The sequence below is a fragment of the Mirounga angustirostris genome, unplaced genomic scaffold (assembly GCF_029215605.1).
Source record: "Mirounga angustirostris isolate CCGP_5_RB_7025 unplaced genomic scaffold, mMirAng1.0.hap1 SCAF_9, whole genome shotgun sequence".
Classification (NCBI taxonomy): Eukaryota; Metazoa; Chordata; class Mammalia; order Carnivora; family Phocidae; genus Mirounga; species Mirounga angustirostris.
Genome location: NW_026991717.1, coordinates 105,121,750 through 105,265,928, shown reverse-complemented (window position 1 = coordinate 105,265,928; position 144,179 = coordinate 105,121,750). Strand labels below are relative to the sequence as shown.

The window sequence follows — 144,179 nt, the reverse complement described above, 5'->3', positions numbered from 1 at the left end:
TTGTAAGCCTTTGGAGCTCTCTCTGAGATGGGAGGATCCCCAGGACTTCTCTCAAATTTTAACTTGACATGACAAAGGGAGAAAGGAATCAGGAATAACCCTTATTTCCATATATTACTTAAGATATAAAATAGTCATGCATGTTTAATTTCCTGGGATAACTGCTAAACCCCTTTTATAGAAGGGGGAGAACAAAAGAATCTATGCTAAAGACAATAGCAGTCATGCAAGTTTAAGAAGTATTTCAGAGACAACATGTGCATTTTGTGGCACAGATTCAAGAGTAAGAAACATTACATTTTAAAGGATTCTAAAAAACATTAGGGAATGCCACATTAGCAAGTAGATGCAAATTAAAAAACAATATGTCCCTGGTGATTCATGGTGACTCAGCTAAGGTGATATGGTAATCTTAACTCAGGATGTTTTTTGAAGGCCTCCTCAGGTGGTTTGTGTGTGTGTGTGTGGTGGTGGTGGGGGGGGATGAGAGAGGAAATCAATTTAATGTTTTTCATTGGGTAAATTAAAATTATGCAAAATTACTTTTCTTGGTTTTTGCAGTTTAACAAATGAATAATTGACTCCATTAATTGATTCCAGAAAGCTAATGACATACTTCTTACTTTTTATAATAATTTTAGACAGAAAATATGCTAAAATAGTGCAAAGATTTCATATATATGCTTCACCCAGCTTCTCCTAATATTAACTATTTACTTAACATTGTACAATGGAAAAACCAGGATTAACTTTGGCACATTATTATTAAATTATGAACCTTAATGAAAGTTCACCAGTCTTTTTCTATTGTCTTTTTTTTTTTTTTTTTCTGTTTCAGGATCTAATCTTGGATTCCACATTGCATTTCATTGTGTCTCTCTTTGGTCTCTGTCAATCTTTAGTCTTTTCTTGTCTTTTGCAACCTTGACACTTTTGAAGAATACTGGTTAGTTTGTAGGATGTCTCTCCAATTTGGGTTTGTCTAATGTTTTCTCATGATGGGGTCATGCGTTTTTGGCAAGAATACCATACAAGTCATTTTGTGTCCTTCTTAGGACATAAGAGAGGTACATGATATTGATATGTCTTATTACTGGTGATCTTAATTTTGATTGCTTGGTTAAGTTGGTAATGTCAGGTTTCTTCACTGTGAAGTTACTATTTTCCCTTTTGCAATTGATAATTATCTTGGGGTATTTTGAGAATTAGGATAATATCCTGTTTCTCCTCAAACTTTTGCCCATTGATATTTGCATCCATAGGTAGATCTTGTCTGTAACAACTATTATAGCAAGTATGCCCAGTAGTGACTTTGTACTTCTTATATTCTCTCTACATTTATTAATTGGAATTCTATAAGGAAGAGCTGCCCTTTTTTCCCATTTATTTATTCAATTATTTGGCTCATGGATATTTATTTTATGGATTAAAATCTAATACTATCATCATTGATTTAGTTGCTCAAATTTTTCCATATTTAGCCATTGTGGGGTTCCTTCAGGTTGGCTCCTGTATCCTTTTGACTTATCCCATCCTTTTTTGAGAACTTCTTTGTTTTCTGGTACCACAAGATTATCCAGGCTCATCCTGTCCCAGCCCTGGAATCAACCACTTCTCTAATGAGCCCTGATTCCTTTTGTTGGCTTTGCCCTGGTGGTCTTACACTGCTCTCTGCTCTGGTGGGCAGCCTGTTGGGTGTGATATCCCCCTACGGTTTCTGCTCAGTTTCTGCCAAACCCACATCTTTAGATGCCATATAGTTGAATGCTATGGAGGACTAAACTTTCCAGCTACCTTTAGCTGTGCTGCTTAGACTGAGAGGTGGGGTTAGGGTAACTTCTTTCTCCCTCTGGGCCTTGAGGGGAGTGTAGTTTGAACTTGTAGGGATAGAGAAGTCAAAGCACTGTCAGTAAATGGATGGGTCAGGAAGGTAGAGGTAGGCCAGGACTCAGCAAGGGCTCAGTCTTTGGGCTCTGATAATAGTCACTTCAAGTAGCATTTGAACTTCCTGCTTTATACTTCCTTTCTGTTATGCTCTAACCCTTAAGTAAAATTGTATTCACAAGTTGTGGCCTGAGCTCAGGCACTAGAGCATGAAACTCTTGATCTTGCAGTTGTAAGTTTGAGCCCCATGTTGGGTGTAGAGATTGCTTAAAAATAAAATCCTTTTGGGGGGCGCCTGGGTGGCTCAGTCAGTTAAGTGTCTAACTCTTGATTTCAGCTCAGGTCATGATTTCAGGGCCTTGGAATCAAGCCCGGAGCCCTACCTCGGGCTCCATGTTCAGTGGGGAGTCTGCTTGAGATTCTCTCTCTCCATCTGCGCCCCCCCAATCACACACGTGTATGCACATGCTCTCTCTCTCTCATAAACAAATCTTTAAAAAAAAAATCTTTGTTTTTTTAAAAAGAATGTAATGGGGCATCTGGGTGGCTCAGTCAGTTGAGCCTCCAACTCTTGATTTCCACTCAGGTCATGATCTTGGGGTGGTGGGATTGAGCCCCGGGCTGGGCTCTGTGCTCAGTGTGGAGTCTGCTTATCTCTCTCCCTCTGCTTCTCCCCCAGTTCTCTCTCTCTTCTGATCTCTACCTATTGGATAGTCATTTACTAATAATTATTTAAATGATTAAAAGATGAAGAGATTTTTAGCGTGGGTGGAGAGCAGAAAATGCCTTGCATGTACTATGAGCCCAATATATGTCAAATGAATGGATGGATGATTACAGGATGACTGAATGAATGAATGGATTTCTGACAAGTCTGTCAATCTGTGATAGTGTTACCATTGGGGTGTTGACAGTGAAAGTGCTTCTTCAGAAGAGAAATGGAATTTCTGATTTATATAAGTTATCATAAATTACTAGTTAAGATGTTATAAATCAAAAACCAAGCTGCTTCCTTTAGCTAATAGGAATATTATTTTAGCTAATCATAAATTAGTATCTACGTAGATAATGTGTCAAAAGACCTTTCAACTTTTAAATGAGCAAAACGAGGTTAAGACTTTTTTTTTGTCTGTAAGCCTATTTAATTATATTGCTTTTTATCATTAATATCATGGTGGTTTATAGGATTTCATTCAAGTCATAAAACCAAGATTTGGGATTTAATAATTGAAACAAAATAAAACTAATGCTTAGAAGAAAAAATTGGGGATGACTACACAAAATCTCTAAGGTCCCTTTCAATCTAACATTTTACATCTTTTTAAAATCAGGTTTATTGAGATACAATTTACATACAACAAAACTCACCCATCTGAAAGTGTAAATTTCAGTAAGTTCTAAGACAAGGACTTTTTATTTTTACTGGAAAGAAAAACACTAATTAGTAGATGGAGAATTCTGAGTTCCCTGTTATCCTTTTTTTAAAAAAATATATGAGACAATTTTCTTTGAGCCCTTTGCATTTAGCTTCAACATCAGTGTTGTTTTCATTACCAGGGCTGTTTGTTCCATCTGTTGAGATCTCTAACAGAATTTTCCAGACCACATCATCTTCATTTCTATATAAATTATTTGAGCTATTTCACTTTTTAAACCAGAGCATGTTGGTATCACCACATGCACGTTATATTTAGAAAGATTTTTCCTTTCATCTTTTTTTTTAAGTGTCTTTTTTTTTATTTATTTGACAGAGAGATAGAGAGCACAAGTAGGCAGAGAGGCAGGCAGAGGGAGAGGGAGAAGCAGGCTCCCCGCCGAGCAGGGAGCCTGATGCGGGGCTCAATCCCAGGACCCTGGGATCACGACCTGAGCCGAAGGCAGGAGCCCCTTTCCTTTCATCTTGTAGGTGGATAATCTCTACAACAAACCACTTTATTTAGTTGTTCTTTTATTCATTTAGTTTTAATTTAACTTTTGAATAGGCAATGATTCATACGGTTAAGCAAATTAAAATATACAAAGTATACAGTGAAAAGTCTCTCTCCCACCTCTATCCTCATCTGCTCAGTTGCTCCTCCAAACTTGAAACTGTTTATAGTTTCTTGTGTATTCTTCTAGAGTTTGTTTATTCAGATATGAGTATATATCTCATTTCCCATGGTTTTTTTTTGAAGATTTTATTTATTTATTTGAGAGAGAGAGAGAGAAACAGCATGAGCCACTTTATTTAGTTGTTCTTTTATTCATTTAGTTTTAATTTAACTTTTGAATAGGCAATGATTCATACGGTTAAGCAAATTAAAATATACAAAGTATACAGTGAAAAGTCTCTCTCCCACCTCTATCCTCATCTGCTCAGTTGCTCCTCCAAACTTGAAACTGTTTATAGTTTCTTGTGTATTCTTCTAGAGTTTGTTTATTCAGATATGAGTATATATCTCATTTCCCATGTTTTTTTTTTTTAAGATTTTATTTATTTATTTGAGAGAGAGAGAGAGAAACAGCATGAGAGGGGAGAGGGTCAGAGGGAAAAGGAGGCTTCCCACTGAGCAGGGAACCCAATGCAGGCCTCGATCCCAGGACTCCAGGATCATGACCCCAGCTGAAGGCAGTCGTTTAACTAACTGACCCACCCAAGCGCCCCTCATTTCCCATGTTTTAAAGAACTCTGGCACTCTTTAACAATCATCATTTTCTCTAGCAATCAGTGGGCCATTCCTTCTTTTATTTATCTCTTAGGAAAAAAATGTCCCTTTTCAAAGAACTTTAGGGGCGCCTGGATGGCTCAGTTGGTTAGGTGTCTGACTCTTGATTTCTGCTAGGGTAATGATCTCAGGGTCATGGGATCAAGCCCCAAATTGGCTCTGTGCTCAGCACAGAGTCTGCTTGAGATTCTTTCCCTCTGCCCCTCTCCCCACTCTTGTTCATGAGCTCTCTCTCTCTCAAATAAATAAATAAATCTTTAAAAAAAATAAAGAACTTCAGATTATTCAGACTAAAGTTTCCTGAAATTAAACAACAAGATTCCAGGTATCCTTTAGTTATTTTCATTCATCCATTTGATTCATTCATTCATTCAGCAAAAATCTGTTGATTTGCTTGCTGTGTCAAAGATCCTGCACTCAGGTCTTAGAGGATTACAAAGATTATGGATCTTGCCCTGGAAGAACATGTAGTATAGTAAGAGATATAAGACATGAAGCTAAATAATTATGAGAGATGTATAAAATGCCACAGCATTTCAGAGAAGGGAGAGATTAGTTCAATTCTATGGATCAAGGAAGGCTTTGGGAGGAAAATAAACTTTGAGCTGAGTCATGAAAGTTGAGTCTATGTACCTATGGAGATGGGAGATGGAAAAGGAAGAACATTTTATGTTATATCTTACCACTCTTGTTTTCAAATGACAGAAACTCCAAGTAGCTTAAACAAGAAAGAAAAAGTAGGAGGGTACTATATTCATTCCTGTAACCGAAACCAGAATAGACAAGACTCGAGTTATCTTAATAGCATACAAAGACTTTATCAGCATTACCCTTATCTGTCTCTCCTTCCTCCATCCTGCCTCTTCTTCTTCTAACAGGTTCCTTCTTGTAACAGGTGTTATTACTGCCAGTAACTTTGGCATCATATTCTTACCCCTCTCAATCCAAGAGTAAAGAGAGAGTTACGCCTCGGCTTCCAATTTAGAAATTTTGGAAAGGACTGGCCCAGCTTGGTGGTTATACCCTGCTGTGAGTTGGGAAGGGAGGTACTGTGTTGGCCAGCCCCACCAGAAACACATTGTATTAGGAGGAGCAGTTTCCTAAGGGTGCTGTTATCAGAAGAAGATGGGAAGGAGTGCAGGGGAGGTACAACGCATGGAGGTCCATTTATACCTGCAGCATGAGCAAAGGCAAGAAGGCAGTAAATTACAGGTCATGCTGTGAATATGGTGAGAAGCTCAGTTTTGTTTCAGAAACAGGGCTTGGGACTTGTGTAAGGGAGCCAAGGCATTTGTGGTGCAAAATTTCAGAGGTATTCTCAGATGCCAATCCTGAACTTGTAGAACTTGAAGGGGTGAGGAGAGGGGGAGAGAGAGAGAGAGGGACAAACCTCCTTAAATTTTGTAACTTAGGCACCTTCCTTACTTGCCTCAACCTAATCTTGGCCCTGTTTGAAAGAAGGGATGTTCAACAGTGTTGAAGATAACAGGCTCAATAGTTGAGGACCGAGTAGAGTGACCTTTGAGGGGATAGTTTTGATGGAGCCATGCAAGTAAAAGCCAGACTGCAAGAGGTTAAGGAGTAACTATCTAGTGAAAAAATGGTGGCAAAGAATGTAGGCTACTGTCTCCTCTATCATGAAGTTTGGTGGTAAAAGGAATGATAGAGAAGGAATTACAACTTAAGGGGAAAGCTGGGGGCCCAACAAGTTTATTTCACTTCAATTTATTTTTAATATTGGTGCTATTTGGCCCAAGAAGCAGTCATCTACTTCCACGGAATGACTTGAAGGATTCCTGGCTCCCTTCCAACAAAAAATAATTTTGTACTAGTTTACTAGTGATGTCTAAATTGCTACCATTAGTGATTTGGGGTTATTGAATTAAAGGATTATCTCCTAGCAGTTAGTAAGTACCCCCCTAGGTCCCCATCTGTAGGTAATTCATTAAGCTTTTAGCAGCTATTTGTATGTCAATGTGAATTGGCTTATCTGATTTTTTGTTAACAACCGAGAAGAGATTTTGATAAAAGGAGGGTGAAGAGCACTGAAGGGTTTTTGACAGTTTGGGATATGGCACCTGTAAGGAGGCAAGGTGAAGAACTCCCAAAAGGAAAAGGTGAGGTTCTAAGGGGTAACCTGTCTATCTCACAGTCCTACCCAAGGCCAGCTACAATCTGAAACTCTTTCCTTCCATTAATGAACCATTTTGTAAAACAGCTTTTGAGTAGAACCTTGTCAAAACTTTCTGGGGAAATGCATTATGTCCTGGATGATAGAAAACAGTACTAGACATAGAATCAGAAAACCTGTCCTGAAAAAGAAAAGAAACCCTGCTCTCATCAAACACTTACTTGGCCTGTGCAGAAGCAGAATTACCTTGAAGCAAGTGACACTTAGGTTGCAAGATACCTTATTTGCACAGAGCCCTTCAAAGGCCCTGGGAGGATCCTAGCAATATGTTCATATGATCATGCATTTTTGGAAAATTTGCAAAACTAGATAATTTAACTACAATAGATCACTGTCTCTATCCACTCCTATTTTCCCTTTGTCACATTTCCCCTAGTGCTGGGTGGCACTGGAGTGACCAGTCAATTTTGCTATCCAGTACCTAAAGGGAACTTGAGTTGGGGATATAGTTTGGGTTTAGTGGTATAGATTTTTTATGGTTTGTTGTCATTTCTGAGTATTGTTAGGTTATTGCCAGCTCTTTTGGTGCAGGGATGTCTTATAGGAATATTCCTATTGCCTGTTGTGCTAATTTATGTTTCACAGCATGAATATGTAAGGCCATTAATTACAAGCTGGTTAATGAGTGTTGTCAATGCAAAGATTATTTAAGATGGGTCACTGCTCAAGGAAACTTGAAATGTCTTGAAATCTGTTCATATATGAAAGAAACTTCACAGAGGCTTTCCCAAATTGGATACCAATCCAAAAAATTACATATGTCATTACCAATGAGCTATGAAACTGAAAGAAGCTTTTCTAAACTATGAATAATAAAAATATTAAAAACCAACCCATACTAAAGGAAAGACTGAATTATTTTTCTATTCAAGATTGTATTGTAAAATTGTTGTCATATATAGACGCAATCAAAGAACACACAGGAAAAAAAAGTAGGGAAAAACTATTCTAGAGGTATATATGACAATAAAATGATTTTGTTATTATTTGGATTTTGTGACATTTGTTGTATTTGCTAGGTTTTAAAATTTTGTAAATTTTGTGATTTCTTATACCCAATTTTGTACTCATAATATTGTATCCTTTATCTTTTTTTTTTTAAGATTTTATTTATTTGACAGAGAGAGAGAGCTTGAGAGGGAACACAAGCAGGGGGAGTGGGAGAGGGAGAAGCAGGCTTCCCGCCAACCAGGGAGCCCAATGTGGGGCTTGATCCCAGGACCCTGGGATCATGACCTGAGCCAAAGGCAGACGCTTAACAACTGAGCCACCCAGGCGCCCTGGTATCCTTTATCTTAAAGAGTATCCTCCCCTCCAAATTATCTAAACTTTAGGCCTTATAAATTCTGGATTCTTCCCTGGTCCTGTGGCTGAGCAAGTAATGTGAGCCCCCAGTTCTCTTATCTGGCAGGTAGGAGCAAATCTGCTGACTCACCTCACGGGGTTCTTGTGAGGAAGTGAGATGGTGCAGCTGAAAGGACCTCATTACTAGTTATGAAGAGCCACACAAATGTAAGTAAACTGGGATCACTGCTTCTTCCTCAAAAAAATAAGCTTTGCATTTTCCCCAAGAGGTTATCTTTTCAGTCATCATCCTTACTTTTGGGGTTATTCTGAATTGTAGGATGGGCTAAGTTGCCTTTGGAGAGCTTCATATAGATGACAAGCAGCCCCAGGCAGAGTTAAAAGCCCCAGAAAGAATGATGTTGTATTAGCCCAAGTTCATCCATTACCATGGCTGGGAAACCAACATATTGGGTCCTCCCTGTTAAGGATGGTGAGCAGAGCTGCTTCTAAAAACAGCATTTAGCATTCAAATTCAATAATATTCCAAATATGTAGATGGCCTCTATTAAAACATAATTTTTAAGGGGAATTATACAGTTTATGTCCTTGGCCTAGCATTTAACCAAGAAAAATGGGAAAAGGGAAGTTCCATTCACTGAACACCTAATATATGTGAACATCTGGTCTAGGTGCTGTATATACATTATACCAAACACAATATCCCTCATTTTGCAGAAGTAAAAGCTAAGGCTCAAAGAGTTGAGTGACTTGCCCAAATCCACAGTGATTAGGGTATTTTAAACAAAGTCTGTTTTATCCCACTCTTTCAGGTATTAGTCTATTGCTACATGCTGTTTCCAGTATAGTTTTTCTTTTCCTATTTGCTTGTCTTTTCCATCCTTATTGAATCTGGCTCATACAGTCACACTTGCCTGAAAAAATAATTTTTTTAAAAAAGATTTTATTTATTTATTTGACAGAGAGAGAGACAGCGAAAGAGGGAACACAAGCAGGGGGAGTGGGAGAGGGAGAAGCAGGCTTCCTGCCGAGCAGGGAGCCCAATGCGGGGCTCAATCCCAGGACCCTGGGATCATGACCTGAGCTGAAGGCAGACGCTTAATGACTGAGTCATCCAGGCGCCCCTGCAAAAATAATTTTGTAGGTCAGATGTCTAGTGTATATGCATAGGTCTTTAGTTCAAATGCATACTTAATCATGAATTTATGGAAAGTCAGGAGTATATCCAATGCAATAAAATATGCCTTAAATGGTACTGAATTTGAATGGACAAATCTTTAATAGGAATTTTAAACATCTAAAAATGTTTGAAATGTATCATAAACTAGTTTGCCACCAACCAGACTGTTCATGTATCAAATTAATATGCACAATCTAAACTAAGATATTTGATTTCATGCTAAAATATTCAAGGCTAATCTCTTCAGTCTGAAAACAAATAGTAAGTCAACATTCTCAGGTTGCAGATTGACAATGCCAGGCTAAAATGACTTTCCAAGAGGCAGCTTTATATATATTTTATCAGAACTCAAAATTACACACAGTTCACTTGCCTCTGTCCATTAAAATTTAAAACTGAGATGAGTTTAGTAGCTAGTAGATTTTCACAGGGCTTTTGTGATTTAAGATTTTAATGAAAACTCTTCTTTTTCACCCTGATTTCTCCTAAGCATGGGGGTGGGATGCCAATCTAAGATCTTAAAATTGGACACCTTGAGTCTGTGATTTTTCTTGTTTATCTTTTAATTTGTAGGTCAAGACTAAAGTGGGGGAGGTAGGGCGGGAGGGAGACAAAAAGAAGGGAAAGCGTTATTTTGGAAGGGGAAACCTCTATCATTCTGTAACAGACAAAAATATTAGGAATTATATTTTATAGGGTTCAGAGAGTATAATAGCTAGAATTTTTGAAACCTAAGGGGATGACTCTTACCTTACCGTTTGAGAAAATGTGCATGTGAGAAGATAATTTTCATGTTAGGAACCCAAAGCCACAGGATTCTGAAAAACCGTATGCGTAGAGCGAGTATCATCCCTGAGAACCTGACAAGTAGGCAAGAGCCGATAACCTGAAGTGTTTAAGTGAACTTCGGGTGCAGCCTGTATTTGTCATCTTTGCTGTTCAAACGAACTCAGAAGTAGCAATATTCCACTAAATCGGGACAGCTTTCAAGGAAGATCCATTGTTTCAGTTTAAAAATATTTATTGAGCACCCACTACTAGGCCAGGCCCTGGGGATATTAAGATGAATAAAATTCAGTCCCTGCCCTTAAGGAGCTTACACTCTGGAGGGGTGGGGGGAGGTGGGTGTCAAACATAAAGACAAACGCACAACTGTATTACAATGTCTAAAACACACATTGGATAAAGTACGGTGAGAACACTGAAAAGGAAGTGGGAAAGTCTCTGTGGGGAGCCCACTGAATCAAGAAAGACTCTTTGGAAGTGGGACAGGCTCCCAGATGGACAGGTTAGCCGCGGAGGCAGGCGGCGGAGTTCGCGCCGAGGAAGAGGAAACGGCGCGCGCAGAGGCACCGGCGTGGAACTGCTGGTTCTGCTCTGGGATCGCCCTCACACCCTTTTGTCTCCGGACAACGGGAGAAACCCAGTCCGATCTCTCACGGTAGGGCAGGTCTAAAGAAGTCTGGGAATACAAACCCTAGTAAACAGAGCTGCAAGGCATGATCTAGCCTGAGGAGATTTGTAGGAGCCGAAATGGGAGCCGCCAACTTTCTGAAAGATCGGGGCCCGGGTGGCGGCCGGGTCCTGCCCGAGTTTAACCGTGCGGCCGCGGGCCTTCGGTTCTCAGGGCGCTCTGCTCTGGGTCCCCGCCCCGACGGCTGACCCGCGGGTCTGCGGGGCGCACCAAGCCCTCCCGAGGCCTCAGCGCCTGAGAATCCCGCTCCCTGAGTCGGGAGCCTCTCTGCCCTCCGGTCCCTGCTTGGGCAACTCGCGTGGCGCCGCCGAGAGCCCGCGGTGACAACTGCCGTTCTCCGGTGCTGGCGCACGAAGGTGCTTCCCGCTGCGGGACGCGCGGCCCTCCGCACGCTGCCGCCTCGCACGCAAGCCCGACGCGCGCCGCAGCAACCCGCGCAGGCCCAGACCCGCGCTGCGGCCTCGCGGCGCGCGTCGCACCGTCTGGCGCGAGGCGCGAGAACCGCCGCGCAGTCCGAGGCTCCCCGCGAGCGCGCGTCTGTTTATCCCCCCACCTTGGTTTTCAACCCCGCGTCCCCCTTGGCTTTGAGAGGCTTCTCTGCTCGAGCTGTTTGAGTCAGGCACTCTTAACAATAGGAGTGGCTCGCGGCCTACGCGTCTGAGAGCTTCCAGGGCGCTGGACAGAAAAGGTGGGTGTGTGGAGTTGTCACCTCACGGAGTCGCGATCCGAGCCCTGGAGGAGGGACACAGCTTCTCGGGTACTCTGGGCCCACAGTGGGCTTCTCCTAGGGAACAAAGTTCGTCCCGACTTCCTCTCTTAGGGCTGCCTCCCTTGGGGGACCCACGCACCCGCCGTTCCTGCCGCCATTTCCCAGCAGGCCTCCAGGGGGCCTCCCGGCCGCGGCCTCCCAGTCGGCCGCTCCGGCCCGGGGGCCGCCGCGCGGGGAGGGACGCGCCTCGGCGCCCGGGCCAGTGCGCGAACAATGACCCCTTTTCCCCTCGCTGCCGCCTCTTCCCGACACCGCCCCCCTCACACCCCCAGGCAAACCTATTAGCCATTCAGGCCGACAAAACCCCGCGGCCCCGCGCATTGTCCCGCGGAGCGCCCGGCCCCCGTCATTAGCCCTGATTACGCTGAGCCGCCTGACAGCCCCGCGGGCCGCTCGGCAGACCCCCCATTCACCGCCGCCCCCGGGCCCCGCCTCACAATAGGAGCGGAAATCGTCCGCGCTCCCGCGTCCCGGCTGAATAGAGCGAAAAGCTGCTTCTCTTCTCCTCCCGCCCCATTCACGTTCTCTTTGGATACAATATTTTTTTCCTTTTTGTTAAAATTAGGGAGAGAGAACGAGGTCAAGGAAGATTTTGATTGAGCTCTCTGCCTGTCATTTGTTTAATGTAAACAAAGAGCAAGTCCTCCCCCCGCCCCAGCCTCTCATCCCCTCCCTCCCAGATTTTTATAAACAAACTGGAGAAGGGAAAGGGCGGGGGGGGCGGGCGCGGCGGGTGGAAGCGGAGTGGGTCATTAAAGTGGAGGAGCGAGGAATTGCGGCATTTGGGGAGCGGGAGCCATCGCGCTTTTGGTGGAGCTGGCGGGTGGTTGAAATATTTATAACCAGTAAAGAAGCCTGAGCTGGGGCTGGTGGTGAAATCCGCACATTGGTAAGATCCGTTGAATTGTTAAAAGGCAGCTTCTTTCCACTCTGCTGGAGTAACTGCTTTTTGGGAAATTGTTACAAGGAGATAAATTTCAAGAGAAGACAGAAAGGAAACCCATCATATGGAGATTTCTCCACATTCAGAAACCTTCAGCATTGCTACTACCTGGAATTAAAAACAAACAAAAAACCTTTCTAGACCAGGATAAAACTGATACAGAAAAAAAATCTTAAAAAGAAAACGAAAACTTTTACGATACTTGCCCAAAGGAAGATTTGGACCAATTAACATAAATATCTGTGTGAAGATTTGGACCAATTTCCAACATGTGATCATCAAAGAATTGATTATTCACAAGAGCAATTAGGTGCCACCAGGTTTCAGATAAACATTTTAAAAATTCTTTAAAATAATATGTCACCCCTCCCTTAAGATTCTAAAGTGAAATCAGATAAAAAAAAAAAAAACCTACAGATTGGTGAAACAGAATACCTACTTTATAATGTAATCCTTAGGCAACATGTTACTTTAAGCAAATTAGATGTACTTTTAAAGAAAATGTACTTAAAAGGCTTTCACCAAAGCAGGAAGAAAAGTCCTCCGTAACTGTTCCGTCTTCTCTTTTTTTGCCAAGCCGTAAGGGTTATTTAAAAATTATTTGTAAAGAGAAAGCTTAGTTCTTAGCAGTATAACCCTTTTTTCTTGAGAATGCAGAATGGACATTTTCCTCTGCTTTTAGGCATCATTTGAACTGGTGAGTGGGATGGGATTTTTAGAATCTCAACTGCCATTACATCATTCTACTAATTAGTTCTTTCCCTTCCTTCTTGGACCTGGAAACATTAGCTTAAGAGGTAAAATTTGCTGTCTTCTCCAAATGCTAGTTTGGATAGCTCCTTAGTACCAGGTGGGTCTGGTGAACAAGACTGGAAATCTCTTCATTTTTCCTTGAAGTGCAATACTTCTTAGCAGATTCCGGACTAGGGTAAGGCAAGGGAAACACCTACAGTGCAAAATTTAAGGAGGCACTCATTCCCAGATACCTTGCACTTGTGTACTTGCTGACCTTGAGAGTGAATGCCTCCTTAATTTTGTACTCTGGGTGCCTCCCTTGCCTCATAGGAGTCCTGGCCCAGCTCCTTGGCATTCAAGGAACTAGATGTGGGGGAGGGGGAGGTGTTCTAGGAAACAAAATAAGAGTTTTCAGGAAGCTCTACCATCCTAGCCTTTCAGGACCCACGGAAGGGCATTTGCTTGCTTTCCTGAAGAACACCAGCTTGATCACAAAGACATCCCCACTCCTTCCATAGAGCTCTTGTGTAAGAGAGTTTTGATTGTCAACAGTTCTCTGGATAGGGGCCCCTCTATACAGTGACAATTTATAAAACCCAAATGAGGCCAAATCTGTTTAAGTGATTTAGAAATCAAAAATAACCCTTATTCATATCTTGGGCTTCTCTCATCTATCTTGCCATTTGACGGCTTTTTGTCTTCCATGACTTCACTTTTTTTTTTTTTCACATTGGCATTTCTATGAAAATAAATTAACAGGCTTCTGAACCAAAGGACATCTACTAAGGACAGAGAGGTAAATTGAAAAGAGTCCAGTGTGTGTGTGTGTGTGTGTGTGTGTGTGTGTGTGTGTGGCAGGAGGAGCTCAAGGAGGGAAGTTCAGCTTAAGTGATTTAAAGATCAATGTCCAATTTTATAATATATAACCCATTTCACTAGGAAAAAAGCTTAGAGACTCTGGATAACATTTACTTTTTTAGTACAGGACAGTGGGTTTTTTTGCTTGGTTGTTTGTTTGTTTGGTGTGTATGTGCCTGCATGTACCTACACACTTTGTGAGGACAAATTAAATCCTAAGAATATTTGATAGTTTTAATTGAGGCCATTACAGGACAGTGAAGCTCTAGGTGACTTATTTCATGTGTTAATACAGAGATCAGACTTTAAAAATGCTAGTCATTTCTCTGCATCCTTCTACTTCACTTCAGTATGTCACATGATTACATCCTTTCCTTCATCTAAGTATCCCTTTTGTGGAAAAATGTGTTGATTAAAACCTGCTTCTGCATCAAGATGTTAGTTTAGTTATTAAAACCTCTCCTATCTTTTGTTTTATTTTAATATGAGTTCAATCCTAAACATAGTATATACTCACTCTAGCATGATCATGGGTGCCTATTGCTTTTGTTTGGGAGGGGTCTTGAAAGGAGATGGAAAACTTTTGTAATTGCAGAGCCCGTGTCAGAATAGACTTGCATTTTTATAAAATAGGACTCATGACTTAGTCCCAGAGTTTGGCTTCTTAAATTGTTCCTGAAAGCCATCGACACTTCATAAAAGTGAGTGTCAGGTGGACAAGCCATAGTAACCTGTGCTTGGGGATGTGTGGAGTTGCCTCATAGAGGATGCTTATGTTGCCAGTTTCTAGGTTTAAATATATCATACACACACGTATATACATACATACAATTTTTTGAGCAGGTGGTTATGGATCTACCATGGACCATTTAAAAAATATACCAGGAGACATCAGAGAAAGCAAAAGATAAGAGAAGACTCTCCTGAGACTATTTGCACAAGGGCTCCTGCTTACCTGGTGAAGAGTATCTTTTTTTTTTTTTTTTTTTTTTAAGGAATGAGAGCAGCTCACTTAATTAAGAAAGGTTGCTCACCAGGTTTTTATTGTTGGCTTCTTCACACCGAACCCATCTGCTCCATCCTGCGCCTTTAGAAACAGCAAGTTCCCAAGAGATAGAGAAACCTACCAGGGCAGTCTCTTAAATAAGTAAATAAACAGCATATATATGTTTTGTTTTGTTTGTTTGTTTTTTTAAAAAAAACCTTTAAAGCAAAATTTATACTTATATAACAGCGTCCTTTCGACGTGAAATACCCACGGGAGATTTAGGGCAGGCGCTCAGCATGCAGTTCGGGTTCCGGAGGCATCTTTGCAGCAAAATTCTTGGAAAAAAGCAAAGCAAGGAGAACGTAGCGCTGGGTTGGGCCTCACCGCGGACCCCTGTGATAGCGGCCCTAGGGCGCCAGTGGAGCCAGGCCGGCCGCGGGGCGGAAATGGGCAACCCGAGCCCGCGGGTCCCTGGCCACCTGGTTTCGCAAGCAGTGGGTTTGCTTGGTTTCTCATCCTATTTCATTTTATCTTGTTTTTACACTGGATTCTGTTTCTGAGCGTGCTGGATGAGCAGTTCAGATGTCGCACTCGCTGTCGCTGGACGTGATGGAGATGGCCGAAGTGGCTGCCTTGCTGGATAGGCTGGCGGCCGGGCTGGCGGCGGCGCCCAGCACCTCGGGCGTGCTCTCTTCCTCAGCCCTTAGAGCCCGTCCGGAGCCCTGCGACATGACCTGCTGCTGGAGTCTACGGGAAGGAAAGGGATAATAGTCACAGAGCATAACTTAGCCGCCCATTGCGCCCCCCCCCCCACCCGTCTGCATCCGTTAAGCTCAGCGGCCAGCGGATCTTCCACAGACCCGGGCAGTTAAAGTGGGAAAAGTGAGGCCACAGAGGCCAGGGCCGGAGTCCGCGGCCGCCTCTCCAAGTAGCCCTGCAGTTGTCTCATCCTTCTTCTGAATCCTTTCTCGGCTCCCCATCCGAGACGCTAGGCTCACAGGGTCATTCGCGATTGTTGGCCGCCTTTGGGAGATTTACAATACTGTCAAGATAAATGAGGTGTGGGTGACAAGGACGTATCAAGCTCCTGGATAGGGAACCCCATTCCTAGTGTGCATCTTTTCTGGACGCACGCTCGTGTTAGTGCCCTCAAGGCCGGGTCAGAGCAAAGCTAAAAGCAAAAAGGGCTGCCTGAGGATTACACGGAACGTTTGGGCCTGGGGGATGAGGCGGGGTTTCTTGGCCAAAATGTTTGGCTAATTTAGATCCACACGCTGAGGACCGAAAAGCCTCAGCTGACTAGTTTGCTGATTTGAGGCAGGGTTGTCCACGCGTGAAAAGAGGAGAACTCGACTTCCATCCAGAAGTCCATTGAAAACTCTTTTCAAAGCATTAGAGAAGAATTTACCTGGGCTTTAAAAAAGGCAACACTAATGCCACATTGCTAATAAGCGAGGCTTCAGTTAATAATAGGAGCCTGGGCCCAGGCTGACAAGAATTAGCTTTGGGCCTTGGGGTCCCTAATTATTGCTGGGATTTTAATTTTTATTTCTTTCCCCTTTCCAATGCAGCCTTGGTTTGGCGACTGGAACTAGCTGGTGGAGCGACCCCCAGGCGCTGAGAACGAGAGAAAGAGTATGGGGAACCTAGAGCCCGGAAGGAAACTGCCCCCTCCCCTCCCCTCCCAGGATCCCAGAACACGGTGGGCTCATAACTGAAGACAGACTGAGCTCTCAGGTCCTGCGGATCCAAGTCGCCGGGCCCTGGGTAAGGGCGCCCGGGGTGCCTTCGCCTGCCCTACCCGGGAGAGCGCAAGGCGCGTAGGCCTCTAGGTACTGACCTGTTCTTGGCAGCAGCCGCCCGGTCCCTTTGTCGGCGGTTTTTGAACCAGTTGCCCACCTGCGTAGGGGTCAGTCCGGTTGCCTGGGCGAGCTCACGCTTTTTGCTGGGGTTGGGGTATGGGTCCTGCAGGTACCATTCCCGTAGCAGATGCCGCGTGCGCTCCTTGAAACAGTGTGTCTTCTGTTCGCCGTCCCAAATGGTGCGCGGCAGCGGGAACTTCTTCCTCACACGGTACTTGTCCACCGGCCCCAGGGGCCGTCCACGCAGCTTCTCAGCCTCCTGGTAATGCGCTTCGAGCCACAGCGCCTGCAGCTTGGCGTGCGACTCCTTAGTGAACTTGTGGTTTTCCAGGATATGGTAGAGCTCGCGGTAGTTGCCACCGTGAAAGGCCACGATGGCTCTCGCGCGCAGCACCGATTCATTCTTGTTGAGGGCCTCGCAGGCCGCAGGGGCCACGGGCAGCGACCAGAGGAAGCGACCCAGGCGCTCTACGTCGCCGCTCTCCTCCAGAGTCTCGCATACCCCGGCCACTTGCTGGGGACTGAAATTCAAGATGGGCAGCTGGAACATCGAGGCAGCGCCAACTGCAATGGGGGCGCTGAGCACGGAGCCGGACACACAGCAGATGCCCGCGGGCCTGGCCGGGTGCGCCAGGCTCTCCTCCGTGAAGCGGCTTAGAGCAGCCGGGACGCACAGCCCGGGCAGCTGCGGCGGCGCAACGGCTGGGAACAAGAGAGCGGGAGGGATTGGAGGAGGTGCGGGCCCCGCCGCCCAGGTTCGGCTCGGCTTCGTTAGGGCACGCAGGCCGGCGAACTGGCGCCGCTACTGGAATGGGCGGATTGGCGGCGCGGGCGCCATGGAGACCCCCTGTCAGTCACCCGCCCGCTCTGCCAATCAAGACTGCGACCAGTGCGCCCGGGTCCTTTCAGCACCTCCCCGCTCTCGACAGCGCCCGCCGTTCACCCGGGGACTTTTCCTCAGTATTTTGCAGAATGTGGAGGAGGAAAAGACTGGAGAGTGCCTAGGAGAAAAAGGCAAGAACAGCAGCGTTTCAACACCCTCCTCCAGCCTTGTTCCTCCACCCCCAGCCCCCCAATCCCCCCCCCCAACTCCCCGCCAAAAGAGGCAGTAGTGCTACAGGAATCCACTTTGGAGTGATGCGCTGCCTGGGTCAAGAGGTCTCCAGAGGACAATGAGGACTGGGCCAAATCGAAATCCTCGGAGAATTCGCCAGATTTAATTGTAACGAAACAGAAAACTTTGGGGGGAGTGCAGGAATGGGGAGGGAGGGAAGTAGATCACCTCATTTTTTCCTCAGCACCCATCCCTGCACGCCTTTCCCCCTTTTCCAGCTGCCAAAAGCAGCCGAGTGGGAAGCGAATCTGAAGCAGAGGGAACAGGACCAGGGATCTGTTAAGAGGTCAGTTTGGGCTATCCCCAACACCTTCAAACGCCTCCTGAAATCATTTTAAATACGGTCTGGAACAAATCTCACACCTGATAACACAGGTGTTGACCATGAAGTTAAACACTCAGGAAAAGGGGCATTGTACTCCCCAAAAGTTTATACTTTTCAGTCTCCCCCCTCACCCCCCAGTTTAATGGACTTGAACAAATGTGCAGCATAGCCACATCTAGAGTGAGAAGTCACTGGTAGGTCAGGACAGCAACTTAAAAGCTTATTTCAAAGATCTTTTAAAAATATTGATTTGCTCTTCTTGCAGGCTGCTTTTGCCCTACTCTGTGTTAGAACATGTAACTTGCACCGGGGATAGAAACTCTAACCTTGGCTTTTTGTCCCAAAGAAACTCTGTACAAGTAAAATAGAGAAGGGGGAACCACAGCAATGGGAAGAGAGACAGAAAGCGCTTTCTAAGCCGCTGAGCACTGACCCCTCCTGCAGAGAGGAAGGGCCTTCTTGGCAGCTCTGCCTTAGGGCCAGCAGATTGAATTGGCAACTTTTATTGATTCCCAATTGACATCCACATCATACCATTTTCTGTGGTCTCTATCAAAAGAAACCATGATCTCACCTGGGCCTTATCAAAGGGGCTTGTTTAGTTTGCAGAAAATAATTGGGAAAGGGGCCTCCAACAAAAATGACTGGAAAAGGATTTTTGGAGGTCCATCCCTAAACGAATCAGATAAGAATGTTCTCCACCAAACTGGACTGGGCCGGCCGTCTTTTCTTTAGTATCAAGTACAATTTGTATGCGGCTTGTACAGCTCTGGTAAATCAGAAGGCAGATAGATAGCACAGATGGTTGGAGGTGTCGGGTCAGATTATGCTACGCCTGAGTGCAGGGCAAAGCTCATTCTGACGGAAAACCCTGATATTATTTTCACAGATCCTCACAGTTCACTAAAATAAATAAATAAATAAATAAATAAATAAATAAATAAATAAATAAATAAATAAATAAATAAATAAATAAATAAATAAATAAAAATAAAAAAGCTGAGGTTGGCGGGGGAGCCCTGCAACCATTTACATCATTTCTGTGAGATTGCCAGCCGCCTTCACGGAGAGACTTTCTTTTTTAAGAGCTCTTTTTTTTCCTTTCTTTTTTTTTTTTTTTTTTGAAATGTGACAAGGCAGGGGCAAAATAGAGAGGGCGGTGAGGATAATGTCAAAGCACAAATCTTCTCTAGCTTGGGGAGATTTCCGAATTCGCTGGAGGAACAACTTTTAGTGAGAAACAGCGCATGCAAGTGCCCCCAAAACGCAGTGTAGAAAACCCAGCGGGCCATGGGGATCGGGCAGGGGTGAAGCGGAACCTGGGAAGGCTGTGTTCCAGGCACCTCTGGCCAGGGAAGGAAAGCATCCCCTTGCTCAGTATGTCTTCCCTGCCGGCTCCCCCTAGCAGAACGGCCTCATGCTCTCCTGCGCGGAAGAAGCCCCAAGTCTGGGAGACCCTACAGCCCCAGAGCCCAGAGAGGACCCCAACACCCGCACCTAGCCGCCTGAGGTGAGAAGTTGCGGGTACCTCACGGGACTGCGCCTCTCCGCCCTTTTGCTAAACTGTTTGAAAGCTGCGAATTCGGGAAAGCTGGCTTCTTACCCTTAGTTTTTGTGAGCAAAGTCGTGTTAATTTTCCAAGTCTACGTGCCCTATCCAGGAAATGGGAATATCCCATTTCTTGGATAATAGTTCTGCAAATATTAGAGGAGAGGGCACGTTGGCTTCTGCGTGTTTGGAGCGCTCAGGCAACTGGAACCAAAATCCTGGCTTGGCAGCGCCTGGAGCCGAGGAAAAAGAGCGCTGGTTAGGGGCGGCAGAGTCCCAGTTCCGCCAGACGGTGTGTCCGGACACGATGCGTGTGGAGGTTTGAGAAGTGTCTAGAGGTCTTGGTCTACTATCAGGAGATCCTATCCTCTCTATCACAGGGGACTTGGTTTAATTTTATTAACTCAAAGGAAATAAACTACCCTTGGGAAATTTAGGATCACATATTCATTCATCACCTTCACAAACAGAAGAAATGCATGCCCGCCCTCACCGCGCCCCCCCCCCCCCATCCCTGGAAATGAGAGAAGCTCCACTGGGTTCCTTAGAAATAAGGGCAAGGCGGTGACCCCCACCCCACCCTTAAAGCACCAGGTGAAAGCTGGACTTTCAGGTTGACTTCTTAAATTTTTACGGAAGGATAGATTTTTACTAGTTTTGAAACTTTGCACCAACCCTCTGGACAACCACCTACTTGCCACCCCCAACTTTATTTTTCTTTTGCGTTTGACCAGGAAACCTAGAAAGCTTAGCAGCAGCCCTTGGCCTGATTTGCAGCTTTCTGTGATTGGTGTGTAGCTAATAGATTTGAGAGGCCTTGGGCAGGCAAATGCTTGATTCTCTTTGGGAATCCAAAGACATCTATTCTGTTCTCTGCAGACTCAGTTTTACTTTACTGGGAAAAATATGGCGAAAAAAGCTGTAGAAGACAATGCCCCTGGGCAGATTCTGTGTTTAATTATTCAGTGAGGCAACAGCAGAGCAAAGTGCCCCTCCTCCCCCCAGAAAGTTGTGAGGTTCATACCAGAAATCTTCAGAGTGGGACTTCTTGAGCTTATTGGTGTCGCCCCCTCATTTTGCCCTCTCTGATTTTCCTCTAGAGTAGAGGACATGTGGAGCCCCGGTTACACATTGCTGAATGATTTGCCCATGGAGAGTGCTGCTTAAAGGTCAATACAGTCTTGCCTCGAGATTCCAATCTCTTGTTTTGTTTTGTCTCTTGTCTTTGACTTTTCCTAAATCAAACACCTGTAAAATAAATGATATATTTTTGTTTTCTTTCCTACATAATTTCACAGTCAGGGATTTTAAGAATGTAGTAATTGAGTGCATCTGAATTCCTTGATAAAGACATATGTGCTGCATGTGAGAGTCATAGACTGGTAGACAATGAGGTCCTAGCCTAGCCTGTGTAAGTCCATTTTGACATTTGGGGGAGAGATCTTGGTTTCCCTTTCCTGGGCCTCAAAGCGATGTGTTGCTGGTGAGTGAGAATAACATAAAAAAAGGTCTAGAAATCTTTAAAAAAGCATTTTACTGTCTTTGAATTTACAGTATTAAAATTTTACACTCTCAAACATTTATTCTTAAGTTTAGTATTCTGACTTTCAGATGATACCATATACATAAATATAGATATATGTTTGTTTATGTATTTGGTAGTCCAAATCTTTAGATTATGGAATTAATTCAATATCCTAGTTTTAAAGTGCTGACTGTCCTAATTAGCTCCCAAGGTAGATTGTTCTATTTCATGCATTCTTCCCCTGCCATTATGCACCTTGTAACAAAGAACAGAGATGCCTCTTTATTGTGTATTCCTGAGAACAAACACCATTTGAGAAATACTTTGTAGATTTCTTGGCACTGTAAAATTAACTGGGAAAAAGTATTACAATTAAAATATTGATCTAATTTTAAGAGATTAGAATATTTTTGTTGTTATTTACAAAATTATTTACCAGTTATTTTTTAAATGATGCAAAATTGCTTATGTTGTTAAGTGGAGGAAATTTGTATAAGCTTAAATGTGGGAAAAGGTACCATTTGAAAGTAATGATTAATTAGCAGTAATGTTTTGTTTTGTATTTTTAAATGTTAGGCTGACTATACAACTCTGTTTTGACCTCTAGTTTGTGGTTAATCCTAGGCATTTGAATGAGAATTTGTTTTTAAACCAAAGAGTATATTACAAGTCATACTCCTTTTTTAAATTATGGTCTTAAATTCACTTTTCTCTCTTCTGCTTCTGTGGCATAAGTCTAAATCTACATGGGACTAACTATACCACAGCATAGCTTGCTTAGGGCTATGTATCAGTGGGTTCTTGTATGAAGGATTAATGCTTAAAAATGTAACCAGCATATCACTTATAAACACGTTATTATCAGTAATAAAACATTAGTTGAATGACTGAAAGAATGATTAATTTGTAGTTCTCTATTGGAACTTTATTTTTTTTCCACTAGCAGATTATTTTTGGCCATTTTCAAATCCAAGATGAAAGTATCTTTCTAGGGTGCCTTGGTGGCTCAGTCGTTAAGCGTCTGCCTTCGGCTCAGGTCATGATCCCAGGGTCCTGATGGAGCCCCGCATTGGGCTCCCTGCTCAGCAGGAAGCCTGCTTCTCCCTCTCCCACTCCCCCTGCTTGTGTTCCCTCTCTCACTGTGTCTCTCTCTGTCAAATAAATAAAATCTTAAAAAAAAAAAAAGAAAGTATCTTTCTAAAATATACATAGAAGCCTTAAAATTTAATGAAGTGAAAGAGTGTAAGTTTGTTTATGCCCTTTGGGATGAGCCAAAGAGTATTTATGTTAAATTATATGTGTGGCACATATATGTATTAATTACATGTATTATATGAGTAAATAATAATTTCCTTCCAATACTGTAAAATCAAATAGAGGTATTAGCTTCTAATAAAAACCTAAATTCTCCTGGTAATCCAGTTGGTTAGCAGAAAATAGTTTTAAAATATTGCATTATAAAAATATATAATATATATTTTATTACATACTATACATAATATGTAATAAATTACATACAACATATATACATATAACATATATATAATATATAAATAAATAAGAATACTGCATTACAAAAATACATTTACATGACATCTTACCTGTCAAAGCAGCAAATCTCAATAGAGAGCAATTTTACTGCCCTTTTAAGGAGACATTTAGCAATGCCTGAAGATACTTTGGGTTGTCACAACTAGCATCTGATGGCTGGATGCCAGAAATGCTGCTAAACATCTTACAATGAACAGAACTGTCCCCTATACAAAACGTCAATAGCACCACTGTTGAGAAACCCTGCTTCAAAGAATCTCAAAATAATCAACAAGACATAGACACACAAAATATGCTAAAATTCTGTTTATTCTGGAGTTGAAGCACTTTCAAAGGAATCAGTACTCTATTAATTTCACCTTAGGCCCAGTCCACACAAATAAAATCTGTTTCTAAGAGCCTACTGTAATTTTATTTCTTCTTAAAATTTACCATAAATGATACTTTGGTGACTGAATACTTATATATTTAGAAATATCTCTGGGAAAGGTGGAGTTTTGCTTCTATCATGTTGGAATTTATATTGTTTGAGTAATTGGTGGGACATGCAACAATGGTTGAAAGTTATTGCTCAGCCCTTCTTTATTTTACAAATGAATAAAATATGAAGAACAAAGAGGTTAGATGATTACTCATGTTACACAATGATTAGTGGCAGAGATAGGTTTAAAACACAAATTCAAACCTCTATCCACTATATACCTTGCTTTTTCTACCCAAGGAAGATGGTATAATTGCAGTTGAGTTTGAGCACAGAGGATCTGAATCACACATGAATATTTATTGGTGGCTGCCCTGTGTAAGGTCTTATGCTGTTTCTTGTTGCTGTGACTTTCAGAGGTTGGTGCACTCTAGTTCATGGATCTCAGAGAGATTTAAACCATTCTGGGTCTTGTCAAGTTTTATGTCCTTGCAAGTCCTAAAAAGGCCTTGAATCTCAAATGTGACTCTGGGACTTCTCTGAGGGGGAGAGAACATTGGAGTCTGGGTTTAATTGAAGACCTTTCTCTGAGTCATCACGCTGTATACTACAGGAAAATGGGACTGAATCCAGCCTCTTGGGGAGGAGAGATTGGAGTTGAGGAGCTGTAAGGCTTCTTTTAAATAAAAAAAAAAAAATCTGAACTCTTTTGTCAGGTTTTTTTTAAAGAATAACAGTGATGCTCACTAGCATTTCTATAATTAACAAGCTATCAACATTTCTATTACAACCACAGAAGTCTATTACAGACCACAGAATTGTGATAAATGTTTCTTTAGGTTTAAATGTTAGCCTTCATCTTCTTTTCAGCCTAAGGGCAATTTTTGAAACCAATTTTGTTTCAATCATTTTGGATCAGTTGTGTGGTAATTTTGGAAGTGCAGATGCTCTAGGCCCACCTATTGAAATAAAGATTTTTAAATGGAAACACAGAGAGGAGTCTGCTTAAGTCCCAGTGGGGACCAGCTGCAAAGCTCTGGTAGGGAATTATATAGGCAGACAGTAGGAATAGATTTAGAAAAAAATTAAGGGACAGAGAAATGTGTGCATGTTTCTTTTAACAGCACGTTTTTTGTTTTTTTTTTTCCAGATCCTTCAAACTATGGAATTTTAATCCTCCACTTTTTCTGTTTTGTATTCTATCTGTTATTACTCTCTCTATTATTACTGGATTTGGGTGAAATTAGTGTAAGAGAATTTGTCATTACAGCTATTAAAATTTGAGGCTGAAATGACTTTTTGGAACTTTAGTGTTTAATTTTTACCCTTCACTTAGTTAAATTTTCTTACTATTCCTCTCATCTCCTTTATGCTTACTTACCTTTTTATCCTTATCTATCCTTTTTGTAGACTCTGAAAGTTCATATTTCCCAATGATTGTAGTTCTCTGCAGTGTAATGATTTGTATTTATTTTCTCTCTGTTTGTTCTGACTCCATGACTCCTTTATTCTGTTTCCTGTTCTCCGTTGCCAAATACCTCCTCACTAAACTAAGCCTTGTTAAAATTGTGGGATAGATAAAGTGCTCACTCCTGTAAGTAGATGGGGACTGGGAGTGGTTCTCAGAGAAGAGGGGTATAGTGTCACTATAATGATGTTTCGGGTGATGCTTTTCAAACTAAACTTTGTGCAAGCAGATAAAATGGTAGAAAGAGCAAGGACTCTAAATAACTTAAGTTTATATCATTGCAGTAACCACATGATTTTAGGCCCCAGTTTCTTCACTGGATTATGCATGACTATTCCTTGCATAGTACCTGGCTTATAGTAAATTCACAACAAATATTAGTTCCCCTCTTGTAGAAAACCATCTGGTTAATCTGTTAATTTGACCCTCTATATTAGTGATGGCTCACTTTCCTTCTTGTCCTTGGTCTCATAATCGCTTGGTGTTCTGCTTAGGTCTCTTGAAACTTTCCAAGCAATAAATTATTTTGAAGTAGGCCTTCCTGTTCTATGGACCACTATTTTTACAGTAAGTTAGTCTAAAGAAGTCAGTGGACAGTTTACATGAAATTCCCCAAATGCTCACTGTATTAGTCTCCAGTAACTGCTATAACAAATTATCACAAACTGGGTGGCTTAAAACAACAGAAATGTATTCTCTCATGGTTCTGGAGGCCACAAGTCTGAATCAAGGTGCAGTGCTCCTTTCAGAGGCTCTAGGGAAAAATGAGTTTCTTGCCTCTCCCAGCTTCTAATGGCTTGCTGGCATTCCTCAGTTTGTAGCCACATCTCTCTAGCCTTTGCCTCCTTCACACCACATCCTCTCTTCTCCTCTTCTTTCCTCTTCCCCCCGCCGCCCTCCCCACTTTAAAAAAAATTCCAGTGTAGTTAACATACAGTTATATTATGTTCAGGTGTATAATATAGTGATTCAACAATTCTATACATTACTCAGTGCTTATTAAGATAAGTGTGCTCTTGGGACGCCTGGGTGGCTCAGTCGGTTAAGCATCTGCCTTCGGCTCAGGTCATGATCCCAGTCCCGCATCAGGCTCCTTGCTTAGCTGGGAGCCTGCTTCTCCCTCTGCCTGCCTCTCTCCCTGCTTGTGCTCTGTCTCTCCCTGACAAATAAATAAATAAAATCTTTAATTAAAAAAAAAAGATAAGTGTGCTCTTAATCCCCCTTCACCTATTTCACTCATCCCCCCATCTCACTCCCTCTGGTAACCCCTCTGTTCTCTATACTTAAGGGTCTGTTTTTTGGTTTGTCTCTTTTTTTACTTGTTCATTTATTTTGTTTCTTAAATTCACATATGAGTGAAATCATATGGTGTTTGTCTTTCTCTGACTTATCTTACTTAGCATTACACTCTCTAGCTCCATCCATGTTGTTACAAATGGCAAGATTTCATTCTCTTTTATGGCTGAGTAATATTCTATTGTATATATGTACCTCATCTTCTTTATCCATTTACCACTGATGGACACTTGGGCTGCTTCCATAATTTGGCTATTGTAGATAATGCTGCATGTTCCCCTCCTATCTTGCCCTTACTCTCACTGTTTCTGTTAAAACTCCTTTGGCTTATATTTTGTAAATGAATGTGATTGCCTTTAGGGTCTGCCTGTTTAATCCAGGATAAGCCTCTTCTCAAGATCCTTAACTTCATCATATCTTTTGCCATATAAGGTGATATTCATAGATTCTAGGGGTTAGGAAGTGAATATATCTTTGGGGGCTTTTTTTCCCTCCGCCTACCATACCCACTTATATGACAAATGTGCTAGTCTCAAATGTTTCTTGGAAGTAAATTAAGAGGATAGAACATTATAAGTAGTCTACAAGTAGGAAAATAATCCTTTTGGCTTTGTTATTATAAATTATAGACTTTTCTGGACACCTGGGTGGCTCAGTCAATTAAGCGTCTACCTTTGGCTCAGGTCATGATCCCGGGGTCCTGGGATTGAGTCCCGCATTGGGCTCCTTGCTCAGCAGGGAGGCTGCTTTTCCCTCTGCCTAACACTCCCCCTTTTTGTGCTCTCTCTCTCTCTCTGACAAATAAATAAATAAATAATCTTAAATAAATTACAGATTTTTCACCTCATCATTATTCAGAGTCTAGATTGGCAAGATTCTAAACAAAGGAGAATGGTCATTAAGTTCTTTATTTTCATATTAAGCTTTCTTTTAAAGCGTCCCTTGGGACATTAAGTGAATTAAACAATTAAAGTAGTGGATTTATCTTATAGGATAAGATAAAAGAGAAGATTCTTTTCCTCTCTGCCTATGTTTAGTATAAAATGAAAACATACCATGGTATTATGTTGAAGTACAATTCACAGATACGAGAAGAAATTTACAGTTTATTTGTATTTTTCTTTAGTTCAGTCAGTTGAAATAATGATTTGGAAGTTCTACAGTCATTTTTAGTCCACCAATGGTTATATTTCTTTTCCCTGCTCTCTTTGATTGTTACATATGACTCTACTACAGTTTATAAACAAGGTACTTAATATTTCTCCCATCAAGATGCACTGTTTTTCCTACCATGACATTACTTTTCCCATTCTTCTTCTTATCCAAATAGGATCAGACTTTTAGAGTATCTTCACTTCCCCGCTTTCCTCCTCCTCTGTTATGCCAATCCCAAAGTTTCCTGAAATGGTATAGTACCTAGAGTTTCCTTGAAGTGTGCCCCTTCTGTTTTAAGAATACTCATTTAACAACAATGTCACACAGTTCTAGGCAGTCTATTCTTATTATGAACATACATACAGACACACACATTCCTCTCCATTCTTCTTTCTGCTCTGGGTCATTTGTTGACATTTAGATTCTTTTCTCATGTATTTTCCTTATCTGGAGTGCTAGTTGTGTTTTTTCCCTACTGGAAATACCTTTTTTTGGTTTTTCTTCTTATAAAAGTAATACATACTTATTGCAATAAATATCCATATATTAAGATTATATGGAGTCAAAAGCGCAAGTTTTTGTAATGCCATTATTCCAGAGATAATCACTAATAGTGCTAGGTGCATATCTTTATAGGTCTTTTTTCCTACATACACAGATACACATTTTTTTCTTTTGACAGAAATGCTGTCATATTATCCACACTGTTTCATAACCTCTTCTCATGATAATATTTTGTGAACATTTTTCTTGATAATAAATGCATGTTATTTTGAATGGCTGCACTGTATTCCACAACATACGTACATAACTTATCGAACCATTCTCTATTGATGTTTGTTTAAATTGATTCCAGTTTTTCACCATTATAAACAATGAAGCATGAACATCTTTATGCGTTGTCCAATCTTTTTCCTTCAAATTCTTTTTTTGCAGCAAAAGCAGTTCTTTTTAAAAAATTTTGTAAGTCATTTTATCTTTCTCATCATGATAAAGTATACTCTAATCCCTATCCCTCACCTTCCCTATAGTAACCATCAGTTCTCTATAGTTAAGAGTTTGTTTCTTGATTTGTTTTTTTCTTTATTTCCTCATTTGTTTTGTTTCTTAAATTCCACACGGTATTTGTTTTTTTTTCTGAATGACTTATTTTGCTTAGCATTATACTCTCTAGCTCTATCCATATTGTTGCAAATGACGAGATTTCATTATTTTTTATGGCTGAATAATATTCCATTGTATATACATACCACATCTTCTTTATCCATTCATCTATCAATGGACATTTGGACTTCTTCCACAGTTTGGCTATTGTATATAATGCTGCAATAGGATAGGGGTGCAGGTATCCCTTTGAATTAGTGTTTTTGTATTTTGGGGGTAAATACCCAATTGAATGATTCCTGAATTGTAGGGTAGTCCTATTTTTAATTTTTTGAGGAACTTCCATACAGTTTTCCACAATGGTGCACCAATTTGCATGCCCACCAATAGTGCAAGAGTGTTCCCCTTTCTCCACATCCTTGCCAAAATTTGTTGCTGCTTGTGTTTTTGATTCTAGCCATTCTGTCATGTGTGAGATGATATCTCATTGTAGTTTTGATCTGCATTTCGTTGATGATGAGTGACTTTTCATGTGTCTGTTGGCCATCTGTATGCCTTCTTTGGAGAAATGTCTGTTCATGTCTTCTGACCATTTTTAAATTGGATTATTTGTTTTTGGGCATTGAGTTGTATCAGTTCTTTATATATTTTGGATACTAATCCTTTATCTGATATGTCATTTGCAAAAATCTTCTCTCATTCGGTAGGTTGCCTTTCTTCAAATTCTTGGAAGTGAAATGAGTGGGTTAAAGGGTTTACACAGTTGAAAAACTGACACATATTTCCAAATTGTCATCCAAAAGGATTTTTACTTCTACTTATACTGTATAAGAGTATGAGTATAAGATTTCCCTCCATGCCCTGGCTATTATTATTCTTTTAAATCTTTGCTATCTTGATAGGTGAAAAATGGTTTTTCATTTTTAAAATAGGCATTTCTCTGGTTATTAATAAGGTTATATTTATATTTTCCCTTTGAGAATTTCTCAATTATATCCCTTCATTGGAATATTTTTTTCCTTTTATTCATTTGTAATATTTCTCCAAATATTAAAGATCTATTTTTCCCTGTCCTTATTGCAAATATTTTTCCTACTTTTTCACTTGCCTTTTAACTTTATGGTGTTGTTTTCCATGTACGTTTATAATTTTTACATAGATCTATCAAATCTCATTCTATTTTGGGTGCTATATTTAGTATTGCCTCCCTTTCAAATTATATAAATAATCTGTATTTTCTTCTCCTACTCTGCCTATATTAAAAACATAAGCTTTTTCCCCTTCAAATCAAATCATTTTCTAATTCTTCTGCCATTATTTATTGATTGATGCATTCATTTCCCATGGATTTGAAGTGCCATCATTATCACGTACTAAATTTCTGTATATACATAAATTTCTGTATAAAGATAGAACACATAGGTATTCTTCTGAACCTTTTATTCTCTTTTTTTTTTGGTATGTCTATTTATTCCTATGATTTCACTGTAGTTAAAATACATTTTATTTTTATTTTTTTTAAAGATTTTATTTATTTATTTGAGAGAGCGAGAATGAGAGAGAGTACATGAGAGGGGGGAGGGTCAGAGGGAGAAGCAGGCTCCTCGCTGAGCAGGGAGCCCAATGCGGGACTCGATCCCAGGACTCCAGGATCATGACCTGAGCCGAAGGCAGTTGCTTAACCAACTGAGCCACCCAGATGCCCTAAAATACATTTTAATATTTGATAGGGCAAATTATTTCTCAGCATTTTTTAAAGAAAATACTTTGGCTGTTCTGTGAATATTTTCTTCTGGATGTAAGGTCAGTTTTGTCAAGTATCTTTGTGACACCTGCAGAGAGTCCAGTGGGAATTTTTGTGGAATTGTTTTGTTTGCAAACTGGCCCCATGCATGGAAGGCAGAAGAGACCAAAGAAAGAGGCAGACCACTCCAGATTGGTAGGTGGCAGGTTTAATAAGCAAAGGAACTTACTTACAAGGATTGCCTTGGGCAGCAGCAAGACAAGTAGATCTCTGCCCCTGCCTACCAAATCTTAAAAGTTTATATAGAGGCCTTGATTGGGTTCAATCATGTATTCCATCCAGATGGTCTCAACAATACCTTATCCTCTCAAGGCTATGTCCTTGAAAATGGCTCCCACTGTGTAAATGGTAGGCAGAACTTATATTCCAAGGATAGGGAATGGGGTGAGGAGGCTCCAGTTGACTGTGTCCAGCTCTTAGGTCAATGGGTAGTCATGTCTTCTCAATGACCTTTTCCAATACCCCATCCCTCATGACTGGCTCTTACAATTTTACACATACCCCTCTTCCACATTATGCCCTGAGAAGTCAGTAAGGGATTTCACTAGCATAGAGAAGGCTTATTTGGTGGCTATCTGGCCATCCTGGTGAGACATCCATTGTAAATTCCAGTAGATGATGCCTTTCCCTGGTGTGATGGGGCTTTGGTGTTCTCAGCAGCATAGCATATTTGGGTTTTTGTGTGTGTGTGTGTGCTTGTGTTTTTATTTTTTTAAAGGAGATAGAAGTTTATTGAATACACTGCAAGGGAGAGGTGGGCAGGTGCCAAGAGCATAGCATGTTGAGCCACAGTGAGAGTTGGGGCAATGGCTGTTTCCTACAACTTACATATCTTTGTGGTATTGGGTTCTCAGCAGGAGTTCCCAGTCTGGCATATGAGGCAATAGGCTCTACTGGTTGATCATTCAAATGTATTAAAGCCTGGGGCAGTAGTCCATCTGGCCTAGGTGGTTTTACCTGTTAGTAATTTAATCTGCTGCTTTAATATTGTATTTCTCCTTTCTACTAACTCTGCTGCTTGTGGATTAGAGGGGAGATGGAACCTCCATTAGTGTCATGTTCTTTGATCCATCTTGCATATCATGACCTTTCAAACATGAGTCCCAATCACTGTCTATTTGATGAGGTATCTGTATATGGTACTCTAATTCTCTAATGCTCTAATGGTGGCAACCTGGTTCATGCAGCAATAGGGGAAAGCTTGTATCCATACAAACCAAAGCATATTTAGAACACTCACTCTGAGGGATGGGGCCAATATAATCAATTTGCCAATTCTTCATTGCTTGAGAACTCTGGTGGATGACCCCAGACTCCTTTGACAATTGTCTTAGGCATTGTTTAGAACACACTGGAATGCTATTACTGCATTAACCAAGTCACTGTATTTCAAGGGCAATCCAGCATCCTTGGCAATATGCCATCCCACCTGGGTGCTATGGTGGCTGCTCTTTCTATGCACCAAATCTGCATAGCTACTGAAGGGTCAGTTGCTAGGGCTCATACCCAAGCCAAGGGCATCTGCTTTCTGATTGCCAGCAAGTATCAGTGCCTTATGAGCTTGGATGTGGAAGATAGTGAGGACTGCCTCAGGCTCTTGCAGATGAACCCAAATATCTTTCTACATATCCTAACCACACAAGGGCTTATTCATCATCATATACCCCCCAGCTTGCCATTGTTCAAGCCACAGGTTTAATCCTTTTAGAACAGCCTGTCAGTGCAGAGGGTTAATGGCCAAGGCTCATGAGTCAAACTTATGATGCTGAGTACAGCCCATTGGACATCACACATTGAACATCAAACTATTCTGAATTCAGCCCATTGGCTGCTTTGGTTTGTTCCTGTTTCCAGGCATCTGTATACCAGGCATCAGTGGGAATTTCCCCCACTCTCTCTCTCTACAGGTTGCCAGGGTCATCACAAGAATAGGAGCAGGAGGATTTGGAGGATCTACATACTCTAGAGGTCGTGGTAACACCAGGATTTATAGAGACAATGGGCTGGCAGACCGGGATTCCTCTGCTGCAAATAAGCATACCACTTAGACTAAGAGGGTCAAAGGAACATATTCTCTATCCACCCCTTGACAGGAAAGGTAGTTCTTACTGTGATATGCTGTTCCTTTGTGAGGGGCTCTACCTGGAGGAACACTGTGTACACTGCTAGGAGCTATTGTTCTGGGGGGGGGGGGTTATGGGGTTTCTGCCCCCTTCCAGAGCTGGGACCAAAATCTTAAGTGTACTCTCTCCTGTTTTCTGTGCTACAGTGCCCAAACCATACCTTCTGAAGACATAGACACATTTCTTCCCCATGTGGTATAAGAAACAGAAGCATTGTACCAGGTAGGGAATAAAAGTCCTCCAAACCCCCAAAACCCCGTAAAAGCTTGCACCTCTTTCATATTCTTAGATGTTGGATAGGCTTGCATGTCATCAGTCACAGCTTCTGGGATAGCATGCATTTTACCTGACTAAACAACTCACAGAAACTTTACAGCAGTTCCTGGGCCCTGAATTTTCTGTGGGTTCACTACCCATCCTCTCCCTCACAGATGTTCCAGCAAAGTCTGCAGAGTGTCCAGCAGCAGAGGCAAGGCTTCACATGTTAACATTGTATTATCAATAAAATGGGCCCATTTTACTGATATGAGGAAGGAGAACAGGGATAGGTTTTAGGTTACCATCTCGTAACATAAGGTGGGACTGTGTGGATAGCCTTGGGGAGGCACTTGAAAGGTCTATTATTGCCCTTCCCATGTGAAAGCAAATTGATCTTAGTTATCAGAAACCTCTGCTTGTCAGAGTCTTTTCCATAAATCTCCTTGAAGATGAAATACTTATGCTATATTAATAGCATCTTTAGATGAAATAACTTTAAGTTTAGCATCATCTTTTTTTATAATGCTTTCCATGTAATTTTACATGACAAATAAGTCTGATTAGTTTAATCTCTCTCTTTTATAAGGAGAGAGAGCACATCTTTTGAGATGTTTTAGGGCCCCTCTGCAAAATCCCAAAGTTAGCTCAAGGTCAATACAACCTTACTTAGAATTTGATTTTGCGGAAATTTGTCAAAATTTTTGAAAAGTTTAAAACTCTTGATTAAATAGGATCATAGGTCACTGTGATACAATACTTAGTTATCTATTTAACCAAAGTGACAATTAAAGACTTCAAGCACCTAGGAATAAACTTAACCAAGGAGGTGAAAGACCTGTACTCTGAAAACTATAAAACATTGATGAAAGAAATTAAAGACAACACAAACAAATGGAAAGATATTCCATGCTCATGGATTGGAAGAATTAATACTGGTAAAAATTCCATACTACCCAAAGCAATCTACAGATACAATGCAATCCCTATTAAAATATCAATAGCATTTTTCACAGAACTAGAAAAAATAATACGAAAATTTTTATGAAACTACAAAAGACCCCAGATAGCCAAATCAATCTTGAGGAAGAAAAATAAAACTGGAGGTATCACAATCCCAGATTTCAAGATATACTACAAAGTTATAGTAATCAAAGCATTGTGGTACTGGCACAAAAATAGACACAAAGATCAATGGAACAGAATAGAAAAATAATCTGTGACAAAGGAGGAAAGATATACAATGGTGAAAAAAATCTCTTCAATAAATGATGTTGGGAAAACTGGAAAGCTACATGCAAAAGAACAAAACTGGGCCACTTTCACACACCATACACAAAAATAAACTCAAAATGAATTAAGGATGTAAATGTGAAACATGAAACTATAAAACTCCTAAAAGAAAGTAGGCAGTAATTTCTTTGATATTGTCCCATAGCAACATTTTTCTAGGTATGTCACATCTGGCTAGGGAAGTAAAAGCAAAAATAAGCCATTGGGACTACATCAAAATAAAAAGTTTGTGTACAGTGAAGGAAACCATCAACAAGATGAAAAGGCAACCTACTGATTGGGAAAAGATATTTGCAAATGATATATCTGATAAGGGGTTAATATCCAAAACATATGAAGAACTTATACAATTGAACAGAAAAAAATCTCATTCTGATTAAAAAATTGGTAGAGGAACTGAATAGATATTTTTCTAAAGAAGACATACAGATGGTCAACAGACACATGAAAAGATGCTAACATCCCTAATCATCAGGGAAGTACAAATCAAAACCACAATGAGATATTACCTCACACCTGCCAGAATGGCTAGTATCAAAAAGACAAGAAATAACAAATGTTAGTAAGGACATGGAGAAAAAGGAACCCTTGTGCACTCACTGTTTGTGGGAATGTAAATTGGTGCAGCCATTGTGGAAAACAGTATGGAGGTTCCTCAAAAAGTTAAAAATAGAAATACCATATAATCCAGTAATTCCACTACTGGGTATTTACTAATTAAAAAATATATGCACCCCTCTTTATAGCAGCATTATGTTCAATAGCCAAGATATGGAAAGAACCCAAGTGTCCATCAATAGGTGAATGGATAAATACATATATTATATATATGTATATATAAAATACATATTATATATATATTTCTAATATATGGAAGAAATGAAGATTGCTTTGTGTCTCCTAAATACACACACACACACACACACAATGGACTATTACTCAGGCATAAAGAATAATATCTTGCTATTTGTAACAAAATGGATGAACCTAGAGGATGCTAATTAAAGTGGAATAAGACAGAGAAAGGCAAATATCATATGATTTCACTTATATGTGGAATCAAAAAAACAAAAGAAATGGATAAACAAACAAACAAAAGCAGAAATGGACCCACATATACAGAGAACAAACAATAGTTGCCAGAGGGGATGGGCAAAATGGGTGAAAAGGAGAGGGAGATACAAGCTTTCTAGTTATGGAATGAATGAGTCACAGGGAGAGAGCATAGAGAATATAGTCAGTGAAATTGTAATAGCATTATATGGTGACAGATGGTAGCTAGACTAGTGGTGAGCACAGAATAATATATAGACTTGTCAAGTCACTGTGTTGTACAGCTGAAACTAATGTAGCATTGTGTGCTAACTATACTTCAATAGATAAAAGTGACTTCAAAGGCAAATACAGAAAGTTACGTAGTACAGAAGACTCAGTTTTCTTAAGTAATCAAAGTCTTAATAAAGACAACATGAAGTACAGGAAATTATTTTGATAAAACACAGGATCTTTGTTTTCTAGGCAAGACTTAAAAGATAAAAACATTTCACAATTCCACCAAGAACAGACCAATAGTCCAAGAAAATGTTGTCCTTTTAGCATATGAAAGAAAATTAAGTTTCAGTTTTATATAAGTACACTATTGATTTTAAAGCTTATTTTTCTTTACAAATTAATTTTGGCAATACCCTCTGGGGGCCGAAAATCATCACATATATATAACATGTATCTATAGACATACGTAAGAATATAGACAAATTCAAACAGAGACCCTATAGCTTTCATTCCAAAACTTTATCCGTGAGTCAGGTATAACAATATAAAACTCATTAGTTTACAAAACCCAAATGTGTCTCTGATAAACCCAAATGTGTCTCTGATGGAACAAGTTAAGGTTACCTACTCACATGGCTAAAACTTTTTACTAATATTTGTGGAGAAGATTTTTAAGATTTATATTTGCCCTTTACCAGTAATCTTTTGGTGGACTAGATTTGGGGTAAGGGAGCTTCTACAGCAGTCTGTATTTTAAAAAACTTCTTTCCCTCCTTTTTCTTCTCCACTCTCAGTCAGTTGTGGTCAGTGTTTTTGTTACCTGTTGGGATGTTTACATTTCAGATATGATAAATTTACAAACTCAAGGGACAAAGAAAGAATGCAAGTTTTCTCCTAGGAGTTTTGGGGTATATTTTTCTATTTATAATTCTAGAGTAATTACTATTTAAAATTGTCCTTTGTATTAGGGGTCAGACAGCATGGGGCATTCTGTCTGTATCATTATCAATAACCACAACATCCTTCCCTTTGCTCTCCTCACTTTTCTAGTAATTCTACCTTTTAGCGTCTTAATCAGGCTTTGTCACAAGTGCTTGGATCTTCATCTGTGGCAATTTGTGCCCTCCTTGCTTTGCAAAATGGCATGCAAAGGTCTCCAACTTATATCATGCTTTCCCACCTAGTCCCCAGCTACAAAGCTAGCGAAGTAGCAGACAACTGCATGTTTTTCTCTAACTTCTGCTCTTTTTCCATCTTTCTAACTTGAGCTTGAGTCTCTCATTGGGCATTGATGGCCTGCTGAACTGCCCACAATAGAGGCCAGTCCACTGTGGCAGTTGTTTGTTTCCCTTCTTTGCTGCAGTGCGCTATGCAGAGTTTCTCAAATAAATGCCTTAAAACAGCTTGCATTTTTGGGGTGTCCATGTACTTATGCAGGGTTCCATAAGCATCTGACATATGGGCCGCTCTGCCCCACTTAGAGATCAATGGTCAACTTGAATTTCCCCTGCAGATGCCTCTTTCCCAAGCCGTATTTCTTTGGCTTCTTGGCTGGCTTACCAATTGTTGGTTCAGAAACTTACTCCTGTACACAGAGGGCAAGAGAGATCAAAGAAAGAGGCAGACCACTTCAGATTGGTAGGTGACAGGTTTAAGGTAACTTACTTATGAGGCTTGTCTTAAGCGGCACAAGATGAGTAGATCTCTGCACCCACATGCTGAATCTTAAAAGTTTATAGAGGCCTTAACTGGGTTCAGTCATGTATGCAGTCCAGTTGGTCTCAATAACACCTTACTCTCTCAAGGCTATGTCCTTGAAAATGGCTCTCATGGTGGGAATGGTAAGCATCCCAAGGATAGGGGAGGGGTTGAGGAGTCTCCAAGTGCTTGGGTCTAGCTCACAGGTCAACCAGCAGTCACATCCTCTCAATGACCTCCTTCAACAAATTGTATTACATAAATAGATTAATCTGGGATACAGTACATCTTTATGATGTTGAATATTCCTGTTCAGGTACATGGAATGGCTGTCATTTATTCAAATGTTCTTTTATGTCCGTCAGTAAGATTTTATAGTTTCCTTATATAGGAAAAACAGATATGAGAACTGAAAAAGTATCATGGTTTGAAGTTATTATTTTTTTTCTTATTTAAAAAAAAATTTTTTTTTAATTTTATTTATTTATTTGACAGAGAGAGACACAGCAAGAGAGGGAACACAAGCAGGTGGAATGGGAGAGGGAGAAGCAGGCTTCCCGCTGAGCAGGGAGCCCGATGCAGGGCTTGATCCCAGGACCCTGGGATCATGACCTGAGCCGAAGGCAGATGCTTAACGACTGAGCCACCCAGGTGCCCCTGAAGTTATTATTGTAAAGGTCTTAAGTCCTATATAATTCCATAGATTTTGAAGGCATCATTGTATTATAGCACTGTATAATAATTAACATTTACTATTGTTTAAAATTAATGAGGAAGTTTTTCTGTTGATTGTCCCTGAGTTGGTAGATATAGATAATTGGAAGGGGAAGAGGAGCAGAAAATGAGGTTTAGCTTGAAAAATTATCCAGAGCAGGGCCGTGGTAATTGGCCTCTCCTATCCCCTCCTACTCATGTGAATGCACCCAGATTGAAGCCTAAGAAATAGTCTGTAATGAAATTGAGTGATTAACCTGGGAAGGTATAGGTCTCTCAAAGTAGAATGTTTGTGCTTACTCTGGGCTTAGAAATTATGCTAGTGCATTTAACAAGTAGTAAGGTGCCTGAGGGATTTAATGATATGATGAAGAAGACATATGATTCTTTTCTATATTTATAGGGGGGAAAAGTACAATTGAAACTCCAGGGAAAACAAAATATGTATAAGAAATCATGGATTAAATATGAAACAAACTAAAACATGGCATGATTATAATTAATTGATGGAGACTAAACAAAGAAAATTTAACTAACTTTGATGCTTGGAAAGTTGATGCAATCAATTTTCAAATGGCATGTGTAGTGACAAAAAATTTCATCATCTCTACTTTTCTGCATTTAAAAGGAATCTATAAATGCAAGCAATATAAACTGAACTTAGACTATCTTGAACAAAAAGGGAATCTATTGACTAATAGAACTGAAAATCGAGGGGTAGTTGACTCCTCTATATCTTGTTTCTGCTTTTGTCTGTGTTGCCTTCATTATAGGGCAGGTTTTTTCATATGGAGAGAAGGACAGTTAGCAGCTCCAGCCTTACAAGGTTTTTGGAGTTCAGTAGCTTAGAGAGACATTTTTCTTTCATCATTCTGCACATACCATTTAAGGAAAGACTAGCCCTGGAGATGGAGTACTGTGATTGGCCAGGCCATTCGTGGCCTGGTCACATGTTCGTCCCTGAGATGAGCCCTCTGGGAGCTAGATACATAGTGTTATTGGTTTCTGTTAAGAAAGAGGAGTTCTGTTGTCTGAGAAGGGACTCTTGAATGTCCTAAGCCTTTATTTCTCTACAACTGACTTAATTGGGTCAAGGAGAAACTTTCCAGTTGAGAGGAACATTGAACACAAAGCCATGGAAGCTTAAATAAGCATAGTGTCTTCATGGATCAGTGAGGGAATTGGGCTGCTAAAAAGAGCGAGATTTTGTTGGGAAATAAGGTTGAGGTCAAATTATAGAAGGTCTTAAAATAGTGCAGACATTCCAGTTTGAAGCAGAAGAAAATATAATCATTTCTTTCAAATTAGATAGATACCATAATGACATAGATGCAAGAAAAATCAGTATTGTTGTAGGATGGAATAGGAAGAATATAGGATAGATCAAAGGGAATGGGTTTTCCCCAGTCTGTTACAGTAATCCAGATATGAAATGATATAAGCATTTTTTGAGCACATCTCGTTCATTTATTAGAGTATTAGTTGAGTGTCTACCTTGTGTCAGGCACTGACTAGCTGTTGGGCATACAATGGTGAGTAAAAAAGGAATAAAATTAAAGAATCACGTGATGTGAAGGAGAGAATAAGAGGGGTAAATTAAAATTTAAGATCTCATTTAATAGGATTTTAGAAGTAAGTAGATATACTTGAGGGAAACAGGATTGCACCAAAAACAGAATCAAAGGATATATGAATAGTGAAACAATGAATGGGTCAAATTAACATTAAATGGTTCCTATAAGATCTACAAGAACAAAAAAAGCCTGTTTTTGTTTGTTTGTTTGCATTTGCCTAATATGGTTTGCATGCACTTAGAAGGAAACCTACTGGGGTGCCTGGGTGGCTCAGTCGTTAAGCGTCTGCCGTCCGTTCTGGTCATGATCCCAGGGTCCTGGGATCGAGCCTCACATCGGGCTCCCTGCTCAGCAGGAAGCCTGCTTCTCCCTCTCCCACTCCCCCTGCTTGTGTTCCCTCTCTTGCTGTGTCTCTCTCTGTCAAATAAATAAAATCCTTAAAAAAAGAAAGGAAACCTACTAGCATTAGGATTATTGTCAAGAAAATAGAGCAGAGTTGTCAAATAACTACTCATATTTTATTGATGTGGTAATTCAAGGAAGTGATGAAAATACAAACCTAATGTAGCCAGGAAGATGAGCAGCACTAATCTTACCACAGGGGATCAAATGAGGAAACAAAGGAGGGGGGGTTGTTTTGATTAATATTAATATTAATATTAATATTAATATATTATAATAGTATATATAATATTATATATATTATATGTATATTTAATAAATTTAATATTGAGGAAACAAAGGAGGGGTTGTTTTGATTAATATTAATATTTAATATTATATTATAGTGTAGTATATATAATATGATAATATATATTAAATATATATCTTTAATAAATTTAATATTAAAATGTAAATTTCATCATGCATATTTGAAAATTTGGGCACACTTTAAACTTGTTGGTTTTTTTCATTGACCTGATTACCGTTCATGTAAATAAATTTGTGTTAGATTCAAATTGCTTCACTTCCTCTTCTATGACTATTTTCTTTATAAGGACTGTTCTTAGAATGAGGTGGCATTTATTACCTTATAATTGCATGTGAATTGAATTGGGATTATTCCTTGTGGCTGTGAAGGTGTTTGTGGGTGTTGGGGCAGAGGGGACAGAGGGGATTGGGCCTGTTCTTAGGAAGCCTACAGTATAATGGATGAGATAGATATTTATATAACAATTACACAAATAATGTAGAATTATAACCATGTTAAAGGCTATGAAGGATGAATACATGAACTCTGAGAGTTTATAATGAGCATTACTGAGGCTGATACTTGAGTTGAGATTTGAAGGATTAGGAGGTTATCAAATGAAGGATACAGCATTCCAGGCTGAGCAGCCAGCAAGTGCAATGCCTAGAAAGGAAGATGTTAAGAACTGAAAGAAGGTCTGTAAGGCTGGATTGTAGGGAAGAAAATAAGGTTGGTATAATATGAGGAAGCAGAGATAGAAAGGGACAAGATCATAAAGGGCCTTATAAGCCATGATAAGAATTTTGTCCTTAGGACGATAGGAAGTCATTCCTATTGAAGTGTTCTAAGGTGTGTGTGTATTAGAGAGAGAGAGACAGAGACAAACAGAAAGTAATAAATTTGCATTTAAAATCACTCCATTGAGAGATGGATGAAGAATGGACTAGAGGGCTAGAGTAGATATGCAGCAAAACTAGTTTGGAAGCTACTATAATAATCCAGGTGAGAAAATGATGGTAACCTGGACTAAAATGGTGGCAATTGAGATGGAGAGAAATAGATGGAAAGATATGTAAGAGGTAAAATTGGTAGGGTTTGTGATAGATTAGATGTGGGGGAATGATATGAGAAGAAGACTGTCAAGGATGATGCCTAGATTTATGGCACATAAAAATGGATACTGGTCGCATTTATGGAAAGACAGATAACAAAAAAGGCCCAGCATTAGTGGAGGGAAAAACATGAATTGTGTTTTGGCTTATTGTGTAGGCAATTAAGATCTATGCATCTGGAACTCAGAGGATAGGTGTCATAGAAAGTTTCTCTTATTTTTTTACTTTTTAGCATTTAAATTCACTTATATTTGGAGAATTTTTTTTACCTCAGTCTGAGGGAAACAAGAGATGGGGCATGTGGCCTAGGCTTTCCCAAATCAAATGTACCCACCCCAAATTTTGAATTTGAAGTAAGTGACACAAAGAAGTGTGCCCTAGGAAGAATTTCTTCTGGCAGTTGAAATTAGATCAAGTTTGTAGGGCAGTTGTGGTTGTGGACGTAACAGAAGCATCTCATGCTGGTGGTAGTAGTGTGAATTGCAGTCCTTAGTGCTTGGTTGTGGTTGTGTTGTCTTGACCTCCAGTTCTGTGGTATGAGTTTGGGCATTGTTCTTTCCTAGGTTGCCTCTGAGTCTGGTTCTCTAGCTATTCTGGGGATTTTGTGATAAGCAGTATCATTTGAACAAATTCTGTTTTCGCTTACACCAGCCAGAGTCACCTTCGGTTGTTTGCCACTAAGGACGTGGATTGATACTAGAGGCCCGGGCTAGAGATATACATTTGTGAGTCATCTGTATAGTAGTTGTAGTGGAAGCTGTGTAGTGGAAGCTGTAGTGGAAGCTGTGTAGTGGAAGGGACGAATTACTTTAATATAGAGAGAGAATAAGAAAAGGGCTAGGATTGAGCCCAAGGAATTTATAACATTTCATGATTCAGTGGAAGAGGATGAGTCTGAAAGAAGAGATAAATTATTAGAAATAGTAGAAAAAACAGGTAAATACTGTATCTCAGAAGCAAAGATGTTGGAGTTTTTTTAAAGTAATCTCTATGCCCCACATGAGGCTCAAACTCATGACCCTGAGATCAAGAGTTCTATGCTCTACCACCTGGGAGCCAGCCACATGCCCCCAGGTGTTGGAGTTACTGATTCTCACTTTACATTTGAGGAAACTAAGCTTGGGTTAGAAACCTGCCCAAAGTTTTGACTTAAGAAATAATAGAACTAGAAGTTGAATCCATATCTGTATGCCTACAAAATGGTTTATAGAGTTGATTGGATATATATAAAGGATATATCAAAGAAGACTGGGTGTTACACGCAACTAATGAATCATTGAACACTACATCAAAAACTAATGTACTCTATGTTGGCTAACTGAATTGAGTAAAAAAAGAAAAGAAAAAATCAGCAAGACTTTGTGAATAGTTATAAGAGATGAAGAAAGTAATGAGACAGTTAAAATACCAACTTTCCACATATTGATTTTGAGGGTAATTACTGTGCTACTGAGAAAGGTGTGTTAGAGGGAAAGGAAGAGATGACTTTGGATTTGGATCAGATTGAACCCAGACTAATGGAAACATGTTAATGTAAATATTTTTATAACTTTCAGATAATAAGATAGGACTGGAAGTAAAGATTTGGGAATTTTAAGCACAGAAGTGATAACTAAAGTCATTAGAATGAATGATCCAAAGAAAAGAGTATAGAGAAAGGTAGAGTTAAAGGAATCTTTGATAAGAGTCCATAGTTGGGTAGTGATGGTAAAAGGGAAGAAGTAGAAGCCAAAATCAGAAGTGCTGGTAGGAGAGATAGAGAACTATGAGAGAGTAGTGTCTTGGAAGTCAAGGTTGCAAAGATCTTTAATAGGACCAAATATGGAGGAGAGTTAGAAAAAAAGGTTGGGGGGGGGCGGATAAGACTGAGAAAAGACCATTAGATTTGGAATAAAAATATTTTATTGATTATCTGAGAAAGCAGTTTATTGTCATGGGGATAGCAGATGAGTTTAAAAAGTCAATGGGGAAAGGAGTGGAAAGCAATAGTAAACAGGAGATGTGCTTTCTGTTGGATAGATTTAGCAGTAAAAAGGAATACAGTACAATTAGAATGGGGAGCAGGTTTAAATAAAGAATTTCTTCAGATTCTGATTTGCATGTCTGGTGCAAAGGGGAAGGTGCTAATGATAGGTAGGGAGGGATTTTTATGGGAGTACTTTCCCAGAAAATGATTTGTTTAGATAAATGTTTACCTGAGTCAACGGTCTATAATTTTTCTAATGGTGCTCTATATTTCATTGGGGGAATAGAGAGGGAAGAATAAAATTTAAAACCCTCCAGTAGATGGAACTTCATCTTTATTGCTTTCTAGAAGGGATTTTTTAGAATGGACTTGGTGGTAGTGGTTTTGGTAGAACACAGCTGTATTTTTGTGAGAGTAATTAGGATATGCATAGATGTGAACTTAAATGCAAATAAGTTGATTTTCAGGTGTCAGGAAGGTTGGTGTTTCTATGTTTCCACAAATTTTTACAAGAAAATCTACTGTTAAGTTGAACTGCATCAACACTTTTGACCTATCAAATTGTCTTGACAGTCATAGCAATGTAGTACCAGCAAGACTAAATAACTTTAACCTTCATATTTATGCCCTTATTCCTTCCTAAAAAGGAGGTAGTTAACAAATATATCATAAACAAGTATAAGAATAAAGCTGTTAAATCTCTTACATCATCAAACTTCATTAGTTTTGATGGCCTACTATCAATACTAATGAGCAACATTACACCACATTATAATAAAATCAGTTATGCACATATAATCTGAAGTATTTAAGCAAGAAAAACCTCTGAAAATTTCTTTTTCATTTTAATAATCTGCGAATTTAGGTTGTGGTGAGTTGAGGCAATTATTTAGATCATTTAGTATTGAAAATCTTTATCAGAAATATATTAATAATTAAAGCAATTTGGGGGCTGATTTGCTTAAATTATATTTTCTCTACTCTTTTGTTTTCACTTTGGATATGCTGACAAATTCTAAGAGCACAAATTATCTAAAGGCAGCATTTGGACAAAAAATGTTAATGTGCATTTTATTTGAAACTAAACAAATGAGTCACTCAGAATGTTTGTTGAATGAAAATATATTTGAATTCTTATGCTTGCTTTTAAAGAAGTTTTGAAAATTTTGCTGAATGCAAAATTGAATTCTGATGATCGATTCGAGTTTTTTCCTCTCAATTTTACTGCTGTTCTCTGAAAATACTTTTTAAAACGGCTATGTTACAAGAGGAATGAATCGTCTTAAAACAACATTTGTCTTCAAGGCAACATGAAAATCCCTGACAGGTTCCCTGTTCCTCCTTTCAGGGCTTCGCTCTGACTCCCGCACCACTTCTGGGGTTTCGGGGTGCTTGGTTCACGCTTCCCCCGGGGGGAAGGGGTGATTGCCGCCGCGCTGGTCTCGCGGGGAGTTCGATCTCGCTCTTCAGCGCGATCTGCAGCTCCCGCGGCCGGCTTCGCGGAGTCTCGCGGGGCTGGGTGGGGCCGAAGCGGACCCCCGCCCGCCTTTCAGTGTCGGTTCTGCGTGGAGTACCCCGCCCTCGCGACCCTCAGTCGAGCTGTGGGACCCGGAGAAGGGAGGGCGTGAAACGTTCGGGTCCCGGAGGGGCCGTTGAGGTGGGTGGGAAAGGGAGCTCCGTGTGGCGGTTATTCCCTGGGCCGGCGGCTCTGAGGGATCTGGGGGGCTGACGGGCCCTGTCCCCAGAGTTCGAGCGGCGGTCGCGTCAGGGCTAGCCGGCGCGTGGCCTCCTCCTCCGCCACAGTGCCGCCCCAAGCAGTGGGCGCCGCCGCCTGCCTGGAGGGTTGGGGAGGGACGCGGGTGAGCCGAAGCGCGTCGGCTGTGAGGGTGTTGGCCCTGAGCGAAGTTCGCGCTTCAGAATGGGCGGGAAGAGTGGCTCCTCGAGTCTGCGCGTGACGGTAATACGACCCCCGCCTCAGGCGTATTTTGTACTGCGACTTGGCAGTCCTGTGAAAACCTCCACTTTGGGGATTTTTGGTGGTAAATTCGTAAGTGTAAAATTGCATTCTCGCTTGGTTTTACCTTGGTTTTGGTTAAGGACTTTCTTTAGGAATCTTGCTACGCGTAGTGGTGCGCGCGCCGAAAAGGGCATATTCAGAGAGAAGATTTTAAAGGGCATATCCTTTTGAGGAATCTTGGTGTCTGTGCACTCCAGAATATTCAGTGACGTATTGCAATACCACGTATAAATGATTATGAAGGCTCCCCCCGCCCCCCCCCCCCCCCCCCAGATATTTCAGCCCTGCAACGACATTCAGCGAGTATTTATTGGGGCCTTACGAGGGCTGTGCCCAGTACTGGGCTGACGGGGTCCCGACCCTCAGTTCTTGCTCCCCCCACATTTTGCTGTAATAATGCTTGGTTAAAAACGTTGTTACCAAACGAATATATGCTGTTTTGCATAGGACTTCAGAAAATCCTTCCTTACAATTTTTTTTTTTTTTTAAATATAGTATCCAAGATGAACGACAGCCTATTTGTCAGTTTGGACAGACTTTTGCTAGAATTTGGTAGGTATAGAATGAAAATAAAGAAATAGGTAACTATTTGTATTATCATTTAACATTTTAACAATGAAATGCCGTTACTGTTTTTTTTTAGTTTTCCAGTATGAGCAAGATATAAGTACTAAAGAAGATATGCTTCAGCGAATTAATAGTAAGTCGTTTTGTGTGATAAAATTATTCTAGCTTTTAAGTTTTTTTATGGCATGTAAGATAATAAGCAGTTGCCTTGTTCAGGGTAACTTATAGTTGGGATTATAACTTTTGTTCTAGTTCTATCTAGTGACTAATACTAAGCTGTTTGCCCTAACTATGGCTTTTCAGTAATACATTTCTGTATTCAGCATTCAGTTATTTTGTGTTGAAGAATTTTGCTTTAAGCAGATATAACACCTTAATTAAGCACAGTTGAAATGTTATTTTTCTCAAATGACAGGTTATTTCAAACAAGTAAATTTTAAATGTATGCTTTTTTATAGTTTCAAATTTTTATTTAAATTCCAGTTATTCAACATGCAGTGTAATATTAGTTTCAGGTGTAGGATTTAGTGATTCATCACTTACATACAACACTGGTGCTCATCACAAGTGCCTTCCTTCATATCCATCACCCATTTAATCCATGCCCCCCATACCTCTACCCTCCAGCAAGCCTCAGTTTGTTCTCCTTTGTTAAAGAGTCTCTTTTATGGTTTGCCTCTCTCTCTTTTTTCCCCTATGTTCATTAGTTTTGTTTCTTAAATTCCACATATAAGTGAAATCATATGGTATTTGTCTGTCTCTGACTGACTGACTTTGCTTAGCATGATATTCTCTAGCTCCATCCTTGTCATTGCAAACGGCAAGATTTCATTCTTTTTTATGGCTGAGTAATATTCCATTGTAGATAGGCACCACATCCTTTTTTTTTTTTTTTAAGATTTATTTATTTATGTATTTGAGAGAGAGAAAATATGAGTGGGAGGGTCAGAGGGAGAGGGAGAGAGAATAGCAAATAGACTCCATGCTGAGCCCCTAGAGGGATGAGGGGGCTCGATCCCACAACAGGGAGATCAGGGCCCAAGCTGAAACCAAGAGTCACATGCCCAACTGACTATACCATCCAGGTGCCCCTACACCACATCTTCTTTATCCATTCATCTGTGGATGGACATTTGGGCTCTTTCCATAATTTGGCTATTGTTGATAATGCTGCTATAAACATCAGGGTGCATGTGCCCCTTCTAATCAATTTTTTTTTTTTTTTTAGAGAGAGCACACTTGAGGGGTGGTAGGGAGAGTCGCAGAGGGAGAGAGATAAAGCCGAAGCAGGCTCCTCACTCAGCACAGAGCCTGACCCAGGGCTCCATCTCACCACTCTGAGATCAAATCAAGAGTTGGATGCTTAACTGAGCTACCCAGGCACCCTTCCAATCAGTATTTTTGTATCCTTTGGGTAATACCTAGTAGTGCAATTGCTGGATCACAGAGTAGTTCTATTTTTAACTTTCAGACGAACCTCATATTGTTTTCCAGAGTGGCTGAACCAGTTTACATTCCCACCAATAGTGTAAGAATGTTCCCCTTTCTCCACATCCTCACCAACATCTGTTGCTAATTTTAGCCAGTCTGACAGGTGTGAGGTGATATCTCAGCGTAGTTTTGATTTGTATTTTCCTGATGATTAGTGATGTAGAGCATCTTTTCATGTGTCTGTTAGTTATCTGTATGTCTTCTTTGGAAAAATGTCTATTTGTGTCTTCTGCTCATTTTTTAACTGGATTATTTAGGTTTTGGGTGTTAAGTTTGATAAGTTCCTTATAGATTTTGGATCACATGAGTGAATTTTTAAAATCTTTTTAGACATCACCAAAAGTCAGGGGCCAGGATTGATGGATGTCCATTTTCAGGAATAATTCTGAAAAATGATATTATGAGGGAAATGGCAAAACAAATTACATAAATACAGTATTTTAAGATCCTACATAAAAACTATCATAAAATATAACCATTAATTTCTTGATGGTTCTGAAAAGATAGAATTTGGTTACCTTTCTGCAACAAAAAAGAATGCAGATAAAATAAGAATTTATTTTAATATTTAAATTATATTTTATATTTATTCACTACTAACAAAGAAATAAGTGAGTCAAAGGTGTATTTAATAATTAATTGACATGGAGTTGATGAAGAGAAATTTTACATTTGTCAAAACCAAAACAAGTTAGTATCATATATGACTAAATGTTTATATGAACTTATACTGTCATAAGATACCATTGATCCTAGATATCACTTAATCTAGCCCTCTTACGTTAAAGATGAGGGACAGGGACATTTCTTTCTTTCTTTTTTTAAGTTTTTATTTAAATTCCAGTTAGTTAACACAGTATAATATTAGTTTCAGGTGTACTTCTCCCATCCCAAACACAAATCCTTTGCTTCTGGGTCTAGGAGCAAGCCTGGTTCTGGTTCTGTGTTTTTTAGTATAGGGCCTTCCCATCTCAAGCTTCACTCCCTCTCAGTTCTCTAGTTCTCCTTCTTTTAGGTAAATTGCCATATCCCTTTATCCTCTGTATTTTTTAATTTTGAATTTATGATTTCTACCTTAAAGATAAACATTTCTCCTTTCCAGAATGCTTTGAAGATATTAAAGAAAACAAGGCAACTATTTGTAAGATACATGAAACTATAAATACAACAGATGAAGAAATTGGTCATTACTGTAAACATAGTAAGGAGATCAAAGACAACTGTAGTAAGTGAGTATTTGAAAGAAATGAACTTCCAGTAATTGGCACTAGATTATTTTATTCAAGGTTTCTGTTATTTATAATTTATAGTATTTATAATTGAAGACACTGTTGCTTTAAAGTAGTGTTTTGTATTAGCAGAAGAATGAGTCAGGTCTTAACTTGCTTTGCTACATGCTTTGGTAAAAAAGGATCATAGGAGGATCAAAAGAAAAATAGAAATGCTGTAAAATCTCTCTAATTCATATCTGAATAGTCTACAGAATTTTGAATAATATAGGCTCAGTATATAAAATTCCTATCAGGTAAATACGTTTGAAATAATTTCCATCTTTGAGTTTTTAAGATCTTATTTTTTTTTAGGGGAATCTAGCCTAAAATCAGTTGCTTTTCAAAGTTAATGTATTCAGTATGTTAAGAATTCTTTCAGCATGGCTTCAGGTTCTGGATCCTAGTGGTTAAGTTTATTATAAGACAAACATTTTGAAACAAAGGCTTACTAGTGGAGCTTTATTATACATTACAAAAATAAAATGTGTTAGTTTTCTGTACTTTATGTAGACCATTGTCTTTGTATTAACTACTATAATTTAGAATCCTATTTGTTTTAAAATATTTTTTATTCGGAATTTTAACGTTTTTTTAATTTTTCCCCCTTTATAAAAGTAATGCCTACCTAGTATAAAAATTCAAAAATTATATAAATGTGTAGTATAAAAAGTTATTCCCTGCCTGCAGTTTCTACCTCAACGCTATCCTCTTCCTTATAGGTAATCATTTTTAACGATTCTATCTTTTCAGACATTTTTCAATAAAAATTCAATGTCACTATTACATAAACTTTTTTTTTTTTTTTTTTGAGAGAGAGAATGAGATAGAGAGAGCATGAGAGGGGGGAGGAGCAGAGGGAGAAGCAGACTCCCCGCTGAGCAGGGAGCCCGATGCAGGACTCGATCCCAGGACTCCAGGATCATGACCTGAGCCGAAGGCAGTCGCTTAACCAACTGAGCCACCCAGGCGCCCCTATTACATAAACTTTTATGTACATCTATCTATATATCTATTTTTTCTTTTTACAAAATGGGATCATACTGTATTTACTGTTTTTAAAAAATTTAACAGTATGTTATGTAAATGATACTATACATGTAGTGATTATGTATAGATTTCATTAACAACTCCATGGGATTTTGTAGTGTTGGTGTATCTTAAATTATTTAACCATTCTCCTATTAATAGACATTTAGGTTTCTAGTTTTTCCCTTTTATGAGCAACATGTACAGGTATCCTTCCACATTTATAGACCTGTTGCTATAGAATGAGCTTCTAGAAGTGCTAGAACTTTTAGATCAAAGAGTATGCACATTTAAACATTTGATAGATAATTTCAAACTTCTCTCCACAGAAAGATTACATAAATTTATACTTCCACCAACAGTGTATATGAAAGTTCCTGTTTCCTCATACCCTTGACAACACTGAAATTATGTTTAAATTTTTGTTTAAATTATTTGTCAATCTGATAACAAAACATACTATTGAACTTCCTCTTTTATTTTGATTTAAGTTTTATTATAGGAGGTTTTACCAGTGGTTTCCTTCAACTAGATGCAGTGGGTGCTGGGAAAGTAGTTTCCCCTTAGAACCATTGTCCAAGATGTATTGTACTTCATTCAAGCTTAATCTCTGCTGGGTTCCGAGGACAGTTAGTAGGATCTTAATACTGTGATATACCTCTAATTCATGATTTCAGCATACTGGTTAAGAGATTTAAATGTGGGATATGAATTCATAAAGTACTAGAAGAAATATAAGTAACCATGTAATCTTTGAGAGTAGAAGGCCTTTGTAAGTATACACCAAAAGTAGAAACTACAGAGGAAACAGTGGGTAAATATGACTACACAGAAGTTAAAAAGAAAAATGCCTCCAAATGATATAAAAGGCAAAAGGATAAGATAGGAAAAATGTCAAGTAAGGGTTAATTTTTAAAAATATAAAGTAGGGGCACCTGGGTGGTTCAGTTGGTTAAGCGGCTACCTTCTGCTCGGGTCATGATCCCAGGGCCCTGGGATTGAGCCCGCATCAGGCTCTCTGCTCAGTAGGCAGCCTGCTTCTCCCTCTCCCTCTGCCTGCTCCACCTGCTTGTGCTCTCTTTCTCTCTGTCAAATAAATAAATAAAATATAACAAAAATAAAAATAATAAAAATATAAAGTACATGTGGAAACTAATAAGCAAAAGCCCCATTAGAAAAATGGGCAAAGAAAATAAATAGGTAAATACCAAAATGAAGAAATAAATGTTTAATAAACATATGAACAAATGCCCAGTCTTACTGGTAATCAGACATCCAAATTAAAGCAATAATAAAATGCTGCTTTTTTGCCTTTAAGTTTTACAGAAATTTAAAGGAAGATAATATCCTGTGTTGGCCAGGGAATAAGAAAATCATTTATCTTGTACACTATAGTCATGTATGCTGGTATAAAACTTTTGGATGACACATCAGTATATTTTTTAAAAAGCTTTAAAAATAAGCATGGCTTTTGATTAAAAGTTTCCATTTCTGAGAATTTTTCATAAGGAAATAATTAGGCATTTTCTCAAAGATGTAATGTACAATAAGGTATTTCAACCTTTTTTATGATAGGAAAACATTGAAAAGAACATTAGGTGATGGGTTAAATGAATTTTGGTATAGGCATATGAATGAAGAGTAGCTGACCAATAAAATTATAAGTGTATATTTATTGACATGGAAAGATGTTAGCTTTCTATTGACATGGAAAGATGTATATTCCAAAATGAAAAAAAGCAATAAAACAACATTCATAGTATGAACCCAATTTAGTAATTGTCTATTTACATATAATTAGAAATAATTTAGGAGTATATACATCAAAATGCTTACAGGAAAAGCTTTTTAGTGAAAATGTTTTCTTAGAGAATTTTAAAAATACTCAGAATATGTGTATGTATAACCTTTGACCTTACAGTTCCATTTTGGGGAACGTTTTCTAAGGAAATGATTAGCAATTCAGACAAATATTTATGTAAAAGTTCTATTTACAATAGAAAAACTTAGATTAAGCAAAAATGGCCAACAATATGGGAATGGTTAGATAAATTATGGAATATGATGTATTTATTAAAACCTTTACAATGAATTCTTAGTGACAAGGAAAATGTGTATAATTTAAAAGGAGATGATAAAAGAGGATACATTATTATATATGTGAATATGATCTCAAAGATGTTAAATATAGGGGTACCTGTGGGGTGTAGTCAGTTAAGCATCCAGCTCTTGGTTTCAGCTCAGGGTGGTGAGATGGAGCCCTGCATAAGGCTCCTCACTCAGCCCTGAGTCCGCTTAAGATTCTCTCTCCATCTGCCTCTTCCCCCACTCTCTCTCTCCCTCAAATAAATAAACCTTTAAAAAAAGATGTTAAAATATACTTATCATAAAATCTGGAAATAGTTTATTAAAACAATAATAGTAGTTATTATTCAGTGATGAGAATATGGATGATAGTCATTTCCTTACATATGCTTTTCTTTGCTTCCGAAGTGGGCATGTGAATTTTTGAATCTGAAAATAATATTTAAAGATTCAAAAAAAGAGCTAGAGGAAATAGTTGAACAACACTTAGAATGGAAGCTGACATGGTGGATGCAAATTTTAGATTTTTCACATTTGGTAACATTTTTCAAGTCTTGTAATAAAACAAAAAATATTATGACTATTCATTTTATTCTTACTATCTGATTTTATAACTCTTTTGGCCTAGTTTCTTTCTTTCTAGTTCAGGAGGGTATAGCGACCCAACTTGCTAAGTTTCAAAGGAGAAAAAGCCTCTTTTTAGCCTTTATTCTAGTTCTTTGAATCCTTACTCCAAAAGAATTTGTTAGCCAAGATCTTAGAAGTATGATGAGAAGGAAGCCTGATGTTGAAGTATTGCACAGTATATTCTAGAAATGCCATAGCAATACACAGTCCAGCCATATAACATTTGCTCTTTCCTTAGTCATGGTTCCACAGTAGGTTTTATGTAAAAATTAATGGATATTGATACTTGAGTATATGTATGATTGCCTGAATGATGGTAGTGGTGGTGATGGAAGGTGGGCATATTTTCTTGATATAGGCTTGTTTTCTCCAGGAAGAGAAAGATTCATTTATCTTTAAATAGCTAAATTCATTTTTATTATCTCTTACAATTTATTATTCTGAGATTCTAATTACAATGTTTTTTTCCATAGCTGGAAGCCAACATGTGATGTTTTTCATAAGCATGAAGACTATATGCAGGACCAATTTACTATTTATCAAGAAACTATTGAAAAAGACAAGTACAGTACACATATTAATTTATCAGTTATATAATTTAGTATGCTTCATAAAAATATTACTTGAAAAATGCAGAAACTTTGTACATTGGGAGAGTTTTTTGTTTTTGTTTTTAAAGTAAATCCAGTGCTTTGGACTCTTTGGGTGCCATTGGAGGCCTCCCTATCTGTTATAAAGCTCTACCACCCTGGATTATTTAGATATGTCCTTAGATAGAAACAATTTATCAGTAGGAATTGTTAATAGCAGAGTGCTTCAATTAATGGTCTTTATAATTGAATTGTTATAGGTAAATATCTGGGGGAATAGGTAGCTATAGAATTAGCTTATGAAAAATTTGGAGTATTGACTTTTTGAAGGGGATTTTATATGGAACTTCTCATTTTCAGAGAACTAATGGTACTGGGTGTTATATTCTAATGGAGAAACCCATTGTATGGGTTTATTTTATTATGTGTAAAATAACCTTGTTTGGAGGACTAAATGTAATTAATGAATATAATGGAACAAGGTGAGAGATTTCGTTTTTTGGTTTTTGGGTTTTTTTAAGGTATTATTTATTTACTTGCCAAAGAGAGAGAGGGAGAGAGCGCGCGCACGAGCGAGCACAAGCAGGGGGAGCGGCAGGCAGAGGGAGAAGCAGGCTCCCCACATTTTTTTAAATTATTTTTTAAAGTGTTGAAACTCAATGCCCAATGTGGGGCTCAAACTTATGACCCTGAAATTGAGTCACATGCTCTACTGACTGGCCCAGGCAGATGCCCCTATATATGTACATTTAAAAAAATTATTATTGGGCGCCTGGGTGGCTCAGTTGGTTAAGCGACTGCCTTCGGCTCAGGTCATGATCCTGGAGTCCCTGGATCGAGTCCGCATCAGGCTCCCTGCTCGGCAGGGAGCCTGCTTCTCCCTCTGACCCTCCCCCCTCTCATGTGCTCTCTCTCTCTCATTCTCTCTGTCTCAAATAAATAAATAAAATCTTTAAAAAAAAAATTATTATTGAAGAATAATTGATGTACCAATTTACATTCCCACCAGTAGTGCACAGGGGTTGCTTTTTCTCCACATCCTTACCAGTAATTGTTATGTCTTGTCTTTTTGATACTAGCTGTCCTGACAGGTGTAAGGTGAGATCTCATTGTGGTTTTGATTTGTGTTTCCCTGATGATTAGTGATGTTGAGCATCTATTCATGAACTTTTTGGTCATTTGTATGTTTTTGGAAAAATGTTCAGCTCCTCTGCCCATTTTTAACATGAATTATTAGCCTTTTTGCTATTCAGTTGTATGAGTCCCTTATATACTTTGAATATTAACCCCTTATTGGATATATGGTTTGCAGATATTTTCTTCCATTCTACAGATTGCCTCTTCATTTTGTTAAATTTTTTTTTCTGTGCAGAAGCTTTTTTAGTTCAGTGTGGTCTCATTTATTTTTGCTTTTGTTGCTTGTGATTTGGGTATTATATCCAAAAAAATTTGTTGCAAAGACCAATATCAAGGAGCTCTTCCCCGATGTTTTCTCCTACGAGTTATATAGTTTCAAGTATTACGTTTAAGTCTTTAATCCATTTTGAGTTAATTTTTGTGAGTAGCATAAGGTAGGGGTCCAATTTCATTCTTTCACATGTGGATATCCAGTTTTCCCAGCACCACTTATTGAAGAGACTATCCTTTCTGCATTGAGTATTCTTGGCTCCTTTCCAACTATTTTTTTAAAGATTTTATTTATTTGATATAGAGAGAATGGGGGGGAGAGAACAGAGGGAGAGTGAGAGGGAGAAGCAGACTCCCCACTAAGCAGGGAGCCCAATGCAGGGCTGGATCCCAGGATCCTGATATCATGACCTGAGCTGAAGGCAGAGGCTTAAACAACTGAGCTACCCAGGTGCCCCTCCTTTTCCAAATATTAATTGACTGTATATACATGGTTTATTTGTGAGCTCTTGATTCTGTTCCATTGGTCTGTGTGTTGTTTTTATGCCAGTATGATAGTGTTTTGATTGCTATATCTTTGTAGCATAGTTTGAAATCAGAGAGTGTGATGCTTCCAGTTTTGTTCTTTCTTGAGATTGCTTTGGCTATTTGGGGGTCTTTTGAAGTTCCATACAAATTTTAGAGTTGTTTTTTCTGTTTCTGTGAAAAATGCTATTGGAATTTTGATAGGGATTGCATTGAATCCAAAGATGGCTTTGGGTAGTATGGACATTATAACAATTCTTCTGATCCATGAGTGCAGAATATCTTTCCATTTATTTATGTTTTCTTCAGTTTATTTGATCAATATCTTATAGTTTTCAGTGGGCAGACCTTTCACCTCCTTGGTTTAATTTATTCCTAAGTATTGTATTGTTTTTGATGCTATTGTAAATGGGATTGTTTTATTTCTTTTTCAGATAGTTTATTGTTAGTATATAGAGATGTAACTGATTTTTGTATGTTGATTTTGTAGTGTGAAATTTCACTGAATTTGTTGATTAGTTCTAACAGTTTTTGGGTGGAGTCTTAAGAGTTTTTTGTAGATAAGATCATGTCATTTTGCAAACAGAGACCATTTTACTTCTTTTTTTTTTTTTAATTTTATTATGTTATGTTAGTCACCATACAATACATCATTGGTTTTTGATGTGGTGATCCACGATCCATTGTTTTGTATAACACCCAGTGCTCCATGCAGTACGTGCCCTCCTTAATACCTATCACCAGGCTAACCAATCCCCCCTCCCACCTCCCCTCTAAAACCCTGTTTGTTTCTCAGAGTCCAGAGTCTCTCATGGTTCATCTCTCCCTCCAATTCCCTCTCCCCATTTTTCCCTTCCTTCTCCTAATATCCTCCATGCTATTCCTTATGTTCCACAAATAAGTGAAACCATAGGATAATTGACTTTCTCTGCTTGACTTATTTCACTTAGCATAATCTCCTCCAGTCCCATCCATGTTGATGTAAAAGTTGGGTATTCATCTTTTCTGATGGCTGTGCGATATTCCATTGTATATATGGACCATGTCTTCTTTGTCCATTCATCTGTTGAAGGGCATCTCGGCTCTTTCCCCAGTTTGGCTATTGCGGACATTGCTGCTATGAACATTGGGGTGCATATGGCCCTTCTTTTCTTTTTTTTTTTTTTTTTAAAGATTTTATTTATTTATTTGAGAGAGAGAGAAAGAGAGAAAACATGAGAGGGGGGAGGGTCAGAGGGAGAAGCAGACTCCCTGCCGAGCAGGGAGCCCGATGTGGGGCTCGATCCTGGGACTCCAGGATCATGACCTGAGCTGAAGGCAGTCGTTTAACCAACTGAGCCACCCAGGCGCCCCATGGCCCTTCTTTTCACTACATCTGTGTCTTTGGGGTAAATACCCAGGAGTGCAATTGCTGGGTCATAGGGTAGCTCTATTTTTAAATTTTTGAGACACCTCCACACTGTTTTCCAAAGTGGCTGTACCAACTTGCATTCCCACCAACAGTGTAAGAGGGTTCCCCTTTCTCCACAACCTCTCCAACATTTGTTGCTTCTTTCCTTGTCCATTTTTGCCATTCTAACTGGTGTAAGGTGGTATCTCAATGTGGTTTTGATTTGGATTTCCCTGATGGCTAATGATGATGAACATTTTTTCATGTGTCTGTTAGCCATTTGTATATCTTCTTCAGAGAAGTGTCTTTTCATATCTTCTGCCCACTTTTTGACTTGATTATTTGTTTTTTGGGTGTTGAGTTTGAGAAGTTCTTTATAGATCTTAGATACCAGCCCTTTATCTGTAGTGTCATTTGCAAATATCTTCTCCCATTCCGTGGGTTGCCTCTTTGTTTTGTTGACTGTTTCCTTTGCGGTGCAGAAGCTTTTTATCTTGATGAAGTCCCAAAAGTTCATTTTTGCTTTTGTTTCACTAGCTTTTGGAGATGTATCTTGAAAGAAGTTGCTGTGGCCAATGTAAAAAAAGTTACTGCCTATGTTCTCCTCTAGGGCTTGGATGGATTCCTGTCTCACATTAGGTCTTTCATCCATTTTGAGTTTATCTTTGTGTATGGTGGTAGAGAATGGTCGAGTTTCATTCTTCTGCATGTGGCTGTCCAATTTTCCCAGCACCATTTATTGAAGAGACTGTCTTTTTTCCATTGCATGTTTTTTCCTGCTTTGTCAAAGATTATTTGACCATAGAGTTGAGGGTCCATACCTGGGTTCTCTATTCTGTTCCATTGGTCTATATGTCTGTTTTTGTGCCAGTACCATGCTGTCTTGGTGATCACAGCTTTGTAATATAGCTTGAAATCAGGCAACGTGATGCCCCCAGCTTTGTTTTTCTTTTTCAAGATTTCCTTGGCGATTTGGGGTCTTTTCTGATTCCATACAAATTTTAGGATTGTTTGTTCCAGCACTTTGAAAAATGTCATTGGAATTTTGATCGGGATGGCATTGAAGGTATAGATTGCTCTGGGTAGCATAGACATTTTAACAATGTTTATTCTTCCAATCCATGAGCATGGAATATTTTTCCATCTTTTTGTGTCTTCTTCAATTTCTTTCATGAGTGTTTTGTAGTTCCTAGAGTATAGGTCCTTTACCTCTTTGGTTAGGTTTATTCCGAGGTATTTTATGGGTTTTGGTGCTATTGTAAATGGAATCTTTTCTCTAATTTCTCTTCTACAGTTGCGTCGTTAGTATATAAGAAAGCAACTGATTTCTGTGCATTGATTTTGTATCCTGACACATTACTGATTTGCTGGATGAGTTCTAGTAATTTGGGGATGGAGTCTTTTGGGTTTTTCACATAAAGTATCATGTCATCTGCGAAAAGAGAGAGTTTGACTTCTTCTTTGCCAATTTGAATACCTTTTATTTCTTTTTGTTGTCTGATTGCTGTTGCTAGGACTTCTAGTACTACGTTGAACAATAGTGGTGAGAGTGGGCATCCTTGACATGTTCCTGATCTTAAGGGAAAGGCTCTCAGCTTTTCCCCATTGAGGATGATATTCACTGTGTGTTTTTCATAGATGGATTTTATGAACTTGAGGAATGTTCCCTCTATCCTATACTCTGGAGAGTTTTAATCAGGAAAGGATATTGTATTTTGTCAAATGCTTTTTCTGCATCAATTGAGAGGACCATATGGTTCTTCTCCCTCCTCTTATTAATGTGTTCTATCACAATGATTTGCGAATGTTGAACCGCCCTTGCATCCCGGGGATAAATCCCACTTGGTCGTGGTGGATGATCCTTTTAATGTATTGTTGGATCCTATGAGCTAGGATTTTGTTGAGGATTTTGGAATCCATATTCATCAGGGATATCAGTCTGAAATTCTCCTATTTGATGGGGTCTTTGCCTGGTTTGGGGATTAAGGTAATGCTGGCCTCATAGAATGAGTTTGGAAGCTTTCCTTCTGTTTCTATTTTTTGAAACAGCTTCAGTAGAATAGGTATTATTTCTTCTTTGAATGTTTGGTAGAATTCCGCAGGGAATCCATCAGGCCCTGGACTCTTGTTTTTTGGGAGGTTTTTGATCACTGTTTCAATCTCGTTACTGGTTATTGACCTATTCAGGTTGTCAATTTCTTCCTGTTTCAGTCTTGGCAGCTTATAGGTTTCCAGGAAGGCATCCATTTCATCCACATTGCTCAGTTTATTGGCATGTAGTTGTTGACAATAATTTCTAATAATTGTTTCTATTTCCTTGGTGTTAGTTGTGATCTCTCCCCTTTCATTCATAGTTTTATTAATTTGGGTCCTTTCTCTTTTCTTTTGGATAAGTCTGGCCAGTGGTTTATTGATCTTATTAATTCTTTCAAAGAACCAACTTCTAGTTTTATTGATCTGATCTACTGTGTTTCTGGTTTCTAATTCATTGATTTCTGCTCTAATTTTAATTATTTCTCTTCTAATGCGTGGCTTAGGCGTCGTTTGTTGCTTTTTCTCTAGTTCTTTAAGGTGTAGAGTTAGTTGGTGAATTCGGGATTTTTCTATTTTTTTGAGTGAGGCTTGGATGGCTATGTATTTCCCCCTTAGGACCGCCTTTGCAGTATCCCATAGGTTTTGGACTGATGTGTTTTCATTCTCATTAGTTTCCATAAATTGTTTAAGTTCTTTGATTTCCTGGTTGACCCAAACATTCTTGAGCAGAGTGGTCTTTAGCTTCCAAGTGTTTGAATTTTTGCCAAATTTTTTCTTATGATTGAGTTCCAGTTTTAGAGCACTGTGGTCTGAGAATATGCAGGGAATAATCTCATTCTTTTGGTATTGGTTGAGACCTGATTTGTGACCCAGTACATGGTCTATTCTGGAGAAAGTTCCATGTGTGCTCGAGAAGAATGAGTATTCTGTTGTTTTAGGGTGGAATGTTCTGTCAATATCTATGAGGTCCATCTGGTCCAATGTATCATTCAAAGCTCTTGTTTCCTTGTTGATTTTCTGCTTAGATGATCTGTCTATTGCTGAGAGTGGAGTATTGAGGTCTTCTACAATTAACGTATTGTTATCAATATGACTCTTTATTTTGGTTAACAGTTGGCTTATGTAGATGGCTGCTCCCATGTTGGGGGCATAGATATTTACAATGATTAGATCTTCTTGTTGGATAGATTCTTTAAGAATGATACAGTGTCCTTCTGTGTCTCTAATTACAGACTTTAGTTTAAAATCTAATTTGTCTGATATAAGAATTGCTACCGCAGCTTTCTTTTGAGGTCTGCTGGCATGGAAGATGGATCTCCATCCCTTCACTTTCAGTCTGGATGTATCTTTAGGTTCAAAATGAGTCTCTTGTAGACAGCATATGGATGGGTCCTGTCTTTTTATCCAATCTGCAACCCTGTGCCGTTTTATGGGAGCGTTTAGGCCTTTCACGTTGAGAGTGATTATTGAAAGATACGAATTAATTGTCATCATATTGCCTGTGAAGACCTTGTTTTTATAGATTGTCCCTGTAAATTTCTATTGTATATCACTTTTGGGGTCCTTCTCCTTTTATAGAACCCCCCTTAATATTTCTTGCAGGGCCGGCCTAGTGGTTACATATTCTTTCAGCTTCTGCCAGTTGTGGAAGCTCTGCATCTCTCCATCCATTTTAAATGAAAGCCTTGCCGGATAAAGTATTCTTGGCTGCATGTTCTTCTCGTTTAGTACCCTGAATATGTCTTTCAGCCCCTTCTGGCTTGCCAGGTCTCTGTGGATAGGTCTGACGTTATTCTGATGTTCCTCCCTCTGTACGTAAGGAATCTCTTCCCCCTAACTGCCCTTAAGATGGTTTCCTTGGTTCTAAGATTTGGAAGTTTTACTATTACATGCCGGGGTGTTGGCCTGTTTTCCTTGATCTTGGGAGGGGTCCTCTCTGCCTCTAGGACACGAATGTTTGTTTCATTCCCCAGATTAGGTAAGTTCTCAGCTATGATTTGCTCAAATTCATCTTCTAGTCCTCTCTCTCTCTCCACTCCCTCCGGGATTCCAATGATTCTGACATTGGAACGCTTCATGGTGTCACTTATTTCTCTGATTCTATTTTCATGGATTCTGAGTTGTTTTTCCCTGGCCTCCTCTTTTCCCTTTTTATCTATTATATTGTCTTCCAGGTTGCTTATTCACTCTTCTGCCTCAGTTACCCTAGCTGTTAGATTATCTAGATTGGATTGGATCTCATTGATAGCATTTTTAAGTTCTGCCAATTCACCTTTGATTTCTGCCCTTAGAGACTGTGTGTTGCCATTAATTGATTTCTCCATTCTAGCCATTGTCTTCACAATTGCTGGCCTGAATTCCATCTCCGACATCTTGGTTGTATCTGCATCCATTTGTAAATCTGCAGCGTAAGTCATAATCTCTGAGTCTTTTCTATTTTGGGGGCTCCTCCTCCTAGTCATTCTGTTGATGGGTGTTTGAGGGAATGTATAAGAGTCCAAATTATTGACCAGAACCCAAGCAAGATGCACCTGTTTTCTAGGGACCTTAGGGTTGCTGGCCTCTTGTTTTCCCAGCCTGTCTTCTGCGGGAGGGGCCTGCGGCGCTGTTACTCAGGCAACCCTGTTTGGGCGCAGTTGCCCTGTGCCCCTGTGGCGGGGTATGGGCTCAGCGGGAATCAGTTTTGGGGGCTTTTGTTCTCTGGCGGCTTTCCCTGGTGGCTTTCCGCGTCTCTTCCGCGAGTCAGAGCAGAAGAGACTATTTCCAGCCCTTTGCCCCAGAGCAGAGAGATTGCATTCTGTTCTTCAGTGAGCTCTCCAGGCCCCACTGTCTCCGTTTCTGTCTGTGCTGCTATAAACTGCAGCGTCCTGGGTTGTGCGCTCCTCCCCAGCGCTCCCAGTCCTGCCTTCAGGTCGGGGCACGTCTCTGCCCTTTGTACCTCTAAAACCTCTAGCCGCTCCCAGTTCGCTCAGGTGGGACCCTGCCGATCCGGGATTCCGCCCCGGGGGCTGCCCTAAAGTCCTTTCCCGGCTGCTACGGGTCTGCGAGTCTGTGCCTGTCCGCAGCACTTGAAGCTGTCGCTCACCGGTGGTGTAGGATCCCCATAGCCATGCACCCTCCCGCTGCCGTTTATCCTCCAATATCTGCCCGCGGAATCACGGCTCCCCGCTTCGTACCTCAAAACCAACCACCTACGATATTCTGTTTGTAGAGATCCAGATCTTCTTACATCTCAGGCTGGTTTCGTGGGTGCTCAGAGTGGTCTGGTGGATATCAAGCTCAATTCCAGGGACCAGTTGAAATAGGTTCCCCTACTCCTCCGCCATCTTTCCCCCCTCCGACCCTTTTACTTCTTTCCTATTTGGATGACTTTATTTCCTTTTCTTGCATACTTGCTATAGCTAAGATTTCCAGTACTACATTGATTAGGAGTGGTGAGAGTGGCATCCTAGTCTTATTGCTGATTTTGGAGGAAAAGCATTTAGCTCTTCACCATTGACTGTGATGTTAGTTATGGACTTGTCATACATGGCCTTTATTATGTTGAGGTATGTTCCTTTTATACCCAATTGTTGAGAGTTTTTCTCATGAACGGGTGCTGAGTTTTGCCAGATGCTTTTTCTGCATCTATTGAGTGGATCATATAATTTTTATCCTTTATTAATGTGGAATAACATGTTTATTGACTTGTGTATGTTGAGCCATTCTTGCAACCCATGGATAAATCCTACTTGGTGTTTGTGTATGATCCTTTTAATGTGCTGTTGAGTTTGGTTTGCTAGTGTTTTGTTGAGAATTTTTCCATCTATATTCCTCAGGAATATTAGCCTGTAGTTTTCTTTTCTTGTAGTGTTCTCATCTGGCTTTGGTATCAGTGTAATGCTGGCTTCATAAAATGAGTCGGAGCATGTTGCCTCCTCTTCAGCTTTTTGGAAGAGTTTGAGAAGTATTGGTATTAATTCTTTAAATGTTTGGTACAACTCATCAATGAGACCATCTTGTCCTGGGCTTTTCTTTGTTGGGAGGTTTTTGGTTACTACTACTTCAAATCTCCTTGCTAATAATTGATCTGTTCAGTTTTTCTGTTTCTTCATGATTGAGTTTTGGTAGGTTGTATGTGTCTAGAAATTTATCAATTTCTTCTGGGTTATCTTATTGTTTGTCTTATAATTGTTCATGGTATAGCCTCTTATGATCTTTTTGTATTTCTATGGTGTCAGTTGTATGTTTGTATTTCTATGGTATAATATCTTCTCTTTCATTTATAATTTTGCCTGTTTGAGTTCCTCTCTCTTTTTTTCTTGGTTGGTCTAGCTGAGGGTTTGCAAAATATTTTAATCTTTTCAAAAAACCAACTCTTTGTTTCACTGATCTTTTTTCCATTGTCTTCCTTTTCTCTATTTTATTCATTTCTGTTCTAATTTTTCTTATTTGCTTCCTTCTGCCAACTTCAGGCTTAGATTGTTCTTCCTTTTCTAATTCCTTGAGGTATAAAGTTAGTTTGCTTATTTGAGGTCTTTCTTTTTTCTTAATGTAGGCATTTATTGCTATAAATTTCCCTTTTAAAACAACTTTTGCTGCATCCCCTAGATTTTGGTATATTGTGTTTTCATTTTCATTTGTCTCAACACACTTTTTTTTTAAAGATTTTATTTATTTATTTGACAGAAAGAGACACAGCGAGAGAGGGAACACAAGCAGGGGGAGTGGGAGAGGGAGAAACAGGCTTCCCACGGGGCAGGGAGCCCAATGTGGGTCTTGATCCCAGGACCCTGGGATCATGACCTGAGCCGAAGGCAGATGCTTAGTGACTGAGCCACCCAGGCACTCAAGATACTTTTGATTTCTTCTTTGACCCAGTGTTGTTCAGGAGTGTGTTGATTAATTTCCACATATTTGTGAATTTTTCATTTTCCTTTTGCTGTTGATTTCTAGTTCTATATCATTGTGGCCAGAAAAAGACCCTTGATATAATTTCAGTCTTCTTAAGTTTATTAAGGTGGCTTTGTGGCTCAAGATATGATCTCTACTGGAGAATATTCCATGTGTACTTAAGAGGAATGTATGTTCTTGTGTTGTTAGATGGAATGTTAGATTGAATGTTCTGTATAACGCTGTTAGGTCCATTTCATCTACAGTGTTATTCAGGTATGCTGTTTCCTTATTAATTTCTGTCTGGATAATCTTTCCAGTGTTGAAAGTGAGCTATTCAAGTCCTCTACCAGTATTGCTCTTTCTCCCTTCAGTTATGTTAATATTTGCTTCAGGTGGTTTAGTGTTGGGTTGTGCATATATTTGCAATTATTATATCTTCTTGGTGAGTTGACCTTTTTATCATTGTATAGAGACTTTTCTTTGTCTTTTCTGACTGATTTTGACTGAATGTCTATTTTGTCTGGCATAAGTATAACCACTTTTTCTCTCTTTTGGTTATCAATTGCATGAAATATCTTTTTCCATCTCTTCACTTTCAGCCTTTGTGTGTCCTTAAAGCTAAAGTGAGTTTCTTGTAGGTGGCATATTGTTGGGTCCTGTTTTTTAAATCCATTCAGCTCTGTATCTTTTGAATTTAGTCTATTTATGTTTAAAGTAATTATTTTTTTTAGAAGATGTATTTATTTATTTTAGAGAAAGAGATAGGGTGTGAGCATGAGAGTAGATGGGCAGAGGGAGAGGAAGAAAATCTTAGGCAGACTCCACGCCAAGCATGGAGCCCAATGTATGGCTTGATCCCACAACCCCGAGATCATGACCTGAACTGAAATCAAGAGTTGGGCACTCAACAAACTGAGCCACCTAGGTGCCCCTAAAGTAATTATTGATAAATAAGGACTTACTATTGCCATTTATTTGTTTTCTGAGTGTTTTAAAAATTCATTTGTTCCTGTCTTCCTCTCTTATTGTCTTCCTTTGTGATTTGTTTTTCATAGTGGTATACTTTAATTTCTTCCTCTTTATCTTTGTGTATCTGCTATAGGTTTTTTTCTCTGTGGTTACCATGAGGTTAACATAAAACATTTACAAATACACTATTTTAAGCTGATACAACTTACCTTCAATTGCATATAAAAACTCTACACTTTTACGTCCTCCTCCTCAGATTTTATGCTATTTATGTCATACTTTACATCTTTTTTTTTAAGGGTGGGAGTTTTATACGTGTTTGCTTTATTTATTTATTTTAAAGTTCCCTTTATTTGTTTAATACATTTTTTTAAAGTAATGTCTACCCCCAACATGGGGCTCAAACTCATGATCCCAAGATCCCAAGATCCCAAGATCAAGAATCAGACACTCCACTAACTGAGCCAGCCACGTGCCCCACTTTACATCTTTTATACTGTGTATCCACTAACAAGTTAATGTAGCTGTATCTATTTTTTAATGTTTTTTTTTTTTAAGGATTTTATTCATTAATTTAGCAGAGAGATAGAGAGTACAAGCAGGCAGAGGGAAAGGGAGAAGTAGGCTCTCTGCAGAGCAGGGAGCCTGACGTGGGGTTTGATCTGAGAACTCTGGGAGCATGACCTGAGCTGAAGGCAGATGCATAACCGACTGAGCCACCCAGGTGCCCCTAGGATTTTTGTTTGGTTCTTTTTTATGGTTTTTATTTCTTTATTAAACTTCTTATTTTGTTTATGCATTGTTTTCTTGATTTCATTTAGTTGTCTGTGTTCTCTTGCAATTTATTGAGTTTCTTGAAAATGATTATTTGAATTCTTTGGAAGGCAAATAGTAGGTCTCTATTCCTTTGGGGTTAGTTACTAAAGCTTTATTAGTTTCCTTTGCTGGTTTCATATTTGCCTGGTTCTTTGTGATCTGTGTAGCCTTGCATTAGTGTCTTTGCTATTGAATGAACAAACATCTCTTTTAGTGTTTACAGATTGGTTTTGGTAGGTAAAAACCTTCTCCTGTTGGTTTCTTAGACTGATGGGATTACTTCTAGAATTGCAGTCATGCTGGGTTAGGGTTGGTTTTGAGGCTGTCACTTTGTCTACATTGGGATCTGTGGTTGGTGTGGTTGTTATGAGGGGCTCAGGCAGGTATGATCCTTCTGGTCCCTGGGTGCTTGAGAATGCTTCCTGTACTTCATTCAGTTAGATAGCACTGGGACAAAGGTCCGCTTCAGGTTCCACAGTTGGTCCTCAGTCAGCAGGCCTATTACCAAGTGTGTTGACTGGTGTGGCTCCCACTTAGGAACCTGGTAGAGCTACTGCCTAGTCACAGGATGGATCTGTGGGTGGTCAGGACTGGCCCTAGACTGTGGCCAGGAGGGGCTGGAACTGAGCCTCTGAGATGTTTCAGATTCTACAATCTTGAGGTCTGTAGTCCTGGCTCTGAAGGTACAGATAAGCATGTCTTCCACCAGTTCCCTGGGTGGGCTGGAGTACTCCCTGACTGTAGCTGGAGGGACTGGAGCCAAGTATAGGGCCCTTTTAGGATCTATAGGGGTACATATAGGAGTACCTATTTTTGGGTTCCAGGGCTGGCAGTTCTGCTGATGGTTTTTGGCTGTGAGAGACATAGAACCAAGTATATGGCATTTTAGAATCTACTAGGGTGCAGATAGGAGTGTCTTCCACTGGGAACTCCCACTGAGGGCAGTACTGCTGACAAACTATGGCTGTGAGGGGGTTGGAACCAAGGATAAGGCCCTTTCAGGATCTTCAGGGACACAGACAGGAGTATCTCCTGCTGGGTCCCTGTGTGAGCAGGACTCTTTGGTGACTGTGGCTGCGATGGGCTAGAGCCCAGTTAGAGGGCCCTTTTAGAATCTATAGTCTGAATGAGTTTGCCAGTCTAACCTCCAGGGGCTCCTATACTGCAGATATAGGGACTGGAGCTGGTTCAGGGTCACTTCAGGGTCCATAGCTGAACTAAGGTATGTATATCTATTACCTGACAAACGGGTGGGCATGACTCTTTCTGGGTCCTTTGGTGTATGGTGCTAGTAACAGACCCAAAGCCAAATGGGGTTGTAGCTGAGTTCTCAGGGGGTACTGAACTGTTTACAGGTCTATAGCCAGGACCAGTTAGTGAGTAAGCCACCAGGATGTGAGCCTGCCTTCTCAAAATGACTCTCCTCAGTCTTGGACTACACCAGGATTTCACAGTTTTCTACCTGGATCCCAAAGCTCCCACAAACACACTTTTGTCCATGGATGGATGCTAAATTATTATTTTTGATGGGGCAATACACATGAGGGATATTTTATTCTGTCATCTTGCTGACATCATGCCAATTTTTATATTTTAATTAAAAACACACATACAAAATCTAGATTCCAGTACCCTTTATATTTAAAGATGGGTCTTAAGAGGAGAAGGTGGAGACTAAAGTAATAGATTTGGACTTCACTGGCATTTGAAATCATGGAAATAGATAAGATTGCCCAGGGAAATATATAGAGCAAAAAGAAGAGAAAGCTAGGGTACACTATCATCCAAGGAATAGGCAGATGGTGGAATTGGTGAAAGAGACTGTTACTTTGTCATTTTTAGACCTTGCTTCAACCTAAAAAGGATTTGAAATAATTTGTATAATACCACAGTGTTAAAAGAAAACTAAATATAAAAATCAAGGCTATAGGGATGTAAGGATAATGTAGGAAGATGAAGCCTTTGATTAGGATAGAAATTCTTATTACATGGTCTTGCACATTTGTTAAATACAGGTACAGATTAGGCTTTGGAATTCCTAGTAGTAGTCAAGTCATTGTGGAAATGTGATCAGTTTGAGATTCAGACTATTCATTTAAAAAACAGTTCAATTGTTCAAAAGCAGCCCTAACAGGGTCCTCCCTGAGTTTTGGGGAGGTGAGTTCCTAGAGAACAGGACTTTGCATGAGGGCAGACTGGGCAGGAGATGCTGTGGACCCCACTCTTGGGGAGTGTTCTGAGAGATGCCTCCTTAGCCAGAGCTTGGAACAGACTCAGAGCCGGCAAAGTGAGTTCAATGGCTGAGGTGAGGTGAGGTATCCTACCTCATAACCCAATTCAGACTACTTTCCTCTGTCCTCTCTGAAAAAAAGAAATAAAGGAAGAAAGAAGGGAGGGGAAGAAGGGAGGAAGGAAGGAAGGAGTGAGGAGCCCAGTTCTGTTGTTTAGGATAAGCAGAGGTTTTTCCTGGTAATGAGATTTGAGAGAAATTTCTCCCCTGAGTTCCCATAAAAGGGGAATTATGCAGTGTGGTAGTCAGTTATCTTCAGTGGCCTCCCCAAAATAAACACAATATATATATTACTTCTTTTTAAAACATCTTTCAATGCAAGCCATGGCTATAAAACATTATTAAAATGTTTCTATGAGGGGCTAAAACAAAGCAGTTTAAATATGTACCTCTCTAATAGTGTTTGTTGTGGATGACTTCTTTTAGGCAGCCAAAGATATTAAAGTGAAAATAGGTCTTTCTTAAACCAACCACATAGGTTGATTGAATTGACTCAATACCAGATATGTATAAAAGAAAAGACTCCATTTGCTGGTATCATGGGTACTGAAGGAAATAGAGGTACCAGCTTCTTGTTTCTCCTAATCTTCCATTCTAGACATTCATGAAGACTAGTATTGTTGGCAACAGATGAGATAGGTTAAGCTGGTCTCTGCTAAAGTCCCTCTGTGGAGTATATAAGAAATGTGGTATGCTAATTTCATCTGAAACTGGTGACTCAGACTTAGTTTTCTAAGTATTTCCCTCTTCCCTGGACCATTTCCCCAAGAACTGAGAGATTAATTAACAAATGTGCATTTAGAGGAATAAGAGTTTGTTTTGGGCTCAACTCCTTTATTTTGCAAAAGGGGACAGAGTTTAGAATATTAAATTAAAACATTCAGAAGATTCAGATCTGCTGACCAGTACAATACTGTTATCCTTAGTTTTTTTTTTCAGTATAAAAGCATTTGTGAAAACTGTTCTTGTTTTCTCATCTGCTAAGATGAGATAATCATTTTAGTATCTTTAAATAAATTTCCCCATATAGTATGTCTTGATTTAGAAAATTTACAGAATTCTGAGGAACGTAAGGACTATATATTTTTAGAAAATTTTCAATGAATATTATTTCTTGAAACTAAGTATTTGATAAGAATTGGGTAAAAAGAGGATCTAAAAATATATTTCCTATAATGAACCTGGATTGAACATTTTCACTGTTGTAGATTAGAATTGGCAGACTTTTTATTTTTTAAAGATTTTATTTATTTATATGACAGAGAGACACAGCGAGAGAAGGAACACAAACAGGGGGAGTGGGAGAGGGAGAAGCAGGCTTCCCGTAGAGCAGGGAGCCCGATGTGGGGCTTGATCCCAGGACCCTGGGACCATGTCCTGAGCTGAAGGCAGACACTTAACGACTGAGCCACCCAGGCGCCCCAGACTTTTTTTTTTATTAAGGGCCAGATAGTAAATATTTTAGGCTTTATGGGTTATACAGTCTCTGCCGATACTCAACCCTGCTGTTGTAATGCAAGAACAACTTTAGACACCATATAAATGAATGACTGTGGTCTAATAAAACTTTATTTATGGATATTATAGCTTGAATTTCATATAATTTTAATGTCATGAGATATTATTATTTTGACTTTTCAATAATTTTAAAATGCAAAAATTATTCTTAGCTCACGGGCCATACAAAAACAGGTGGCAGGTTAAATTTGGCCCATAGGTTAACAAAAGTCAAATGAGAAGGAAGAGTTAATATCCTTTTGCAAGAATCAACTGTCCACTAAAGACTTGTGCCCAAAGAGATGACGATCCACCTCTACCTGAGTTGGACTGGAGGAGCTCCTCCAAACAGTGCTGAAATTTTCTTCATAAAATAGTTACGGAGTATATAAGAATGATTGTGGGGGCACCTGGGTGGCTCAGTTGGTTAAGCATCTGCCTTCGGCTCAGGTCATCATCTCAGGGTCCTAGGATCGAGCCCTACATCGGGCTCCCTGCTCGGCGGGAAGCCTGCTTCTCCCTCTCCTACTCCCCCCGCTTGTGTTCCCTCTCTCGCTGTCTCTCTCTCTGTGTCAAATAAATTAAAAAAAAAAAAAAAAAGAATGATGGTGAGCCCAGAGTTCTAACACATAAAACATGACTTCTTATCAAAATGTCAGCTTAGAGAGTTGAAAATTTAAAAAGCAGAGTTATAGAGGTAGGTGAACTGGGGAGAGTAGAAACTGAAAGCCTCAGTGAGGATAAAGATCAGGAAGTCATTGGAAGAACCAGGTTCTCATTGTAGTTTTGATTTGTGTTTCCCTGATGACGAGTGATGTTGAGCATCTTTTCATGTATCTGGTGGTCATCTGTATATCTTCTTTAGAAAAATGTCTGTTCATGTGTTCTGCCCATTTTTAATTGGATTATTCATTTTTGGGTGTTGAGTTTTATAAGTTCTTTATATATTTTGGATTCTAACCCTTTATCAGATATGTCATTTGCAAATATCTTCTTCCATTCCGTAGGTTGCCTTTTAGTTTTGTTGTTTCCTTCATTGTGCAGAAGCTTTTTATCTTTTTATTTTGATGAAGTCCCAAATATCAACAACAGAAACAGCAGGTGTTGGCAAGGATGTGGAGAAAGGGGAACCCTCCTGCACTGTTGGTAGAAATGTAAGCTGGTGCAGCTACCCTGGAAAACAGTATGGAGGCTCCTCAGAAAGTTAAAAATAGAACTCCCCTGTGATCCAGCAATTGAACTACTAGGTATTTACTCAAAGAGTACAAAAATGCTAATTCAAAGGGATACATGCACCCCAATGTTTATAGCAGCATTTTCTACAATAGCCAAATTATGGAAACAGCCCAAGTATCCATCAACTGATGAATGGATAAAGAAGATGTGGTACCTATATACAATGGAATATTACTCAGCCATAAAAAGGAAATCTTGCCATTTGCAATGACATCGATGGAGCTAGAGAGTATTATGCTAAGCGAAGAAAATCAGAGAAAGACAAATACCATATGACTTCACTTATATGTGGAATTTAAGAAACAAATGAACAAAGGGGGATAAAAGAGTGAGGGAGGCAAACCAAGAAACAGACTCTTAACTATAGAGAACAAACTGTTGGCTTCCAGAGGGGAGAGAGGTGAGAGTATGGGTTAAATAGGTGATTTAACCCATAGGTTAGGAGGATTAAGGAGTCCACTTGTTGTGAGGAGCACTGGGTGATGAATGAAATCACTATATTGTACACCTGAAACTAGTATCACACTGTATGTTAACTAACTGGAATCTAAATAAAAACTTAAAAAAAAAACCCCTAGGTTCTGCAGTATCAATTAGGATGAGAAATAAAAAGAGATCACTGAATTAGACAATTAGATCATTGGTGACCTTGGGAAGGGCAGTTTCATTTCCTTTTTTTTGGTGGGGGGAAAGGGCAAGTTTCTTTGGAATGGTGGGAGTAAAAGTTAAATTGGAGAGGATTAAGGAATGAATAACTCAGGTAGTGAAGCGAAAGAGGAAAGAGTTGAAAAGTGATGGAGTAAAGGAAAATTTGAAAGGCAGAGAGTATTGAGGGAAACAGGGATAAGTTGGCATTTGACTTGCCTTTTATGTTTAACTTGTTAGACTTTAACAGGTGACACTTAGAAAGTTTTTAGATATATTCTTGTTATATTGACATCATTTCTTTTAATTTTAACAGAAAAATGTACCATGGTTATATATGTCAGTATAAGGATGTTTTGAAGCAATATCAGTTAAAATACTCAGAAACACCCCTTTCACATGAATATTATGAGAAGAAAAGAGAACATGAAGAAATTCAAAATAGAGTGTTGGCAAGTACTGAACAACTAAAAATGAATGAAACTATCTTTATGGAATTTCTAGGTATTAATATTTTTGTTATATGTTGTTTAAATAATGGTATCTATTTATAATGAAAAGAATAATGAATCAAACTAAAATATGATTTTGTTTTTCAGTGCCTGCTCCTTTTCCATCACTTGCTAAATGGACATTACATATGTATCCACAAAATATTTCTACCTAGAATTTTTATTATACATATTGTTTTTGTATTTTAATTGTTATTATGATTCCCTGGTAAGAAACAAATTGATTTGGGGTTTTTTTTGTTTGTTTAATTAAAAAAACCAGCAGTTACTTTAAAGATCTTTTGGTGATGAAGAGACTGTTTCCAACCCTCTGCCTCAGAGCAGAGAGATCGCAGCCTGAAGGAAGGGAAAAATGAAGGGGACATCAGAGGGAGAGATGAACCATGAGAGACTATGGCCTCTGAGAAACAAACTGAGGGTTTTAGAGGGGAGGGGGGGATGGTTAGCCCAGTGATGGGTATTAAGGAGCGCACATACTGCATGGAGCACTGGGTGTTATACGAAAACAATGAATCGTGGATCACCACATCAAAAACTAATGATGTATGGTGACTAACATAATAAAATAACATTAAAAAAATTAAAAATTAAAAAATTAAAAAAAGGTCATTTGGGATTAGTTTTCATATATGTGCATGTGATGAGAAGCAAGCAATTTTAATGAGAATAAAGTGGTATATGTGTTGACTTTAAGTGGTGTATCTTAGCAACCAAACCAATGAAAAAGTCATCTTGCTCTGTCTTACCAAAGAAAGAGTTCCAGTTAAATCAGGATGGAAGGTGGTGGGGAGGTGAGTCACAATTATCTACTCATCTACAGAAATTCATTGGGTACCTACCTTGTGCCAGGTAATCCTTGAGAAGTTACAGAGCTTTTTGCAAGGAGCTCACAGTTTAGTAGGGGAGACAGACATGTAAACAATTAATTCTAATACAGTGGCATTGTATTAGATGATTAAGTAATTCTTAATTGGTCTAAGTCTCATCTGTTTGTCCAGGAGATCTTCCCTGATGATGAACTTAGAACTTTAATCCTCTTCCAACCTCTACAATCCTTCATATGCTTTCCTATCAGATTATAACTCCACTGTTTATACTAAATCTTCTTTATCCCTGCATTCTACCTTACTTCATTCTGCTTCATCCTAAATCATCCTTTTAACTCCTTTGCTGCTTGCTCTCTTCATGTTTAGGTTTTAGTTTATTCTGTTTTTAGTTGTTTATTTCCTGCCTATCTGTGTTGTAACTTCTCAGTGGGAAGAGGCAGAGGTTGGTTGATGCACGAGGTATAGCAGAAATTTAGGAAGTTTGATGTAGGAAGGGATGAGATACAAGATTATGTGAGAAACAAGAAGAGGTGATGGAGGTAGGGAAAATTGAAGATTAAGATTTAAATGTCTATATCTAAAAATTTTAATTGATACTTACTTTTATAACAATATAGCATCATAAATAATGTTCATCTGAAATTTTATGTTCTAGCATATATATTATGTATTTTAAGGCAGAGTAGGAATTATTCTGTCTTAAGTAGACAGATTTTCTCTGGAGTTCTTGTTCACTACTACTATTCTATTAATTTTTAAGTTCTCCTAAATGGTTTGTAGAGTAACTTAGGAAATTGTAGTAGTTAATAACTATGCAGGATGTCTGTTAACAGCTGAGAAATTCTGTACTTGAAATTGGGTATATGGGTGCCTGGGTGGCTCAGTCATTAAGCGGCTGCCTTTGGCTCAGGTCATGATCCCAGGGTCCTTGGATCGAGCCCCATGTCAGGCTCCCTGCTCAGTGGGGAGCCTGCTTCTCCCTCTCCCGCTGCTTGTGTTTCCTCTCTCACTGTCTCTCTCTCTCTGTCAAATAAAATCTTAAAAAAAATCTTTGAAATTGGGTATAAATCTAGTTCAAGCAGAAAGCCCAGATAGAAGATCTAGTTGTCTTCTGAGTCCTGCAGGCTGCACTGATGAAACTTACAGAGCAAGAAAAGGGAAATTAGGTGGATTTAATTAAATAATTAATATTTTTTAAAGATTTACTTATCTATTTATTCTTGGGGGTGAGGTTCAGAGGGAGAGAGAGAATCCCAAGCAGACGCTCTGCTGAGCGCAGAGCCCTCCTGTGGGGCTTGATCCCATGGCCCTGAGACCACAACCTGAGCCAAAATCAAGATTCAGACACCCAGCTGATTGAGCCACCCAGGCACCCTGGTTGGATTTTTAAATGTCTTTGGAACAAATAAACAATGGAAACACAAGAAGTTAAATTTGGACCTGAATTGATTATGTATTATTAGTCATGCCAAATGACATGATGAACTTGGGTAAAAAAACAAAAGCAAAAAACTATGTGAACTATTTAAGTAAAAGAAAAAATTCTAACATTTTTTGGATGAAAAGTTTTTAAGCTCAATGTATAACATAGGTAAGCAATAAATTATCTTTGTCAGTTTGCCAAATGTTTATATTAGTTTTACCTCTATTTTCAGATACTGTTATTAATATTGCTTATTGTTTATATGGAACATATATAAAGTTACATAATATTAACTATTTCTTTCTGATAATGGTACATATATTACAAATGTAAAATTTACTTGCATAACATAGTTCCTTAACATAAAAGGGCTAACGTGAGATGTAAAACACAAGATATTCTTAAACATGCCAGCAATTATTCCAAAAGTTCATCTGAATTGAAGGAAGAAGTAGATGAAGTGGAAATAGAAATTAATTATTTAAACCAGGTATATATTTTGTAATATGTTTCTATAAATGTACTAATGTATAAGTATAATGCTATGTTAACTGACGGTCTTAGAAGAGCTATTTCTAAAGAGCCTAAATATGGAGAAAGACTTAAGAAAATTTATTTACCTCAGATTACCTTTGGAGCCAATATGTGTTTTAGGTACTGAGCATATTTAGTTATGAGTTTTAGGGGATAGTTTTTCTTTGGCAGCTGAAAAAAGATGAATAAAGTAAAAGATATAGCTTAATAACAGGAACTTAAAGGCACTAAAAGGGCTACAACAGTGTTGTCAAAAAAGAGAACAAGACAGTAAATTGTTTAAAGAATTTAATCTTGAAAATCTATGGCTGTAATCTGTATAGAACTAGTCTAGAACTAGTTTAGCCTTTAAGATTGATGGTGCATGATATTTTCTTGAATACACTTTTACTGTCCTCTACTGAAATGGCTTTCATTGACTGAAAACCCATCAAAGTTATTTCCAAATTCTGAGAAAAAAATTGAACAGCTAATTTTCTGAATTTTTTGAAAGTTGTGTTAAATATATTAACCATTCATAGGCATAAGGTTCCAAATAACAATAAAATCGTTTTAATAATAACACAGTAGATGCTACTTCCTTTAAACTATATGGTAACTATGTCTATATATAGGGAATTGATATCTACTTTGCTTCTGAACTTTTTAAAAAAGAAGAGGTTTGCTAATGGAGTTGTAAGGAAAAGTTAAAGGAGTATGATTTATTGTTAATTTTGACCCGGTTTTAGCAACTTTCACTAAAAGATAGCTGATGCCACAAAAACATAAATCCTGTGATTATATAGAAAAACTCATATTCATTAGTTAAGATGAAGCATATGTTCCTTAATGCTTCACAGATAATTATTTTGTTTTGCTTTGTCATTTTTCTTTTTAGCAGATTGCAAGACTCCATGAAACTAAGAATCTTGCAGAAACTCTGGAAGAAAAAAATAAAAATATAGAAAAGATAAAGGAATTGAAAGAAAGGTATAGGTAAACTTTATTTTTTATAAAGATTTTATTTAGTTAGAGAGCATGCACGAGTGGGGGGGAGGGACACAGGGAGAAGGAGACAATTTCAAGCAGACTACACACTGAGCATGGAGCTGAACCTGTGGCTCCATCTCATGATCCTGAGATCATGACCTGAGCCAAGATCAAGAGTTGGATGGGCAACTGACCAAGCCACCCAGACACCCCTAGGTAAACTTTAAAATGGGATTTTATGTCAGTAGTTATTCTGCATCTAAGCATTTGATTCTGTATTCTGTGTTCTTTTTAAAAAATATTTTATTTATTTATTTGACAGGGAGATAGCGAGAGCAGGAACACAAGCAGGGGGAGTGGGAGAGGGAGAAGCAGGCTTCCCGCGGAGCAAGGAGCCCGATGGAGGGCTTGATCCCAGGACTCTGGGATCATGACCTGAGCTGAAGGCAGACGCTTAACGACAGCCACCCAGGCGCCCCGCTATATTCTATATTCTATCCCAAGCCACCAATATTCATATATTCATATGTATATCTATATACATTTTTATGCAGGCTATTTTCTGCTTATTCTTGAAAAATATTGATTTTACCCTTAAATATTATAGATTAATATTCAAATATGCTTGTTATTTAGTAAGGCCAAGGATAATGTGTAGAGAGAAATAAGATAGCAGTAGCACATTTGCTCTCTTATAGCCTGTCATTGTACATTTCATCCAGTTTTTAATGATGGATCACTAGTAGGAGTAAAACAGAGGAACAGTTGTGGGAACAGCATTGTATTTACCTTTTTATCACCCCTGTCACCAGCTTGACCAGTTCTTATTTTGCCACAGAGAGTGAAGATGAGTCAAAATGCTGCTGAATCTGTGGCCTTGTCTTTCATCCTAATGGTGCTAAAAGAGACATCAGTGGTGGAGGCATTTTAAAAAAGATTGATTTTGTCTGTTATTGTGTGACAGAAAAATAGGTGTATCACTGTTGCTGTTTCTGATAAAATTTCTACCTTTTCTCTTTCTGCCTGTACCTTTTTAAACTCTTCTTAAATTTGTCTCATTAGGCTCCATTGCTCTTGTCCTGATTTTTCAACACATTCCTCTCCCAAGTTAATTTCTCAGACCCACTTCCTTGGATCTGTTATTTCCTTGATCCCCCAACCCCCACCTATTTCTCACAACCATAATTTGTCTTTAATTCTGTGAAGAAATTGATTAGAATTTCACTTCATTGACAACATTTTAATACTGTAAAAATCCTCTACATTGAGAGGAACTTATGTAACTGTTAGTCATTTTTACTCAATGTCTATTTTGATAGTTATTATAAATGATGCCATTATTTAAATTATTTAACTATCAATAATTAAAATTACTTTTTTAATTTAGGAAAAATTCAATGAGTTTTTTTCTTCCAGTAAAAAACTTAAAAGACATATTTATGATTATAATATTGCTTTAGTGATTTCTGGATTCATACTAGCTGATTTGTTTCTGAATAGTTATTTTTAAAGTTTGAAGTACTCTGAAATCTACAGCACGCCATTTGTGGATAAAGCTTTGGTTTAAATGTTTTTGACATGTTTAGAAATTTTTTTAAAATGATTATGTTTTAAAAATGAGAGTGTGGTATACTGAGAAGGGTACTAGACTTAATCAGGAAAAGTGTGTTTTAGCTGTGATGCCAGTAAGTAATTTAATAATATTGGGCAGATCTGTTAAATTTTGGAACTCAGTTTTACTGTATGCAAAATGAGTTTAAACTATATAGCCTATAAATATCTCTTCTAGCCTTATTTATACATTACTTTTTTGCTTACTAAATATTTAATGTAATTCACTCTTTAGACTTTTTGAAAAAGATGAACAACCTGCACTTATATTGAATAAAACCCCTCAAAACAGTCAATTATTTCTTCCATATGAATCTCAGAAATTAGACAGACTAATGAAGATGCATTCTTCAGAACCAAGAGTTATAGGTACAGTATCTGTTAATTATTTAAAAACTTAGTTTTCTCTGCAAACACATAGAAGAAATAGAAGCAATTTTGTTATCATTTGGGGTAAGCAAGAACAGACAATACTAGAGACCAGTAGACTCAGGAAAGTACCACTTTCTTTCTGAAAGCAAGCAAGATATGCCTCTTCTCTGTTTTTTTCTTTGAGAGAGAAATCACTCACAAGATATTATAAGAAGTGTTCTGGTCTGGTTGCACAGCTGTCAGAGGAGGATGAATAATAATACATTTTTCATTTGAGGAGTTGTGTTATCAATATGTATAATTAAAGTGGGTAGCAGACTTGTGTTAATATTTGTGACTTAGTCACTAAGATCATGTTTCATTCAATGAATCTGCAGATTAGATTAACTACATTGTATTAGTTTAACCCCATTAGCTGTTCTTTTTCTTCCAGTCTTCTTTGGGTTCCTTATTATAAAGATGTAATTTTGTAAGCTGGTTTTCATTTTACATTCATGCTTATTGTAATAACTGTTATATAGTGAGGAATTAAGAGTTATGTAGAAATTTCATATTTCTATATTTTAATTTAAATTAAATATTCATGTAACTTAATTTTTTAAATTACAAGGTTAGGTTGAATGTTGGGCATAATATTTGATTCTATCTCTGGAATTCATTTGAAGTTGTACAATTTAATAACCTAGATAAAAAAGAAGAAAGTTCCATGAAGCAGGCAAAGCTTGCCAATATTGACTTTAGACAGAAAGAAAACAACATGCAGGTAGGCATTTGTTTTTTAATAGTATAAATTAAATATTTGCTTGCATTAAATGAGATAGTGAATGTACTGCATTTAGAACATGGGTTTGTGTGTGTGTATGTGTTATAAATATATTAACTCAGCCATTACTACAACCTCAAGATCTAAAAATCTTAAAAGAATTTCAGTATGGCAGCCTGAACATATACTGTAGCCTTCTCACTCTTAAAAATAGGAAAGATATTTAAAAATATCAAGCCCAGTGGCACCTGGGTGGCTCAGTGGGTTAAGTGCTGACTTTTGATTTTGGCTCAGGTCATGAATTTGGCTCAGGTCATGATTTCAGGGCTGTGAGATTGAGCCCTGCATTGGGCTCTGTGCTGGACATGGAGCCTGCTTAAGATTCTCTCTCTTGGGGTAGAGAGGATTTGAAAAAAGATGGCGGAGGAGTAGGGGTCCCTATTCCAACTGGTCCCTGGAATTGAGCTGGATACCTACCAGATCACTCTGAGCACCCACGAATTCAGCCTGAGATGTAAGAAGATGGATCTGGATCTCTACAAACAAGAGATCGCAGGTGGTTGGTTTCGAGGTACAAAGCGGGAGCTGTGATTCAGGGGGCAGATACCAGAGGATAAACGGCAGGAGGAGGGAGCCTGGCCATGGGGATCCTACACCGCTGGTGATCAATAGCCTACCGCGCTGGGGACGGGGCACAGACTCGCAGACCAGTAGCGGCAGGGAAAGGACTTTAGACGGAAACCGGAGTGGCAGGGCCAGGCCTGCGAACTGGGGGCAGCTGGCGGTTCTAGAAGCACAAAAGGCAGAAATGTGCCCCGACCTGGACGCAAGACTGGGAGCGCTGTGGAGGGGCGCACAACCCAGGACGCTGCAGTTTATAGCAGCAGGGACAGAAATGGAGACTGTGGCCTGGAGAGCTCACTGAAGAACAGACTGCAATCTCTCCGCTCTGAGGCAGAGGGTTGGAAACGGTCTCTTTTTGCTCTCCCAGAAGAGACGTGGAAAGCTGCCAGGGAAAACTGCAAGAGAACAAAAGCCACAAAAAACTGGTTCCCACTGAGCCCATCCCCTGCTACAGGGGGGCAGGGCAACTCTGCCCAAACAGGGTTGCCTGAGTAACAGCGTGCCAGGCCCCTTCCCCAGAAGACAGGCTGGGAAAACAAAAGGCCAGCAACCCTAAGGTCCCTAGAAAACAGGTGCATCTTGCTTGGGTTCTGGTCAATAATTTGGACTCTATACATTCCCTCAACCACCCATCAACAGAATGACTAGGAAGAGGAACCCCCCAAATAGGAAAGACTCCAAGATTATGATTTATGCCACAGATTTACAAATGGATGCAGATACAACCAAGATGTTGGAGATGGAATTCAGGCTAGCAATTGTGAAGACAATAACTAGAATGGAGAAATCAATTAATGGCAATGTAGAGTCTCTAAGGGCAGAAATGAAAGCTGAATTGGCAGAATTTAAAAATGCTATCAATGAGATCCAATCTAATCTAGATAATCTAACAGCTAGGGTAAGTGAGGCAGAAGAATGAATTAGTGACCTGGAAGACAATTTAATAGATAAAAAGGGAAAAGAGGAGGCCAGGGAAAACAACTCCAAATCCGTGAAAATAGAATCAGAGAAATAAGCGACACCATGAAGCGTTCCAATGTCAGAATTACTGGAATCCCGGAGGGATTAGAGAGAGAGGACTAGAAGATATATTTGAGCAAATCGTAGCTGAGAACTTACCTAATCTGGGGAATGAAACAAACATTCGTGTCCTAGAGGCAGAAAGGACCCCTCCCAAGATCAAGGAAAACAGGCCAACACCCCGGCATGTAATAGTAAAACTTCCAAATCTTAGAACCAAGGAAACCATCTTAAGGGCAGTTAGGGGGAAGAGATTCCTTACGTACAGAGGGAGGAACATCAGAATAACGTCAGACCTATCCACAGAGACCTGGCAAGCCAGAAGGGGCTGAAAGACATATTCAGGGTACTAAACGAGAAGAACATGCAGCCAAGAATACTTTATCTGGCAAGGCTTTCATTTAAAATGAACGGAGAGATGCAGAGCTTCCAAGACCCGCAGAACCAGAAAGAATATGTGACCACTAAGCTGGCCCTGTAAGAAATATTAAAGAGGGGTTCTATAAAAGGAGAAAGACCCCAAAAGTGATATACAATAGAAATTTACAGGGACAATCTATAAAAACAAGGTCTTCACAGGCAATATGATGACAATTAATTCATATCTTTCAATATCTTTCAATAATTCATATCTTTCAATATCATTCATAATCTTTCAACAGGGTTGCAGATTGGATAAAAAGACAGGACCCATCCATATGCTGCCTACAAGAGACTCATTTTGAAGCTAAAGATACATCCAGACTGAAAGTGAAGGGATGGAGATCCATCTTCCATGCCAGCGGACCTCAAAAGAAAGCTGGGGTAGCAATTCTTATATCAGACAAATTAGATTTTAAACTAAAGTCTGTAATTAGAGACACAGAAGGACACTATATCATTCTTTTTTTTTTTTTAAAGATTTTATTTATTTATTTATTTGACAGAGAGAGACACAGCGAGAGAGGGAACACAAGCAGGGGGAGTGGGAGAGGGAGAAGCAGGCTTCTCGCAGAGCAGGGAGCCTGATGCAGGGCTCAATCCCAGGACTCTGGGATCGTGACCTGAGCTGAAGGCAGACGCTTAATGACTGAGCCACCCAGGCGCCCCGACACTATATCATTCTTAAAGGGTCTATCAACAAGAAGATCTAACAATTGTAAATATCTATGCCCCTAACATGGGAGCAGCCATCTACATAAGCCAACTGTTAACCAAAATAAAGCGTCATATTGATAACAATACGTTAATTGTAGAGACCTCAATACTCCACTCTCAGCAATAGACAGATCATCTAAGCAGAAAATCAACAAAGAAACAAGAGCTTTGAATGACACACTGGACCAAATGAACCTCATAGATATTTACAGAACATTTCACCCTAAAACAACAGAATATTCATTTTTCTTGAGTGCACAGGGAACTTTCTCCAGAATAGACCACATACTGGGTTACAAATCAGGTCTCAACCGATACCAAAAGATTGAGATTATTCCCTGCATATTCTCAGACCACAGTGCTCTAAAACTGGAACTCAATCATAAGAAAAAATTTGGCAAAAATTCAAACACTTGGAAGCTAAAGACCACTCTGCTCAAGAATGTTTGGGTCAACCAGGAAATCAAAGAAGAACTTAAACAATTCATGGAAACTAATGAGAATGAAAACACATCGGTCCAAAACCTATGGGATACTGCAAAGGCAGTCCTAAGGGGGAAATACATAGCCAACCAAGCCTCACTCAAAAAATAGAAAAATCCTGAATTCACCAACTAACTTTAAAGAACTAGAGAAAAAGCAACAAATGATGCCTAAGCCATGCATTAGAAGAGAAATAATTAAGATTAGAACAGAGATCAATGAATTAGAAACCAGAAACACAGTAGATCAGATCAATGAAACTAGAAGCTGGTTCTTTGAAGGAATTAATAAGATCGATAAACCACTGGCCGGACTTATCCAAAAGGAAAGAGAAAGGACCCAAATTAATAAAATTATGAATGAAAGGGGAGAGATCACAACTAACACCAAGGAAATAGAAACAGTTCTTAGAAATTATCATCAACAACTCTATGCCAATAAACTGAACAATCTGGATGAAATGGATGCCTTCCTGGAAACCTGGAAGCTGCCAAGACTGAAACAGGAAGAAATTGACAACCTGAATAGGCCAATAACCAGTAACGAGATTGAAGCAGTGATCAAAAACCTCCCAAAAAACAAGAGTCCAAGGCCTGATGGATTCCCTGGGGAATTCTACCAAACATTCAAAGAAGAAATATTACCTATTCTACTGAAGCTGTTTCAAAAAATAGAAACAGAAGGAAAACTTCCAAACTCATTCTATGAGGCCAGCATTACCTTAATCCCCAAACCAGGCAAAGACCCCATCAAATAGGAGAATTTCAGACTGATATCCCTGATGAATATGGATTCCAAAATCCTCAACAAAATCCTAGCTCATAGGATCCAACAATACATTAAAAGGATCATCCACCACGACCAAGTGGGATTTATCCCCGGGATGCAAGGGCGGTTCAACATTCGCAAATCATTGTGATAGAACACATTAATAAGAGGAGGGAGAAGAACCATATGGTCTTCTCAATTGATGCAGAAAAAGCATTTGACAAAATACAATATCCTTTCCTGATTAAAACTCTCCAGAGTATAGGATAGAGGGAACATTCCTCAAGTTCATAAAATCCATCTATGAAAAACACACAGTGAATATCATCCTTAATGGGGAAAAGCTGAGAGCCTTTCCCTTAAGATCAGGAACATGTCAAGGATGCCCACTCTCACCACTGTTGTTCACATAATACTAGAAGTCCTAGCAACAGCAATCAGACAACAAAAAGAAATAAAAGGTATTCAAATTGGCAAAGAAGAAGTCAAACTCTCTCTCTTCGCAGATGACATGATACTTTATGTGGAAAACCCAAAAGATTCCACCCCCAAGTTACTAGAACTCATACAGCAGTTCAGTATGTGGCAGGATACAAAATCAATGCACAGAAATCAGTTGCTTTCTTATACACTAACAATGCAACTGTAGAAAGAGAAATTAGAGAAACGATTCCATTTACAATAGCACCAAAAACCATAAAATACCTCGGAATAAACCTAACCAAAGAGGTAAAGGATCTATACTCTAGGAACTACAGAACACTCATGAAAGAAATTGAAGAAGACACAAAAAGATGGAAAAACATTCCATGCTCCTGGATCAGAAGAATAAACATTGTTAAAATGTCTATGCTACCCAGAGCAATCTATACCTTCAGTGCCATCCTGATCAAAATTCCAATGACATTTTTCAAAGTGCTGGAACAAACAATCCTAAAATTTGTATGGAATCAGAAAAGACCCCAAATCGCCAAGGAAATCTTGAAAAAGAAAAACAAAGCTGGGGGCATCACGTTGCCTGATTTCAAGCTATATTACAAAGCTGTGATCACCAAGACAGCATGGTACTGGCACAAAAACAGACATATAGACCAATGGAACAGAATAGAGAACCCAGGTATGGACCCTCAACTCTATGGTCAAATAATCTTTGACAAAGCAGGAAAAAACATGCAATGGAAAAAAGACAGTCTCTTCAATAAATGGTGCTGGGAAAATTGGACAGCCACATGCAGAAGAATGAAACTCGACCATTCTCTACCACCATACACAAAGATAAACTCAAAATGGATGAAAGACCTAATGTGAGACAGGAATCCATCCAAACCCTAGAGGAGAACATAGGCAGTAACTTTTTTTACATTGGCCACAGCAACTTCTTTCAAGATACATCTCCAAAAGCTAGTGAAACAAAAGCAAAAATGAACTTTTGGGACTTCATCAAGATAAAAAGCTTCTGCACCGCAAAGGAAACAGTCAACAAAACAAAGAGGCAACCCACGGAATGAGAGAAGATATTTGCAAATGACACTACAGATAAAGGGCTGGTATCCAAGATCTATAAAGGACTTCTCAAACTCAACACCCAAAAAACAAATAATCAAGTCAAAAAGTGGGCAGAAGATATGAAAAGACACTTCTCTGAAGAAGACATACAAATGACTAACAGACACATGAAAAAATGTTCATCATTAGCCATCAGGGAAATTCAAATCAAAACCACATTGAGATGCTACCTTAAACCAGTTAGAATGGCAAAAATGGACAAGGAAAGAAGCAACAAATGTTGGAGAGGTTGTGGAGAAAGGGGAACCCTCTTACACTGTTGGTGGGAATGCAAGTTGGTACAGCCACTTTGGAAAACAGTGTGGAGGTGCCTCAAAAATTTAAAAATAGAGCTACCCTATGACCCAGCAATTGCACTCCTGGGTATTTACCCCAAAGACACAGATGTAGCGAAAAGAAGGGCCATATGCACCCCAATGTTCATAGCAGCAATGTCCGCAATAGCCAAACTGGGGAAAGAGCTGAGATGCCCTTCAACAGATGAATGGACAAAGAAGACATGGTCCATATATACAATGGAATATCGCTCAGCCATCAGAAAAGATGAATACCCAACTTTTACATCAACATGGATGGGACTGGAGGAGATTATGCTAAGTGAAATAAGTCAAGCAGAGAAAGTCAATTATCCTATGGTTTCACTTATTTGTGGAACATAAGGAATAGCATGGAGGATATTAGGAGAAGGAAGGGAAAAATGGGGAGGGGGAATTGGAGGGAGAGATGAACCATGAGAGACTCTGGACTCTGAGAAACAAACAGGGTTTTAGAGGGGAGGTGGGAGGGGGGATTGGTTAGCCTGGTGATGGGTATTAAGGAGGGCACGTACTGCATGGAGCACTGGGTGTTATACGAAAACAATGGATTGTGGATCACCACATCAAAAACTAATGATGTATGGTGACTAACATAACCTAATAAAATAAAATAAAATAAATTAAAAAAAGATTCTCTCCCTCTGCCCCTCCCCAATGCTTGCATGCACACACACACACTCAAAAACAAACAAACAAACAAACAAACAAACCAAGCCCTGTATCCAGTAGACCAAAAACATATTTCTGAAGGAGGAAACAGGATTGGATTGAAGAGGGAAATTGTGGCCCATGACTTGCATAGAATACTCTTGGAGAAGGTATAGGTGTGAGGATAATAAATAGGGTAATTGGTTGGGTTACTTCAGTGGAAGTTAGTTAATATCAGTTCATCTCATATCCCCTCTGCCTTTGGGCAGTCATCAGCAATGGGATGACTGTCTCCAGGCGGAAGCAGTAAGTATGGGATCTTGGGTTAGAGAGATAGATGGTACTCCAGGGGGTTCATGATGCTCATGAAAAACAAGGAACATACCACTCAGAAAGCTAGTTTATGGTGTGGCACATCTCCATCTTCCCCCATTCTTCCTGAAAATAGTCCATAGGGAAATTCTCAATGAAAAATATGATTGTCTTTCATTAATTCATAATTAATACATACTGACAGATGTAGTGGTAACCAAAGTAATTAGTGAAACTTATTAATTCTGAATATGTATTAATTACAAAAATTTTAAAATCTAGTACTAAAATTTCAGATGAGATCAATATGGGTTGAAGGTGGGAAGATAAATGAAGGAAAAAAAGTTTACCCAAATTCTTTCTTTTTGTTTGGGGATGGAGGTAGAGGAAGAAATGAATACTGATTTACTTATATATTGTTGGAAAAATGTGAATTCATGCATGTGCATTAAACATGTAAGGGTAACCAACATAAATAAAATGAAGTGTGTAAGTTTTAAAATAGTAGAAGAAAAAAGATGAAACAGAAAACTTAATCAGTCCAACAAAAGGCAGGAATGGAAGGGTGGATAAAATAGCTAGAACACATTATAAATAGAAAATAAATAAGATGCCATAAATTGTTCCAAACAAATCTATAATCAGAAATGTGACAGAGGTGCTTCTGTGGAATATATATACAAATATAGCCATATACTTTTTTTTCCTCTTCCAAGTTTTAAAATTCCAGTTAGTTAACATACAGTGTAATATTAGTTTCTTTCAGGTGTAGGATTTAGTGATTCATCACTTACATACAACACCCAGTGCTCATCACAATAAGTGCCCTCCTTAATACCTATCACCCATTTAACCCATTCCCCTGCCCACCTTCCCTCCAGCAACCCTCAGTTTGTCCTCTATAGTTTATAAAGAGTCTGTTTTATGGTTTGCCTCTCTTTTTTCCCCCCAATGTTCATCTGTTTTTCTCTTAAATTCCACATATGAGTGAAATCATATGGTATTTGTCTTTCTCTATTTCACTTAGCATAATACTCTCTAGCTCCATCCACGTCATTGCAAATAGCAAGATTTCATTCTTTTTTTTATAGCTGAGTAATACTCCATTTCTGTGTTTGTGTGTGTGTGTGTGTGTGTGTATGAATATCTATCTCCTTTATCCATTCATTAGTTGATGGACATTTGGGCTCTTTGCATTTGGCTATTGTTGATAATGCTGCTGTAAACAGAGAGGTGCATGTATCCCTTCGAATTAGTATTTTTTAAAAATATTTTATTTATTTATTTGACAGAGAGAGCACAAGCAGGGGGAGTGGCAGGCAGAGGCAGAGGGAGAAGCAGGCTCCCTGCAGAGCAGGGGGAGCCTGATGTGGGACTTGATCCCAGGACCCTGGGATTGTGACTGAGCCGAAGGCAGTCGCTTAACCAACTGAGCCACCCAGGTGCCCTTGAATTAGTATTTTTGTATTTTTTGAGAAATACCTAGTAGTGCAATTATTGGATTGTAGGGTAGTTCTATTTTTAACTTTTTAAGGAACCTCATACTGTTTTCCAGAGTAGTATAGCCATATACTTTTTTTTTTTTAAAGATTTTATTTATTTATTTGAGACAGAGAGAATGAGAGACAGAGAGCATGAGAGGGAGGAGGGTCAGAGGGAGAAGCAGACTCCCTGCCGAGCAGGGAGCCTGATGCGGGACTCGATCCAGGGACTCCAGGATCATGACCTGAGCCGAAGGCAGTCGCTTAACCAACTGAGCCACCCAGGCGCCCTAGCCATATACTTTTAAAACAGAAGAGCTGAAACAATTTGACAAATGAAGGGTGAAGGTAGAAGGAAATGGGAAATATATACCAGACAAATGCAAACAAAAAGCAGATGTAACAATGCCATATAAAATAGAGTTTAAGACAAAAAGCATTAATAGGGATAAATATATTTCATTTTTTTTTAAAAAGAATAACTTAGTAAGTCCTAGGAACCATAATGCACCATATATAAAGTAAAAATTGATAGAATTCCAAGAAAGTATTGAATCCACAGTTTAAAAAGAATAGTTCTCTCAAAAAAAGTACTATCTTGAGTTTAGGGGTTGAGTTTGGCTACATGTGTAACAATACAAAACCAAATGAAATAACAGCATCTTAAACAAGATAAATATTTATTTTTCTCTTACCTGCCCATGAAATTTAAAGTAAGAGACTCAGGTTCACTTATCAGGGCTGATAGCATCATTTCTACGGTGTCATTTCTCAGGCTCATCTATGCTTTCTTTTCCTGATATTTGCAGTATTCACTAAAATTGGCCATTTACTACAACTAAAAGGATATCTCAACCAGTTCTAAAAAGTTGATCTCTTTATTTACCACTATATAAAAAAACAAGTTCAACAAACAAAGCCCTCCTCTCAAAAAAGTATTTAGCAGAGGAAAAAGAAATTCACACACTTTCAAATTATTTGGGGGTTATAGAAGAAATCAAAATAAAATTTAAAAACTATTTAGAAGAATACTATAAGCCAAAACCTGTGGAATGTAGCCAAATTGTTCTTCAGCAATTTGTATTTGAAAACAAGTATATTAGAAAATAAAGATTAAAATTAGCTGAACTCTAAGTATGAAAAGTTCAAAGTATGAAAAAAGCGCAACTCAAAACAGGAAAATAACAATCCAAAGAAAGTGGGAATTAATAAAGAGAAAAGCAGAAATTAATGAAATTAGAAAGTTAGGTTAATCAGTATAGCCAAAAGTTAGTAACTTTTAAATATCAATAAAATAAAATTTCAGCAAGTATAAAAAAAAAAGAGAAGCCCCACCTCTCAAAAGAAAAGAATAATAAGGGGAAAAAGTGCATATCATCATACATAGGGAAGAAATGTTTTCGAGGTCCTAAGAGAATACTATGCAAGACTTTATATCAATAAATTTGAAAATTTAGGTGAGGGCGTTAATTTTCTAGGACAATATAAATTGTTAAATAGACTGAAAAAGACATGAATAGATCAATAAACTAGAAGAAATGGAAATGTAAGTGAAACTGAAATGTAAGCAAATCTCTGTTTTCCTCTTTCCTCCATTACTTACTTGCCTCCCTTCTCCCTCTGTCACACACACACACACACACACACACACACACACACCCCTTTCAAAACACACCAGAATCAGTTTTTCGGGTGAATTCTATCCAACCTTTAAGGACTAAGTCAGAGTTTCTAAACTGTGACACCATTGACATTGTAGACCAGATAATCCTTATTTGTAGGGTTATCTTGTGACCTTCTAGGGGCCAATAGCACCTCCCCCCAAAGAAAAGACAATAGAAAATGTCTCCAGACATTGTCAGATGTTCCCTGGGAGGCAAAATTGCTAGTTGAGGGCAATCTCTTTATTATTATTTATTATTAATGAGCAATTCTAGAATATAGAAGTTGGAAACTAGCCAGCAAATTATGCATGGCTAATTCATTAGGTAGCAAGGACAAAGATAGTGAAAGAAAAAATTACACATTAGTCTCAAAAATGAACATACATGTAGAAATCCAAATAAATTATTAGCAAACCTAATTTGGCACTGTAACATTAAAAAAATATGTTATGACTAAACTTGGCTTTCCCAAGAATTACAATGATAGTTAGCATTAGAAAAGTCTATCAAGCATATTGACATTACATCAACAGATTAATAAATAATTTTAAATAAAGGTTTAAAATAATTTTTTTTAAAACAACATAAGGGAAACTCATACTCTTAGATATCAAAATGTTTATCATAAAATTCATTTTTAAATGTACATTTCAGTGGTTTTTAGTGTATTCTAAAGGTAGTGTAACCATCACCACTGTCTTAATAATTCCAGAACATTTTCATCATCCCAGAACATTTGTTTTTTTTTTTAGGGTGGGAGAGAGAGTGAGCGAGCAGGGAGGCAGGAGGGAGGGGTAAAGGGAGAGGGAGAGAAAGTATCTTAAGCAGGCCCCATGCCCAGTGCAGAGCCCAGTGTGGGGCTCAATCTCACAACCCTGAGATGATGAGCTGAAATCAAGAGTCGGCCACTTAACTGACTGAGCCACCCAGGCACTCCATCCCAGAACATTTTAAAACATTATCAAAATGCAATGATTATAACAGTGTGGTGTAAGAAGAGACAAATTGATCAATGGACTACATCAAAATAAAAAAATTCTGTGTGACAAAAGACACCAACAAAGTTAAAGAGAATGACAGAATGGATAGGAGATTGGTATACAGAATGTATAATATATAAATACTAATACAAATTAATTTTTAGGCAAAAAGTAAGCAAAAGATAAAACAGTTTACAGAAAAAGTGTCACAAAACAAAAGGTGCTTGAGCTCAGGGGTACAGGGAAATGCATATTGAACCAACGAGATATCTGGTTTCCCCTATCAGATATGCATACACTACAACATTTGATAATATCTATTAAAGTCAGCAATAGTGGGAATGTAATTTGGTGTAATTACTTTGGAGGACTGGTTCATAGTACTTATTAAAAATAAAAATGCAAATATTCGGCAATTTTAGTTCTTGGCATCTATTGTAAACAACTACTTAACTTGTACAAATACTTTTACCAGGGAGCCCATACAAAATGTATATTGTTTAAAACATACATTGAAATTAACAACACTTATTCTTTAAGGGACAAATGTTCTTTAAGGGGCAAGGTCTTTTCTTATGATCTAAAATCACAATAAGATTACAGAATTAAGACCAATGGCTGTTATAACAGAAATAAATGGGATACATTTTCCTATTAAAAGATATTTTTATGTTGAGTCAAATAAGAAAAATCAGGAACTCTTCAAAATGAGTGACTCACGGAGAATGAATGACTTGAAACAGACAATACAAACATTAGTAAAGCAGTGGCTTAGATATTAATATTAAATAAAATTTAAAGTTAAAAATGAAATATTACCTTTTTCATACATATATAAAAAACAAAATCTCAGGTTTTAATCTTTTAACCTGCTATTTTGCTTTTTTATGTTCAGTTTAAGAGGTTATAGAGAATAGACACAAATCATTTGAGAAAATGGTAAGATTGACTTGATTAGTAATAAATACGGGATAAACATTTTTAAGTTTATCTTAAATGTAGAAATACTACCAAGCATAGTTGTTATACTTGTCTAAAATACCAAATTCCTTAAGAGTCTTAAACTTTCCCAGTATTTGACTTAATATTTTGTATGTAGTGGTTTCAGTTAATGTTTGTAGTTGTTGTTCATATTGCTAATGATGAGGAGGAGAATGACAATGTTCTTGGAGAACCTTCAGTAGCCAGGGCAAGCAAAAAATTTTTGTTATCTGTGTAGCCAGTTCTAATACTTAATTTCTTTTGTTCAGGTACTTAATGACTCTACTCTGAATAACCATTCAAAATGCTCAAATCCTGTGGCTATTAAAAATTCACAAAATATGCATTTCAGGTAACTTTTAAAATAGGAAAAATGTTTTAATTTCTGAAATTAATAAATCAGCAAATAATATAAAAATTTATTTATTGTATTTTAGATTGTTAACCCCACAGAGACAATCAAATTGCAGTCAGTGGTTTGAAATAGGAGATACAGGTATTTGCTGTTTATATTTTTCCTAAGAAGTGGGAGTAACAAATTATATCCAGCTTTTATACTATTTAAATACATTATTTGGATTGTTTGCCTCTCTGGTTAACTGACCATCCATGCCTGGTTTTTAAAAACATTTTTCACTAAATATAAAATATTTCATTGTGAAAGATTTGGAAAACAGAGAAAAATACAAAAGAAACAAAGATACCATCACCCAGATATAACTGACACCATCCATACTGGTATATGTTCTTGTCCTTTTTTCCTATGTATATGTGTGTTCTTTTATTTTTTTTCCCCCAAATTTGAAACAGTACTATATATAATTTTGTAAACTTTTCTTTCCATTTGATATACTGTTAGAGTATTTTTCTATGCCATTAAATAGATTTTATTTTTAATGACTGTATCATACGCCATTGTAAGGATATGCTATAATTCATTTAGCCATTCTCTCAAAATATTGAATTATTTTTATATTGACTTATTTTAATTATTTAGCCATTCTTTTTCAAAACATTAACTATTTTATTGTTTCCAGGTTGGGTTTTTTTCCTAATGCTACTATATTCTTTTACATAAATCTTTTACTATCTTGGATTATTTTCTTTGAATAAAATCATAAAAAGGTCACAGGATATATATATATGTAATGTATATATAAATATATGTATGTGTATATGAGTTTATTATGCTACAGTCAACTAACTGTTGGAAAATTTTAAGGGTATCACACCCTTGAAAAAAACTCGTTCTATCTCTTTATGTATATATATGTATGTATATATGTACATGTAAATACATAATATATATAACATAATATGTAACATAAGACATCTCATATGTACATATACATATATACATTTACTGGTCATCCAGTAATGAATAACAGTTATTCCACATATATATATATATATATATATATATATATTAGGCTATATAAAAGTATTCACTTCTTCTTGTCTGTATCATGTGGATTACAAACTTTTATTTTGAAGTTTTAAAAATGGCTCATTCTATTGCATCAGTAATAAGAAGTCTCCCAACAAACAAAATCCAGGGCCAGAAGTCTTCACAGGTAAATTTTACCAAACACTTAAAGAAGAGTTAATACCTATTCTTCTCAAACTATTCCAAAAAATAGAAAAGGAAGGAAAACTTCCAAATTCATTTTATGAGGCAAGCATTACCCTGATACCAAAACCAGATAAAGACTCCACTAAAAAAGAAAACTACAGGCCAATATCCCTGATGAACATGGATGCAAAATACTAGCAAACCAAATCCAACAGTACATTAAAAGAATCGTTCACCACTATCAAGTGGGATTTATTCCTGGGTTGCAAAGGTGGTTCAGTATTCACAAATCAATCAACATGATACATCACATTAATAAAAGAAAGGATAAGGGGGCGCCTGGGTGGCTCAGCTGGTTAAGCAACTGCCTTCGGCTCAGGTCATGATCCTGGAGTCCCAGGATCGAGTCCCGCATCGGACTCCCTGCTCAGCAGGGAGTCTGCTTCTCCCTCTGACCCTCCCGACCCTCCCCCCTCTCATGTGCTCTCTCTCTCAGTCTCTCTCTCTCAAATAAATAAATAAAATCTTTAAAAAAAATAAATAAAAGAAAGGATAAGAACCATACGATCCTTTCAATAGATGCAGAAAAAGCATTTGAAAAAGTACAACATCCATTCATGATAAAAACCCTCAATAAAGTAGGTTTAGAGGGAACATACCTCAACACAATAAAGTCCATACAGAAAAAACACACAACTGAAATCATCCTCATTGGGGAAAAACTGAGACCTTTTCCTTTATGGTCAGGAACAAGATAGGGATGTCCACTCTCACCACTTTTGTCCAACATAATACTGCAAATCCTAGCCACAGCAATCAGACAACAAAAAGAAATAAAAGGGAACCAGATCAGTGGGGAAGAAGTAAAACTTTCACTATTTATAGATGACATGATACTATATATAGAAAACCTGAAAGACTCTACCAAAAAACTGCTAGAACAGATAACATGAATTCAGTAAAGTTGCAGTATACAAATTCAACATACAGAAATCTGTTTCATTTCTATATGCCAATAATGAAGCAGCTGAAAGAGAAATTAAGGAATAAATCCCATTTACAATTGCACCAAAAACCATACGATACCCAGGAATAAACCTAACCAAAGAGATGAAAGACCCATACTCTGAAAACTACAAAACACTGATAAAAGAAATGAAGATGAAATGGAGAAACATTCCATGCTCATGGATTGGAAGAACAAATACTGTTAAAATTATCTATATTCCCTAAAGTAATCTACACATATGATGCAATCCCTATCAAAATAACAACAGCATTTTTCACAGAGCTAGAACAAACAATTCGAAAATTTGTATGGAACCACAAAAGACCCTGAATAGCCAAAGCAACCTTGAAAAACAAAGCTGGAGGCATCACAGTTCCAGACTTCAAGTTATATTACAAAGCTGCAGTGATCAAACAGTATGGTACTGGCATAAAAACAGACACATAGGGGTGCCTGGGTGGCTCAGTTGGTTAAGCGGCTGCCTTTGGCTTGGGTCATGATCCTGGAGTCCCGGGATCGAGCCCCGAGTCGGGCTCCCTGCTCAGCGGAGAGCCTGCTTCTCCCTCTGCTTATCGCTCGCTTGCTCTCTTGCTCTCTCTCAAATAAATAAAAAAAATCTTAAAAAAAAAAAGACACATAGATCAATGGAACAACACAGAAAACCCAGAAATGGACCCACAACTACATGGTCAACTAATCTTTGACAAAGCAAGAAAGACTATCCAATGGAAAGAAGACGGTCTCTTCAAGAAATGATGTTGGGAGAACAGCCACATGCAAAAGAATGAAACTGGACTATTTTCTTACACCATACATAAAAATAAATTCAAATGGATGAAAGACCTAAATGTAAGACAGGAAACCATTAAAATCCTAGAGGAAAACACAGGCAGTAACCTCTTTGACATTGGCCATAGCAACTTCTTACTAGATACATCTCCTGAGGCAAAGGAAACAAAAGCAAAAATGAACTATTGAGATTTCATCAAAATAAAAAGCTTCTGCACAATCAACAAAACTGAAAGGCAACCTACGGAATGGGAGAAGATATTTGCAAATGACATTATCTGATGAAGGGTTAGTATCCAAAATATGTAAAGAACATAAAACTCAACACCCCCAAAACAAATAATCCAATTAAAAATAGGAAGAAGACATGAATAGACATTTTTCCAAAGAAGACATACAGACACATGAAAAGATGCTCAGCATCACTCATCATCAGGGAAATACAAATCAAAGTACAATGAGATATCATTTCACACCTGTCAGAATGGCTAAAATTAACAACACAGGGAACAACAGGTTTTGGTGAGGATGTAGAGAAAGGGGAACCTTTCTGTGATTTGTTCCACCTGTTTATAATCCTCTATATATACTAAGCTGATAGAGTGTTAGACAAGGGAAGAATGGCTGATCTCTAGGAACAATGTACCCCTAATACAGATATGTGGGGAAATGCATATTATCTGGCACAGTCTAGCTGCTGTTCAGCATATATGTTAAGGCTTCATACCCAAAAAGGCATGTAATTATCTTAGAAGAAAAAAAGGACTCTCTTCAACAATCTCCAAGCCTGTCTTTTGAGGAAGTTAATGAGTGGTGAAAATAATAGTTGTGACTTAACTGCAAAAGGCAAAACTATAAAGCTTTCAGATGATCAAATAGAAAAACATCTATTCAAGGTAGGAAAGAATTTCTTAAATAAGAATTAAAAAGCCCAATCAGAAAGGTTGATAAATTTGGCTATATTAAACTTAAGAATTTCTGTTCATCAAAAGACATTATAAAAAGAATGGAAGGGGCACCTGGGTGACTCATTCTGTTAAGCGTCTGCCCTCAGCTCAGGTCATGATCTCAGGGTCCTGGGATCAAGTCCTGAGTTAGGCTCCTTGCTTAGCAGGGAGTCTGCTTCTCCCTCTTCCTTCGCCTGCCACTCTGCCTACTTATGCGCTCTCTCTCTCTCTCAAATAAATAAAAACCTTAAAAAAAAAAAGAATGGAAGACAAGAGGATATATTTTTAACACAGAAAACTGTCAAAGGACTGGTTTCCAAAATTGTACAAAGAACTTCTACAAACCAAGAATAATAAGACAGACAACCCAATTAGAAATATGTGCAAAATATGCAAATAGGCACTTCAAATAGAGAAACTCATGTGGTAAATAAACATATGAAAAGATGCTCAGCAAATTAGGAAACTGAAAAATAAAGCCACAGTGAACTATTACACATCCAACAGATAAGCAAATTCAGAAAGTCTGACAATACTAAGTATTAATGAGAATATAGGATGATAAGAACTCTCACAACTATTGGGGGAAACTCATTTATAAATGACTATATATTGAGACCATATCTAAATTATAATTAGAGCTAATAGTTTTGTCTGGTGAAATTGAATGAGTTCCTAAGGTAACTTGGGATGGCTAGGTACCACAACAAAAATTGATAGTTTGGAAACTAAACTTTGGAAAATAGTTTAAAATTTGGTAAAATGAAAGATATACATACTCTATACCTCATAATTCCACTCCTAGGTATATACCTGGAGAAATACAAGTACATACGTACAAGTATATATGTAAAGGCATGTTCATATCATTACTGTTTGTAATAGTCTCAAAGTAGAAACACCCCAAATGCCCATTTGCTAGTAGAATAGATAGGTATATTATGTTGTGTTTGTACAATGGAATACTTTACACCCATACAAGTAAGCAAATTATGTCTATATGAAACAATACAGATGAATTTTACAAGCATATGCTGAACAAAAAAAGCAAGACAAAGGACACCTATATTACCATTTTATCATATAACGTTCTAAAACAGGTAAAATAAACTGTATTACTTAGGTGATAAAACTATAGAAAGCAAATCAAGGAAATAATCCTTACAGAAGTCAGGAAAGTGATTACCTCTGAAGGGGATGATATGAGGAATATGGGGCCTTTTGGAGTATGTATGATGTTCTGTTTCTTTACCTGGGTGATGGTTACATGGGTATTCTCTATAATTTTCTTTGTTAAACTGTTCATATGGGTTTTATTCTCTTATCTGTATGGATTGGGTTAAACTGTATGAAATTGCTATTTTTGTAGGTCAAAAACAAATATTGGTAATTTCTTATTGTTTGTATGTTTTATTTACAATTAAATTGCCAAAAGAAAAAAGTTTGTTCTCCTATAACAAACAGATGCTGAGTGTGAAGATAAAGGTACAGTAAGACAATTGAGAGAATCAAAATGTACTTCACAAGTAAGTCAAATGTTTGATTTCTAATTTCTAAGCAAAATATTCCAATTTAAAATGTTTCCACTTTAATTTCAGATTAAGTTTAATGAAGATTATATATGTGAGGACTAGGTGTTTTAGGTTGGTAATCAAGTTCCTGTGGTGTTAAAGCTTCTATTCCTTAGAAGAGTTTTAGATTAAAAAATGAAGCCACAAAAAGTTTACAGGAAAATATACAAAGAGTTGTCATTAATAATTGACTATATATATTGATGCCACAACTAAATCACAACTGAAGAAAACAATTTTGTTTGGTAAAATTGAATGATTTTCTAAGGCAGTTCAAGACCAGTGGTTGCCACAAAAATATTTTCAAAATATATTTTAATAGTGGAAAATTTTAATGATAGATGTAGACAATGTTTATTGGCTTTACTAAGGTAGCTACTAAGGGTTAAAACAAGACAAATGACATAGAATTCTGCTCAAGAAAAACAGGTAAAAAGAACATTCTGAATTTTTTTGGTGGAGAGACCCAAATTATTTCTGAAATAGGATTTAGTATAGCAAACATATTTGAGAAATCATATTCTTACCCTACAAAATGATATAAAGGAAAATTAGTATTCATGTTCTCAACCTTTGCAGAGAAAGTAGTGTAATGAATTTTTAAGGACAAAAATGTACAAAGAACACAGCCAATGAGAATAAGATTTCTTAGAATTAAATCGCTTTTTCCTTCCTGTGTCATATATAATTCCTGAGCCAGCACATGATGTGGAAATTTAAAAAAAATCATTCCTAACCATTTTTCTTCATCAATTTGATTATGTTCTGGTTATCCTTTCCTTTTTCAGGTAGAGGTAAGGGAGGTAGAGCTGGGAAGAAAAGAAAAATTAGAAAATTAAAAATAATTATTTTTCCATATTTTGCACAATTATATTTTGGTATCACTTTCATCAGTTATTCTTATTTTACTTATTTTGTCTATGAAATGATAACATCATAGATTAATGTGTTTTTCCTCACACATTTTTACATATGTGCATTTGTTAATGTAATAACCTCTTTAAAAAATAACATTCATTTTTATAGTTTTCTATTATTTTGAATTTGCAGGTTATATGTGCAGAACATTTTGGGAAACCAATAGAAAATAATAGTGCTGAAGTAGAAGAAAAGGCTGAGAATTTTCTACAAACTCCTGAAATTCCTTTATTTTTAAGAACCCCTGAAGCTGCGAAAACACCTGAACCTTTGGAGAAATTATTGTTTCCTAAAACCCCTTCTTTTGAAATGTAGGATTTTAATTAATAATTATCATTAAAGAAATCTGTATATATTGAGCCAATATTTTATAAATAATAGGAATAGTAAAATGTCTAGTTCCTGTAACTTTAAAAAGGTTTTATTATGGAATATTTCAAATATACAAAGGAGAGAGACTAGTGTAATGAACCTCCATGTACCTAGTATCCTGTTTAAACAATTATTAACATTCTACCATTCTTGTTTCATAGAACCTCTTCCCCATTTTTCCTACAGCATTCAGCTGAAGATGGTATAGATTCTGAGTACTTATCCAGTGTAATAGTATATACATTTAAGATTTTCCAAAGGATAAAAAATGTATGGAAAAATATTAAATGTCAAGCTAAAAAGCTACTATCATGTATGGTAGATTGTGGGCATCATTGAATAATGTTCCAGCTGTCATTTTTCCTTATGTTGTAGTGTCTAAAGCAAGAATTGCCATCTGTTAAGTAACCTTGGTAGGCAGAAATATCTCTTAACATGATTATTTAACTTTGGAAACCACAGATTCGTAGTTTACAGCCAAGAGAATAGGCTGCATTTAACCTTTTTGTTTAGTTTAATCCCTTTTTAAACTACAAACTTTAAGATTCTTTTAAAGCATATGTCAAACAGATTCCACTTCAAATTTCTCTCACCCATGTTCTACTTCTGTATTTTAAATTGCTAGTAAGAGTTTTATATATTAAAGTCACGCTGTTGACTCACACACAGTATATTCAAAGTGGAACTCATCATCAAATATGAGAACTGTAAAAGGATATGGCAGCCATATGCTAAAACCTTGGTTTATGGATGAGAAAATTGATCTGTAAAGTTAAGTGACTCATTGATGGTCAATGGAGACAGTTACGGAAGTATTTTCAGATTTCTATCTTATTTGACAATAGCATTAACTGTGTCTAAACACTTTATAAATATTGCTCATTTAATAGGCACAACTTTATGAGATGTAAATACATTATTATGCTTATTTTATAGAAGAGGAAACAATCCCAGGTGATAGAACTTGTCAGTGATAGAGTTGAGATTCAAATGCAGGCAGCTTGGGAGACAATATGGCAGATGGCGAGGAGCTGGAGAAGAAAAGAAGGAGAATAGAGGAGCTGCTGGCTGAGAAAATGGCTGTTGATGTTGGGTGTGGGAACACTGAAGACTGAGAAGTTTGCTGGAACCATGTAAAAAAGTTCCTTGAGCGATCTGGACCCTTCACACACCCTGATTTCGAACTGAGCACTGAATCTCTCCAGTTTTTGTTAGATACATGCATGTAAAGTTCTGGTCATTGGAGCTGGCAGCTTAGGATGTGAGTTCCTAAAAAATCTGGCGTTGTCTGGTTTTAGATTTATGTTATAGACATGGACACTATAGATGTTTCCAATCTAAATAGGCAGTTTTTATATAGGCCTAAAGATGTTGGAAGACCTAAGGCTGAAGTTGCTGCAGAATTTCTAAATGACAGAGTTCCTAACTGCAATGTAGTTCCACATTTCAACAAGATTTCAGGATTTTAATGACACTTTCTATCGACAATCTCATATAATTGTATGTGGACTGGACTCTATCGTAGCCAGAAGATGGATAAATGGCATGCTGATATCTCTTCTAAATTATGAAGATTGTGTATTAGATCCAAGCTCCATTGTTCCTTTGATAGATGGGGGGACAGAAGGTTTTAAAGGAAATGCCCAAGTGATTCTGCCTGGAATGACTGCTTGTATTGAATGCACACTAAAAGTGTATCCTCCACAGATTAATTTTCCCGTGTGCACCATTGCGTCTATGCCCAGGCTACCAGAACACTGTACTGAGTACGTAAGGATACTGCAGTGGCCTAAGGAGCAGCTTTTGGAGAAGGAGTCCATTAGATGTAAATGATCCTGATCATATTCAGTGGATTTTCCAAAAGTCCGTGGAGAGAGCATCACAATATAATACTAGGGGTGTTACCTATAGACTCACTCAAGGTGTAGTAAAACGAATCATTCCTGCAGTAGCTTCTACAAATGCAGTTATTGCAGCTGTGTGTGTCACTGAAGTTTTTAAAATAGCCACAAGTACATATATTCCTCTTATACTTGGTATTCAGTGATGTAGATGGACTATAAACGTACACATCTGAAGCAGAGAGAAAGGAAAACTGCCCAGCTTGTAGCCAGCTTCCTCAAAATACTCCGTTTTCTCCATCCACTAAACTGCAGGAGGTTTTGGATTATTTAACCAAGTGCTTCTCTGCAGATGAAATCTCCAGCCATCACAGCCGCATTAGAGGGAAAAAAATAGAACACTTTACTTACAGTCAGTAACCTCTATTGAAGAACGAACAAGGCCAAATCTCTCCAAGACATTGAAAGAATTGGGACTCGTTGATGAGCAAGAACTGGCAGTTGCTGATGTCACCACAACACAGACTGTACTATTCAAACTTCATTTTACTTCTTAAGGAAAATAAATCTGCACATAATAGAAAACTCATGAAAATATATTACGTGGATGCTAAGAAATTTAATGTCATTTTTAGCATTAGTTTTGCTGGAATTTGACTTTTTTATATAACGAACCACTCTTTTTTAAATTTATAACTTACCCTTGAAGACAGAATTTTGGGGTTGGTACTTGTAAGCATTTTCATTAATAATATGAGAAATGATGCCTGGAGAGAGAGATAAAGAGCAAATGTATTCTTTCAGAGGAGGAGGCAAGCCCTCTCTTTTGTCTGAATTTTGCTCCTATGGTCAAAGAATGCATTCCTCAGTTTTCATTTGAGCACCCACATATAGAAAAGATGTCCCTTTAAAGAAAAAAAGAAAATTAAGTTTTAAATAACATTGAATATTACACCCTGACATCTAGAGCATGTTGAACATAGCCTATTTCTTGCTTGATTTAATATTCATTTAATTGTAGTTATCCAAATGGATATTAATTATTGCAAAGGTTACCTTGTCCATACTAATTTTAAATGGTGTAGTAGCTGAATACTTGTGCATGGAAATGGGAACTATTTTCATGTTTACTTGTAGTGCCATAGAGGCCAGTATGCACAGTATTAAAGCCAAGATGTGGATGTTTGAAAGAAAAAAAGTACAGGCAGTTCTACCTCCAGAATTCATTTAACCACTGTGCTCTCTAATTATTTTTCCCAAATCATTTTATAGTTTAACTTCCTTATGCAACAATATGTAATGGCTGCCTCCTCATCAAGACTAAAATCTTGTAATTGTCTTTCAAGATCTTGGAGACAGTATAGCCTCAAAGTTAAGAGCTGGGACTTTGAATCGGGATTGCTGAATTCAAATCCCAACCCTGGCACTTACATTTCTTGGAGAAAGTCATTTAACCTTTCTATGCTTCAAAATTTTCTTCTGTAAAATGGAGGTGGTAATAATAGTACCTATTTCAAAGGTTTATTGTGAGGAATAAGTAAGTTAATGCCAGTGGAAATACCTAGAATAGAGCCGGACAGTATGTTCTCAGTTGGAATTCATTATTATTCCATAATTGATTGTTCTACTTTAACATTATTTTCCACCTCAAACCATCTTTTTCTTAAGAGGTTTTTCACTTCAGTAACTATTCTCTCCCTTTCCCTACTGTGCTAATTCTTACTTCTGTGCTATTGTTTAGCAGTCTGCAATATTTAGTAATATATTTTTAACATTTTTTTATTTTTAACATTTTTATTATTATTTCTTTGTAACAGAAATAGAAATATAATGCCTGAAGGTCAAACACAAAAGGAATCCCCTGGATTTTCTTTTCTTACAAATTATACTTCTAGATCTCCTGGATTGAATTTATTTGATTCTACTATATTTGATTCAGAAATCTCATCAGATCAGGTAATATGAGAAGCTAAAGTTTTATTTCTAAAAAACTACACTGGAACCTCAAGTAATTTTTTTAAGAGAGAACACACATGCACTCATGCATGTAAGCAGGGGTGGGGAGGGACAGAGGGAGAAAGAATTTTTTTTTTTTAAGATGTATTTGAGAGAGAGTGAGCAAGTGAGCGAGCAGGGGAAGGAGCAGAGGGAGAGAGAGAATCTTAAGTAGACTCACCACTGAGTGCAGAGCTCGACTTGGGGCTCCATCTCAACACGCTGAGATCATGACCTGAGTGAAAATGAAGAGTCGGAAGCTTAACCAATTGAGCCGCCCAGGTCCCCCTCAGGTAATTTTAATTCTTTAGTATCAAACTGTCTTGGAGCAGAGTACAAAGCAGAGGCAATTTTTTAAAAAGATTCTGAGTATTGATAATGTAGCACAGTTCCCCCATTATGTTTTTGTTTTCAATTTCAGGTGCCCTCAGTTGATAACTGTTTATAAAAAAAAGAATCTCAGGATAGGGATGCTTTAAATTGCAGTCAAAGGCAGTTCAAAATTGATTTGGCTTCATAGTTCATGTGGCTAACTTCTAAACAAACTTTTCATTTCTCAGTGTGAAAAATTCTCCAGGTTATTAGTTGGTCTTTTTATTTACATATGTGTACGTAGCAACATTATCGGTTAATTTTAAAAGACCTAGTTTTCTCCAAATAGTGATTTCTGCTATTCAGTGATAGAACAGTAAGGTGCTTATTTCTGTTATTTGGCAATTGAAACTGAAAATTAAGATATGCTTTATTTGATCATAGAGACAGCACAGTGTAGCAGTTAAGACCAGACTCTGATGCCACACTGGTTGATTGTGTACTGGAGGTAGCATTTTGAGTACATAGCTCCCTGTTTCTCATCTGTAAAATGGAAACAAGAATTTTTGCCATTGCGGGGTGCCTGGGTGGCTCGGTCGGTTGAGCATCTGCCTTCAGCTCAGGTCATGAGCTGGAATGGAGTCCCGCATGGGGCTCCTTGCTAGGCGAGGAGCCTGCTTCTCCCTCTGCCTACCGCTCCCCTGCTGTGCGCTCTCTTTCTCTCTGACAAATAGATAAAATATTTATTTTATTTATTTTTTTAAAAAAGATTTTATTTATTTATTTGACAGAGAGAGACACAGCGAGAGAGGGATCACAAGCAGGGGGAGTGGGAGAGGGAGAAGCAGGCCTCCCGCTGAGCAGAGAGCCCAATGTGGGGCTCGATCCCTGGACCCTGGGATCATGACCTGAGCTGAAGGCAGACGCTTAATGACTAAGTCACCCAGGCACCCCTAGATAAAATCTTTAAAACAAAAAAGAATTTTTGCCATTGGTTTTATGGATATTAAATGAGTTTATATGCATAAAGCCTTAGAAAAATTCTAACCACTTAATGCTAAAATATGTTATTATAATAAGTATTATATTGTTGCTCATTTAAATTAGTCACATTTAGCCAGTTTTATGTGGATTAGAATATTTTATTCCTATACCCCCCATTATATATATTTTTTAAAGATTTTATTTATTTATTTGAGAGAGAGAGAATGAGAGACAGAGAGCATGAGAGGGAGGAGGGTGAGAGGGAGAAGCAGACTCCCTGCTGAGCTGGGAGCCCGATGTGGGACTCGATCCCGGGACTCCAGGATCATGACCTGAGCCGAAGGCAGTTACTTAACCAGCTGAGCCACCCAGGCGCCCCCCCCATTATATTAAATTGTTGAAATTATAAGTTTATTGATGGATGATATAGTACAATACATTTTATAGTATTTCATGTCTTCAACTTTGTCTCAATTTTTATCTCAATGCTTATTTCAAAAAAATTCCCAGAAGGTGTGTGCTGGGCATAAAAAAGTAGAATAAAATTAGATAATTGTCATTGCAATATTAACATTAATGCAAAATACATGTATGTAACCTTAACAGGAAACATGTACATTTGGATAAAGAAGACCACAAAAACTACTGAAAAAAATTATTGAGTATATAGAGAGACTTATGGAATAGCTACATAGGAATAAAATATTGTAAATACGTATTTCTTCCCAAAATAATTTATAAATGTAATTCAATTCTAATCTAATTGGAATTATGGCAAGATGGTTTATCTTTAATTTTTTATTTTGTTTTGCTTTGTAGTGTTGGGGTGGGGAATGAGATTGACAGATAATTACTAAGTTTCCTGGTCAAGAGAAATCAAGAAAATGTTCAAAAATAAGATTGGCAATAAATTAAGATGGAATCCTAAAAAATAAAAATTAATCCAAAATAAAGCAGAGAAGTAATAGAATAACAAAACACAGAGAGAGCAAACATAAAACAAATAGTAAAATGTTAGACCCAAATATGAAAAGTTTTAATAATCACATTAACTATAAATGGACTAAACACTCCATTAAAGGTGGAGATTATAAGAGCAGATCAAAAAAATGACCCTACTATAAGCTATCAACAAGAAACATTTTATTTTTTCTTTTTTCAAGTTTTTGTTTAAATTCCAGTTAGTTAACATACAGTGTAATATTAGGTTCAGGGTAGAATTTAGTTATTCATCACTTACATACAACACTCAGTGCTCATCACAATAAGTGTCCTCCTTAATAGCCATCAAACTTCCACTGTTTGCAGGTGACATGATACACACACACACACACACACACACAAAAACCACACTGGAATATTACTCAGCCACCAAAAAGAATGAACTCTTGCCATGTGCAATGACATGGATGGAACTAGAGGGTATTATGCTAAGCAAAATATGTCAGTCAGAGAAAGACAAATACCATATGATTTTACTCATATATGGAATTTAAGAAACAAAACAGATGAACATAGGGGAAAGGAAGGAAAAATAAAGTAAGATGAAAACAGAGAGAGAGGCAAACCATAAGAGACTCTTAACAATTGGGAACAAACTGAGGGTTGCTAGAGAGGAGGTGGGTGGGGGGATGGGGTAAATGGGTGATGGGTATTAAGGAGGACACTTGATGTAATGAGCACTGGGTGTCATATGCAAGTCATGAAGCAGTAAATTCTACCCCTGAAACTAATACTACACTGTATGTTAACTAACTACAATTTAAATAAAATCTTGAAAGAAAAAAAAAAGTAAGTGGATGGAAAAAGATATATCATAAAAACTGTAAGAAGGTCACAGTGGTTATACTTATATCATTTTAGGTAATCTTCTAGACAAAGAATATTGCTAGAGATAAAGAAGGACATTTCTTAAGAATAAAAGGGCTGGGGGCGCCTGGGTGGCTCAGTTGGTTAAGCGACTGCCTTCGGCTCAGGTCATGATCCTGGAGTCCCGGGATCGAGTCCCGCATCGGGCTCCCTGCTCGGCAGGGAGTCTGCTTCTCCCTCTGACCCTCTCATGCTCTATCTCATTCTCTGTCTCAAATAAAATAAATAAAATCTTAAAAAAAAAAAAAAAGAATAAAAGGGCTGGGGCGACTGGGTGGTTCAGTCGGTTAAGCATCTGCCTTTGGCTCAGGTCATCATCCTGGGGTCTTAGGATCCAGCTCTGCATTGGGCTCCCTGCTCAGTGGGGAGCCTGCTTCTCCCTCTCCCTCTGGCCTCTGCTCACTCTCTCTCTCTTTCTCTCGCTCTCTGTAATAAATAAAAGGGCCAGTTCTTAAGAAAGATATAACAATGACAAATGTGTATGTGCCTAATAACAGCTTCAAAATACAGAAACAAATGAAAAGCAGACCATAAGGAATACAGTGAGTGATACTGTAATAGCAATGTAATGGGACAGATTGTAGCTATACATGTGGTGGACATAACATCATGTATAAACTTGTCAATTCACTAAGTTGTACACCCAAAACTAATGTAACATTGTCAACTATACTAAAAAATACAGAAACAAAAATTGACTGAATTAAAGGGAGAAATAGAAAAAAACACAACTTGATTGGAGATTTTTAGCACCCTTCTCTCAGCACTTGATTGAATTAGACAACATAATCAATAAAGATCTATAAAATCTGAACACTACCATCAACCCTCTTGACCTAACTGACATTTATAGAACACCAACCACATTCAGCAACCTCAGCTCCACAGCTTATATAGGCATGTCTTGTCTTACTGCACTTTGCAGATACTGCTTTTTTTTTTTTTTTAAATAAATTGAAGGTTTGTGGCAACCCTGTGCCAAACAAGTCTACTGGCATCATTTTTCCCAACAGCGTTTGCTTACTTTGTATCTCTGTGTCACATTTTGGTAATTCTCACAATATTTCAAGCTTTTTCATTATTATTATATTTGTTATGGTGGTTTGTGATCAATGATTACAACTCATTGAAAGCTCAGATGAAAGTTTGCATGTTTTAGCAGTAAAATATTTTTAAATTTAATTATGTGCAATTTTTAAGACATGATGCTATTGCACACTTAATAGTGTAGTGTAAACATAACTTTTATATGCATTGGGAAACCAAAAAATTCATTTGACTTGCTTTATTGTGATATTCACAGTTTTGTGGTGGTCTGGAACCAAACCTCTAATATTTCTGAGGTATGCCTGTATATTCTTTTCAAGCGCTGATGGTATATTCACCCAGACCATATTCTGGGCCATAAAATGAGTCTTAATAAATTTCAAAGGATTGAGATCATAGTGAGTATGTTCTATGTCCACAATATAATAAAATTAGAAATCAATAAAATAGAAGGAAAATCCTAAATAATTAGGCCATGGATCAAAGAAGAAATCATGGGGCATCTGGGTGGCTTAGTCGTTAAGCATCTGCCTTCAGCTCAGGTCATGATCCCAGGGTCCTGGGAATGAGCCCCACATCAGGCTCCCTGTTCAGCAGGGAGTCTGCTTCTCCCTCTCCCACTCTCCCTGCTTGTGTTCCTTCTCTTGCTTTGTCTCTCTCTGTCAAATAAATAAAATCTTAAAAAAAAAAAAAAAACATCACCACATCAAAAACTAATGATGTATTGTATGGTGACTAACATAACATAATAAAATTAAAAAAAAAAACAAAACACAAAAAAACAAAAAAAAAGCCAAAGAAGAAATCATGAGAGAAATTAGAAAAGGTTTTGAAATGAGTGATTATGAAAATTCAGTGTTTCAAAATTGAGGAATGTTGTCAAAACCAGAATAAAACCATAGCTTTAAATAATTTAATTAATATTTTAAATAATTCAGTTAATAGAAACGAAGAAAGGTCTAAAATCAGTGACCTAAGTTTTCACCTTGAAAATCTAGAAAATGGGGTGCCTGGGTGGCTCAGTCGTTAAGCGTCTGCCTTCGACTCAGGTCATTGTCCCAGGGTCCTGGGATCAAGCCCTGCATTGGGCTCCCCACTCAGCTGAGAGCCTGCTTCTCCCTCTCCCTCTGCCTGCTGCTCCCCCTGCTGTGCTCTCTCTCTCTCTGTGTCAAATAAATAAATAAAATCTTAAAAAAAAAAAAATCTAGAAAAAGAAGAACAAAGTAAACCCAAAGTAAATAGAATGAAAAAATAAGGGAGATAAGAGAAATCAATGAAATAGAAAAAAAGCAATAGAGAAAATTGACAAAGCCAAAGTTGGTTCTTTGAAAAAAATTGACAGAATTTATAAACTCATCATTAGACTAACAAAAAGATAAGACAATTTACCTATTTTACAAATAAAATCGTATTATAGATCCTACAGACAAGAATATTGTGGAAAAGAAGACTGGTGAGGGGGAACCAAGAGCAATCAAAATATGATAATGGTACAAGGACTGATAAATTGATCAATATTATGGGCTAGAAAGTCTTGAAACTTTAAATATTCATTAGATCTTAATAAGAGGAAGGATTCTCTGAGCATTAAAACAGTGGAAGAAGAGCCAAAAGAAAATAAAAGGGTTTGGGTTTGGTTCCATAAAATATTTTTATGTGTTAAAAAAATTTTAAAGGCAAAATGATAATGTGATATAAAATATTTGCAATAATATAAGGAATTAATATCTTTAGTATGTAAAAAGCTTATGTGGATTAATAAGAATTACTACCTCAGTAGAGACATATACAAAGTTCTTTAGGTGAATAGATAATCACTGAAAAAGAAATTCAAGTGACTTATAAAATCTCTGGGATAAACAGCTTTCCTTATTAATTGTCAAAAAAATGTAAATCTGTGCATAACAGTATTTACTCAAGTGTAATTTGTATTAGAAAGAAACAGAAGTGACCTCAATGTCCAAAGTGAAAGAATGATTGCAAACCAAGAAACAGATTCTTAACTATATAGAACAAACTGATGGTTACCAGAAGGGAGGGGGTGGGGGAATGGATTAATAAAGGAGTGCACTTGTAATAAGCACTGGGTGTTGTATGTAAGTGTTGAATCACTAAATTGTACACCTGAAACTAATATTACACTGTATGTTAACTAACTAGAATTTAAATAAAAACAAACAAAAATAGACACTGTATGGTATGTTCATATGGAAAAATATGAAAATGCCATCAAAAGAATCTTGGTTTTGGAAGAATAGTGACATGGGAAGATGCTCATAATGCAGCATTAAGAGAAAAAAAGGGACAGAAATCTGTTGTCATGATCCCATTTTTTAAAAAAAAACCTGTTTTACAGAGAAAACAGACTCTTTTGGCAGCAAAACTTGATCTGAACTGACATGAAGCTGTCATATTTCCTTACTTTTACAGGCAGGAAAACAATACCAAGAACCTGCTTTGTAAAAGACCTTCAGAATAAAGCAAAAGTTATTTAGAATTTTAGGTTATATGAATATTCCAAAGTAGGAACTATCTTTAGTATACTATATATACCTTTTAATATATTATCTATTGCAAGAATCAAATCAATAAGCTTTATTTTAATGTAAGCAAATGATAGGTTTTAAAGATAGGTCTCTTTTAAAGTACAGTAATGTGCTATATAGAATGTTGCCATTTTGTCTACTCTAATTATGTTTATTAGAAGAACTAGGCTTTATATTCAAATATAAATGCCATAATACTGTTCTACTGATTTCTTGAGTAATAATGGAAATTATTTTTCAGTTTAATGAACATTATTCTGCAGGAAATTTAAATCCTCTCTCATCACAACAAGAAATTGGTAAGTGATTTGAAGTTTGCTACATATAAAAACATGTTAACTTCTCCACTTTTTATTTAGTTTGCCTCTGATTTTCTCAGGCCCTCAGTTTATTCTTTTAAAATTCACTTACTTCTGCACCACTCACTATTTTTGGTAGCTATTTAGCTTCTTTCACTACTCCACCAAATTCTCCAATAACAACTGGTGACTTAACAATTATTAAACATTATGGGTATTTTGTATTTATTATCATATTCACTATCTCTGTAGCATTCGATATAGTTGATTATTCTCATCTTCTTTCTGAAGTTTTTAGATTTCCTCCTATATCTCTGGTGCTTACTTTTTATTTGATCTTCTTTCTTCTCTTATCCTATGATTAATTGATTCATTCAACATAGAAATATATATGTGTATAAATATAGTATATTTTGTATTTGGTACTGCTTTGGCTCTGGTGACAGAATAGTGGACATTTTTCTTTTTTTCTTCCTTTCCTTTCTTTCAGTACCACATACAAGTGAGATTATACATTATTTGTCTTTCTGTCTGACTTATTTCACTTAGCATAATGCCATTAGTGTTACTATAAACGGCAGGATTTCCTGTTTTTTTTTTTTTATAGCTCAGTAATATTCCATTACATGTGCATATGTATATATATACATATATTTATTTCTTTTTCCTGCCTGATTGCTCTATCTAGGACTTCCAGTACTACTTTGAATAGGAGTGGTAAGAGTGGGCACCCTTGTCTTGTTCCTGATTTTAAAGGAAAACTCTTCTCCTTTCACCATTGAGTATAGCGTTACCTGTGGGCTTGTCATATATGGCTTTATTATGTTGAGATATGTACCTTCTATGCCTAAATTGTTGAATTTTTATCATGAATGGATGTTGAATTTTGTTGAATCCTTTTTCTGCATCTATTGAGATGATTATATGATTATTTTCTTTTATTCTATTAATGTGATGTATCTAACCTTGTTCTAACATACCTTTTAAGCCTTTTCTCTTAGAAATAATGTATGCTTTTGGCCAGACCAAAGAACTCGCTACATTCCAAATATGCCCACACTTTCTTTTTTTTTTTTTTTAAAGATTTTATTTATTTATTTGAGACAGAGAGAATGAGAGAGACAGAGAGCACATGAGAGGGGGGAGGGTCAGAGGGAGAAGCAGGCTCCCTGCTGAGCAGGGAGCCCGATGCGGGACTCGATCCTGGGACTCCAGGATCATGACCTGAGCCGAAGGCAGTTGCTTAACCAACTGAGCCACCCAGGCGCCCGCCCACACTTTCTTATCCACTTTTTTCTTCCTGAAATCAACTTCCATTTCTTTCTAACCATCTTCCAAAACCAGGTTCCATAAATCCTTTTATTTCCCTTCAACTTTTCATCCCCAAAAGATCTCTCCTTCACTTTTCTGTATGTTTCTTTTTTAATATACTTTAAAATATTATTTTTTCTGTTATTTATCAATATATAAAAAATATTTTCTAATCACAGGTCTTTGGAGACAGGGATTCTGTTTTATTCACCTTTGTATTGTCCACAGCACCTTGCACATTAATCTATTATTTTATTTATAATGAACATAGGAGTTTTATGGAGACTTTATATGAACTTCTTTTCTTCTGAAATTAAATAAAAAACCATCAAATTCATTTATTCAAAGGCAGATTTAAGATTTTAGTTCTTTCTGAGCCTATAGCTATATTACATTTATTTTCCTTCGTTTAATTAAGTCTTATGGATGTGTACTGAAGTCAATGGAAAAATAAAGGGATAGAGGAAGAACTCAAGTATCTGGTAATCAGTCAGTCCATCTGTCTTTCTAACCATCCCTCCATCCACCCACCTACTGCTGGTAGGCTCAGCTTTATTTAGGTTGAAATAATTGAGGTGTTTAAAGATACATGAAATTTTAAAGTGCTACAAAATAAATTGTTCTGCTTAATTGAATTGGTTCTTTATGGAAAAAATATAGGTGTTTTAAAAGACTTCAAGTAAGTTTTTAGATTACTGTGTATTTTGAGTTTGTTAATAATTAAAAATTATAATAAAGGTATTAAAAATATTTTAGTATTTATAGTCTTATATATAGTGAATGAAAAATAATATTTTTCCTTAGGGGCAGTTCTTGGAGTCATTAACCAAATAATTCTTTATGTAAAGTTGATTTCAAAAATTCCTCTTTGGGTGCCTGGGTGGCTCGGTTGTTTAAGCATCTGACTCTTGATTTTGGCTCAGGTCATGATCTCAGTGTCGTCAGATGGAGCCCGCATAAGGCTCCATGCTCAGCGTGGAGTCTGCTTGAGATTTTCTCCCTCTCCCTTCCCCTCTGGTTCTCCCCTCAGCTTGCGCTCTCTCTTTAAAATAAATAAAAATAAAATCTTAAAAAAATTGCTTTTAGAACTATAGAAGCCTTTTCACTGTTCTGTCCATTTCCTTGAACAATGCCACAAACAGGACATTGTAGTAACTCATAAATAATAGTTGAATAAGTTTGACTTCTGCAATATCTCTTAGACCCAGCATCTTTCCCATTCGCTTTGCTATGACTATATGATGAAGCTTTCATCATTTCTTTCCTATTATCCCCACTTCTAGATGCTCTACTGTTCCAGGCTTTCTACACATTCTTTCCTTAGTAATCCTTATAAAGTAGTTCAAATCCTGTCATATCTCCACTTGAAAACTTAAAAAAAATTTTTTTTTATTATTTTGGTGGGAGGCAGAAGGAAAGGGAGAGTGAGAATCTTAAGCAGGCTCTACACCCAGTGTGGAGTGGGAGGTGGGGCTTGATCTCACAATCCTGAGATCATGACCTGAGCCAAAATCAAAAGTCCATTGCTTAACCGACTGAACCATCCTGGTGCCCCTCCACTTGAAAACTTTTAATGGCTTCCTGTTACATATAAAATAAAGTCCAGATTCTGTAGTTGGACATTCAGCAGTCTTTCTAAGCTCATCTTCATTAATACCCTTTTAATAACTTTTTATTATTTCTCAGTGCTCCTGACAAGATGAATTGATTTCTGTTATACTTCCTATGCATGCCTGTTACTGTGCCTCTGTGCTGTTCTCTCCATTTGAGGTGTTTTACCCCTTTTCCTACCATATATACTAGCTCTTATTATGCTTGAGTTCAAATTACTTGAAAGTAACTTTGGATCTATTTGATTTCTCATAGTTCTTTGCACATAGGAATACAGTTAAATATCTGCTTAATAAGTGATTCAGTGTTACCCTATTTATTGTTTGCAGTTTATGTAATTTAATAGATTATGTAAATTATGTAACATGAATAGCATGGTATTGTAATGTTTATCTTCCTCAGGAAACTTATTTGGGAAACCAGAAGGAGAAGATGCCTTCACATTTTCTTTTTCTTCAGACTCTTCAACTCATACATTTGGAACTGGAAAAGATTATTTTAGTTTTCCATTTTCATTTGAACAGGATCAAAACTCAACACCTTCTTCTGTAAAAGGTTTTTCATCTTCCTCACAAAATAAAACACAATTTACTTTTTTTTGAACTGATTACTGATTTCTCAAATTATTTAACTGCTCTGCAATCTAGGGCATAAATTTACATTATCACTTAAAAATGAAGACTACTTTCTTTTGTTGATTAAAGCAGTAATGGGTTACCATAGTTACATTATTTGATTATATATTTAAATATTGAGGAAAATTAACCCTATATCATCAAATTTTGTTTTATCTGAAGCATTTTCTGTTGTTTATTTTGGTTTTGATTTCGCAAGCCATATTTAGGCAGAATTAATCTTAATAGAATTTGATGCTTTTTCATTAATCTTTACTATAAATAGTAAGCCTGCTTCTCCCCAGAACCTACGTTTCATTCTGGTAGTATTTTAGGTGTTTTGATAAGAACCTGAAATTTAGGCCATCAGAAGACCTTGTAGCAGTAACTATGCAGAATTAGCTGAAGTGTACTTTGTACTTTAGCTACTAAAAAATGCTTTTAAAACTACTGTTTCACTTATGCTTCACTGTTGCAGTATAAAGAGTGGTGCTTTAATAATAATCTCACAGAATTCATGTTAGTGATAGTGAATAAAATGTGTTATTTTCTTCTAATACAACAAATAATAAAATTATAATTTTGTCAGTTATTCTAATATTTTGAATGGAAAGAAATTAAATGTGAAGGGCTAGAGTAATTTCTGAAAATTAGATCGTTGTATGAATGATGATACTGTTATATTTTCTTCCTGAAACTTTTTTGAAGAACATTTAAAATTTTGTTTTCTGTTTCTAACAAGAAAATTGGCCTTCATGTTTTATATGCAGTATTTGCTTGTGAGTTACATAGGTTAAATGAAGATGTTTAAATTCTGATGAAATTATATAAACGTATTGTTCAATGTCTTTGTATTTTGTGCTTTTTAAATTGGTTACATTGAGTTTTCAAGTAATAAAGAGTCTGATTCCAAATTCTGGTGTGTGACTGCTGACAGATTTTAAGCTTCACTGCATTTTCTTTCCCTTCTGCTCCACATCTGATCAAGCTGATAAAGCCCAGGTGTTCCATGGGATGCCTCGTGGTTCAGTCCGTTAGGCATCTGCCTTCAATTCAGGTCATGATCCTGGGGTCCTGGGATCCAGTCCCACATCTGGCTCCTTGCTTAGCAGGCAAGGAGCCTGCTTCTTCCTTTGCCTGCCTCTCCCCCTGCTTGTCCTCTCTCTCTGTCAAGTAAATAAATAAAATCTTAAAAAAAAAAAAAAAAAAAAAAAGCCCAGGTGTTCCCACCTTTAGCACCAGTGGGAAGTTCAAGCCATATATAGGAACTCTTGTTCTGGCCCCACCCTGAACCACCATAAAAACCCATAGCCAGTCTCCTTCCTCTGATCTCTCAAGCCATTTTCAGACAAACTAGGTAGTTCTGGCCTGCTCTCTCCAGAAAACGTCATTATATGAGTAATAAACCTTTTCATACCCTACTGTGGTGCCATTAGTCTCAATATCCAAGCCAAATTTTGGGTGAATCTCTCTTCTTCAGGGTGTCTACAACATATCACAATTGTATTAAATTAAGCTTTCCCAAAGACTTGATAGAAGTCAGAGAAATGATACAGCTAATGAGAGAAAGAATTTAAGAAAACCTCGGACTATGGTTTAAAAATAAAAGCTTCAACAACTGGTTGAAAGCTGAAAATTTCAGCTAAAAACCTAGAGTTTTTCTTTTTATATCAAGTATTTTATTGACCCTATGATTGAATTAATTGGTAGTTTTGATATAATAAAGACATTGGCTATATATGAGGAAGGAGAAAATGTTGTAATTGGTTTGTTCTTTAAGAGGGTCAAAACTGGTTTTAAAGATTTTTTATTTATTTATTTGAAAGAGAATGAGAGAGGGAGAGAGAGCACATGAGAGGGGGGAGGGTCAGAGGGAGAAGCAGACTCCCCGCCGAGCCGGGAGCCCCATGCGTGACTCGATCCCGGGACTCCAGGATCATGATCTGAGCTGAAGGCAGTAGCCCAACCAACTGAGCCACCCAGGCACCCCAAAATTGGTTTTAGCCTTGAGAGATCCAGTGATTCCATGGTTTATTTTTACTTTAAATAGAGAAATGCCTAGCACACAGGTATCATGTATCAATAACTACAGTGTGCATAGCATTTTGAGGGTATATAGAAGAGCTAAAAGACACAGTCTGAGTACACTCAAAGAACTTATAATTTAGTTGAGACATACCTTATGAAACAACAAAAACACATTACAATAAAATAGTTTATAATCAAATTCTATAGTTTATAACTTGGTCTGTGGTAGAGAAGAGATTGAGTGCTTTAAGAATTATAAAAAGGAAGGTTATCATGGACTGGAAAGCCTAGGAAGGAGTCATTGAAGAGGTAGGATTTGAATTAGGACACTAAAGGTGCATGTAGATTGTAAAATGCTGCTTTTTTTTAGCTTTGCATTTTTTGTTGCCTAACTCTAGTGACCAGTGTCTAGTAAGATTTCATTAATTTTTTGTTGAATTAATAGAATTGAACTGAATTGGTAAAAGAGGCAGGGAAGGCTTTCTAGGTAAGGGGAACAATATGAGCAAAAGAAAAATGCAATCACAAATTTAGTACAAGTGGAGGAAATTCAAAATAGGCCTAAACAGAGTGGAGAGTAATAGTAGGAAACTGAGGTTAATAGATATGGTAAGAATGATTTATAGAGAATCTTCAAGTGTTTTGACTTGGTTTCTGAAGCTGATAAGGAACTTATGTCTTAAATGCCAGAGTTGCAAGATAAAAGGAATGACTAAGAAAGATTAAGCGGGTAATATGGTTAGAGTTGGGAGAAATTAGAGTTAAATCAAGTAGGAGGCAGTTGCACTGGTCCAGATATGCAGTGATAAGTTTCAGGTGATAACAACTAATTGTGTTGTGGTTTGATGCTGCTGACACCTAAAATCAGAAAAATATATGTTGCCTAAAAGAAAGATATTTGATTGAATACCTTCTGTATATAAGGTAAAAAGAGAAAGGAAGCAGAGTTATTTGGTTGTGTTTGAATATCATAAATCTCAACTAGGAGAGTTATGTGCAGTGTTTCTAATATAGATCACAGAATTAACTGTATAATCAAATAACCTTCTAAAGATAATTTTTAAAGAACAGTATTCCCCTAATGATAGATAAAATCTTCAAAATAGAGGTCATCTTCAAAATAGGAATTCATCTCCACTTCTACAGTAAGGTTTTAGAAATGTGGGGTCTAGTCCCAAAGCCCTCTGTTACATTTAGTAGAAAAGCTAAAACTGCACATCTATTTATGTTTAAGAAAAAAATCTATTTTAATATGATGAGACTAGTTTTTTTTCTCTCTGATTAGAAAAGGTATTCTAAATTTAGAAGAGGAAAATTCCAATTCAGTTAAAACTCTGATTTATCATCAAAGGAGGTCTAAGATACTATAGCTACTGTGGTATCACTAATTCTCAGTGGACAGAGCAAGAAATATATGTATGTATATTAATCTATCTATCTATCATCTATCTACATACTTAAAACATGAGCTTGTACTGATAACTCCAGCAACATGAGGGTCATTCCTTTTATTTGAAACTTCTTTCTCTGACAGTGAGAAACTTGGCTTTCATTAATTATAATTTATTTACTCTTGTTCAACCTTAGTATGTATTTAATTTCAGAATTGTGAACCCAGACCCTGTGAGAAACAAATTTATCCATTAGGGTATGTTAGTTTCCTGTAGCTGCTATAGCAAATTGCCACAAACTTGGTGGATTGAAACAACAGGAGTTTATTGTCTCACAGGTCTGGAGGATGGACACCCAAAATCAGTTTTACTGGGTCAAAATCAAGGTGTTAGTAAGACCATACTTTCTACAGAGGCCTCTTCCAGTTTCTGGTGGATGCTGGCATTCCTTGGCTTGTGTCCACATCACTCCAATTTTCAAGGCCATTGTGTTAGGGTCAGAGAACCAGAACCAATAGCATCCTTTCTGTCTTCTGTCTATCCATCCATCATCTAGATTTATTTTAAGGAATTGGTTCTCATGATTGTGGAAGTTGCAAATCCTAAATCTGGATGACTCAGTTAAGCATCTGCCTTTAGCTCAGATCATGATCCCAGGGTCCTGGGATCTAGCCCCACAGGCTCCCTGCTCAGTGGAGAGTCTGCTTCTCCCTCTTCCTCTGCCCCTGCTCGTGTTCCCCCCCTCTCTCTCTCTCTCAAATAAATAAATGAAATCTTAAAAAAACTTTAGAGTTTTATATTTACTTTTAGGTCTGTGATATATTTAAGTTACTTTTTATATAAGGTGTGAGGTATGTATCAAGATAAACTTTTGGGGAGGCATCATTTGTTGAAAAGATTGTCCTTTCTCCATTGAATGGCTTTTGTATCTTTGGCAGTAATCAATATGTTCATATAGGTCTTTTTCTTTTTTTTATGTTGGCTCCACTCCCAGCATGGAGCCCAATGTGGGACTTGAACTCACAACTCTAAGATCATGACCTGAGCCGAAATCAAGAGTCATATGCTTAACCAAATGAGCCACCCAGGTACCCCTATATAGGTCTATTTTGGGGCTCTCTATTCTTTTCCATTGATTTAGGTGTCTGTCCTTTCATCTATAATACATTATCTTGATTACTATGAATTATAATGAATCTTGAAATTGGGTGGTACAAGTCCTCCAACTTTGTTCTTTGTAAACATTATTTTAGCTCTTCTAGTTGTTTTGCCTTTCCATATATATTTTAGAATCAGCTTGTTGATTTTTGTAAATGTCTGTGGGATTTTAATTGGGATTGCATTAGACCTATAGATTCAGCATTTTTTTTAGGGGGGGTGGGGCAAAGAGAGAGAGAGAGAATCTTAAGCAGGCTCCACAACCAGAACCTGATGTGGGCTCAATTTCACGACCCTGAAATCATGACCTGAAATCATTCCCATCAATAGTCAGATGTTTAACCAACTGAGCCACCCAGGTGCCCCTGACCTATAGATTCAGCATTTTAACAATCTTGAGTCTTCTAATCATGAGCATGGTATATCTCTCTTATTTATTTACATTTGTTTGATTTCTTTCATTAGTATTTTGTCATTTTCATAGTGCAGGTCCCGCACATATTTTATTTATATTTATTTTTCTTCTTTTTCTCCTTTTGGTACTAATGTAAATGCTATACTTTTTCTACTTTTATTTCGAATGCCAATTGTTTATTGCTAGTATAGAGAAATAAAGTTGATTTTTGTGTATTAACCTTACATCCTGTGATCTTGCTAAACTCAATAGGTCTTGTAGCTTTTTTATATATTCTTTGGGATTTTCTATGTAAGTAATGACTGCAAATAGAGGCAGTTTCATTTCTTTTTTTCCTCAGTATACATGCTTTTTATTTCTTTTGCTTATATTATTTCACTGGATAGGACTTCCAGTAGGATATTGAATAGGGGGTGGGAAGAGAGGACATCTTTGCTTTTTACCTGATCTTAGGGGCAAAGTGTTCAGTCTTTCACCATTTAGTATGATAGCTGTAGGTTATTATATAGTTGCCTTTATCAGGTTAAGAACATTCTATTCTTTTCATAGTCTGCTGTGAAATTTTAATATGAATGGCTGTTGAATTTTGTCAAATTCTGCATCAATTGATATTATCATATTGTATTTTTTTCAGTCTATTAATACAGTGAATTACATTGGTTGCTTTAAATGTTGAACCAGCCATAAATTTCTGGGATAAACCCTGATGTGTTATCCTTTTTAATATATTCTGATTTCAATTTGATAATATTCTTTTGAGGACTTTTGCAATTTATGTTCATGAGAAATTTTGGTCTGTAGTTTTCTTCTACTGTCTATTGGTATTAGGGCAACGATGGTCTCATAAAATGAATTAGGAAGTGTTCTTACCTTTTCTATTTTCTGGAAGAGATTGTGTAGAATTGTCTTTTTTTTTTTCCTTAAATGTTTGGGGAAACTTAACAGTGAAACCATCTCATCCTGGAGTTTCCTATGTTGCATAGTTTTAAACTTTGAATTCAATTTCTTAGATAGTTAGAGGAATATACTATCTATTTCTTCATGAATGAGTTTTGGTTGTTTGTATCTCAAAGAATTAGTCCATTTCATCTAGGTTTTCAAATTAATAGTCATAGGGTTGTTTGTAATATTTCCTCATTAATCTTTTTTTGTCTGTGTGGTCTTTAGTGATCACTTCTCTTTCATTCTTAATATTGATCATTTGTAGTCTGTCTCTGTCACTCTGGCTAGAGGATTATCAATGCTACTGTTTTTTCCCTCTAAAACCACCTTTTGATTTCATTGATTTTTTTCTCTATTTTTCTGTTTTAAATTTTATTGGTTTATACTTTTTATTATTCCTTTCCTTCTGTTTGCTGTGGCTTTAATTTTCTTTTATTCCTTTAGTTTCTTAAAGTGGAAGCTTATATTACTGATTTGAAACCATTCTTCTTTTCTCATTAGTACTTAATGCTGTAACATTTCCTCTAAGCCCTGCTTTAGCTATATCCATCAAATTTTGATCTATTTTATTTTTATTTTCACTTAGGTAAAATTATGTTTGTATTTCCTATGGGACTTTCTCTTTGACCCATGGGTATTTAAAAGTTTGTTTAATTTCCATGCATTTTAAAAAAGATTTTATTTATTTATTTGACAGAGAGAGCACAAGCAGGGGGGAGCTGCAGGCAGAGGTAGAGGGAGAAGCAGGCTCCCTGCTCAGCAATGAGCCCAATGTGGGGCTTGATCCCAGGACCCTGGGATCATGACCTGAGCTGAAGGAAGACGCCCAACCAACTGAGCCACCCAGGAGCCCCTAATTTCCACACATTTAGGGAATTTTAAGTATCTTTCTGTCATTGATTTCTAGTTTAACTTCATTATGGCCCAAGAAATACTTTGTATGACTTTCTTTCTTTCTTTCTTTTTCTTTTTCTTCCTTTCTTTCTTTCTTTCTTTCTTTCTTTCTTTCTTTCTTTCTTTCTTTCTTCTTTCTCTCTCTGTCTCTTTTCCTTCCTTCCTTCCTTCCTTCCTTCCTTCCTTCCTTCCTTCCTTCCTTCCTTCCTTCCTTCCTTTCTTCTTTTTATGGTGCAAAAAGGTGCTTGTATTACAACACAGGGACAGGGTAGAAAGAGCTGTGATTGTGAGGTGTGGCGGATTATATATTTTTAGGTTGGAGGTGGGGTAGAGATAAGGGAATTATCTAAAGGGATTTCTGTACTTTAGAGAAGACTTACAGGATCCTGAAGGTCTGGCTATTATCAAGCTAAGGTTGTTTTTAGTCTCTAGCGAAGCATTAACATTAAGGCAGCTATGAGTCCCTTGAGGAATGTCACTCTGTATGTCTCAGGTATTTATCAAAGGGCTGTAAATTGTAAGGAAATTTAATTTTTTCTACATTTCTTTTGCCTTTGTTCTCCTCATTTTACCCCCTGAACAATTTTGACCCTTAAATCTTTAAGGTTGCTGAGGGTGGAAGGTCATATCTTCTTAGCTTCTTGCTGCTGAATAGGGGCATAAAGATGTCCCTACCTACAGGTCAACATTGATCTGTTGGGGAACTTACATATCGGAGTTACAAACGGCAGAGACAGACAAATCCAAGGTAGACAACATTTATGAATCTCCTTGAGTAGAAAGGATCATCTGTTGGCTTGAAGTTATGACAGTAAAGGAGTCTCAGCACCAGGCGGAGAGACACTAGAAAAGACAATAAAAGTTAATATTTTGAGGGGCGCCTGGGTGGCTCAGTCGTTAAGTGTCTGCCTTCGGCTCAGGTCATGATCTCAGGGTCCTGGGATCGAGCCCCGCATCGGGCTCCCTGCTCAGCGGGAAGCCTGCTTCTCCCTCTCCCACACCCCCTGCTTGTGTTCCCTCTCTCGCTGTGTCTCTCTCTCTCTGTCAAATAAATAAATAAAAATCTTTAAAAAAAAAAGTTAATATTTTGAGAAAGGGGCACCTGGGTGACTCCATTGATTAAGCGTCTCACTCTTGATTTCGGCTCAGGTCATGATCTCAGGGTTGTGAGATTGAGCCCTGGGTGGGGCCTCACGCTGGGTGTGAAAACTGCTTAAGATTCTCTCGCTCCCTGTCTGCCTCTCCCACATCCCTGCGCACACATGCACGTGCATGTTCTCTCTCTCTCTCTCAAAAAAAAAACATATATATGTAAAATTATGAGGAAAAGAAGCCCCCCAAAAAAGATCTTTGATGGCTGTCCAAAGTCTTCCTCCAGTCCAGGAGTTTAACCAATCATTAAAGCAGAGTAACATGCTCACCTCCACACAAAACTTTAGGCCTTTTAAATTTAAGACTTATGGGACCCACATATAGTCTACCTTTGTAAACAAAATATGTGTACTTGAAAAGAATGTGTATTTGGCATTTGTGTGAAGTATAATTGTCTGTAAACACCAGTTAAGTCAAGGTGATTGGCAGTGTTGTTCAGATCATCTTTATCAATTGCTGAGAAAGGGCTGTTCAAAACTATGACTGTGTTTTTGTCTATTTCTCCCTTTAATTTTGTCCATTTTTGTTTCATATCTTTTGAAACATTGTCATTAAGTTTATATTCATTTTGATTGTTATATCTTCCAGATGAACTGAACCTATTATCATTATGAAATCTCTCCCTTTATCTCTACTAATACTTTTTCTTAACTTGTATTTAATTTTATATTAACATAGCCCTTCCAGCCTTCTTGTAATTGTTTCCATGATATACTTTTTCTATCCATTTATTTTCAACTTGTTTGTGTCTTTATATTTAAAGCATATCTCTTGCAGATAGCATATGGTTGGTTTTTTTAGTTCATTGTAATAATCTCTGCACACACTCTCTTTAAAAGTTCCACATAACATTTTGGCTTTGTCTCATTGGTCAGAATGACTCTACCTTAATTGCTAGGGAAGCTGAGAAATGTTGGATTTAAGGGAGCATGTTATGCAGGGTTTTATTACTAAGGAAAAAGAAGTGACTGGGTATTGAAAAGTAATTAAGCGTATCTTAGAGTATCTTCCTAGATATATTCTTTCTATGCTCAAGTACTTTCTCAAGAGTAATTCCCAGGATGGTCCTTGAACAATAAACCTTCTGAGGCCTTTTAGGTCTGGTAACATTATTTTCTTTCATTTATTTTTAAAAATTAAATTTATTTTTCTAAAGGTAATATACTTCCATGGACACACACACACGCACACAAAGGTAAACAGTTAAAACTCTCCTTCCCGTCTCTGTCTCCTTTACCTGTTTCCTACCCCTTCATTTGTAAACATAGTTATTTGCATTTTTTTTCCTATACTTCTAAGGGTTTTATGCATAAAAAGAGAATAAGGACATTCTTATTTTCCCTTGTTTCACACTTAAGACACATTATAAGATATATTTTACCTTTCTTTTCCCACTTAACAATTAATATCAAAGACCTTTGATTTTGCTTTTACATGAAAGTTGGACTAGATACAATCATTTTAAAGAATCGTTTTTGAAAACTATTTGTATAAGGGAGTGGAGGTGAAGGAAATATTCAGGGGCCAGCTAACCGCCTGCACTTCTCAACTGTTCTCCAGACCCAGATGTTTCTTGCCTTTTTCCATCAATAACAAGCTGCCACCACTATGAGGGCGAGATAAAAAGATAAACCTAAAAACTTGCCAACAGTGCTAGCTCCCGAAAATGCTATCATGTGATGGTTAATTTTATGTTCTTACTTAACAGGGCCACAAAATGCCCATTATTCTGGGTATTTCTATGAGGGTGTTTCTGGATGATATAAACATTTGAATAAGTAGACTAAGAAAAGCATATTGCCCTCCCCAGTGTGGGTAGGACTCATCTAATCCATTGAGGTCCTGAATAGAACAGAAAAACTGAGTAAGAGGGAATTCACTCTCTCTGCCTGATTGTCTTCAAGATGGGACATAGGTCTTCTCCTGCCTTTGGACTTAGACTCAGACTGGAACTTATACCATTTCCTTTCCTGCTTCTCCAATCTTCACACACATATTGGAACTATAGCATTGTCTCTCTTTCCTACTTCAGATCTTAGGACTTCTCAGACTCCATAATCCAGAGCAGATTCCTTATAATCCATCCATCCATCCATCCATCCATCCATCCATCCATCCATCAATCACTCTCTCTCTCTTTGAAATATATAAAATTTTCTATTGGTCATATTTCTCTGGCTGATGCAAGAATTCAGCCTTAATTGTCTTTATATTAATTTTGACAGATATCTTACTTTTTCTCCAGGTTTTGTAATGTCTTTAGGTTTAGGTTTTTGAGAAGAGAGTCAGTGCTTGCTTGCCATTTTTGTTTTATACTCTTGTTCGTCTTTTATTTGTATTTTTTTTAAGATTTTATTTATTTATTTGACAGAGAGAGACACAGTGAGAGAGGGAACACAAGCAGGGGGGGGTGGGAGAGGGAGAAGCAGGCTTCCCGCTGAGCAGGGAGCCCGATGTGGGGCTCCATCCCAGGACCCTGGGACCATGACTTGAGCCGAAGGCAGATGCTTAATGACTGAGCCACTAAAAATTTGTATTTTTAAAGACAGCCTTCTTTTTTTTTTTTGCTTTTAATTTGTTTATCCATAGTTTTTTTTTTTATTCCACTTATGAGTGGAATCATATGGTATTTGTTCTCTCAATCTGACCTATTTCACTTTGCATAATAACCTTTAGATCCATCCACGTTGTCTCAAATGGCATAATCTCATCCTTTTTAATGACTACATAATATTCCAGTGTGTGTGTGTGTGTGTGTGTGTGTGTGTGTGTATCATTTTCCTTACCCATTCATCTCTGGATGGACACTTGGGCTCTTCCATATCTTGGCTATTGTAGATAATGCTGCTGTAAACATAGGGGTACATATATCTTTTTGAATTAGTGTTTTTGTTTGGGTAAGTACTCAGTAATGGAATTATTGGATCATATTGTATTTCTATTTTTAATTTTTTGAGAAACCTCCATACCGTTTTCCATGGTGGTTACACAATTTACATTCCCACCAACAGAACACAAGGGTTCCTTTTTCTCCACATCCTTGCCAACACTTGTTATTTCTTGTCATTTTGATTTTAGCACTTGAACTGATGTAAGGTGATATCTCATTGTGATTTTGATTTGCATTTTCCTGATGATTAGGGATGTTGAGCATCTTTTCATGTGTATTGGCCATCTGTATGTCTTCTTTGGAAAAATGTTTATTCAGGTCCTCTGCCCATTTTTAATCAGATTGGGGTTTTTTTTTTTTTTTGGTGTTGATTTGTATAATATATATTTTATATATTTATACATTTTGGATATTAACCCTTATTGGAATATCATTTGCAAATATCTTCTCCCATTCAGTAGGTAGGTTTTTTTTGTTTTGTTGATGGTTTCCTTCACTATGCAAAAGCTTTTTATTTTATGTTGTCCCAATAGTTTATTTTTGTTTTTGTTTCCCTGCCTTAGGAGACATATGTAGAAAAAGGTTGCTGTAGTTGACATCAGAGAAATTACTGCCTGTGCTCTCTTCTGGGATTTTTATGGTTTCAAGTCTCATGTTTAGGTCTTTAATCTGCTTTGAGTTTGTTTTTTGTGAATGGTGTTAGAAAATCCATAGAAAATCTAGGATAATTTTATATTACATATGCTCCATTTAATATCCTTGGTGTTCCACTTGCTAACTAGTATTTTCTTACAAGTTAAGCAGTCTCAGATTACCCATTCACCTTTTTTTTTTTTTTTTAGATTTACAGTGTAAAATATTTGGGAATTAGGGCATATTTGTCTTTTTTTCAGAAGAACTAATCCTGTAATTCTAAGTATTGACTTGTTTAATCAGGTTAAATACAAATTTTAAAGGAAACACAACAAAACTTTATTTTTATTTATTTATTTAAAAGATTTTATTTCTTTATTTGACAGAGAGAGAGACACAGCAAGAGAGGGAACACAAGCAGGGGGAGTGGGAGAGGGAGAAGCAGGCTTCCCACTGAGCAGGGAGCCCGATGTGGGGCTCCATCCCAGGACCCTGGGACCATGACTTGAGCCGAAGGCAGACACTTAACGGCTGAGCCACCCAGGCGCCCGCAACAAAACTTTAAAAATCTGAAGTGGGTGAGTTTAGCAAGAAGCTTTATAAAAGGGTTAATATTTATCTTTGGCAATGAAATTCAGGCAGGATTTTGAGACTCTGGACTAAAAGAAAATTTATTTAAGTTGGATTGACTTTCTTAACAGTTCTGAAACCATACCATCACTATGTAAAAATCGTTTGATTTGGTTGTTTAGTGTTTGATTCAGTGTAAATATTAAGGGAACCCACCATTTAACTAACCCTGCTTTTTTTCAGTATTCTGTTAGATTTTTAAGAGTGTAATTTAGATCAAGTTTAAAGCTCAGAGGAATGAAACAACTTTCTACTTGTATATTGTGGCATTAATGTACTTTAGCATAGTCAGGGAATGAGATATAAATACTACTGACTAGAACATATTGAAATGTGTAGACTTACAGCATAAAAAGCTGAAAAGATAGTAAGCTCAAAGAAGAACTTAATAAATAGATATTCCACGTTCATGGATAGAAAGATTCAATATTGTCAAGATGTCAGTTCTTTCCAACTTGATCTATAGATTCAATTCAATTGCAGTTAATTCCAACAAATTATTCTGTGAATATCAACAAAATGATTCTAAAGTTTATATGGAGAGGCAAAAGACCCAGAATAGCCAACAAAATAAAGAAGGAGAGGAACAAAGTTGAATGACTTACTATAAAGCTCCAGTAATCAAGACAATGTGATATTGATGAAAGAACAAATAGATCAATGGAATGGAATAGAGAAACTCAGAAAGAGACCCACACAAATTCGTTCAGTTGATCTTTGACAAAGGAACAAAAGCAATACAATGGAGTAAAGATAGTCTTTTCAACAAATGGTTCTGGAACAACCAGACATCCACATAAAAAAAAAAAAATGGATCTAGATACAGACCTTATACTCTTCACAAAAATAAAATGGGTCACATAAATGTAAATATAAAATACAAAGCTCTGAAATTCCTAGGAGATTACATAGAAGATAATGTAGATGACCTAGAGTTTGGTGATGACTCTTTCTTTCTTTCTTTTTTTTTTAAGATTTATTTATTCATTTGAGAGGGAAAGCGCGAGTGTGAAGTGGGGAAGGGGCAGAACGAGAGAGAAATGAAGACAAGCAGTCTCCCTGCAGAGGGGGGAGCCCAACATGGGGCTCGATCCAGGACTCCAAGATCATGACCTGAGCCGAAATCAAGAGCTGGACACTTAATCAAGAGCCACCCAGGTGACCCCATGACTTTTTCTATGTAATATTAAAGGCGCAATCTATAAAAGAAATAACTGATAAGCTGAACTTCATTAAAATTAAAATTTTCTGCTCTGCAAAAGACATGGTCAAGAGAATAAAAAGAGAAGCCACAGATTGGAAGAAAATATTTGCAAAAGACACATCTGATAAGAGATTGTTACCCATAACATACAAAAACTCTTAAAACTCGGGGCGCCTGGGTGACTCAGTCGTTAAGCATCTGCCTTCGGCTCAGGTCATGATCACAGGGTCCTGGGATCAAGCCCCACATCAGGCTCCCTGCTCAGTGGGAAGCCTGCTTCTCCCTCTCCCACTCCCTCTGCTTGTGTTCCCTCTCTTGCTGTGTCTCTCTCTGTCAAATAAATAAATAAAATCTTAAAAAAAAATAAAGTGGCCTTAATATAAAAAAAAAACTCTTAAAACTCAACAATAAGAAAAAAAGCCTCGACAATAAGAAAACAAATCACTCAATTAAAAAATAGGCCACAGATCTGAACAGACACCTACACCTCACCAAAGAAGATATACAGATGACAAATAAGCATATGGAAAGATGCTCCACATCATACATCATCAGAGAAATGTAAGTTAAAACAACAATGAGATACCACTACAAATCTATCAGAATGGCCAAAATCTAGAACATTGACAACACCAAATCCTACAAAGGATGTGGAGCAACAAGAACTTTCACTCATTGCTGGTGGGAATGCAAAATGGTAGAGCTATTTTGGAAGACAGTTTGGCATTTTCTTAAGAAACTAAGCATACTCTTATCATATGATCTAGCTCTAGCTATGTGCTTCTTATATTTACCCACAGGAGATGAAAATATATATCTACACAGAAACCTGCATACAGATGTCTATAGTAGCTTTATTCATAATTGCCAAAACCTGAAAGCAACTAAGACGTTCTTCAGTAGGTGAGTGGGTAAGTAAACTGTGGTACACCCAGACAATGGAATATTATTCAGTGTTAAAAAGAAATGTTACCAAGCTATGAAAGGACATGGAGATAACTTAAATAGGTATTACTAAGTGAAAGAAGCCAATCTGCAAAGACTACATACATACTATATGATTCTAATTATTTGAGTTTCTGGAAAAGGCAAAACTATGGAGACAGTAAAAAGGTCAGTGGTTGTGAGAGGTTAAGAGGGAGAAAGGAGTGAATAGGCAGAGCAGAGGATTTTGGGGACAATGAAAATACTCTGTATCATGCTATAATAATGGATACATGTTATTACAAGTTTGTCCAAACCCATAGAATGTACAACATAAAGAGTAAACCCTAATGTAAGTTATGGACTTTGAGTGATAATGATGTGTCAACGTACATTCATTGATTGTACAAATGTACCACTCTGGTGGTGGATATTGATAATGAGAGAGGCTATGCATGTGTGGGGGTAGGGAGCTTATGGGAAATCTCTACCTTTTGCTCAATTTTTCTGTGATCCTAAAACTGCTCTAAAAAGTAAAGTCTATTAAAAAAAATCAATAGAGGAAAAATTTGAACAAAACACACACACACAAGCTTTAAGCTTTCTACTGCTTTGCTGATTGCAGGGTTGTAAATCCCTTTTGAGTAATGAAAAATGTAAATATTAATTTTTTATTTATCGTGATTGAGAATTTCAGGGGCCTAAATAGGTGACTGACTAGAGCTTTAATTACTGCTAGCTAAGTAGAGAGGGTTAGTAATTTTGCAGTGAAGAAAAATTACAATTTTTAAAATAAAGTTTTTCTGATCTTTTGAAGGAGTGAATGAACAAGCAATGTATAAACCGGCATGTTGGCATGTTAATGCTTTCCCTTTGAATTTCAATTTGCTCCATATAACTTGCCTTAGAGGCTGAATGGCTCATTTAGAACCATTCCCATTGCCTTGCTTTTATACTTTGCTCTTGATTTCTCCTAAGCTGACACAAGTCACATGCAATCAAATCTATATCCCTGGTGGACAGGCCTGTCCTAATATTCTCTGACTCACACCCAGGTTGTTTACAGTGCAGCAGTTCTGCTTCTAAATACATCACTTTGTATTCTGATGTTGACATCTTGCTGAAAATTTCTCTCTTAAAACATTATTTCTTTTTTGATTTGTGATGAATATGATACTCTTTTTAGAACTTTCCCCTACTTTTTAGAGGGTAAATTTCCCAAAGTATCAGCTTGCCTTTTGATTTTTTTTTTTTTGGCATGTTTTAGGAAGTATTTTTTTCATGAAGGAGTTTTTATTTTTTTAAGAGTTTTTTATTTTTAAGTAATCTCTACACCCAGTGTGGGGGCTTGAACTTACAACCCTGAGATCAAGAGTCACATGCTCCCCTGAATGAGCCAGCCAGGCATCCCTTCATGAAGGATTTGTAGCTCCAGATTGATGAATCACAAGAGAGTATAGTAGAGGGATGATGGATAGAGTATTGAATAGTAGTGGAGAGTGTGGGCCCTGATATTATTATCCAGGTTTAAACACTGAAAGATTCATGCTAAAGTGTGACTCTGGGCCAATTATTTATCCTCTTTGCTTCAGTTTCCTCATTTTAAAAATGGGGTTGATCATCCTAAATCAAAGAGGATTATTGGGAGTATTAAAGTGACTTAGCTCATGGTAAGTGCTTGGTGATCTAACTTGTTTTAGAGACAGGTGATAGATTTTCATGCAAAACATAAGATAATTTAATGTTCAGGTTTTTAAAATTTTATTAAGAAATGCTACATACATCAAATGATAGAGACAAAAGATATTTTAAAGTAATTTTTAGAGTCTATCCAATGATAAAACAAGTATTCAGTAAGAAAGCATTTATATTAATTCAGTTACACCATGGTCCAAATGAGTCTGAAAAATAACTACTTACAAAAGTTATGCATGTTTTTTCTAGCCAAGGAAGAAATAATTTTGTCTTCCAATACATCATGTAGGAGTAACATTAAAATATTTACTTCCTAACCTCATTTTTATTCTTTTGCCCAACTTTATGATTAATGGATGCCTTTTGATGATATAAAAATATTTGAATTATGCATTGAAGTTTTTGATAACTAGTAATATTCTGTATCTGTTGAATTAGTCTATCTCTTTCTTACTCTCTATACCTAATGGGTAGAAAAATAAAAGGATCTCAAAAATTAATAATGTGGCTAACCTAGTAATAATTAATTTAAGAAATGCTTGTTAAGGTCTACCAAGTGGAAATGATAGGCAGTACACAAAACTTGCATAAATACTTAAAATGTTCTCAGTAATGAGCACAAAATGGGCAGAGGTCCTGAGGCAGGAACCTGGCATTTCTAGGAGGTGGAAGTCAGTATGGCCAGAGCATAGTGAATGAGAAAGAGAAGAAAGGGGAAATAGTAGTGTTATTTTATCTGAGCTAAACAAAAATTAATCCTCCATAACAATCTCCCTATAAGAACCTGAGTTTATTCATGCATAAAATCAACCTGGTCTCAAAAATAGAGTTGAGAGTATAATACAAAAATTTTTTATTCCTAGATTTCCACATAACACAATAAGAATAAATTATTATAAGTGTATCTCTAACAGATAGCCTAAATTAAACAGAAATGTAATTAATAGGCTTAAAAAACCAAAATCAATACATTAGTATATTTATTTTTTTCTTTGTGAATAGAGAATTATGAGGGGGAGAAATTTTTTACCTGCTTCCATTGCTTGAAATACCACCTCTGTGCTATTTACTTCTACTTATCCTCTACAATTCATCTCAAAAACACCTCTGCAAAGCCTTCTCTGACTTCATCAAGCAGATCTCAGCACTTTTTTTTTTTTTAAAGATTTTTATTTATTTGACAGAGAGATAGCGAGAGCAGGAACACAAGCAGGGGGAGTGGGAGAGGGAGAAGCAGGCTTCCTGCTGAGCAAGGAGCCTGATGTGGGACTCGATCCCAGGACCCTGGGATCATGACCTGAGCCGAAGGCAGACGCTTAACCGACTGAGCCACCCAGGCGCCCCTCAGCACTTTTTTAAAAAGTTTTTTCTTTTAGTAATCTCTGTACCCATTGGGGGGTTCAAAGTCATGACCCGGAGAGATCAAGAGTCACATGCTCTTCCACCTGAGCCAGCCAGGCACCCCAGATCTCAGCACTTCTTAAATGCTCCAAACATAGTTTGGTTATACCTGTTAGCATAGCTTTTACAATATTTATTTGTAAAATTAGACTTTGTATTTTACAAGGACAAGGATTATGCTCTAGATATCTTGTATCCCCAAGTACAATGATGCTTTAATTATTTTTATAATTCTTGAGTAATTCCCACCTTCCCCACCTGACTAAATCTAATTTGTTTGATACTGCTGCTTCAGATAGAATCTAGTGTGGTACCTAGCCCATGTAAAATGCTCAATAAATATTTGCTGGAAGAAAAGTGAATGGCATAAACCAACCATGCCAATAGGCTAGTCAATCCTACAGATAAAGACTACATCTTAATCATTTTTATGTCATCAGTTTCTAGCACTACTGTTTTATAGAATATAATTTTTCTTGAGAACTTTTCTCATAACCCTGGATATGAGTTCCTTGAGAGCAGGGACTTGGTCTTTAATCTTTAACATATCACCATGGCCTGGTTCTCTTTTTTAAAATTTTTTTAAATTTTGTTATATTTTATTATGTTATGTTAGTCACCGTACATTACATCATTAGTTTTTGAAGTAGCATTCCATGATTCATTGTTTGCGTATAACACCCAGTGCTCCATTCAATACGTGCCCTCCTTAATACCCATCACCAGGCTAACCCATCCCCAACTCCCCTCCCCTCTAGAACCCTCAGTTTGTTTCTCAGAGTCCATAGTCTCCCATGGTTCGTCTCCCCCTCTGATTATCCCCCCTTCATTTTTCCCTTCCTACTATCTTTTTTTTTTTTTTTTAACATATAATGTATTATTTGTTTCAGAGGTACAGGTCTGTGATTCATCAGTCTTACACAATTCACAACGCTCACCATAACACATACCCTCCCCAATGTCTATCACCCAGCCATCCCATCCCTCCCCCTCCCCCCCACTCCAGCAACCCTCAGTTTGTTTCCGGAGATTAAGAATTCCTCATATCAGTGAGATTGTATGATACTTGTCTTTCTCTGATTGACTTATCTTGCTTAGCATAATACCCTCTAGTTCCATCCACCTTGTTGCAAATGCCATGGCCTGGTTCTTAATAGGTGATCAATGAGTGTTTACTAAATTACAGTGTAGCATTTAGTATATACTTGGTAAATGTATGTGCAGATGATAATTTGAAAAGTATTTTTAGATATTCTTTAAAGTTATTTAAAAATACTTGAAATTGAAATATTTTTATCTTATAGATAATCAACTTGACCTAAAGTATATTCTGTTTTTAAGCAAAAAAAGAATATGTGTAGCTCTGACATTAATCAGCGTTGAATTATTACATTTTCTTTAGAGAACGAACTTGAAAAAAATTACCTCAGAAAAATGATTTGCAATCTGAAATTAACTTCAAATAGCAACCTAAAATCTAATAATTGCCTTTTCTTTAAGTATCTTGGACAAAAGTTATTTTACATCTTATTTGACATTAAGTGGCCTGTTAGACTCCTCAGATGTAAGCAATAGATACCCAACTCATACAAGCTTAAACACAAAAGAAACCATAGGTTTGGCTTCAGGTCTGATTAGAATCATAGGCTTTGTTATACCAATATACTCACTGATTCATGTCAATTTCTCAAAGAAGCTTTCCCTTCCTTCCATAGACTGTTAGGCTATCTTTCATAACATTCTGCATACCTCCTTCATATAACATTACAACTTTAATTATATAAGGAATTATGTATGTTCTTTATTGTTGTATCTGCCACTAGACTGAAGGTTCCAGAAGGGGAGAGATCAAGTCTGTCATATTCACTTCTGTCTCTAAAACACCTAGTACAGGATTTTTCACATAAGAATACTACATACATTTTTGTCAAATAGGTAATTAAAATTCTTTTTGAAAACTACTGGAAAACCTAGGGAAATATGCCTCAGAAATTGTCATTAAATTTTTTATTGAATAATGTAGCAGTCTCTTCTATCCCATATAAGAAGAAAAATTGTAACTATGCAGTGAGTCTTCTATATTAGGAAAAAGATTAGTCCTTTCTGGAAGGTACAGGGGGCCTAAAACAGAACAAGGATTATAAGAAATACACTGATGGGCTAGCTCTCTTGAGGTATACCACTGCCATTTTACTTCTAAGAATTTTCACCTATCCATACACATAGCTGCATATTTTCTGGTTTAGATAACAAGGAAGAATACCAAAAATGCTGTATAAGAGGAATGATTCTTTTATTTACACAATTTAACATGTTTCATGATCTGTTTCTTCCTGTTTGTAAAATCAAGACCAATCTAAAATAACTATTTGAATTTCATGGGACCTTATATGTATTTTCCTTTAGTTCTTCAAGGAAATGACACTTCAGAACTAAGATCATCAGAGACTAAGCATGGTGGGTAGATCAATTGTAAGTACTGACATAATGTAAAACTATTTGTATTCCTGGTTTTTGTCATTTATTGCTCCTTTTTAGTTATGAAAATTACTCTGACAAGGGAATGCTGAAGGCTTAGCAATTTTTTCCAGGACTTCAAATATAGTTACCTTTTCTCTGGGCTATCAATATATGAGAGATGACATTTGATGGTCAATGCTTACCACATCTTTGTAATTTAAGAAATGAAATTGGATGCAAATGTATGTATTTTTATTATAATGTTAATAAGCATGGATTTATAAGCTACTAATAAGAATCCTTTCGTATTGTAATGTCTCCAAATTCTATATTGTAAACACATAAGAAAAATAACGCAAAATGTGTCCAGATTTACTCTTATAGGCAAGTGGTTCAAATATGTCATTATTTTTATTTTTTCTACTGTAAGTCAATTATGAGGACTACTATAGGGTGGGTTATTTTAGAAACCAGTGGGTCAGCTATTACCAAGGAATTAAAGGTAAAATTTTTATACTGCGTATTTTCAAATTAACATACTATCTATTTAAGAAAGTGATATTAAATTTAGTAAATGTTAATCTGGTAGCTTGAAAAATGCCTAATCATTGTTTTCTAAAATGAACTAATTTTTTTTTCATGAAAAAATAGTACAGTATTCTTTGCTATATATCATCTCACTGTTATATTAAGATATAGGGCACCTGGGTGGCTCGGTTGGCTGGGCCTCCAACTCTTGATTTCAGCTCAGGTCATCATCTCAAGGTTGTAGGATTGAGCCCGCATCGGGCTCCCTGCTCAGCAGGGAACCTGCTTCTCCCTCTCCCTCCCTCTGCCACTCCCCCTGCTTGTAATCTCTCTCTCTCTCTGACCAAAAAAAAAAAAAAAAAAAAAAAGAGCAAGAGAGACATACCATACAAACAGTATTTTTTTTAAATCAGGAGTGGCTATATTAACATCAGATAAGATAGACTTCAAAACAATAAAAATTACAAGAGACAAAGAGGCACATTACACACTATGAAAGGATCAATCCATTAGGAAGACTTAATCTTAAATGTGTATACACCAAACAACAGAGCCCCAAAACTATGAAACAAAAACTGATAGGAGAAATAGACAAATCCACAGTTATACACTGGGCAGTTAATATCCCTCTCTCAGCAATTACTACTAAACAACTACTAGATGGCAAACTATAAGATCTAAACAACACAATCAGCCAAGAGGATCTAACTGAAATATACAGAATACTCTACCTTAGCAACAGCAAAATACACATTTTTTTTTCTAGTGCCCATGAAACATTCACCAAGATAGACCATATCCTGGGCCACAGAAAATATATCAACACGTTTAAAGAACTGAAATCACAGAGTATATTCTGTAACTATAATGGAGCTAAAGTAGAAATCAATAATAGAAAAACAATTAGGAAACTCTTCAAATACTTGGAAATAAAATAACACACTTCTAAATAATTCATAAATCAAAGAGGAAGTCTCAACGAAAAATTGAAAAATACATAGAACTGAGTGAAAGTGAAAATACAACATATGAAAATATGTGGGATGCAGCTAAAGCAGTGCTGAGTATTAAATGCTAATATTAGAAAAAAAAGATCTTAAATAATCTAAGTTCCTACCTCAAGAAACTAGAAAAAGAAGACAAAAATAAATCTAAAGCAAGATGAAAGAATAAAATGATGAAGAGCAGAAATTAATGTAATTGGAAACAATAGAGAAAAATCAATAAAACAAAAGGCTGGGTTTTTTTTTTTTTTAATTTATCAATTTATAATTTAATATAAATTGATAAATCTCTAATGATACTAACAAAGACAAAAAAAAGTGAAGACCTACATCACCAATACTAGCAATTAAACAGAGAATATTACTAAGATCCTGCAGCCATTAGGAGGAAATAATTATTAGATTCTCCAGAGAAACAGAACTGATAAGATGTATATGTATTAGAAAGAGATTTATTTTAAGGAATTGGCTCATGTGTTATGGAGGCTGGCAGTCCAAAGTCTGCATGGTAACCCAGAGAAAAGCCAGTACTGCAGCTCATTTCTAAAACTAGCAAGCTGAAAACCCAGAAAAGAGCCAATGTTGCAGTTCAAGTGTGAACGCAGTTGAGCTAGGGGCCCAGGAAGAGCTAATGTTGTAGTCTAAGTCCAAAACCCATCTGGTGCAGTATTTCTCCTTGGGAGGGGAGGTAAGTCTCTGTGCTATTCAGGTCTTTAACTGATTGGATGAGGCCCATTCACATTATGGAGGGCAATCTGCTTTACTCAAAATCTACCAGTTTAAATGTTAATCTCATCCAAAAACACCCTCACAGAAACATCCAAAATAATGTTTGGACAAATATCTAGGCACTGGCCCAGCCAAGTTGACACATAAAATTAACCATCACAACTATGAACAACTTTATGCTCATAAATTTAAAAACATAAAAGAAATGAACCAATTCCTCAAAAATCACAAACTATCAGAATTCAACCAAGATGAAATGGAAAACCTCAATAAGTCCTACAGTGATAATGGAAATTTAGTTTGTAATTAAAAAGCTCCCCCAAAAGAAATCATTAGACCCAGGTAGACTCACTGGAGAATTCTACAAAACATTTAAAGAGTTAACACCCAGGGGTGCCTGGGTGGCTCAGTCATTAAGCGTCTGCCTTTGGCTCGGGTCATGATCTCAGAGTCCTGTGATCAAGCCCTGCATCTGGCTCTCTGCTCAACGGCGAGCCTCTCCCTCTGCCTGCCACTCCCCCTGCTTGTGCGTGCACACAGGTGTACTCTCTCTCTGTCAAATAAATAAAATCTTTTAAAAAAAAATAAAATAATTAACACCCATTGTACACAATCTGTTCTAGAAAATGGAAGAGGAGGAAACACCTCCCAACTCATTTTATAAGGCTGCTATTACACCAAAGTCAGACAAGGCACACACACACACAAAAAGCAAAAAACTACAGACCAATATCTCTCATAATGGAATTAATAGTCCCATTAATTTCAGGCCTGAGAATTTCTTCCATAGAAATAAACTCATCAGGGTATAAAAACATTTAAGCACTTACTGAATTTGTTCTTAGTGGCAAAACCCAGAAACAAGTGACTACCCATGAATTTGGTAGTGATAGAATAACTATGATATATAATATTATGCATCTATTAAAAATGAATTAAAGCTCTGCCAGTTGACTTGAAAGAATTCTCACAAAGTTGAATAAGAAAACAAAGTGAAGAAAAATGTGTGTAATATAATCCCCTTTTAATAAAGGAAAATAATGACAAAAACTCTTAGGTGTTTGTGAATGTATGTATGTATTTACATGAGTTTACATACTTTTTTATGATAACATAAGGCAGATGCTTAACTGACTGAGCCACCCAGGCGTCCCTGGTATGTCTCTTTCTATTATTTTACTTTTTTTTTTTACAAATTAGTTTTTTATTAAAAAACATTGAAGCCATGTATTTTCTTTTTTTTTTTATAAAGATTTTATTTATTTATTTGACAGAGAGAGATATAGCGAGAGAGGGAACACTAGCAAGGGGAGTGGGAGAGGGAGAAGCAGGCTTCCTGCAGAGCAGGGAGCCCAATGAGGGGCTCGATCCCAGGACCCTGGGACCATGACCTGAGCCGAAGGCAGACACTTAACGACTTAGCCACCCAGGCGCCCCATATTTTTCATTTTTTAATGTGGTATATCCCATTAACAGATTTGCAGCACAGAAAGGCTGGGGGTGTTGGATGTTCTCCTCACTCTCTCTTCTTCCCCCCCACCCCAGGGAGGAGTCACAATCTCTCTCTGTGATGAGCTGTGCCAGGTTTGGGGGACTGATGTAAAAAAACTGAAATTGCTGTTCTTTCTTGTTTTAGTGCAGCTGATCTCAGGTTTTTCATTTACCTGGAGTACTGCAACTTTTTTTTTTTCTTTAAAGATTTTATTTATTTGTCAGAGAGAGAGAGAGCGTGAGCGAGAGAGAGCACAGGCAGGGGGAGCGACAGAGGGCAGAGGGACAAGCAGGCTCCTCACTGAGCAAGGAACCCAATGCAGGACTTGGTCCCAGGACCCTGGGATCATAACCTGAGCCGAAGGCAGACGCTTAACTGACTGAGCCACCCAGGCATCCTGGCACTGCAACTTCTTAACTGAATTCTGGACTTCTCATAAAGGTATTTTGTAATTTATGTTGTTAAATCTGTGTTGGTGGGGAGGTGGGAATGAGGGCTGAGACTTCCTATTCTGTCATTTTGATATTTACTTTAAACCTACTCATGTCATTGTATTTGAAGTGAATTTATTATATACAGTATATTTTGGATGATGTTTTCTCAGCCACTCTGCCAACCTCTGTCTTGTAATTGGTATATTTAAACTATTTACATTTAAGGGAATAACTGATATGTTAAGGCTTAAGTCAGTCATTTTATTGTTTTCTGTTTGTTTCTTCTGTTTGTCTTTTCTTACCTTCCTGTGAACTATTTGAATTTTTTTTTTTAAGATTTTATTTATTTTTTTGACAGAGAGAAACATAGCGAGAGTGGGAACACAAGCAGGGGGAGTGGGAGAGGGAGAAGCAGGCTTCCCACGGAGCAGGGAGCCCGATGCAGGGCTCGATCCCAGAACCCTGGGATCATGACCTGAGCCGAAGGCAGAAGCTTAACGCCTGAGCCACCCAGGCACCCCTATTTGAATATTTTTAAGAGTGGGGTTTTTCCACTGATGTTTGGCTGGAGTGGGATATGTATTGCCCGGAGGTTTTCTCTTGTTAGGCCATTCAGTTCTTTGGCTAGGGGAAACAGATTTTTCTTGGAAGTGTTTGGTTTTTTGCCTATGCCTATTCATGGTTTCAGTTTGGAGGCTTCTGCATTTCCTTGTTCAGGATATGTGGGAGGCAACAAGGAAACTCAGGAACTCATCACTATGTTGTTCCTCAAGTCCTGAGGTCCCTAGGCAGTTTAACATCTTACAGAGTCTTCCTATCTTTGTTTGTTGTATATGCCTAAGGTTTTTTAGTTGCAAGGAGGTCTTAGGAGGAATAAAAGTACTCCATCTTGGCAGAACTGGGGTATATGAAAAAAAAAAAAAAAAAAGAACTGGGGTATATGTATTTTTTTCCTTTTTTTTTTTTTAATAGCCTCTATTGTTTTACCCAAGTGTTAGGTGCAGAATTGTACAGCTACTTTGGAAAACAGTTTAGCAGTTTTTTGTTTTTTTTTAAATAGAAGTAAATGTAGTCTTACTGTATGATCCAGCAATTGCATCTCTTGGTATTTATGCAAAGGGGTATATGTATTTTAATAGCTGTTTCTAGATTGCTTTAATGTGCACTCAGTAGGATGTAATTGCCTCTGGCTTTGATGGCAAATTCCAGTGTTAGAAAAACTTCAGAGGATATGCGTATTTTTTTTTTTAGTACTGACAAATGATTGTCATAATTAGGGTAATTAATATTTTTTAGGGTAAATAATGTATTAGGCTAACTAATATATTTAAACATTTCTTTTTTTATAAGCATTGTTTTATTAATATTCACTTTGGAGCACATTCAAATGACATGCACTAAATCTTTTGTCAGTACTGTCTTTGTTGGTTTACTCTGTGTGCCTAACATTCAAGAAAATAAATACCCTCCTCTTTTTAACTCATTAGAATAGAAATATTCTGATTTTCTTTAAGATAAGAAGAAAAATACAGTAACAAGAAACAGAATGAAATAAATATAGTTGTTTTATTGGATATTTGCACATATTCTCAATGAATATAAACTGTGTTTTAGGTTATGCAGTCCAAGTACCCAGTCAGAAGTATGGTACCTGAAATCAAGCCATGTAATGAGAAACAAAGTTTCTGCATTCAATGTTTATTTTAAAACAAAGCAAATTACACACACATATCTATGTATCTTTGTTTCTATATCTATATATAACCAAATCCACAAAATTACCTAGAAAGTGCTTATCTTGTTTGAGATTCTCTATGATAAAGTGAATTCAATAGGTTAAAAAAGAAATAGAGGAAAGAAGGAAGGAAGGAAGACAAAAACCTTGCTGTGTTAAAGACCACGTGAATAGGATAAACAGACAAGCTACAGACTTTTTCTAGCAAGTTTCACTGATGTGGCATCACAGTGAAATCTCTGTCAGCCATAAGGTAGGCATAGCCAGTACCTTCAACAAGATCTGCATGGGGCTTCTTCCTTGGATACTTTATCTCAGTCCTAGGGATAGTATCTGTTTTTTATAACTACTGTTTCTATATTCTTTAAAGCTCTCTTTATTTTTCACTGACCAGTCTTTTGGTCTTCAGTCCCCTGCTATTTTTAAGAATTCTTAACTATAAGAATTAAGTTAAAAAGTATTTAAACTTTTCCTGTTCAAACTATGTGGTTTCTCTATCCTGACTGATATAGACAAGAAGAAAATATTTTAAGGCATACATCTGACAAAGGACTTCTATCCAGAATTATAAAGAATTCCTACAAATCAATAATAAAAGACAATTCAGTAAAATATGGGCAAAAGACTGAACAGACCCTTCTCAAAAGATGTGCAGATGATCAGTACATAAAAAGGTGCACATCATCATTGGTCATCAGGAAAATACAAAATAAAATCACAATGAGATGCTATTTTATACCTATTAGAATGGCTAAAATTAAAAAGATTGTGACAACACCAAATGTTGATGAGAATGTGGAGAAACAAGAGTATCTCATCCATTGCTGATAGGAGAGCAAAATAGTGAATCACTTTGGAAAACTGTTCGACAGTTTCCCATTATGTTAAGGAAGCACATACCTACCCCCATGACCCAATAATTTCACTCATTTCTATTTGTCCAAGAGGAATGAAAACATCTCCACACAAAGACTTGAACAATAGTGTTCATAGAATCTTTATTTATAATAACCAAAAACTGGAAACAACTCAAATATATTGATAAACATTGTAATGTATCCCTATAGGCCACTACTCAGCAATGCAAAAGAATGAACTATGGATATATTCAACACCATGGACAAATTTCAAAAACATTATGGTGAGTGAAAGGAGTCTTATCCTCAAGAACGGGAGACATAGCTGACTTTCTTAACACAGAAACAGGCACAGAGACTGAGACAAAATAAGAAGACAGAGAAATTGATCCCAAATGAAGAAACAGGACAAGGCCACGGCCAGAGATCTAAACAAAACTGATGTAAGTAAGATGCCTGATAGAGAATTTAAAATAATGATCATAAGGATGCTCACTGGACTTGAGAAAAGAGTGAAAGACATGAGTGAGACCCTTAACACAGAAATAAGGAATAACATAGCAGAGATTAAGGGCTCAATAAACAAAATGAGAAACATCTTGTTGGAATGAACAGTAGGATGGAAGAAGCAGAGGAACAAATTAGTGATCTAGAACACAGAGTACTGCAAAGTAATCAAGCTGAAAAGAGAGAAAAAAGAATTATGCAACAGTAAAATAGACGTAGGGAATTCAGTGACTCCATCAAACGTAATAACACTCATATTACAGGAATCCCAGAAGAAGAAGAAAAGAAAGGGGGGCAGAAACTTTATTTGAAGAAATAATATGGGAAAACTTCCCTAATCTGGGGAAGGAAGCAGATATCCAGGTCCAAGAAACACGAGTACTACCATAAAAATCAACAAAAGCAGATCCACCCCAAGACATATTGTAATTAAATTGGCAAAATATAGTGATAAAGGAAAAAAATTTAAAAACGGCAAGACAAAATAAGACAGTAACTTACAAGAGAAAACCCATAAGGCTAGCAGGAACTTTTTCAACAGAAATTTTGCAAGCCAGAAGAGAGTGGCATGATATATGCAAAGTTCTGAATGGGAAAAATCTGCAGCCAAGAATACTCTATCCAGCAAGGCTATCATTCAGAATAGAAGGAGAGATAAAGAGTTTCCCAGAAAAACAAAAGCTAAAGGAGTTCATGACTACTAAATCAGCCCTGAAATATTAAAGCAGACTCTTTGAGTGGAAAGGAGACACCAAAAGTTGACAGTATAAAGGTAGGAAACAAAAAAGCAGTAAAAATGAATATTTCTGTAAAAAATTAGTCAAGGAACTCACAAAATAAAAGAAGGCAAAATATAACAACATGTACCTAAAATGTGGGGAGGAGAGGAGTAAAGAATGGGTTCAAATTTGAGCAACCATCAACTTAATATAGACTGCTATATGCAGGAGAGGTTATAATCAAGAATCAAACCTTGCCATTTACAACTACATGGATGGGGCTAGAGAGTATAATGCAAAGTGAAATAGGTCAGTCAGAGAAAGACAAATACCATATGATTTCACTCATATGTGGAATTTAAGAAACAAAACAAGTGAGCAAAGCAGGGGAAAGAGACAGACAAATTAAGAACAGACCCTAATTATAGAAAAGAAACTAATGGTTATCAGAGGGGAAGGGGTGGGGGGAATGGGTTAAATAGGTGATGGGGATTAAGGAGTGCACTTGTGATGAGCACTGGGTGATGTATGGAATTGTTGAATTACTATATTGTACACCTGAAACTAATATAACACTGTATGTTAACTAACTGGAATTAAAATAAAAACTTAAAGTCATAGTGATTTTTTAGGGGCTTAAAAGCAACAGTGGAAACTGGGTCTTCTATATCTAAATTCTATCAACTTTATGTCATTTTTCTGTGTCAACCTAGTCCATAATGATGGTTTCCATTCAGAGGCAGATTTATGGAGAAAGTACGAAAGCTTAAACAATTCTTTGACCCCTTCTGATGTATGCACATACTTATGCTTTTGTAAAATTTGTAAGACCAAGGTATTTTAACTGTAATCATTTAAGGCCACTTGTGTGAGGTAGTATTGGAGGAGCCAGTAGCAATTTTGGGATTCAGATGAGGGACAGATGAGCTGGGGGTACATCTTCTTTGAGTTTGATGGGGTATATTTGGGTAGCTTGCAGTTACTTGCATGTTTATTTAAGGCATTGTTAGATGTCAGAATAGTGTTGGAATGGCTTTCAATATGCTCCCACGGCCCACTAAGCCTGCTTAGCCAGCAGCGTGACAGGAAGGTATAAGACCAGAGCCCACAGTACCATATGAAGTTGTCCTATGGTGCTGTGACAGGCAGCTCATAGAATGATGCTTCCTGATATTCACACCCTGTGTAATTACTTTCCCTTGAGTGTGGGTGGGGCCTAGGGATTCCTTCCAAATGAATAGTGAAGGAATGTCACTTTTGTGTTTAGGTTACAAGAAGACTGGCTTTTGCTAGCTTGTTTTCTCTGGCTGCAGCGTTTTCTGGTGCCCTCTTGCCTGTACGTGCTTCCTCTTGCATCAAGTCAGCTGCCAGGTTGTAAGATACTCAGTGTAGAGGCATGCATGGAAAGGAACAATTTTTTTTTATAGTAATCATGTGAAATAGAATTTATCAGATTCCATAGGCTCTTAACCACAAGCCTAAAAGAAACATACAAACAGCAAATACATCTTTTATAGCTGGTATTAGAAAGAAATTTCACAGGAATTTTCAAATTTTTTTCAATAAAAATATTGGAGAAAATGTATTATAGAGGGTTTTCATGCAATTAATTAAAAATTATGTTTTCTAGATTTCATGATGTTTGCCATAGGTATCTGTACTTTATTGTTATTTATTTCCTCATCCTAAGTAAATATTCATTTTTTTCACTTAAAAATTGTTTAAAAACTTGTTGCTTTGCCAAAGGAATTTCATTATTACATGCATTGTGTTCAAAAATGGAATTATCACTTTTTAAGTGTTTTGAACGTTTTGGAAGAAATGTTATAAAAACAGTACATTTATTTTTTAAAGATGCTCAGGAAAAAATATGAAGAGGCTGCTTTTCTATATATAGAGAAACCTCAGAATTTAACACATGTGGCACAAATAAATACTTGGGAGGGAGGAAGGTACAGAATGAATGAATTATACTGTCTACACAGGACCACAATCTGTTTTATATCACAATAGATGCCTCATTATCACTACACTTTGTCTAACATACTTAACACAACACTTTGAGGAGTAAACAAAGAAGAAAATTAAATTTAAAAGGCACTTTATTTTAATCTATTGATCAACATGCAAGGTTTTCTAAGAACTAGAATTTTTGAGAAATCAGTAAGGTCTTTTAGCTATGAAATACCATCACACAAACAGAAGGAAAACAGAATTATACCTTTTAAAAATAACTTTCCAGGGGCACCTGGGTGGCTCAGTCAGTTGAGCATCTGCCTTCAGCTCAGGTAATGATCCCAGGGTTCTGGAATCAAGCCCCGTATCAGGCTTCCTGCTCTCGGGGAGCCTGCTTCTCCCTCGCCTCCCCTCTTGTGCTCTCTCTCCCTACCTCTCTCTCTCAAACGAAGAATAAATAAAATTTTTAAAAAAATTAAAAAAATAACTTTCCAAAAGAAACATTTAGCAAAGGCAATTGAACTTTTGATTTGATTAGATGCCAGCATTATGTACTAAAGACGATAGAACAAGTCGGCATATCATTCTATTTGTAATAAAGCTACATGAGGTCCCTTAATGCTGTAGATATTCTTTTGAGTTGATATACCACTTGCTTAATCTAATTTGTTTGGTGATTTCCAAGTACTTTTAAAATTATATTGATTTTTACCAAATCCTAGGGACCAACGTTCATAATATGAGATTGATCTAATTATAGGATATATTCCTTTTTAAAATGAAGACCATTATAAAACATCTTTCCTGTTGATTGCAGTTTTTGTATTTAAATAATCCTTGCCTATTAGACATGGAATCATATGAATGTAGTTAAGTTAATACAAAACAGACACAAAATATGGGGAAAATAGCAAAATAGAGAGCTTGTTCCAAACATATATCCACAAATTTCTGGAAAAACTGCAAAGGATTATTGCAGAAAAATAATTAATAATTAGTGTTAGGTTTTTAGCAGATGCAAAAGGGATATGAATGTGAACCTATTAGTGTATAGCTTTCATTATGCATACTTACGTCATTTAGCAGAACTTATTAACTGAAGGTGAGTTTTTAGCACTCAATGAAAAACAGACTCTGCTACAAAATCAGAGATAATCAGCCACCAAATATCAAAGTTTATTAATGAACTTTATTTGATGATAATTTTCTCTATATTAGAATGACAAACTAATTTAATAATGGCTCCTGGTACATAAATATAACTATTTATTACATTTCTTAAAAAATTCATTAGGCTGAAAAGATAATTTCCATATTTTCAAACTCAAATTTTAAATTTGAGCTTTTTATCTACCCATTTTAAATTCAAAATTTTAGTCACTTCTCAGGAAAAGGCAAAGGATAAAAAGGCTCTACACTTATCTTTTTAACTTTTCCCCATCTTTTTGTGGATATGAAGAAATTAAAATGATATACCATTACTGAACTCATTTTACTCCATGATTTTAAACCAATGACCAAGTCTCTGCACAGCCCATTGAAAAGCCAAGAATTTATTTTAAAAGGAAGAAAACAGGGGCACCTGGGTGGCTCAGTCAGTTAAGCATTGGACTCTTGATTTTGGCTCAAGTCATGATCTCAGGGTTGTGAGATTGAGTCCCGAGTAGGACTCCCACGCTGGGAGTGGAGCCTGCTTAAGATTCTCTCTTTCCCTCTGCTCCTGCCATCCCCACACCTAAATAAATAAATAAATAAATAAATAAATAAATAAATAAATAAATAAAGGAGAACATGAATCAAAATGAGAAAATTAAGTCAAGTCTAAGCAATCCTTCAAAAAAAATGAAGTAATCCTTGAAATTCATTTTAAAGTGTTAAATTTTAATCACTTTAAGAAAACTACTGGAGGGGCACCTGGGTGGCTCAGTGGGTTAAGTGTCTGCCTTTGGCTCAGGTCATGATCTCAGTGTCATAATCCCTACTTAGCAGGGAGTCTGCTTGTCCTTCTCCTGCTGCCCCCTGCCCCCGCTCGTGCTCTCTCTCGCTCAAATAAATAAAATATATAAAAAAAGAAAACTACTGTAAAAGTGGATTTTCGGGAACTAATGGTAGACATCAACTTCTCCTTTTAAGTATATTTAGTAATTCATTCGTTCACCAACTTATTGTTCAACAGACATGATGCGAACACCTACTATGTACTGAACACTGTGCTAAATCCTGGGGATATAGTGGTGAACCCAGAAGACATGATCCCTGCCCTCATGGAGCTTCAGCTTCCAGAGATGCTTTATCTGAGAATTAAGAAATGTGCTATGGAGCCTCACAAATTGACTGCAGTTTTAAAGAGTGTTTTGTCTTAGGAGGGAAAATCTTATAAAAGTGTCAAAATGTGAAACAATCCTGTAAGTTCAATGGAGGTCATCACCTAGTCTTTCTGAAAGACAAGAAGAGGAACAACTTATTGTTCTGTCTACACCATACTTGAATCAGCAAAACTAGCAGAGAAGCAGCATGGAATATGACCTAAAGGAAAATGTATCTATGCTTCACTGTGTTCCTGCTATAGAATGAGTGAATCATCTTGGGCAACTAAGTCAACAACTGGGCTTTCATTTTCTCACTTATAAAATGGAATTTTCTATGAAGATTTTTAAGATAAGTGAGATCATATATGAGTGCTCAGAAGGGCCGCTACTTCAAACTGTTATTGTACATTACTTTATCACTGATGGTCAAAAGGAAAAATAAGGAAGCACTATCCTGAAATAAAGTCAAGTTCATTGTGTTGTGTAGGTTCAGGTACCCTTCATAAGAGACTGGGGCTTTTAGCTCACTCTCAGAATGTCAGAAATAAAAAGTTTTCTAGCCGTCCCATTGTGTTTGGTGATGGTCAGGAGTGCGGGACGGGGCCCACTTTCCCTCACCATCACACATGCATAGAACTTGCAGGCAGCCACATTTCATAGACATGTATTAAAGAGAGTCAAAGGCAGAGAATTAACACCTGCATAAAGGATGCAAACTAGGCCATCACATTAAAGAGTATAAATTGATTAAATGAAAATGTAGTAAATGACATCCTAATGGTCCTTATTCTGGCTTCCTAATTCTCTGTGCACAAGATGCTTTTATGCACCACTGAAGTAGAGCCATCACAACCTCTAACTAACCCCAGTTAGTCTAATTACAGCCTAATGCTCTCCAAATATGTCTGGCATAAAAGCCTGCATAACTTGCCTTTTCTTAACTTAGAAAGGTCAGACCGAGCACTTTTAAAAGCCTGAACTATAGTATAACCCTATAGTACACACAAAATATACATTCTTAAGGAAAATGTGCATTTAAACTATCTTTGCTATGGTAACCTGTCTCTGTACACAGACTGAGAATTTGTGAAACTAGAGGAGTTCGAGGATTGAGATCATGTGAGTAAACTGCCATGAAAACCCCAAAAGACATTTTTTTTTTAGATTTTATTTATTTATTCATGAGAGACAGAGAGAGAGGAGGGCAGAGGGAGAAGCAGGCTCCCAAGGA

The 144,179-nt window shown here is 37.3% G+C and overlaps 2 protein-coding genes and 1 pseudogene across 2 annotated transcripts; 2 read left to right on the top strand and 1 right to left on the bottom strand.

Moving 5' to 3' along the window:
* Positions 1 to 16,608: 16,608 nt before the first annotated feature.
* Positions 16,609 to 17,473, bottom strand: SIX6 (SIX homeobox 6). Its single transcript, XM_045901988.2, has one exon. The coding sequence runs from the start codon at positions 17,442 to 17,444 to the stop codon at positions 16,830 to 16,832; it is 615 nt and encodes a 204-aa protein (XP_045757944.2). The 5' UTR covers positions 17,445 to 17,473; the 3' UTR covers positions 16,609 to 16,829.
* A 27,946-nt stretch (positions 17,474 to 45,419) lies between these two features.
* CUNH14orf39 (chromosome unknown C14orf39 homolog) lies at positions 45,420 to 111,933 on the top strand. Its single transcript, XM_045900983.3, has 17 exons — positions 45,420 to 45,472; positions 45,564 to 45,620; positions 48,081 to 48,207; positions 52,461 to 52,550; positions 70,578 to 70,765; positions 70,861 to 70,903; positions 73,393 to 73,513; positions 74,435 to 74,526; positions 76,373 to 76,506; positions 77,196 to 77,272; positions 89,523 to 89,605; positions 89,691 to 89,749; positions 95,036 to 95,097; positions 96,193 to 96,371; positions 100,091 to 100,229; positions 107,268 to 107,325; positions 110,650 to 111,933. The coding sequence occupies exons 1-17, from the start codon at positions 45,424 to 45,426 to the stop codon at positions 110,847 to 110,849; spliced, it is 1,758 nt and encodes a 585-aa protein (XP_045756939.1). The 5' UTR covers positions 45,420 to 45,423; the 3' UTR covers positions 110,850 to 111,933.
* Positions 96,931 to 99,273, top strand: LOC123861660 (NEDD8-activating enzyme E1 catalytic subunit-like; annotated as a pseudogene).
* Positions 111,934 to 144,179: the final 32,246 nt, after the last annotated feature.

Coding starts and splice junctions, on each gene's coding strand:
- SIX6 (XM_045901988.2), bottom strand. CDS start 17,444: ATGTTCCAGCTGCCCATCTTGAATTTCAGTCCCCAGCAAGTGGCCGGG.
- CUNH14orf39 (XM_045900983.3), top strand. CDS start 45,424: ATGAACGACAGCCTATTTGTCAGTTTGGACAGACTTTTGCTAGAATTT. Junction 45,473..45,563: donor CAGACTTTTGCTAGAATTTG/GTAGGTATAGAA, acceptor GTTTTTTTTTAG/TTTTCCAGTATGAGCAAGAT. Junction 70,904..73,392: donor GCTAAATGGACATTACATAT/GTATCCACAAAA, acceptor TTAACATAAAAG/GGCTAACGTGAGATGTAAAA.